The 114,022-nt window shown below is 43.4% G+C and overlaps 2 protein-coding genes across 7 annotated transcripts; one reads left to right on the top strand and one right to left on the bottom strand.

The window, feature by feature from the left end:
• The first annotated feature begins 7,462 nt into the window (after nucleotides 1-7,462).
• Nucleotides 7,463-50,828, top strand: stambpl1 (STAM binding protein-like 1). 5 transcript variants are annotated; one of them, XM_068002528.1, is made up of 11 exons: nucleotides 7,463-7,742; nucleotides 23,388-23,480; nucleotides 27,755-27,972; nucleotides 28,186-28,261; nucleotides 29,215-29,310; nucleotides 33,840-34,206; nucleotides 37,765-37,889; nucleotides 43,089-43,226; nucleotides 46,929-47,041; nucleotides 48,721-48,820; nucleotides 50,480-50,828. In XM_068002528.1, the coding sequence occupies exons 2-11, from the start codon at nucleotides 23,445-23,447 to the stop codon at nucleotides 50,534-50,536; spliced, it is 1,326 nt and encodes a 441-aa protein (XP_067858629.1). In that variant the 5' UTR covers nucleotides 7,463-7,742; nucleotides 23,388-23,444; the 3' UTR covers nucleotides 50,537-50,828. The 5 variants fall into 5 exon arrangements, with proteins under 5 accessions (XP_067858629.1, XP_067858628.1, XP_067858630.1 ...); XM_068002527.1 differs by having other exon boundaries at nucleotides 7,463-7,753; XM_068002529.1 differs by lacking the exon at nucleotides 7,463-7,742 and adding an exon at nucleotides 8,822-8,887.
• A 1,951-nt stretch (nucleotides 50,829-52,779) lies between these two features.
• Nucleotides 52,780-59,609, bottom strand: acta2 (actin alpha 2, smooth muscle). Of its 2 annotated transcripts, none has more exons than XM_068002532.1 (9): nucleotides 59,501-59,609; nucleotides 57,875-58,020; nucleotides 57,321-57,449; nucleotides 57,051-57,161; nucleotides 56,693-56,777; nucleotides 56,442-56,603; nucleotides 55,526-55,717; nucleotides 54,626-54,807; nucleotides 52,780-53,102 (listed from the first exon to the last, which is right to left on the bottom strand). In XM_068002532.1, the coding sequence occupies exons 2-9, from the start codon at nucleotides 58,001-58,003 to the stop codon at nucleotides 52,959-52,961; spliced, it is 1,134 nt and encodes a 377-aa protein (XP_067858633.1). In that variant the 5' UTR covers nucleotides 58,004-58,020; nucleotides 59,501-59,609; the 3' UTR covers nucleotides 52,780-52,958. The 2 variants fall into 2 exon arrangements, with proteins under 2 accessions (XP_067858633.1, XP_067858634.1); XM_068002533.1 differs by lacking the exon at nucleotides 59,501-59,609 and adding an exon at nucleotides 58,278-58,381.
• Nucleotides 59,610-114,022: the final 54,413 nt, after the last annotated feature.

Below are 114,022 nucleotides of genomic sequence, written 5' to 3'. Positions count from 1 at the left end.
TATCAGAGGAGAGGTGCTCTTGAATTTTCTGTCTAAGCGCCTTGGGACGTTTTACTACGTTAAAGACGCTATATAAATGCAAGTTGTTGTTGTTGTTATCTCATACCATTTGCCCCAGCTGGGCCTTTCGCTAGAAAAGAGGCCTTCAGATGTGCTCCCGGCCTTGAAGCCCAAACTTTGTCTGAGCCAGGAGGTCAAAGTAAAAAAGAAACTGGCCTACTTAACTCTCAGGCTGCCCCTAGGAGCCTGCAGAACCTCTACTGTGCATGGGTCGCAGTGAAAGCCCCAACACCAGGTTTCAACAGGGGCTCCTTTGCTGGGGAACACAATAGTCGTTCGAGAGCAAAGTAAGGTGGGAGGCTGAATATGCTCCCTTGCTCCTCATTTCCATTTTAACACTACTCTAGGTGCAGGTCCGCTTTTGTAACTTTGGGAACCCAAGGAAATTCTGGGGGCAGCGTAATGAGGGCAGAAACCTGATGTAATGGGCCATACTCTGCCTCTTTATCCTCTTCACTTCACCTGGGGACCAGATGTGCCCCAGGCAAGGGCAAAGGGTAAAAAATTCACCCTATATAATTCTAAAAAACACTCAACTTACCCATAGAGTTAGCCATTGTATTTTAGGTGTGCATTGCAGAAGTTTCCCCACACAGGCCTGCCCCTCTGTCTGGGGCCTGGAGCTTGAGTGGTGCTTTTCCCAGAGCTTGGATTCTTCAACTGAGGTGAGGGGCAAACTCTGTGTGTGAGAGAACGAATTGTAGTTTTCACCCCTCTCCTGTGGAACTACGATAAATTGCGACAAGCTGTATCACATGGCAACCAACCAGTAAATTTATAAATATTAAACTGAGACATAAGCGGCAGGAAAGAAGGATCAAAAAAAAATGTGGTCAGTGTTTTATACAGAACTCTAGCTCCTGTTGATAAATTCTGTGCTAGAGAGAGATACATAAAGCAAGTTTGTAGTTTTCATCCCTCTTCTGTGGTGCTGTAATACCCAGAATGCACCATTTCAGCCCAGGTCACATGACGACCAGGTGGCTTTTATGCAGTTTGTGATTTTAAATAAAAATTCTGATCTAAAAGTGTTATTTGGGAATAGCTTTTCCTCGTCACATCTGAATGAGATGTTTTTGAGACGGTGTGAAATCAGACACATGGGCGGAGTCAGTGAGGCCCAGAGTGTGGCAAATGACCACCTGTTCAAATGCTGTTCACTGGAGACTCGACGCTGGGAAAAAAACCTCCCTTGTGCATCACTACACCAGTGATGGCTTCAGCAAGAGCTGCAAAGCCACTGTGGGAAGTAAGGGACATAGAAACATAGGAACAGGAGTAGGCCATTCAGCCCCTCGAGCCTTGGGGCTTTTATAATCATTTAAGTAATTGAGAAAAAAAAGGTTTTGGGAAGACAGGAGGGAAGACAAAGTAAATAAAAGCCTAGAAAATACTGTTATCAAGCTATTCAGGGCTCAATAGTTGGTTGTTAAAAGCTTTTGGGAGCTACATGATTACTCATGATTTTGCTATTTTAGGTTAAAATATAACCTCATTTTCTACACAGCAGGGCAGCCTATGAAACGGAAGCAACTTTAACCTTAATGAGCCGTGTACTAAAAGTAAGAGGCAGTTAAGCACCAGGGAAAGCAAAATTAGATGTTTGCTCAGCAAAATTACTGTAGAATTGAGCCTTACAGAATGATTAATGCCAATTTTACAAGCAGGCACAAGAAGTGCTACAATGAGTCAAGGAACAGAGGACATGATTCATGGAACTGATGGTTACCCAGCCCTTCCAGAAGTACTGACGCATCAGGCATGGGAGGAGGTGGCTGAAAGCAGGCAGTCACCACAATACCAGACGCGACTGATTCAGATATATGGCCTAGATATAAAGAGGTCTAGACTCCCAGCAAAATCGCAGCAGGCTGTCAGTGAAAGCCTATAGCTCGTCAGCATACTTCCCACAAAGGAATCACTCAGGAGGTGTAGGTTGGGTGTCACACATCTGAAACATACAAACACCCGTGGGCAGCAGTGTGCCAACTCAAGCTGCCAAGGTTCACACACAATAGAGGAAATAAAAGCCCAGCACTTGACTTGTACATTGTGCTGATTATTTTTTGTCTTTGGTTACAATATAGCAGCAGGTGGTACTTGAAGATATCAGTATGAAAGTGTGGGGCAAGGTTACATAAGAACATAAGAAATAGGAGCAGGAGTAGCCATATGGCCCCTCGAGTCTGCTCCACCATTCAATAAGGTCATGGCTGATCTTCAACCTCAACTCCACTTTCCCGCCCGATCCCCATATCCCTTGATTCCCTTAGAGTCCAAAAATCTATTGATCTCAGCCTTGAATATACTCAATGACTCAGCATCCACAGCCCTTTGGAGTAGAGAATTCCAAAGATTCACCACCCTCTGAGTGAAGAAATTCCTCCTCATCTCAGTCCTAAATGGCCGACCCCTTATCCTGAGACTATGCCCCCTAGTTCTAGACTCTCCAGCCAGAGGAAACAGCCTCTCAACATGTACCTTGTCAAGCCCTCTCAGAATCTTATATGTTTCAAGAGATCACCTCTCATTCTTTTAAACTCCAAAGAGTATAGGCCCATTCTACTCAATCTCTCCTCATAGGACAACCCTCTCTTCCCAGGGATCAATCTAGTGATCCTTTGTTGCCTTCTCTAAGGCAAGTATATCCTTCCTTAGGTAAGGAGACCAAAACTGTACACAGTACTCCAGGTGTGGTCTCATCAAAGTCTAGTCTAGCTAATAGCTCCTCATTGGCATTCTCAACCTCTTGCTGTGTAATGGCTTGGACATCCTGGTCACTGACCTTCAAGCTGAGGCTTCTTTTCAGGCAAAGTTATGGAGCATTCAGCAGGTGACAAGTATTTTGGAAACTCTGGAGAGTCGGGTGAGGGGAGTGGGTGTGGGGGTGTTGTACTGTAAGTCTACCCTCATCTGTCCAGACATGTGAAGGCTGCTTCAAGATACCAATGGTAATAATTCTGAGCTTCTTTGCACATGTGCTCTGCTTCTGTCTATGGTTGGTGCAAGGGTTTCATCAGCCATGACTGCAGACGGCATTGTTGGATCCATCCTTGCACTCATCATTTCCTTTTGAGGACATAATGAAAGCTTTCAGGGAAGCAGGCATTGACCCATGTGATTTTGTATTGACATTTACATACAGGGGTAAATTCACTAATCCCAGGCTCCGAGCATGGAGCCATTGTGGGTCAGTAAATCAGCACTAAAGTGTGGCAGGGCAGTTTTACCTCTGACCTGTGCTTCCTTTGAATGCTGCTCCTTGAAACATTATCTCAGGCCCCGTCTGCCCTCTCAGGTGGATGTAAAATATCCCATGGCCCTATTCGAAGAAGAGCATGGGAGTTCTCCCCGGTGTCCTGGACAATATTTATCCCTCAACCAACATCACTAAAACAGATTATCTGGTCGTTATCAGGTTGCTGTTTTTGGGAGGTTGCTGTGTGCAAATTGGCTGCCATGTTTCCTACATATAAATGCAAGTCTTTTTTACTTTCAAACATGGGATCAGTGAATTTACCCTACCTTGTTAATGAAAATCCCTTTCAGGTCACAGTGGGCACAGAACTGTGCACAGCGCCCAAATGACAATGTGTTTTCAGTCGATGACTCACTGGATTCTGGGAAAGCCAACAGGTCGTTGTTACTACTGGTTAGTGGCAAAAGTGTTGAATTCATTGGCCCTGCTGAATAATGAATTGGTGGCCTCCTTGATCATCTATGGACAGCAAACTGACCAACACTGCAGATGTCCCCAGTGCCGGCTTGGAAGGAAACCGACACATAAAAGTTGACTTTGATAGCCACTGTTTGAATGTTACATGTTGTGCAGAGATCTTCCAGAAGGCACAGCTCTGCAATGTCTCCCTGCTAAACCTCAGTCTCCTCGGCTACATCCTGTCATTTTACCACGTAGCTGTGCCAGGTACAGGAGATTTGCTACCTGCTGTATGGGGAGCAGTGGGACTTAACAAAATGCCTTGCATGACATAATGGGCAGACCTTTTCTGTTCTTACTGATCCTCCTCTGCCAAGTCCAGATCAGGCGGGGCACTGAATGCCCCATAGTACAAAAATCTGGATCGTGGAGAGAAAAGTTTCAGCACCTCAGCCTCTCTAGCAACATCTGTTCCATTTGAGAGGAATGCATCCAACCAGTGATGCATCAGTACTGCAATATGAGCTCTTCACCATTAAATGCCTAATTTTTCAGGTTAATTGGCTTACTGTACAAGTTGAGCATGTTAGTGTCAGCACTACAAATTCTACTTATAACCGGTTTCAAACAGTCCCAATATGGGTGGGAAGCAAGTGCTATACCACACTACTGACAGCGCTGGCCACCTTTGCACAATTGCCGCCTATATTCAGCCGTTGGCGGCTAAGAGGTGTTCAGTAACAGGAAGAGTTGTAGCCAAAGGCATGAAAGGTGTTCGGTGACTGAAGTCAGGAGCTGTTGGAAATAATCCAAAGTGGTTAATCATCTGTGAAAATAGAAGGCAAAGACCAGAATGGTGAGTGCAAGGAGAAATTGAATCACTTCAAGCTCCTAATATAATACTGTTAGTTTAGGTAGATTTAATCCCAGTGTACATAAACTGCACATATGGTGACATCTGTGGGCTGAGTTGAGCACTAAAACATCAGTAGTCCCATTGGATTCTCATCCAACCCACCCACAAATCTCTGTAAAATCAGCACAATTTTGCTAGACTCTCAAACCCTAACTACAAAACATTAAACATTGATAAGCAGCCAGCTAGTACTCAACAAGAATTATTGTCTTTTAAGGAACAAAGTTCTTTATTGTTAAATGAGAATGCATTTGCAATCATTTGAAAAGACAAACAAAACATTTTGGCCCAGAAAATGTGTGGGCCAGGGATCCTGGCCCTTCGACCACATGTCCACTAGATTTGTGGCAGCAGTGAGCTGGAAAGGCCAACGATTTTAGGCCCCCTTATGTATCAATTAAACCGATTAACTTAAAGCTTTACAAAAATTCAGCCATGGCTTCCATTTTAAAATTCCCAGAGGTCTGGCCTCACTACTGTTTAAGTGAAAGAATATAACATATACATTTATATTTTGTAATGGGATCCCCATTTCCATCAAACCTTGTGACCTGTGGGCACCGCAGGAAGTGAATTATATTATTGATGAGACAAACCAAATTATCACTTAGTATTTATTTTGTATTTTGCATATATCAATTTGGGTTGACCATTTATGTATTAGTATATTAGTAATGACCTCCTGGGGGTCACTTATAGTGATGCTTTTTTTCCTGGTGACACTGAGTTAGTCCAGTGTCACTCTACTGGTCCACTCCAAAGCAGTCCATCACACCTTGGTACATCGCCTTAGACTGGTTATCTTTTGCTCTGCTATATCTTTATTTGGCCAGCCAAAGGTCTGACAGGTGCAGAAACCTATCACCAGGCTTAAGAGTCTTCAAACTAAATCACTAAGAAATTCACGTAGTCCATTTAGCCGATATGGAGAATGCATTCTCTCCCGGGGGAAACACACTTAATTTATCTGGAGAACATAGGTGCAGGCTGCTTAGTGCTAAGCGTCTGTCAAATGTGAAGAGGGATATGGCTGGGCGTTTAACCAACAAAAAAATTCACTAACTAGGGTGATCTCATTCATAATACCATTGGATTGCTGGGTTTTCTGGGGTGAATCCCAACCCCAGTGATAAGTTGACTCTCTAGATTCTATTAATGAGCTAGACTGGCTGGTAATCATCAACAGCACCCTGCAACACTGTGGACCTGGCTCAAGTATCAGATTACCAAGTCTGCCACAGAAGATAAATTCAATTTCAATATCCCATTTCTTGGAGTCACCTTGACTCAAAAGTGAGCCAACATATGTCCCTTCCTCTCTCTTTTGCCCCAAGGAGGAAGGGCCCAGACTGATAGCTTGTGGGCCTTGGCAATTCAGCACCCGAATCCCAGGAAACTATTTTGTTTTTGCTTTTATTTCTTACTTGTTGGTTTGTTTTTCAATTTTGTGAGCCTAGGGGTTTGAAAAGACTGTCCTTAGTGCTGTTGCCTCATTGGTGGATACATCCTAAATAAGAACACCAGATCTGTTGTTATCAGAAATTTGAAAATTATGCAAATAAATAGGAAGGCTGATTTAAATTTTATATGTGACCTTTTTATTTCAAAATACTTCAAAGAATGTAAAGGTACACACAGTTCAAAGTAGATATCACAATTCCAAACCTGTACATTTCAAATCAAGAACACCACAGGTCGAACACAAGGCGACCTCATTATTATAATTCAAACACAGTATTTCTTATGATTCATGGTGTACAATACAAGGTGGGGTGGCCTTACACGGTGGCCTTTCCCTATACAGCCTTTGCGTAGGTTGCACCTCGCATCAGTGCATCGCACAGCACGTACTCCTGGACCTTGGAGTGTGCCAGTCGGCAGCATTCGGTCGTGGACAGCTCCTTCAGCCGGAAGACTAGCATATTTTGGGTGGACCAAAGGGCCTCCTTCACCGAGTTGATGGTCTTCCAGCCGCAGGTGATATCTGTCTCTGTGGGCGTCCCGGGGAACAGTCCATACAGCATAGCGTCACAGTGAATCTGGATTTTATATGTGACCTGAGGGAGCTCCTTGTTGTACACAAGTGGCCCTACAATGACAGAAAGCCTGGACGTTTCCTGGTCCAATTGGGCACTTATCACAGTCATGTAATAATACATGAGGTATGAAATGGGCGATAAAAAGTAAAATATCTCAGAATTGAGCGAACAACATCGCAAGGGGATAATGGCTGAAATGCCTGTGACAATGTATGTAGTATTGATAGTACTGAGCAACAATTATTTGAACATTTAAAAGTGTATCTTGTGCTGAAATAATTCTAAAAATCTGACGTTATTATCAAACAAGCTCTTCAGGATTCCTTGGGTTTGCGATGTCATCTGAATTTAAACTCGTGCAATGATTTAAGACAAGATTCTCCCTCAGATCAGAAGCCTCTTTATCTGATGACCTTGTAACCAAGTAACATTAAAGGGCCTGTGAAAACGATAAGATGGTTGCAAAAATCTCCCACGATATATTTCTTTAAACAATAACTTTATAAACATAAAATGAAAAGATAATCCAAAATCCATTAAATTTTTTGGAGCCGCTGGGGGAAAAAAAAGCCCTTCAAAAAAAAGTCAATAGGCTAACATAGTCGTTTGAAATGACTGATAATGTTGACTGACCGAACGACCTGATCTGACCTTCTGCCCCGTTCGGCTCTTGCACCAAGTGAACAAATCGGTGCAGAATTTACTCCCCCCTCCCCTCCCGGGATTCGCACCGCGCGTGCGCCGGCCCGAGTGTCAATCACAGCCTTGTGGTCGGTTTTAAGTTGGCGGGGGTGGGGGTGTGTTAAAGGGGCTGGGAGTTTGTAGCCGGGCTTCCCTGAAATGCCTGCTAGGTTGGCAGTGACCAACTTGCTGCTGCTGGAGTTGAAGAGAGCCGCTGGGATTGGGGAGTGAGATCGAGCCTGCAGCCCCAGCCCAGGGGTGGTGGTGGTGGGTCATTGTCGAGCGGATACAATGTAGCTGCTGATGCGGCAGCGAGTTCCAGCAGCTCCCGAATGATCTGATCGAGGGAAGCGCTGACTAGCCCGGCCCAGCCCGGCGGATGCACCCGGTGCGTGCCTGGTAAGGGACATCTATCTATATTTACATTTGGCCTGAAGTGTGAGCGAGCGGTGCCAGGTAGTGGGGAGAGCGGCGGATCTCGGTTTGGACATTCATGTCATGTCATTCTGTATAGTTTTCTTAATAATAAAATATCGATTAATACTTTTTAATCTTAAAAAAAATTGAAACTCTCCAAAACATTTCCACAACTACTCTTGAAATGTTGAGGAACATGTTGGGTTTGGTTCAAACATTTTAGGATAGTTGATCAAGCCTAACTTGTGTGTCAGGTTAAAAAAAAACATAAATTCTGCTATAATTATTTGGAATTATGTATAAACAATTAGAGCGATTCGCCAACTTTTATTTTCAGACCCGGGTTGCAGGTTAACTTTCACGTTGGAGATCTCCTTTCCCTGAAGTGGGAAAAGAAATCCACCCCAAGCAAACCATCTTTTATTGTTGTGATCGCTGTGGCGTCTAGAGGTTTTCCATTGAATGGCAACGTGATTCAAAGATTGTGTTAGTGCATTCACAGAAATGTGAGCACAGCATTTTAAATGTGTGTGTGTGTGTGTGTGAAGCCCATCTAATTTAAAGGGATTAAAAAATAGTAATTGCGCGACTAAATTGATGATGTATTTGAGGGTTGTCTTATGCTCATAAAGCACCAACTCTAATATTTGGATTAACATTCTGGATGTTCGTTTTATACTTTGTCATTGGACAGGTTAGACAAAAAAACAGAAATCTAAGAAGGGGGCTATTAATGTCACGTGATGAACAGGAACTGTTGTGAATTTTACAATCTCAGATGTCCTAGGTCATATTGTGCTTGCTAAATGTTTAGCAAGCATTCACAATGTGTTAACTCTGATATTTCTGTTTACATTCCTGAAAACCCTTTTTTTGGTCCCTCTCCTGAGGTCATGATGGATTATAATATGGAGAGTTCGGTCTGGATGTGTAACGAATAGTAACTTGTAAAAATAAGCGTGAAGTGTGAGATGACCTTTGTTTCTGAATAGCTGCCCGATAGGAGTGGCAAACATGCGTCATTCTTGCTTTGCCTCTGCCTTGTTTGTAGATGAAATCTATTGTGCTTAGCTGATTGTTGAAGGTTGATTGCCTTGTGCCTTTCAGCACTGTAAGGTAAGTAAAATCAATGTTAGAGGAAACAGCATATGCATTTCATGCTCATTGTGTTAGTTACTTGTGCAATATAAATAGTCAACATTTAATTAAATGAAGTATGTGTGTGTTTATCTATGTTAAACTTTCAGGTTGATGCATGCAAGTAATACTGCAGGTGCATTGTAATTGAGGCAGATCATTGCATCTTTTAAGGAAAAAGCAGAGGAAGATACAGGGTGATGAAGAGAGTGTGGTAGTAGGATTAGCGTTGGATTGCCCTGGCAAAGAACCAGCACAGGCATGATGGGCTGAATGGTCGCTTGCACTGTAAACTTATATGATTCTGTGAAAAATGTCCCAAGGATTGAATTAATCAAATAGATTCAGAATCAACAGTATTAAGTGAATATTATGTAAAGAATATTCCCTATTGAAGGGAATGTGGAATTTATCTTGTGTGTAAGGGGATAACATAATGCAAACATCGTCAGTGCAAGTAAGTATGTTGCTTCAATCCCGTGTAAGATAAGTTCTGTATGGCACAACTAAGTAGTGATTTATGCCACAAGCATACTTTATAATTGATTAAAAAAATATGAATAGTTCTAATGGGAATTACTGTAAGCATAAAAGGTACTTCAAAATTCAATTATTTCATGTGGAGCGGCTTTCAGTTCTCTTTGGAAGGCTTTATATACAGTCCAGTGGGAATTAGGATTTGGACCATTTATTGCAAATACAGACTCTCAAAACACTACATTTGCATAGTTTATCAGTAGCTAGTTTAAAAATATTATATTACTGTAATGCATTTATATACGCGTTAAGTGTGATGGATAACAGTTGAAATATTAGTTGAGATCTATTGGTAAGGTTAATGCAAAAAATGGCAGGGTGCTAACTTTAAGGATGGGAACTTCTGCATGTTTAATTTTTCAAACTACTGTGGAACATATAAGTTGATACTGTACCTCAAGACCATAAGTACATAGACTCTGTGGATAATTATTTTAAACTTGACCAAGTATACTAAGGTCTGCTTCAAGTGCAGCTTGTTATTATTTAAAGTGAGACCTTTCAGAAAATATGATGTGGAGATGCCGGTGATGGACTGGGGTTGACAATTGTAAACAATTTTACAACACCAAGTTATAGTCCAGCAATTTTATTTTAAATTCACAAGCTTTCGGAGGCTTCCTCTTTGCTCAGGTGAACGTTTGTTGGAAATGTTCCAACAAACGTTCACCTGAGGAAGGAGGAAGCCTCCGAAAGCTTGTGAATTTAAAATAAAATTGCTGGACTATAACTTGGTGTTGTAAAATTGTTTACAATTTTCAGAAAATAGTGAAGGGACCAGAATTTTTGAAATATTCTTAAGGCCCAGTTTGCAGTTCAGATCTCTCCCCCCCCCCCCCCCTCCTTTGCACACCTCCTACAAACTAATACTGTCCTTAGGCTTGAGTAAAGAATGGGCAAGTAGGATTCTGAGATGTAGATGAAGTGCCTGAGAATAAATACCCTGCCTGTTCATGTCTGGGAACTGGGTTAAACTACAGCCTAGGCTCATGGGATGCAACACTCGTTTGTCTGCCATTCGTAAGGGCCCTAATGAAATGAGTTTGGGTGATCTGAATGTTCCTAATGGGCAGAAGTCAGAGGTGTTATAAAGGTGGTTCATGCTGGTGTGGGTTTTTCAATGTTCCAGTTATTTCCCCTTTTCTCCTGAAGGTATTGGCTTTTGCAGGGGTAACACTGGCAGCAGTCCAGTACCTCACTGAAGCAGCCATCTCATGTGTGTGAACCCACATTATGAGTGTTAACAGGCAATTAGACTTAGAGATCATTGCTGAGTTAGATCCGGTTCTCATCAGGTATCCACACGTGCACAAATAAGGAGCAGGAACCCTGCCTGATTTTTTTCCTCTGCCTATCCCAGGGGCACTATGCCATTTGTAGTGCCCACATGGCTACCCTGGCTGAGTTCATGAATTGACCTGGACTCTTTGGTCTCTGTGGTTTAGTGTTGTGCACACTTGGTACCTTTGCCTGATTGGATTAACACCTAATACTGAGGCAAGATAGAACGTTTATTCTGCATATATGGCTGTATAACACTTGGCCTGGAAGTGCATTGTGGTGACAATGGATGACAAAATGGATGTGCTATTCTCTTTCTGAACATCCTTCATCTTCCTGAGACTGAAAAAGCCAGAACATGATGGTCCACCACTGCCAAAAATAAAAAGGAAGTGGCTGATGTGTAGCTTCCCCTGTGGTTGGTTGCAATTAGCTCTTGGAATTCTCAGCAGTAAGATCCACCCAGAGCAGGGCAAGCTTTCTAAAGGAAATATGCACCATGCACAAAATTGTAAATTGGAAGGTCTGCCTGTCATGATCAAGAGGCATTTGTTGTACTCTGGGCCCCATCTCCATTCAGCAATCATTCAGGAGCATAGTGTCAAAATTGCATTAAACTTCTGCAGGAACAGCATTTTTATCAGTGCTTTTTTCTCAAATGTGTAGAATTACTTCAGTTTACTCTTAATTTAAAGTCCATTAATTCAGTTTTTTGAGCACTGAATTTCCACTTTGATGTGCTATTTATATTGCCTAATTCAAATGATTGAATTTTTTTCGTGCAAAACAAGTAGATGTGTATTCTGAAGTATTTGACGAAGATGGTGACTAACTTTATTATAATTTTAACTGAATTTCTAGCCCTTTCTAGAAATTACAGAAGATAAGTCTTTTTCTAGTGGAACTTGCACAGGTTTTGCTGTAAATAATCTTAATCCCCAAACAACCAGGGCTGCCAAAATCTTTTCAGATTGTTCAGTACATGTATCCCTTTACAACTCCAACATTTATACAGATCATAGAAAACCTAAATAGCCTTAGGTTGTTCTACTTAATGTAAGTTTTATAAAAAAGAATATCAGCACAGTACTTTGAATTGCATTTCTTATCCTTGTTTTTGTAGGCATGGTTACACTGATACTGTTTTGTCTTGTATAATTCTGCAGATGTACTATAGGTAGGTTACACAATTGACATATTTTAAAGATGTCTAATCCTGGCCTTTCCACAATGCATCTAGCTTAATTCTTCAGCAGTGTTGATTGTCATTGTCAGCTAGGCTTGGTAGCACCATTGCGTGAGTCAGAAGGTCATAGCTCAAACCCCATTCCCGGACTTGAGCACAAAATCTAGACTGACACTTTGGTGCCGAACTGGGGAGTGCTGCGTTGTCAGTGGTGCCCTCTTTCAGATGTGATGTTAAACCAAGCCCTGTTCTACCTGTTCGGGTGGATGTGAAGGATCTTGTGGCACTATTTGAAGAAGAGCAGTGGAGCTCTGTCTGTGTCCTGATCAACATTCCTCCCTCAGCCAACACCACCACAATAGATTGATTGGTTATTAGATCATTTGCTCTTCATGGAATTTGCTGCGCACAAATTAGCTGCCATGTCCACAAAATAACAGTGAGATAGATTTTGACTTTATGCGACAGTGTAAAACGGGTGATGACGAGTCCGCAGCCCGTTTACATCTCTCCCCATTTTTGTGTCCATTGAAGTGAATGGAAATAAAAATAGGAAGAGATGTAAAACGGGCTGCAGACTTCCTTCACCTGTTTTACACTGTAGCACAAAGTCAAAACTACCCCAGTGACTTCTAAAGTAATTTATTGGCTGTGAAGTGCTTTGGGGCATTCTGGGGGCATGACGAGTGCTATATAAATGCCAATTTTTTCTTTAGAACTTTTAAGGTAACTTTCTTCCTGCTCTAAGTGATTTTTAGAACTATTTCCTAGTTATTTTTACCGTACCAGTAACATTTTTTGAGTTGGATTGACCCATACATTAATCTACTTCAAGGAGCTTGTTTAGTTCTCCAGAGGGTGTGTTGATTCATGCTGGTGAACAGTATCACAGGCACCCTCTGGTTGACCAAATGGCCATTCTGTGTGTGAACCTAGACAGTGAGTGCTAACCGTAGGAGCATCTCAGCCAAGCTCAGTCTTGTCTTTGCCCAATTTCTGCATACGAGCACTTTCTAGAAGGGAGTTACTGAATAGTGATTGAGAGCAGGAATCCTGGCTGATAGTCCCCTTCTTAGCCCAGCAGCAGTGACATCCATTGTAGTGACCCTACTACTACCCTGAGATCAGCTAACTCAGCATCAACTGGGATCAAATCTGGGACCTTCCAGTCTCTTGGGTGGGCTGCTTACCACCTTGGACCAAGTGAGCCATTGGGAGATTAATGCTTATTTTTTTGCTTTGCCTTTCAGTGTGTCAGCATTTCCCATGGAACGCAATGAGAGTGTACGCCAGACATCAAAACATTCGATCGCCCGGTCTCCCTTAGTTTTCTATGCACAAAGCTACTCCCTTTGTTTTTTGATATACCGAATGGAAAACTAGAATATGTTGCACACAATACCTGAAATACGTTGTTGGTTTTACTAAAATAGACGTCACTCTACATTCCGTGGAAAACTATCATTTCAATTGCATTTTTCCTCACTTTCATTTGACTAATTTATCGACGACTTAGTTTTACGTAGCAATAAAAATAACTCTTCATTTTCCATAAAATAAATGCAGAATAATACAGTTAAAAGTAGTTACCGTATTGCAGGAACACTGAGGCAAGGATCAACAGTTTTGAGCACTTGTCCTTTGGATAAGTGGACTACTAGTTTTATTTCTCTGACTATCTGCCTTGCTTGGCTGGATTTTTTTTAGTGTAATAGTATAAAAGAAAGAAAGACTTGCATATATATAGCGCCTTTCATGACCACAGGACGTCCCAAAGTGCTTCACAACCAATGAAGTACTTTTGAAGTGTAGTTATTGTTATAATGCAGGGAAATGCGGCAGCCAATTTGCGCACAGCAAAGTCGCACAAACAGCAATGCGATAATGACCAGATAATCTGTTTTAATGATGTTGGTTGATGGATATATATTGGCCAGCACATATGACCAGATTTGTTCAGTGACTGAAGCTGACCTTGTGATTGACAAACTGATGGATGAGTTATGCAGGTCAGTTCATTCAGCGGGATCAAAATTGTGTCCAGCACCCTTTTTATACTGCTTACATTTCATTTTTAATTTTAAGTCAAATATAAACTTTGTCTTAAATAAACTTTACATTTTACCTTCTTGTGGGCATCTGATGAAGAGACTGTTTTGTGGCTGAGTGGTCCTCTTACAAGGATGTTCTTAGAATGACTGCATGTCATGCCTGCAGTTTGCGATTAGCCATCAAAGTAGTGGCTGCAGGTCTCCAAATAGAACGTGGGGAGAAGCTGTTTGGACGGAAAGTTGTAAAACATGAGGCACAAATCCATGGTGCTGGCAGCCTCCTTGGTACCTCGCTCATCTTTTCATGTGACGCCAGGCAGTGGGCAGGTAGGAGGCAGCACAGCAAGGTCCTTCCCTGACCTCACATCCACACAGGCATGCTTTTTGTCAGAGGTTACTGCATGGCAATAGACATTGGGAAATATGACTGATTTTCTCTTTCTGTAGCCCAGAGTTCCCGAGGCAAACTGTAGTGTCGCCATCGCAGTCTCCACTCAACAATGACAAATTGCGCCTTTAATGTTGTAAAATGCCCAAGGCGCTTCACAGGAGCATTATCAAACAAAATTTGACACCTATCTACATGAGATATTAAGACAGGTGACCAAAAGCTTGGCCAAAGAGGTAAGTCTTAAAGGAGGTAGAAAGGCGGAGAGGTTTAGGTAGGGATTTCCAGTGCTTAGGGCCTAGGCAGCTGAAGGTACGGTGGAGCAATTAAAATCGTGGATGTGCAAGAGGACAGAATTGGAGGAACTCAGAGATCTCAGGGTTGTAGGGCTGGAGGAGATAACCGAGATAGGGAGGGGCAAAGCCATGGAGCTAATAACAGCTAACTAATCACAGACCAGGGATTGAATGTGGACTATTCTTGGTCTATGTAAAGTGGTTGTTTTTTGACTGGTGTGAATTTACCCATTAGATTCATAGGAGAGCCAGGAAATGGTTTTGTTCAATTTACTTTGGAAGAATTTTGGTGTCCCCCCACCCTTTTTACTGGTTTATGGGTTTTTTTCACTTCAGGCTTACTGGAGTGTCTTTGTGTGGAAAATTTTATTTTTATGCCGCATAGTAATCCTTTAATTGTGTGTCACATGGGAATTTATTGCACAACCCTTTGTTATTATGACTTTCAGGATGCTCGTGGGGAATGTGACACCGAGGGCAGCTGTTAGAAGTTATTGGTGTTTCAAGCATAAAACTGTTCTGGTTACAATGGTCTCTGATATACATGTTGAAAAAATCCATAATCTTCATTCATTGTGGTGGTGACACTGATGTCAACTCAACATCATTTAAATGCTAAGTGATTCAAAATGTTCAATAAAATTTACTTAAATCTGAGCTCCAAGTGAAATATACCTTTAGAACAATTTCATTAGGGCTATGGAGTTTAGATGCTAATCTTCTAGAATGTTAATCAAACACTTTTTTTCTGAAGAGGGAGTGGAAAAAACGTTATTGAAAGGAGTGGGATGGAGTGGCAGTACACATCACTTGCCCAACTGGTTAAATGTCACAAGTGGGCTGATTGCCAGAAAATAAAGTAGTTATCTTGATAAGTAGATGGGCCTTCTGAAGGGTTTACATAATTTCATAAGCCTTGAGTGGAAGTGGAATTTAAACCTGTCATATGATGAGATTATGACCTTGAAATCACTCCCTACTATCTGTTAATATGTGCTGGAGATTTCTATATGTCTTTAAGTACATTTTATTATTTTTCAGACATGGGCGGAGTATATTTTCTTCCACTTGGCTCATTAGCAAAAAGGTCAGGGTGGCATAAAGCTGACTTCCTCATGTTATACTCACTTGGACTTTTCTTGGTCTTGTGAGTAAACAGGAAAATAGGCTGCTTAGTCCATTGCATTTGGAACCTGTGTATGATAAACATTTTCAAGATTTGTTGAAGTTGTCTTGTCATATGAACTAAAAGACCTCTTGCTATTGGCAATAGCGTTTAAAAAATTTGGTTGGCAAAAGCTTATTTTCATGCTGTAATAGGTGATATATTTTATGATGCCATTTTTTAAAGTCCATTGTGTGTGTATGTGGTAAAATGACACCTGAGAGTATTACAGTGTGACATTCATGGAATGGAGTTGAAGGTAGTGTGATCTTGTTATTGCAGGTTTTACATACAACATACCTGACTGATAGTGGGAGCTTTCAGGTAAATAAGTCACTGAGTGCTGTTGGCCCTGATAATTCTCGTGAGCACTAAAAGCACCAGTAAGCAATAAGCCTAGTTCACAAAAGTTATCAATTTGGTTATATGTTCCTAAATTCTATTTGTTTTACTTGCTTTTTTCAATAGGTTAATCCAAAAGTAGAGAAGTTGCAAAAATATGCTTACATGAGGAAGTATGCTGGTGAGGGCAAAAAGCCTTTTTTTATATTTCAAAATAAACTTTATTCATAAAACTTGTAAAGGTACATACAATGAAATTCAAGTTGTGCTTCAAACAATACAATATAGGTCCTACAATTTGCGACGGTGCATACAGTGCAATTCAGTGGTCCCGGTACAATGAATACAGTTACGCACCATACATTGTACATACAGTTCATGGCACCCTATGGTGCCTCATTGCATTATAGTCGTTACAGGTTACAGATACAGTACATTGCGTTACATTCATTTTTCATTTTACCTTCTGCCCGAGGGGGTTTTTCCCTGATAACAGCCCCTCGGTTTTCAATGGCAGGAGGGCTTTAAATGTTGGCTTTTCCCCATGGAACCTTTGCATAGATTGCAACTCGCCTCAATGCGTCCCGCAGCACGTACTCCTGGACCTTGGAGTGTGCCTGTCAGCAACACTCGGTCATGGACAGCTCCTTCAGCTCGAAGACCAGCAGGTTTCGGGCGGACCAAACCTCCTTCACCGAGTTGATGGTCTTCCAGCCGCAGGTGATATCTGTCTTGGTGTGCGTCCCGGGGAACAGCCCGTAGAGCACAGCGTCCTGTGTTACTGAACTGTTTGGGATGAACCGGGACAGATACCATCTCTCTTCACACCCCCTGCACAAAGGGGCAGCCCATCAGGAGATGGAAGACTGTCTCCTCCCTGCCACAGCCTCGAGAGCAGCTCGTGGTGGCGCTGGGGTTCCGTGCGTGTTGGAAGGACTGCACTGGGTGGGCCTTTCTCACCACCATCCAGGCTACATCCTGGCGCCTGTTGGTCAGTTCCGGTGATGAGACGTTTTGCCAAATGGCATTGACCGTCTGGTCGGGGAAGAAACCGATCGAGTCCACCCTCTTCGTTCCTTGCAGGACTCTGAGAACGTTTCATGTCAACCGCTGTCTGACGGCCTTATGGTCGAAGGGGTTCCTCCTCAGGAACTTCTCCACCTGGGACAGGTGCGGGGGTGGGGAACAGTCCAGCTGGATGGGACGTCCTGCACCTGCTCGGCCAGCGTGGCCAGACCCAGCCTTCTCAGTATGTTGGACAGGTAGAAACCCAGCATGTAGTAACACTTGGTGTTTGCGTACTGGGGCTCTACACATATCCTGAGGCAGCCACACGCAAAGGTGGCCATCAGGATCAGAGTGGCGTTTGAGACGCTCTTCTCCCCCCCCCACCCCTTGTTTGGGTTCTTGTACGTGATGGTCCTGCGGATGCCTTCTATCTTGGACATCCAGACAAAGTGGAAGATAGCTCGGGTGACTGTGATGGCGGAGTTGTGGGGAATGGGCCAGACCCTGGCCATGTAGAACACCACGAGTAGCTCACAGCTTATCATCAGGGTCCTGCTGGTTATGGAGAGGGAGCGTCGCACCCACATACCAAGCTTTTGTTTGGCCTTGGCGATCTGCTCCTCCCAGTTCTTTGTGCAGGCCAGGGGCCTCCCGAACCAGATCCCCAGCACCTTCAGGTAGCTGGACCCGACGGTGAAGGGGACAAAGGATCGGCTCTCCCACCTGCCTGCCAAAGAACATGGCCTCGCTTTTATTTCAGTTCACTTTGGCCCCTGAGGCCAGCTCAAAACAGTCGCAGATGCCCATCAGTGTGTGGACTGACTGCTGGTCAGAGCAGAAGACAGTGACGTCGTCCATGTACAGGGAGGCCTTAACTGAGATCCTCCGCTGCCTGGGATCGTCACCCCCCCCCGATACCTGCGTCCTTCTTGATGGACGCGGCAAACGGCTTGATACAACATATGACCAAGATCGCGGAGAGAGGACAGCCCTGCCTGACTCCCAGCGCAGTACACTGGGTGGGGGGGGAGGGAAGAGAAGAGAGAGGGACTGAAGTCTGAAGGGTATATCGGGAAGCAGGTTACAGTGAGAAATCACCGTACAGTTGATGGGGGGTGGGGGGGGAGAGAAAGGGGAAGTTATGCAGGGAAACAGGTGTGTGAAGAACACAGATGCTGCAGCTAACGGCCAGAAGCTTTGCCGTCATTCTGACCTCATTTATGAAGTATTGAACAGTTCGAGTTTAACTAAAACTGTGACAGTTGTTTATGACGCTTTCTTCACAATTAGTACTTGCAAGAAGATAAACCATTGCAGCTGAACTACATGTACGATACAGAAAACTGATTTGATGTTAGTTAGAGAAATGGTGTTCAATATATTCAACATAGAGGTAATTGCCTGACTGGTAATACAAGGTAGGAATTGAACCATGGGGTTTCAGGTGATATCGGAAACTGCCAGTGACACTCCGATTGCTTGTCAGTTGAAGCCAAGGACAGAATTTTTGCTTGTAATCCTTAGACATGTAATATTGTTCAGACTGTAGTTTTCTAGTATTGATGCAGGCTGTTAGTTTTTATATTGTGGAGTAGTTTTGTGTGGCGAAATACTGAAGAAAAGTTCGCTATCTAATGTCACATGTCCCACACTGTTATCGGTACTGTTTTCACACAAGTAACTTAGGAAAATTGCCTTGGATTCATGTTTTAAAAATAATCCTTTTTTCCAAAATAAGTTATTTGACATACAGAATATTACCCATTCTAATCAAAAAAAGATGTCTTTTAAAAATCATAATTTTCCAGATTTGATATTTAGGACTTCCAAAGCTAGATAACTGTTACTTTGTTAATAACCATTCCCCTCCTCCCCCATATTTTTATATTGTGCCTTGATTTTTAAGTCTCTATTGTCATATTGAGCATTTTAATGTTAATGGGAAGCTAACTGCATTAACTTAATAATTTATTCATGCTATAGACATATTTCAGGTTTGACGGGGTAATGTTCTAAATGCTATTTTACCATTACTAGCAGATGGTACTGCAGCTGTGGTGTGACCTTTTGGAAGCCTAACTGGCAGATGAGTGAAAAGGAGTTTTATCTTCTGCTCATAACAGATTTCCTCTCATCTTTCCAATGCTAGTATCAACTGTCTGATTATATACACCTCGCTGTATGGTAATGACACACTTACAGAGCTTCCTGTAACATACGATTATTACTTCCTTTATATTTCAAAGTTAACACTAACCCTTTGTGCTCAAACCATTTAACACCAGTTGTAAAAGTGTTAGTCAATCTTCCAATTTCGATCAGCTTTATTTTAACTTAATGACAGTGTTATTGGGATCCACTTTCTTGTTTCCCCTTCAGGATTAGAAGGTGAGCACTTTACAATGTTATTTCGTAGTTTTCAGTTTCTCTTCCCCTTTCCTTTTCTGTTTCCATTTTCTTTGTCTGTTTTTCTTTCTCTCTGTCTCTTTCTTGTGCCTATGCCCTCCATCTTGTATGTGCTTTATGTGTTCACTCACTCACACTCTCTCTCACACCCACACACCCACACACACACACACATACACACATTCCTTCAACTTGGATTGGACTCAAATCCGCATCCCAGCTTGCAGCACATTCAGTCTCTACCTAATATAGTGACTTTTAAAATATGTAGTTGCAGGGAAATTTTACTTGAAAGTAGTTTGCAACTATTTTGATTGAAAATGCCCATACTAATTGCAATTTAAAAAAAAATAGTTTAGTTAACTGGACTTAACAATGTAGATGGATTTGCTTATGTAGTCTATTTTTTAACTGTTGAGGTGGAGCCATAGGATGTAGTAGACCTACATTACATTCTGATTTGGGGATTTAACCCAATTAATTACCCTCTGAAGGCTGAATGGCCAAAATTTGTGTTAAACCCTAAAACACAAATGTAATTTTCAAGCTGAATAAAATTATACGGTAGAATGACGTAACTCCTTGCTCTTCCGAAATGAGTAGGATGACTCATCAAATGTAGTGTGCCCCTCCCATTTGCAAAAAAATCCCTACTCTGATCCAGTGCACCGTCTGCTGTTGCATTAAACACACTATGTTTTTTGACTTGCTGTGGTTTCCCAATTAAACGTAAAGTTTTCTGATTTTAGAAAACTATGCATTTATATAGCGACTTATTACATCTTTCACGAATGCCTCAAATGTTTCACATGCAGTGCATTACTTTTGAAGTAGCAGCAATTGTTAGGCAGATAAATGTGGTAGCCATTTTGTGCACATCAAGATTCCAAATACAGTAATGAGGTGACTGAGTAGTTTAATCTCTTTTTGGCGGTGTTGGTTGAGTGAAAAATGTTGACCAGAATATCAGGAGAATTCTTGGTGGCATGGGATCTTTAACAACCATCTGAAAAACTAAAATGGGCAGGTTGGGCCCTAGTTTAACATCTCATCCAAAGAACAGTACCTTCAAATTAGATTATGAGCTCAAATTCCTGGTATGGGGTTGCACCCACAACCTTCTAACCCAGAGGTGAACATGCCACCAACTAAGGCAAGCTGACACATTTATAAATATTTTGTTTTATGTTTGACCTGAAAAGGCATGGATTTGCTTGCACCTAATTTTGTGCGATTTTTAAAAATTTTGTGACACAAATTCAGAATTTTCCTTTCCTGCCCCCGCCCCCCCCCCCCAAGAAAATCGGAAGGCCTGATTAAAGATGCGCTATTTAGGACCAAGTAAGTGAGGTATATGGTGTAGTGGATTTACTATTACTTTTTCTTAGTGCTATGTTAAGGATCATAGACTGCTGAGGAACTATGATAGACATTGGTACTGAGGAGGGGGGCAGCTGGACCTGGAAGTAACCTCACCGAGGGGCGCAGCCAATAGTGTGAGGGATCTGGATGATAGTGGGAGCAAGTGGCAGAGATCTAGCAGATTCAGTGTGGGTGCCTGGGAAGCGGCAGACTTGCTGAGCTCACGTACAAGCTTTTTATTTTGTTTCCAAATGTATAATTATATTGTCACAGCGCTGTGCAGGTTGTTTATACAATACAGCACATTGTTTATACATGGTACATAGTTTGACAAAGGCTGCCAGGTTGTGCGTGGCTTTTGAATGATCCTGGCAGCTCACATTCATGTTCGTTATGCTTACCGGGGGAGAGACAAAGGTGTTTGAGGCCCATTACTGTATTGGCTACATAGTTTTTCCCTCTTCCTGCTCAAAGCCCTCATGGCCTTCCTTTGGCTTTGAGCTAATATTTATAATATATCACGTACAATCCGCCAGTTTCTGTGATATTATTCAGAACACCTGTACCACTAAATCCAATGTTGCATGAAATCCTCTTTTAAACCTGTCTCTGCAGGTTTAATATACTTGGGCTTAGTAAAGCCTTTGACACAGTACAATATATGAGACTACAAGGGAGAAAAGCACAGAATAGGATAGAAGCTGTTGAAGTTGATAAGTAACTGGTTGAATCAGCAGAAGCAAAGGTTAAGGGAGCAGCATCTACATAGAAGGAGATGACTAGTAGATACTGCTCTGATCAGTTCTGCAGACGTTGTTGTTTTATATGTCTGTAATAACAATCTTATGTCTGACACATTTCCTATCAGCTCTTTCCATTATAAATTCCTGTGTCACATTTATAAGAAAACTGCCCATGTAAAGCTTAACATGCTGTAAATATATCCTCCACCCCAGTAGAGATGCTGCAGTGCTACCCAGTGTCAGGAGGGTCTAGTTACAGTGTGTGAAGTTTACGTAGGCAGTTCCCATTATAAATGTGAACATCGGGGTGCGTGTGTGTGATAATGATTTGGAGCAAATGATGGTCACAGAGCTCTCCAATTTTGCCATTAATAATAAATTGGGAGGGGTCATAAATATGGGGAACAAGTGGAACAGTTGCAGAAGGATCAAGTAATGAAAGTTGTGGAAGGGAAAACAACAAGTGGGAAACAGTCTTTAGGGTATGACACAGAAGAGGGATCTGTGAGTATTCGTGGAACACACTCTTAAACCACCAGCATAATATTCAGCAGTGATTTGGTGGGGTGGGGGGGTGTGGTGGGGGGAAGCAAGCATGATCTTGGGACGTAGAGCACATGTCCCAGGAACTGATAATTAGTTTGTACAAAACATTGGCCCAACTTCCACTTTGAGTATTGTGTACAGTTCTGGATACTGAACTGCAAGAGCGGATATTTTGGCCGTGGAGGGAGTACAAATATGGGCACCTAAGCTGGTAACTAGAATAGCCTACCTTGGAAGTGGAGGATGCTATAAATTTCAAATGGATGGTGGACAGTTTTGTGTCAGACAGGACTACTGAAGAGATGAGTGATAAAGTGGGTTATGAAGACTCTGACCTTTGGTACGGGCCCAGTCATTAGAAATGTTCCTTTTTGGTCCTGTAGAGCCTTATTTCCTAAGGACATTGGGGCATATTATAGAGGAGTGGGTGTGTAGGTTGGTTAAGTACATCTAGTCATGCGCCATGGGTTATCTCACAGCCCAGAGCTTGCTTGATTGCTTTAGGGAATCAGAGATTAATTTCCTAGAAATTTTCCTGAAATTGGCATAATTTTTTTCCTTTTTGTTTGCCCTTCCCCCAGTACATCGCATCCCTAGTGATTGGGAAGGGTGCACTATCTAATGGATAAGATGAGCATGGATAAGCCTGATGGTCCTTTCTTGTCTTTTTGTATGTTTGTATCTTACTGCTTAAAAAGATACTTTTTGACAGTTGCCCTGAGGATGATACGGTATATGTGTAAGGTATAAACAAATGTAATTTATGAATCTCTTTGAAGATTTAATTGTAGTTTCTGGTAATTTGCACTGATCAGAGTTCAGCATCTGGAAATTGATTTCTAATATTCCATCTACAATTATTTGACTGAGAACGTGTCTAGACTTCTGATGGTGTTGAGGTTTGTCAGACTTTTATTCTGCATGGAGCACGTGTTCCTTTTATTGTTTGTACATACTCACTTGTGCTGTATAATTTGCTGAATTGAATTGAATTGGCTGCATATGGGAAAATATTTTATCTACCTTGCTAATTAGTATTATATGTGAATTTATAAAGCAACCGAATTGTCATGTTTTTGAACATTGCCATGATTCTGATTGTGCAGCATTATACCAGGACTGTTGTTTGATAAAGAGAATCTAGTAACATGTACATTTTTCCTCCTAGGTGAGGTGAGGAACGGATACATTAGGTGGAAGCTACAAAGCTAATTCACGGGCAACTATGGAGTCTGATCAGCCATTTACGTTCACCGCTCTGGTATTACTTTATTCTTATTAATGATTGTGAGCAAATTAAGACTTGCTATGGTTAGAAATTGTAGCAACTTTTTGAAAACCTAACAACCTCATGTAACCAACATTGATAGGAACTGAGGGGAAAATTTGTTTTCTAATCTAATGTTGTACATACATATAAATTAGATTAATTAGCATGAATTATTGCTGTGCGACATTTTAAACTCTCCCCGTGTGATAGTAATAGAACTTAACTAAATTACAGGGGAATGTCTGCTTTCTAATTGATTTGGATCAAAATGATATAACTCATTAGTAGGTTAAGGGACAGGATGTAATTATTGTGACCACTGAGTTTCATGAATACAAAATACAAAACTCATATTATTAAAGTTTCGGAAAAAAAATTAAGAAAATATTTGTGTAAATTCAGTTTAATTAAAAAAACACTTTTTTTCTAGTCAGAACAAATATGCTTCCAAAGTTTCAAAATTAATTATTGTTTTATTGTACAAAGGAAATCTGTCTTTTAAAGTAATCAAATTTCGTAGCAATTTTGGACAATTCAGTATCTCTAATTTTAGCAGATTAGACCCCTGTAGAGGATTTGTAAAGAAGAAATTCTTTTTATGCTTGTTAATGACAATTTGGAAGAATTTTCTACATTCTGTGACCTTCCACGTGTAGCTTTGGCATGGCTGAGCTTTTGCATCCAGGTCATTGTGTGGGTAGGGGCAGTCAGAGACCTGACTAAGGGAAGATGGACACCATTAGGCATTGGGTTTGGCCAATAGCCAAGAAAGAGTGATGAGCATTTCTTTAGAAGAGAAGGCCATTCAGCCCATCTTCTTTCCTCCATTCATATAGACCCTACATTTTCCCCCATTGCACCTATTTGTTAAATAATTCTGGGGTTTTTGCTTCCATTACACTGTCCATACTTCCTGGTAACAGTCTTAAATTTATCTTTTACTAGTTTCAACCCATGTCTTGCAATTTAATTTAAAGTAATATTCCGGATTTACCTTTTCCATACCATTAATTATCTTGTACATCTTGACAAGATCACTTGTTGGTCACCTCCTTTCCAGGCTGGGAAGCTCAAGTTTCTCCAGTGTTTCCTCTTAACTCGGACCTTTTACATCAGGGATCAGCCTCGTGGCTCTTCTCTGCACTGTTTCCCTTGTTTCTCGGTGACTGGTACTGGTCATGGTACTCCTGGTGATGTCTGATCAGAACACTACCCAGTTTAATCACAACCTCTTCTTACTGGTATCTACTGTCTTAGCCATGTAGTTCAACATTCTGTTGGCTTTGTTGATTGCTGCTCTGCATTGGTTGAAAAATGTAATATGTCGAGTCTACTAAGGCTTTTAGAACTCCCACAACTTCATCCTTAGTTATTTCAACACCATCCATACAGTACGTGTTGTCCACTTTTCCTTGCTATGTGCAGTATTTTACCCTCGTCTGCATTAAATTTCATCTGTCAATTTTCTGCCAACATATATATTTTGTCCAACTCATTCTGCAATTTCTGAGCTCCCTCCTCTGATTCCACTGTCCCTCCTAGTTTGGTATCATCTGTAAATTTGACTAGTTTTCCTTGCGTTTCTGAATCCAAGTCATTGATCTCAATTAGAAACAGTATTGGTCCCAACACTGAGTTCTGAGGAACCCATCAGTACCTCCACCCGCACCCAACATAAACTCCTCTTTGTCTGGTTGGCTATTTTTACAGGTTCATTCCCAACTATAGTAATATACAGCCACGCCGTTAAAGGATTTCACTTGAAAGGAGAAGCCGAGCTAAGTGGTCTGGGCCTTTTGATGTAGAGAATGCATTATTAAATCTGAAAGAAGCCTTCTAAATGAAAGAACATAAGAAATAGGAGCGGAGTAGGCCATCTGGCACCTCGAGCCTGCTCCGCCATTCAACAAGATTATGGCTGATCTTCTACCTCAACGCCATGCACTATCCCCATATTCCTTGATGCCTTTAATATCTAGAAATCTGTTGATATCTGTTTTGAATGTACTCTATGACTGAGCCTCCACAGCCCTCCGTGGTAGAGAATTCCAAAGATTCACCACCCTCTGAGTGAAGAAATTTCTCCTCATCTCAGTCCTAAATGGCCGACCCCTTATTCTGAGACGATAACCCCTGGTTCTAGATTTGTTGTTGCTGCTGCTACGTGCAGGCCCCGTGTTAGTCAGTCCAGATTATACCTGAGCATTTACTGTCCACAGAGACACAGGAAAGGGGCAACATCATGATTCAGACTCGCTTCCAATACTTTTTGCTCCATCTCGTCACGCAAGAGTATGATCTGAATCGTCATGTGTTTAGTATATGGGAAATAGAATTCCAGAAGGCAAACAGTGCTCCCTTTCTGTAAACCTTTTGCTACTAGTTAATACCTACAATTTCCCTATGTCGCATGTCAGCTCAGAAGATGGATAATATCAGCCACGTCAGATACCTTTTATAACAGGCTAAACTGTTAAATAGGTTTATTCATGAACAGAGATATTTACTGAAGGAGGTGGTTAGGATGAGAAGTCCGGAAAAAGTTAACAAAAGGTTAGTCAAATAAACCAGTCAGATCAAACCTTTTGAATTGTTCTTACAGAATCTGAGCTAAAGTGATTTTTAGATAGAAATAGACAATCTTGTTGCTCAGAGAAAGCAGAATAGTATCTCTGATAAATCTGTAAGCACAAGCGTATCTAAATTAATTAATCCCCATCACTACTAAATTCATGAGACCGAATTGCGTCATAATTGGCAGTTCTGTAACATTTATGTTCATGATTCCACTTTGACATAAAGCAGTTTCCTTTTTAGATTGTGCTCACTAGCTCGTCCTGGTGAGTTAACTGGAAATGTTCTCTTAATCTGCAGTTAAAATATTAGTACGTTAAAATGCCTCGCCCCCTTCAAAGAGATACAGTGGCAGTAAACCAGACTTGTTGGTGATCAAAAACATACTGACTTTTAATGAAGGTGTAACCTGCATTTAGACTGTGGTGTTTAAAATTGCTATTTTAAAAATGAAGTGAAAACAAGAGAAACCATTGGCAAAATTCCATTTATATCCATGACTTGCCCAACTACTACGCCAGATGGCCATGTTCTACCCTGGCAAATATAGTGTTAACTCTTGCAATGCCCAAATGACATTTTGGCATTTTCTTTCACTTGCTGAGCACATCATATCTTGTGATTGAGGTCGATAACTGGGTGCTCCTCCGGCCATTGTTTATCAGACTCCGCACGGCTCCAGTGTCTTTGTACAATGCATAGTAAACTCTTGGATATAATGTGGACTGGATAGCATAGGGTCTGCACAAAAGGCAGATTTAATTCTTCACTTAGGGGCTATGACATCTTGGCCTAGCTTTGCCTGTTGGGTGAGATCTGTTAATAGCACGGCTATGTTATTATAGTTGGGAATGAACCTGAGATAATTGCTGGCCAGCCGAGGAATGCCCATACAAGTTTCTTGGTTATCACGTGGGCCCAATGCATGATTATACCCACCTTCTCTTGGTTGGATGTTTGCTTGTTCCCACCCACATGATGGCCTGGAAAGCCAGGCCAAAGCTGCGCTTTTCACCTTTGATGGCCAACCTGAGTTAGAACTTCAGTGTCAAGGGCGAGACGCTTTCTCTGACTAAAGACGGTAAAATTGTCTACACACATCAGGGCGCATTGCCCGTCCCTTGTCGGAATGGAATCCACCAGCCATGTGTTGGGATGTGTTGGGTGCATTTTTCAGCCTTTATGGCACGACCATGGGTGAGGATGGAATTGGCAAGGCTGTAATCGAATCCTCTGTCGAATTGCCTGCTGACACTCCCTTTCGAGGCTCATGTGTGAATAATAACCTGGAGCTACAAGAGGGCAGCCATTGGCCATGGTCTGAACCTCAGCAAGGAGTCAGTGGAGGGAAGGAAAAATGGGTGCACAGAATTAATGAGAAATACCCTTTGAATGATTTAAATGCTTTTAGTGTAAAGATTTATTAAAATGCACTTTTTTATTAAAATATCTATGCACAGACAAAAATGATTTTGAGTCTGACATCTCCAAAAGAATACCTTGTTCCATCTCTGAGACTAAAGAAAACACCCTCGAATAAAATGGTTTGTTTATTTATTTATTATGGATTTCAAAGGCAGAATTGTAAGAAGTGACTATTCTTTGTTTTCTAAGTCACTCATTAAATATGGCTTGTTAAGGCTGTTTCTAGTTTCTTATTTGTAACGAGACGAAACTTAATTGTCTCGCAGAAAAAGCTGTCTGCTGCGCCCAACCACACGGATGTTAGCTTGTCTCCACAAGAGCGAGTGAGGGTCCTCACCAAAATGGGTCGCAACATAGAGATCAGTGAGGACATTACTCCCCGTCGCTACTTCAGATCTGGAGTGGAGATGGTCCAAATGGCATCCGTTTACCTGGAAGAAGGAAATCTTGAAAATGCTTTTGTCCTTTATAACAAGTTTATAACGTAAGAAACACTTTACTAACGTGCTTGGTGTTAATTTTCATGCAAACTGTAATCTATCTGATTCTACACGGGATGAGGACGAAAATCAAAAGAGAAATAACCAAATGGGACAGAGCAAATTTACTTCTGACTCGGCTTTAATGCACAGTAAAAGCAAACGCCTTCTTAAATTGATCGTTACAATGTTGTGCTAACTTATTTGTAATCTTGCAGTTTGTTTGTAGAGAAATTGCCAAAGCATCGGCATTACCAAACTTGTGCAATACCAGAAAAGCAGGATATTCTGAAAGTAAGTATGCATTTTCATTCACAATAAAGTCAGTGCGTTTGCAGTAATGTTAGTGTGTTTGTAAATTGCATCTCTTGTTATCTACAACAGCTTATCTTATGCTAACTGTTATAGGCAGGAGATGACCACTGTAAGGTTAAATACCACAAAAGCCTGTGGTGGTTTTTATAAAATTAAACCTCACCAATATTTATCCCTCAAACAGTATCTAAAACAGATTATCTGGTGATTATCGCATCGCTGTTTGTGGGACCTTGTAGTGCACAAACTGGCTGCCGCGTTTCCTACGTTACAGTAGTGACTACACTTCAAAAGCACTTCATTGGCTGTAAAGCACATTGGGACGTCCTGAGTTGTGAAAGGCATTGTATAAATGCAAGCCTTTCTTGATAAGAGAGGCACTTGTTGATGGACAGTTTGTGTCTTTCCTTCACCCTTGATGAAACGATTCAGTTCCATCTGTCAGAGCCTGTGAGCTTCCTTTATTTGTGTACAATAGATTTGAATAGCTTGTGTGTCTGAGCTTCAAAGCCACTGTGTTACTTGGCTGCTGCATCATGGTTGTAAAATATTTATTTCTGCCCTATTGCTGTCTCCTCACATCAGGGTTTACTTCACCAAGGAGGGCCAAATAGCTAAAGACTTCTTGACAGCCTCTGTCAGTATTACTCAGTAATTTGTCTGTCGGGGAGTGCAGGACCTGGCTGGTTCTGTCTCCTGCAAAGTGTGTCATGATTGACTGAGAACTGATGGAACTTGTCCTTACTGGATAAGCAAGTTCGAAGGCCAGATGAGGTGACCCTGGTTATGTTTGTGGTTGTACGTCTGTTGTCCGGGCTTGCTGACAGAGTAATTTTAAAATAGTGCTGAACTGGAATTGATTGCATTAATTTTCAGCAGTTTCATTAGGCACATGTGTTCCTATTACCAATTAATTTCTGTTTTAATCCAAGAAATTAAAAGAAGTTGCATTTCCAAGAGCAGAGGAATTGAAGATGCAGCTTATTGCCAAATATGGTGCTGAACACAAAGAACATATGACTGCCCAGGTAAACTTAATGATTTTTATTTTCTTTCTTCTGGACAGTTTTTTTTCCTGCTTGGTAATCTTTCCCCTTCTATTACCCCTGTCAAAACTAGCCCTATGAATTCAAGTGACTACCTCTGATTGGGAGGATTGGACTATCTGCTGCACCTTTGCTGGTGCCCTCAGTGCCTTTGCTGGTAGCAGGTGATGGTGTGGGAATTTGGGTAGTTTGCTTTTCTCTCTTTGGCAGCACCTCATATGCATTTGTCTACAAGATTAAAATTCACCTCTTTAGATCCCTCCATGGCCTCGCCACAGCCTAAATCTTCCTTCTTCCCCATCAGAGTCTTGCGTTCCTATGGCCCCAGCCTCTTGCGTATACCCGATCTTCACTATTGGGGGTAAAGCCTTCAGCCACCTTTGTCCTACTTTTTTGAATTATTTCCCTAACTCCTCTACCTCTCTCTTTGCTTTAGTAAAAAAAAACTCCTGAAAACTCCTATCTTTTGACCGAGTCACTATATAAATGGATGTTGTTGTACTGTACTTAATGACCTGGCTTAGATTGTCAGCAGGCCACCTGGGGATTGTTTGGTGTGGAGTTACCATCATAGGCTTGGATTCAGTTGCCTTATGTGTGAGAATTAGTGCATTAACTGTTGCACTGAACCACCATGTCACCCATTTTAGAGAGCACTTTAATTGTTCAATTTCTTTGAGTATTTTTTTGCCTTTGCTTCAGATGTTTGACAAATATGCTAAAGTTATAAGTTAACCACCAGAAAAGCTGAGGTGCTGCAAATTGGGCACACTGAATCTGCACCTGATTCTCCAGTCCATATTTTCATCGAGCGAGACTCCACACTGGGAGCCTTGTCCCATAAAATCTACCCTGTCATTTCTGTTGCTTGTTGGGGTGACCAAATGGCATCATGGTATCAACCATTTTTTTTTAAGTTTGTGCTTATGAACAGTGGTAACCATTTTAAACTTGGGTTTGGTACAAGTGACCAGCAATGCCAAGTAAGTATCTCTAGTTAAAGATGAGCGAGCTCAAAGAAGCCTGAACCACGTCCATATCAATTGTTTGACTGGTCCTGATTGAGATACTCAGCCAGTTTTATTATGTGCCTGACAATTCAGCTCTATACTTGTGTGTAGCAAAACTGCATTGCATCTATGCCTTGGATTATACTGTGATATACTTGGGGTTTAAAGCCACTCTGTGTAACATGACTTGATTACTAGACTGTGGCAATGTCTTTTAACCAGTGAGAGTATGGCATCAATTAGGTGTATTTAACTCTTGGCTCACATTAGACATCAAGAGTTGGAAAGGGCATATTTTATACCACTGTCAACTGTTTTATTGAATTACAGGGGAGTTCTCCCGGTGTCCTGGCCAATATGTATCCCTCAACCAACACCTAAAACAGGCTATCTGGTCATTTATTTCATTGCTGTTTGTGGGACCGTGCTGTGCGCAAATTAGCTACCGCATTTCCTACATTACAACAGTGACTACATTTCAAAAGTACTTCATTGGCTGTAAAGCACTTTGGGACATCCTGAGGCCATTAAAGGCGCTATGTAAATGCAAGTCTTTTTCTTTTTACAAGCTACATTTGTATTCCCTTTCGGGCGCTGTGATCAAAACGATGGTTCAGAGATAGGCCTACAATATCATGGCACTGATCCTTTGTTCCGAGCTCCCTATGATCACAGGTTCCTGCTGGGAGCACAGTTGGGTGAATTTACTCTCATGTGAATTAATGCTAAGATAATACTGTTATCAGAATAGGAATAATGGATTCTCTTCATCGAATAAAATATCCAAATAAATCTAAGAACATAAGAAATAGGAGCAGGAGTAGGCCACATGGCCCCTTGAGCCTGCTTTGCCATTCAATAAGATCATGGCTGATCTTCAACCTCAACTCCCTTAGAATAAAAGAATCTATCGATCTCAGCCTTGAATATACTCAATGACTGAGCATCCACAGCCCTCTGGGGTAGAGAATTCCAAAGATTCACAACCCTCTGAGTGAAGAAATTCCTCCTCATCTCAGTCCTAAATGACTGACCCCTTATCTTGAGACTGTGCCCCCTAGTTCTAGATTCTCCAGCCAGGGGAAACAACCTCTTAGCATCTACCATGTCAAGCCCTCTCAGAATCTTATATGTTTCAAGGAGATCACCTCTCATTCTTCTAAACTCCAGAGAGTATAGGCCCATTCTACTCAATCTCTCATTTATGCAAAAATGTCTCTCAAAACTGTAACTAAGTTAACTTTTCTTCAGATCCATATTAGAAAATTTAGCAGAATTGCATGCTGTTGCTGATTAAAACAGTTTCAATGATTCTCCCCCCTCCACTGTGATTTTTTTTCTCTGAATGTCCAGACTTACCCTGGAGTGTGGGTTCACAAGCACTAGAAACCGTTCTGGGATTTCACCCAAAGGCCATTCTTTGATTGACAAGCTGTTTTTGACATTTCTTTTTTTTTTGCATTCATCAAGATGAGTGCTGAGGAATTGAACTCTTCCCATTTTAGGCACCCAGTATCAGCACCAAGCATGCCCAGATCATATTTAATGCAGGGCAGACACAGAGCATTACATAGAATGTACAACACAGAAACAGACCATTTGGCCCAACTGGTCCATGCCGGTGATTATGCTCCACATGAGCTTCCTCCCACCCTTCTTCATCTAACCCTATCAGCATAACCTTCTATTCCTTTCTCCCTCTTATTTATCGAGCTTCCCCTTAAATGCATCTATGCTATTTGCCTCAAGTACTCCTTGTGGTGGCGAGTTCCACATTCTAACCACTCTCTGGGTAAAGAAGTTTTTCCTGAATTCCCATATTAGTGACTATCTTATATTTATGGCCCCTAGTTTTGGTCTCCCCCAACAAGTGGAAACATCTTCTCTACGTCTACCCCATCAAACCCTTTCATAATCTTAAAGACCTCTATCAGATCAGCCCTCAGCCGTCTCTTTTCATCCTTTTTTGCGCCTTCTCCACTTCCTCTATCCTTTTTACAATACGGAGACCATACCTGTGTACAGTACTCTCCCAAGTGTGGTCTAACCAAGGTTCTATATGTGTTTAACATAACTTCTCTGCTTTTCAATTCTATCCCTCTAGAAATGAACCCCATTGCTGTATTTGCTTTTTTATGGCCTTATTAACCTGTGTCGCTAGTTTTAATGATTTGTATATCTGTGCCTCTAGATCCCTATGCTCCTTTAGACTCTTATTTTCCAAGGAGTATGTGGCCTCCTTCTTCTTCCTACCAAAATGCACCACCTCATACTTATCTATTATGAAATTCATTTGCCAATGACACACCCATTCTGCAAGTTTATTAATTTCTTCTTGTACCTTGAGCTTAGCTTCCTCCCACTGTATGCTTCAACCCAATCTCAGAAGGCTACCCCCAACTATACAGTATGACACGTTTTCATTTCCCGCACCAACCATCCTTGGGCTTGTCTGAGTGTTAATACCAGTTAGTGCTGAATTTTGTGGTATTTGCACATGCCCACCAGAAACTGGATGAAGACATCCTAAACTTATTTCATGTGGGATCCTTACAGCCAACAGACAGAAGAGACTTTCATCCCATCAGTCTGAGCTGGATTTGAAAGGCTGTTTTCTAACCCACTCACCTCCCCATGACAAACAATAAAGGGGCCTGACCTCTGCCTGTACATCTGCAGTTTCCAGCCAGCATAATGATCAGCAGCAAGATTCCTAGATGATTTTTTCCCCCCCTTAAGCTAGCTCAAGGGCACTGAGCCCTGTTGCATCCCAATTTTGCCACAGTGATTCAATTCCTAGCCTGAATTACTGAAATCAGCTAACTCTGACCAGAAGTTGTATCACTGTGGCTTAATGAGTCACTGTATGGTGCCTTAACCTAATAAGCTATCATGTTTAAAGGGTTTAAATACTCGATTGCCTGTCCAACAGACCAGGTGGAAGAGTCTCTTCCAATCTGACGTTGTACGACTTTATTTACCTTTATGTCCGGGGTCAAGTACAATTCAGTACCACCTTGCATTATGATCCCAATATCGTTTGAAAATTTAAACCATACAGTGAAATATTTCTATAATCTTCCCAAAAATAGTGATTGGAAAATGGTGTCCCCATTAACTTTTGTATTAGCTAGTGTTTCTGGCTGTTTTCCTAATATTTATTTGAGGATGCACTGAAAGCTTACAGGGACACTATGTACTCAGATTTTCAGTTCTATTCTGTTTTGAGTTGTGTTTTCTGGAGGTCATTGTTCATTCTGGTATTGTCATGACGATGTTACCTAAAGCACATCTTCGTTGGAGCAACTTTGAGTACACACAGTCACAGTACACCCAGATGTTGTGTGCAGAGGGGAAGATACGTTCAATCAATTCCTTCTTAGCTAAAGCTGAGATTATCAGGAGTACTTTACGTTTGTGATTGTTTAATGATAAAGAGCTATCCATAAATTCTGTGCTCAGTTATGCTGGACTGATTTTTTTTATAAAATGCTTTTACAGTTTTCACAGAGCAACTGCAAAGAAGATAATTCGGAAAGGCTGCAGCAAAATAAGTTGATTGAGGAGGAAAAATTGCGTGTTGCTAGGATTCGCCAGCAGCAGTTGGAAGTGCAACAGTTTCATTTCTTTGAAGAGCAGCTAAAAAGGCAAGATTTTATGAAGGAGAAACAGAAAGAGGTAAAGCTGAGAGCGTCGGAGCAGAGCGATGGTGGGATGTTAACATGCACTGCTGCTGCCCATGGAAACACCGAGCCTTCCATCCCTCCTCGACAGGCAGCAAATGCTTCTGGCCAGGTGCCAAGTGATGCCCAACCAGGATGGTGTCCTCCAGTGGATAGGTCTCTGAAACCACAGAGCGCTACTACTAGTAAGTGTTTAGGAACATAGGAACAGGAGTAGGCTATTCAGCCCCTCGAGCCTGTTCCGCCATTCAATTAGATCATGGCTGATATGTATCTTAACTCCATTTACCCGCCTTGGTTCCGTAGCCCTTAATACTCTTGCCTAACAAAAATCTATCAGACCAGACCTCCCTTTTGTTGTTGGAATTGTTTATGTGCTGTTTTTTCTTTTGAGCTGACATTACCATTTAGTAGGGGAGGAGGCAGTTACTTATGGACCTTTTAAAAAAAAAATTAATTATGATTGACCACAATATGGGATCTAATCACTGCCTGAAAGGGTATTCGAAGCAAATTCAGTAGTAACTTTCAAAAGGGAATTGGATATCTAACCTAAAAGGAAAAATTTGTAGGGCTATGGGGAAAGAGCAGGGGAGTGGGACTAATTGGATAGTTCTTTCAAAAAGCTGGCATGGGCACAATGGGCTGAATGGACTCCTTCTATGCTGTATGATTCTATGAATAATGCAGATTGCGAGAAGGCATTCGTGGGGTGGGGTACAATCCTAGGAAATGTACTTTTTTTTTTCTCCCAACAGTTTTCACCATCTCAGCCGTGGCTCAGTGGTAACATTCTCGCCCCTGAGTCAGAAGGTCATGGGTTCAAGTCCTACTCCAGAGACTTGAGCACTTAATCTAGGCTGGCATTCCGGTGCAGTGTTGAGGGATTGCTGCACTGTTGGAGATGTCGTCTTTCAGATGAGACAATAAACTGAGGCCCTATCTGCCCTCTCAGGTGGCTGTAAAAGATCCCTTGGCAGTATTTTAAAGAAGAGTTCTCCCTGGTGTCCTGGCCAACATTTATCTGTCAACCAATATCATTAAAACAGATTATCTCATTGTGGAGGTTTGCTGTGTGCAAATTGGCTGCTGCGTTTCCTACATTGCAACAGTGACTACACTTCAAAATTACTGCATTGGTTGTAAAGCACTTCTGGACGTCCTGAGGTCATGAAAGGCGCTATATAAATGCAAGTCTTTTGTTCTTCTTTTCTCTTTCCCACTTCACCAAAAGACAATGGGGATAAATTTTGACTTCCGCCGCTTGGGTGGTAATCTGGAGGGGCAGATCGCCCGCCCGTTATAGAAACCACCCGACTTTCATTCCCATTGATTTTGGGGAGGGGGCCATCACAGCCAAACCCGATCACGCCCTCTTCAGCCTTCCCGACGCTTCTAGTGGTGGTTGTTAGATAGCTATCAATTATTGGAATCTCCACTGATTTTTTTTTTCCCCCCTCCACCATGTCGGGTGCTGCGGTCAATGGTAGGGGCCTTATCGCTACCCAGATGAGATCAGCTAAATCAGCACAGACTGGAGATTGAATCTGGGACCTTCCAGACCTCGGTGACTCAGTTGCTCACTTTGAAAACTTGCTGAAAGGTCAGGGTAGACAACTAGTAATTGTAGTTAAGAAAAGTACTACTGAGTGCTCCAATTCAGATTGAAGCAGATAATCCGTGCTCAGCTTTTAAGGTCATTTGTTTTTGATAGAAGCAATAAACATGTCCGACAGTAGATCAGTTCACGGCAACTGAATGGAAGTAGTAGCAAGTAGCCTGTCTATACCCTAATCACTGTGCTGTAACTTTAACCCCCTCATCCCACTTCAATATTTTGCATCTCTCTGATTGTTGAGCCATCTCATCAATCAGCTATTTCACACCATAGATAAAAGGAAATACTATCTAAGTGACCAACTGTAGTTGTACTTCAGACATTGTAGCAAGCTGTTCGTCACTTGAATCTGTCTGTAACTGTTGGAAGTATTTATCGGTTTGATGAGACTGCCAGAAGCCCTGCCTCACTTTGGACATTCCTTGGAGGGAAAATTGGCTCAGTCCACGACAAGTTGCTTTCCTATTGGCTCAGCAGAATTGTGTTGTTGTAAATCATGAGGTCTGTGGCACTGACCATTTTATTTATTTTTTGATTCGTTCATGGGATGTGGGCGGCGCTGGCGAGGCCAGCATTTATTGCCTATCCCTAATTGCCCTTGAGAAGGTGGTGGTGAGCCGCCTTCTTGAACCGCTGCAGTCCGTGTGGTGAAGGTCCTCCCACGGTGCTGTTAGGAAGGGAGTTCCAGGATTTTGACCCAGCGACGATGAAGGAACAGCGATATATTTCCAAGTCAGTATGGTGTGTGACTCAGAGGGGAACGGGCAGGTGGTGTTGTTCCCATGTGTCTGCTGCTCTTGTCCTTCTAGGTGGTAGAGGTCGCGGGTTTGGGAGGTGCTGTTGAAGAAGCCTTGGCGAGTTGCTGCAGTGCATCCTGTGGATGGTACACACTGCAGCCACAGTGCGCCGGTGGTGAAGGGAGTGAATGTTTATGGTGGTGGATGGGGTGCCAATCAAGCAGGCTGCTTTGTCCTGGATGGTGTCGAGCTTCTTGCGTGTTGTTGGAGCTGCACTCATCCAGGCAAGTGGAGAGTATTCCATCGCACTCCTGACTTGTGCCTTGTAGATGGTGGAAAGGCTTTGTGGAGTCAGGAGGTGAGTCACTCACCGCAGAATACCCAGCCTCTGACCTGCTCTTGTAGCCACAGTATTTATGTGGCTGGTCCAGTTAAGTTTCCGACCATTTTATCACGATGGAGTAACTCGTTTGGGGCGTTTGTATAAATATACGTTTTCTAAATTTTAACTTCAGTTATGTGGAAAGACTCGAGAAACTGGGATTATTCTCTTAGAGCGGAGAAGGTTAAGGGGGGGTTTAATAAAGTTGTTCAAAATCATGAAGGGTTTTGAGGGAGTAAATAAGGAGAAACTGTTTCCACTGGTGGTAAGTTCGGTAACCAAAGGAAACAGAAGTAAGATAATTGGCAAAAGAACAGAGGGGAAATGGGGAATTTTTTTAATGCAGCGAATTGTCATGATCTGGAATGCAGTACCTGAAAGGGTGGTAGAAGCAGGTTCAATAGTAACTTTCAAAAGGGAATTGAATAAATAATTGAAAAGGAAAAAATTGCAGGGCTACGGGGAAAGAGCAGGGGCGTGGGATTAATTTTTTCTTTCAAAGAGCTGGTGCAGGCATGATGGCCCTAATGGCCTCATCCTGTGCTGTAAGATTCTATGATGACTATGATTACAAATGCTTGCATTTAAAACTATGGGGCTACATGCTTCATTTCTGATGGACTGAATTAATGGTACAGTTACTGATGAATAAACGTGCACTACATTTTGATTACTCCACACTAGTTGCAGGGTGCAGCTGAGCTCAGTATTAATGAAGTATGGAGGTGATGACATTAGTGTCACCTTGATCATTTTAGAAGCAGCACTTTGGCTGTGCGCTCGGAGGCAGTTTGACAATGTGCTGAACTCTTAATAAAAATAGCTACGCTTGTAGATTTTCCTTACTCTGAATTGCATTTAGTATTGGCGAAACTGCTGTATATGGGCTCAAATAAACTTGAATCCATGACATTTCTGAAAATTAAATGATAAGGTATTTTCTGTACTGTTTGGAATGATCATTTTCTGGCAGATTTACAGCTCATTTCTACTTAATGTTTTGCAGGACAGAGTGTTGATGGACTTCAACATGTCGTCCTTCCCAAGGATCTTTGCAAAAGGTTTTTGATGCAAGCTGACACTAATACAGTGCGAGGAATAGAAACCTGTGGCATTCTTAGTGGGAAGCTGGTAAGTCTCAGGAGAAAATTTTTACATCTCTTCTTTCCACTAGTCACTTCTGAAGTTAGTTTTAACTGTCAAACTATGGATCTACTACTGCCTATATTGTTGAGTCTAGGTTTTATTTTGCTTCACTCTATAATCTGCTCTGGTGTAAGGCTATGTTACGTTGATCTATATCAGCAGCAGCATCCTACTGTTTCTCGGTTATACGTTCCTCATCTTGTCCTGTTTGCCACCTGGGTTCCACTGAAGGCCTATGTTTGACAAATGGTAGATGCAATTCATATTAAAGGAAATGTAGGATGTCTCATGCAAGTGACAGGAAAATCAGTTTTGAATCTTTGCACTGGATTTTGATAAGCCCTATGTGGCCTTTTTATCTTTCACCTTGCATACAAATGAAATAATTGCATATAATTATTGCCAGTATTTATGGAGCAGGGACGGGTGGAGTTTGTGTCCCGTCGCCCCCCCCCCCCCACCCCATGGACCCCATGGGGATGTATGAAGAATAAAATTCATGGTGTTTTGCCCCATTCACAGTTCCAGCCTGGGCTCTGTGGTAGCATTCTCACCTCTGAGTCAGAAGGTCATGCGTTCAATTCTACTCCAGAGACTTGAACGCATCATCTAGGCTGACACTTCAGTGGCGTGCTACACTGTCAGAGGTGCCGTCTTTCGGGTGAGACATTAAACCTCTGCCCTCTCAGATGACATAAAAGATCTCACGACACTATTCGAAGAAGAGCAGGGGAGTTGTCCCAGTGTCCTGGCCAACATTTAACCTTCAACCAACACCAAAAACAGATTATCTGGTTATTTATTCATTGCTGTTTGTGGAATCGTACTGTCTACAAACTCGCTGCTGCATTTCCTACATAACAACAGTGACTACACTTCAAAAGTGCTTCATTGGCTGTAATGCGCTTTGGGACGTCCTGAGGTGGTGAAAGATGCTATATCTTTCTATTTAAATAGCAAAAAGTATTGCCTGGTATAAATAGAATGCAGCAAAGATTCTGAATTCAATTTCCTTATCCAAGTTACAAGGGCAGGTATGCCCATCTAGACAGCAGCTGTTTACACTGCTAAATCTGGTTTCTTTATCCTAACAGCAGACTTACTCTTTGGTGCGTCTGTGATTCTACTTTAGGGATGAGAGCGCTGGATTTAGTGGTGTCAATGACAGGATTTGGTTCACCTTAGTGAGTCAGTCAACCTAAACAAGCGTCGTTATACAAGCAGCCAACATCTGTGTATCACCTGCATAACAATTATATTGTTTCTTCTAAACTTGCTGCCCGACTTTCTCTTGTTTGTACTCTGGGAATTTTTGAACAGACTCATTGTATAAATATGGGCTCCTTTAAACACTGTGTCAGCAATATGTACTCTGACTTCATCATCTTAAAAAAAAAACTCTGGTGATGGGGGGTGCCTAGGGTCTTTCTGGGCACCGTCCTGAACTACTTCCATTTGTCTGCAGACTCTGTCTCCTCAGTGGTGGAAATGATTAAGTACTAAAACTAGTTATTGGAATGCTTGACTTGGTTTGTAAATGTTTGTTCATAAACACGAACTTGTTGCTTTGTTCACACTGCCCATATGCCCACATTCATAGGAACATGAGTAGGCCATTCGTCCCCTTTCGTCCTGTTCCGCCATTCAGTGAGATCATGGTTGACCTGCATCCATTTACCCGTCCTAGCTCCATAACCCTTAATACCCTTGGCTAGCAAAAAACTATCTATTTTAAAATTATTAATTTACTGCTTTTTGTGAGAGAGTGCCACACTTCTACCCTTTGCGTGAAGAAGTGTTTCCTAACTTCACTCCTGAATGGCCTGGCTCTGATTTTAAGGTTATGTTTCCTTGTCCTAGACTCCCCACCAATGAAAAAAAGTTTCTCTCTGTCTACTCCCTGAATTCCTTTCAAAATCCTAAAAACCTCAATCAAATCATCCCTTAACTTTCTATATTTCCAGGGAATACAAACCTAGTTCATTTAATCTCTCCTCATAATTTAACCCTTGGATCCCTAGTGACCTTCTGGTGAATCTGTGCTGCACTCCTTCCAAGGCCAATATATCCTTTCTAAGGTGTGGTGCCCAGAACTGTACACAGTGCGCCAGATGTGATCTAACCAGGGCTTTGTATAGCTGTAGCAAAACTTCCTCCCCTTTATATTCTAGCCCTCTAAATATAAAGGCTAACAATCCTTTAGCCTTTTTGATTATTTTTTGTATCTGATTACTACATTTTAGTGATGTGTACATGGACCCCAAAATCTCTTTGGTCCTCCACTGTTCCTAACTTTTCACCATTTAAGAAATACTTGGATCTATCCTTTTTGGTCCAAAGTGGATGACCTCTCACTTACCTGCATTGAAATCCATCTGCCACAATTTTGTCCACTCACTTAATCCAACAATGTCTCTTCGTAATTTTATGCTCCTGTCTACACTACTTACTGTGCCATCAATCTTTGTGTTATTGGCAAACTTGGATATATATCTCTATTGTGTTATCCAAGTCACTAATAAATATAGTGAATAATTGAGGTCCCAGCACAGATCTTGTCGGACACCACTAGTCACTTCCTTTCAATTTGAGTACATACCCATTATCTCTACTCTCTTCTACCACCAAACTACTCTCCTAACCAGGCCAAGAATTTGTCTTCATTTCCATGACCTTTAAGTTTAGCTAACAGTCTCTTATGTGGAACCAAATCGAATGCCTTCTGGAAGTCCATATAAATTACATCCATAGAGATATCCCTGCCTACTACTTTAGTTAGTTCCTCAAAAAATTCAATTAACTTCATTAGACATGACCTATCTTATACAAATCCATGTTGGCTCCCTCTAATTAGCTGAAATTTCTTTAAGTGCTCAGCCACTTTGTACTTAATTACAGATTCCAATAATCTCACCTCAACAGAAGTTAGACTAACAGGTCTATAATTTCGTGGTTTCTCTCACCTTTCTTAAATAATGGAGTTACATTTGCAATTTTCCAATCCAAAGGACAATTCCTGAATCGAGAGAGCTTTGGAAGATTACGGCTAAAGCATCTGCAATTTTCTCACCTACTTCCTTTAAAACCCTGGGGTGGAAACCATCAGGCCCTGGGAATTTGTCATTCTTTAGGGCCATTAATTTTTCTAGTACTGTTTTCTTGCTTACATCAACTTTAGTGAGTTCCAGTCCTTGATTCATCATTAGTTTTCCTGGAATGTCAGGTATATTATCCTCTTCCTCTACTGTGAAGACTGACACAAAGTAATTATTCAACAAGTCTGTAATTTCCTTACTTTCATTTGCAATATTACCTGCATCTATTTTTAAAGGGCCCACATTACCCTTGACTGCCCTTTTTCTTCTAATATAATTGTAAAAACTTTTTGAGTTAATCTTGATATCCGTTGCAAGTTTCTTTGCGTATTCCCTTTTTGCAGCTTTTACTATGTTCTTTGTATTCCTTTGCTGTTCTTTATATCTCTCCCAGTCCCCTGGATATACACTTTTCGATGAACTTTTGTATGCTCTTTCCTTTAGTTTTATGTTATCTCTCACCTCTTTTGTCGACCATGGCTGTTTTATTTGGTAAGTAGAGCTCTTGCCACTTAGGGTATATACTGGTCCTGTATTAAGCTAAGTTGTTTTTTGGACACTTCCTACTGTTCATCTGTAGTTTTATTCGATAACAGTTTTGACCAGTTTGCTCTTGTTAGTCTGACTCATCCTGTTAAAGCTAACCTCAAAATCTAGACAATTGTAAACAATTTTACAACACCAAGTTATAGTCCAGCAATTTTATTTTAAATTCACAAGCTTTCGGAGGCTTCCTCCTTCCTCAGGTGAACGAAATGAAACGATTTCATTTCGTTCACCTGAGGAAGGAGGAAGCCTCCGAAAGCTTGTGAATTTAAAATAAAATTGCTGGACTATAACTTGGTGTTGTAAAATTGTTTACAATTGTCAACCCCAGTCCATCACCGGCATCTCCACATCAAAATCTAGAATCATAGTAACTGTATTACGTTTCTCCTTTTCAAATCTGACATTGAATTTGATCGTATTGTGATCACTGTTATATAAATGTTCCCTTACTGTTAGATTATTAACTAAGTCTGGCTCATTACTAAATCTGGTATGACCTGCTCCATTGTTGGTTCTAGAACACATTGCTCCAGAAAACTATCTTGAATGCACTCAAGAAATTTACTACCTTTCTGACTTGAGCTACTCTGCTCTTCCCAATCTATTCGAAAGTTAAAGTCTCCCATTAAAACATCTCTGCTTTTGCTACAAGCCTCTCTAATCTCAGATTCAATACATTCTGCTACTACATTGCTGCTATCAGGAGACCTCTAGACAACTCCCATTACAGTTTTAAGTCCTCTCTTATTCCTCAATTCTAACCATAGAGTCCCCGTTGATTGCTTTCCTTTACCTATATCCTCTCTTATTAATGTTGTGATAGTATCTTTAATCAATAAGGCTACCACTCCTCCTCTTCCAGTTTCCCTATCCTGTCTAAAGTTCTTATAACCTGGAATGTTTAACTCCAAATCATGATCAGTTTGCAGCTATGTCTCAGTAATAGTCACCATTTCATACCCTCTAAGCTGTATTTGAGCCGCTAATTCACTGAATTGATTTCTTATACTCTGTGCGTTAGTACCCTAACATGTCCTTCTGCCCTGATGCTGGCTTTCTCACACCGTTTTAACTTAACACGTTTCTTAAATTTGTCACTCCTGCTGTAACTACTTTAGTTATTTTAGTATTCCCTTACCTGGAGTATCCATATCACTGTTTGTGACCTGAACTCTGCTCTGATTCTTTTTTTTATTTTTAAACTATCATTTTTACTATAGTTTCTGACTGAGACTCCTCCCCCTGCCAAAACCATTTCTAAGTTTACAGCCCTTAAGATTTAAACAAGATTTGAATCTAAGATGCTTCCTTGAATTTTGTCCAAACTTTGACTTCTCTTTAGCAGACTTGATGCTTTGACACTTTGGTACCTGTTATGTCCAGTAAGAAATATAGACCTTAACCTCACATCAAAATTTTTAAAAATTGACTATTGTAACTTTAAAAGTGCAACTGTTTCTGATTTGTTGTGCCACCAAACAATCTTTAAAAAAACAATTTTAATATTGATGCTTACAGTTATCTGGTGTTCTGTTTGTAGACACATGACGAGTTTACAATTACACATGTGATAATACCCAAACAATCCGGGGGACCAGATTACTGTGACACTGAGAATGAAGAGGAGCTGTTTACTATTCAGGATCAACATGACCTCATCACGTTGGGCTGGATCCATGTAAGTTTATAAAATGATGCAATAACTTTCATTAAATTGATACAATGTGAGATACTACTGTAAGGATGTTTAACCTGTTCGCCTAAAATAAATGGGCGAGCTACCTCTGCTAAAATAGCACAATAAGTAATTTTAGACAACATGTTAAGTACCTGTACACTAGGCTCACACTAATATAATGTGCTAACTGATTAAGCTTAATTTAAGCAGGGCTCCGTATCGGAACATAAGAACATAAGAAATAGGAGTAGGCCATACGGCCCCTCGAGCCTGCTTCGCCATTCAATAAGATGATGGCTGATCTTCAACCTCAACTCCACTTTCCCGCCTGATTCCCAAAATCCCTTAATTCCCCTAGAGACCAAAAATCTATCCATCTCAGCCTTGAATATGTACAACGACTGAGCATCCATAGCCCTCTGGGGTAGAGAATGCCAAAGATTCACCACCCCTTGAGTGAAGAAATTCCTCCTCATCTCAGTCCTAAATGGCCAACCCCTTATCCTGCGACTATGCCCCCTAGTTCTAAACTCTCTAGCCAGGGGAAACAATCTCTCAGCATCTACCCTGTCAAGCCCCCTCCAGAATCTTATATGTTTCAATGAGATCACCTCTCATTCTTCTAAACTCCAGACAGTATAGGCCCATTCTACTTAACCTCTCTTCATAGGACAACCTTCTCATCCCAGGAATTAATCTAGTGAACCTTTGTTGCACCACCTCCAAAGCAAGTATATCCTTCCTTAGATAAGGAGACCAAAACTGTACACAGTACTGCAGGTGAGGTCTCACTAAAGCCCTGTACAACTGTAGTAAGACTTCCTTACTCTTGTACTCCAACCCCCTTGCAATAAAGGCCAACATGCCATTTGCTTTCCTAATTACTTGCTGTACCTGCTTACTAACTTTTTGTGTTTCTTGTACGAGGACTCCCAAGTCTCTCTGAACACCAACATTTAATAGTTTCTCACCATTTAAATAATATTCTGTTTTTCTATTCTTCCTACCAAAGTGAATAACCTCACATTTCCCCATATTATACTCCATCTGCCACCTTCTTGCCCACTCACTTAATCTGTCTATATCCTTTTGCAGACTCTTTGTGTCCTCCTCACAGCTTACTTTCCCATCTAGCTTTGTATCATCAGCAAACTTGGATACATTACACTTGGTCCCTTCATCTAAGTCATTAATATAGATTGTAAATAGCTGAGGCCCAAGCACTGATCTTTACGATCCACTAGTTACAGACTGTCAACCTGAGAGTGATTTGTTTATCCCTACTCTGTTTTTTGTCCTTTAACCAATCCTCTAATGATGCTAATATATTTCCCCCATCCCCATGAGCCCTTACCTTGTGTAACAACTTTTTATGTGGCACCTTATCGAATGCCTTTTGAAAATCCAAATATACTACATCCATTGGTTCCTCTTTATCTACCCTGCTAGTTACACCCTCAAAAAACTCTAAGAAATTTGTCAAACACGATTTCCCTTTCACACAACCATGTTGATTCTGCCTAATCATATTATGATGTTCTAAATGCCCTGTTACCACTTCCTTAATAATGGATTGCAGCATTTTCCCGAAGACCGATGTCAGGCTAACTGGCCTGTAGTTCCGTGTTTTCTCCCTCCCTTCTTGAATAGCGGGGTAACATTTGCTACCTTCCAGTCCGCTGGGACCGTTGCAGAATCTAGGGAATATTGGAAGATCATAACCAATGTATCCATTATCTCTGGAGCCATCTCTTTTAGAACCCTAGGATATAGGCCATCAGGTCCAGGGGATTTGTCAGCTTTTAGTCCCATTAGTTTATCCAATACTTTTTCTCTAGTGATATTAATTACTTTTAAGTTCCTCACTCTCATTTATCCCTTGGTTCCCCACTATTTTTGGTATGCTTTTTGTGTCTTCTACTGTGAAGACAGATACAAAATATTTATTTAACGCATCTGCCGTTTCCTGATTCCCCACAATAATTTCTCCTGTCTCAGGGACCAACGTTTACTTTTGTAACTCTCTTCCTCTAATCATGGCTCTCTTCTCTTCTACACGCTACCTCATTACTTCTGTTTGTCGTGGGTCAAGTGCTTTTCTTGGTACGCCAACCAAAAATATTGATCGTGTTAGACGAGATGTTCGCAGAACATATCGTCCTGTCCTGTCTTCCTGATCAAGATTAATAATGATGTGGAGATGCTGGTGATGGACTGGGGTGTACAAATGTAAGGAATCTTACAACACCAGGTTATAGTGCAACAGTTTTATTTGAAAATCACAAGCTTTCGGAGGCTTTCTCCTTCGTCAGGTGAGTGTCGAGATTCATTGAAAATTACCGCATATATAGTCATAGAACAATGCCTGGTGATTACAGATAATCTTTCCAACTGCCCGTTATCAAGGCCATCAAATTAATTGAATAGTGTTCAGACAGAGAAACCTTAGATACGACGCCCTCGTAAGAACGGGATATGATGCTCGACTCGTCGATCGACAGTTCCGACGGGCCACAGCGAAAAATCGCATAGACCTCCTCAGAAGACAAACACGGGACGCAACCAACAGAGTACCCTTCGTCGACCAGTACTTCCCCGGAGCGGAGAAACTGCGCCATGTTCTCCGCAGCCTTCAACATGTCATCGATGACGACGAACACCTCGCTAAGGCCATCCCCACGCCTCCACTACTCGCCTTCAAACAGCCACCCAACCTCAAACAGACCATCGTTCACAGCAAATTACCCAGCTTTCAGGAGAACAGCGTCCACGACACCACACAACCCTGCCACGGCAACCTCTGCAAGACATGCCAGATCATCGACACAGATACCACCATCACACGAGAGGACACCACCCACCAGGTACATGGTTCATACTCCTGTGACTCGGCCAATGTTGTCTACCTCATACGTTGCAGGAAAGGATGCCCCGGAGAATGGTACATTGGCGAGACCATGTAGACACTGCAACAACGCATGAATGGACACCGCGCAACAATCGCCAAACAGGAGGGTTCTCTCCCAGTCGGGGAACACTTCAGCAGTCAAGGACATTCAGCCACCGATCTTCAGGTAAGCGTTCTCCAAGGCAGCCTTCGAGACACAAGACAACGCAAAATCGTCGAGCAGAAATTGATAGCCAAGTTCCGCACCCATGAGGACGGCCTCATCCGGGATCTTGGGTTCATGTCGCGCTACACGTAACCCCACCAGGGGAAAAAAAAGTTATCTGTTTTTAATACAGCTGGTCATTCTCTCTCTTTCTCTTCCTTTCGGATGTTTCTTTCTCTCTCCCTCTCTTTCTTTGGTTCTGGCCGTTTGTATATTTAGTTGTCTGGGGTATCTAAGGTTTCTCTGTCTGAACACTGTTCAATTAATTTGATTGCCTTGATAACGGGCAGTTGGAAAGATTATCTGTAATCACCAGGCATTGTTCTATGACTGTATATGCGGTAATTTTCAATGAATCTCGACACTCACCTAACGAAGGAGAAAGCCTCCGAAAGCTTGTGATTTTCAAATAAAACTGTTGGACTATAACCTGGTGTTGTAAGATTCCTTACAAGATTAATAATGTGATTGGTTGGAGGTAGAGAAGAAATGAAGACGAGACCAAAGTCCACAATTATTAATTCTTCTCACAAAAGATTTCTATTTGACTTTTGCATTAAATGAGGAATTAAAAAAAATCTGTTTACAGACCCATCCAACTCAGACTGCGTTTCTATCAAGTGTGGATCTTCATACTCACTGCTCTTATCAGCTGATGTTGCCAGAGTCCATTGCAATTGTTTGTGCTCCCAAACTCAACGAGTAAGTTTTTTTTGTTTCACCTTAGCAATGAAAATTTAAATTGTGTATATTTGAAGCTGATAGATAACTGAACTGTTTTATTGATCTGATTACACCTGCATTAATCAGAATCTAATAGTTCTGATTTCTTATTTTGGGAATAAATTGGTGCTTGAAAAATTTCCATACCAGGCCCGAACTAATAGGCATAAAAGGGTCATTTTACAAGTTTGTGCTGCCAGCAGGAAGCCTTGCCTGCTGGTGGCATGTATTGGAAATTTGGATTGTGCTGCCCTGTGTTAGCTGTGCCTCAGTGGTAGCACTCTTGCCCCTGAGTAAGAGGGTTGTGGGTTCAAGTCCCACTCCAGAGACATGAGCTCAAAATCTAGGCTGGCGCTCCAGTGCAGTACTGAGGGAGTGCTGCACTGTCGAAGGTGTCATTTTTCAGATGAGACCTTAAACCTAGGTCCTGTCTTCCCTCTCAGATGGATGTAAAAGATCCCACGGCACTATTTCAAAGAAGAGCATGGAGTTCTCCTTGGTGTCCTGGCCAACCAAATAACCAACACAAAGCAATCCCCCAACCAACATCACTAAAACAGATGATCTGGTCATTATTACATTGCTGTTTGTGGAACATTGCTGTATGCAAATTGACTTCCTACATTACAACAGTGACTACTCTTCATTGGCTGTAAAGTGCTTTGGGACTACGTGAGGTTGTGAAAGATGCGATATAAATGCAAGTTCACTCAATCATTTTCTGTTATAGTTGAAAAATCATGGGCTGCTCCAAATTTCCGCTGTGCGTTGTTGGCAGCCGAGGCTCCCAGTCAGCAATGAGGACTTGTGAAATGACCCCTAAACTGTGTCCTTTGTTTTCCTGCAGCTACTTGATTTCAGTGGCTGTCAATCTGCTGGCAAAGTGTACAGCTGGCCAACCAATAGCATGTTTCCTCAGGGGTCAGTTGGATCCTGATTGGACACGGAGCAGTTGAAGGTTGTGACCCCCATTGAAATGAATGGAACAGCTTAGAGATACAGGCAGCTGCTTCCTGTCAGTGACATCCTCTGGAGTGGTCTAGAAGTGTTGGGGCAGGAAGTTTAAAAAAAAATCATAAATATATTTATAACTTTTATATAAATATTGGACACACACTGCACACCCTGGACTTTCCTTCCTCTTTAAAGGAGCATTAATCAGAATATTTTTTCTCTCTCTCACAATAATAATGAATTTAAGTGTGGCTCTGTCTAATAACATTGAATGTAAATGAATGAGGAGATTCCAAGTTTTTATTTTATTCCTTCTGGTTTATTAACCAACAGTGTGTATCATTCCTTGACTGAAGGATGGGCAGGTGACTGTTCCTAAGCAGAGCTACAGCTATTAAGCTGGCCACTGATTTGTCTGTGAGCGTCTCAAGGTGACTCTCCTTCCAATCCTGGTTCCTTGGGTAGAAGCAGTGAATAGGATTGCAGGCATAACCTTGGGCGTGGCCATTTAGTAGCACAGAAGACCTGCTTTTAGAATAATGTTTTTTAATTGCACATTTGGAATTTGTATAAATTTATTTTACATATAACTGAGGTTTTATATATTCGTATTAATAACTTGAATTATGCTGCACCTACAGATGTTTCATTTGGCCTTGAATGATATCTTTGGTTTTTATTGATCAGTTTTTGATATTTTCTAGGACTGGAGCCTTCCGGCTGACGCCTGCAGGGATTCTGGAAGTGTCCTCCTGTCGAAAGAAAGGGTTTCACCCACATTCTAAGGAGCCAGCACTATACCAAGTATGTATCCAGTATTATTATCAGATCCAGTTACCATTTCTTGCTTTGAACAGCTTGTGTTACCTTTTTGAGGTTTTTTTTTAGGAATTAAGGTCAGAATGATGCAATCTGAAGTTTTATTTGATGTGAGAAATGCCTTAAGATAATATAAACCTAAATTTTACAGGCCAATTACCTATTCAATTTGGGACAATGTGAAGTAATGCACATTGTGCAGTGTAACTTGAGGTGTACTTAGACAAGAGATATGAGGCCACGATTAGATGCCGTCTTGTACTGATTAGGGTTCACGCTTGCTGCAGTGTAATAGCATTCCAATGTCAAGCCATATTTTTTAAAAAGTTCCCAATGAACATCAATTTTGAATATACCCCTTTTCTACCAATTTTCTCCCTTCATCTTCTGAAGCCACTGACTCCTGATTCAGGTAGAGTTCCACTGGTGCTCCTCATTCTCCGCTAATTCAACCGACTGGCTATAATTCATGAGGAAATATAAAATGACAGAACCTGATTTGTTCATTTCTCATGCCATCCAATAAACAGCAATGAGGCAAAAAGAATAAAGTTTAAAGAAAGCAAACCAGTCAGCTGGGTAGGTCATGAAAAGTAGGAACAAATATTGTAATTGTTTTAAAATTGCTGTAGATTTAAAAAGTAATATTATAAAGCTTATTTTGTAAGCAGTGTAATTGATAGTACAAAGTTTAAAAAAAAGTTCATAAAATCTGTGAAAATGAACGCCAGGCATTAATAATGCTCCATTTGACTGTTAAATTAAATTCCAAGAAATATGCAAGTTCATGAGATGCAGTAGTTCAGCATGCAGTTGGCAAAAGTGTCAGTTCAGCTGCTTCGTTATTTAATCTGAATACAATTGGATTTGATTTTAAGCATAAATAAATTGTTTGAAAATGCACTAGACCATCTCCCAGAGCATTACTCACGGCAGGCCAGAGGATATGCTGTTTTATAATAATAGGGTTGTTACCAATGAATTGTGATGGGGAAAGTATTATAGGAAGTGTGTGCTATATGCAAGACTTCCAATTTTTTTAAGTATCAGTGTACAGTAGTCTTTCAATTCACTTGATCTTTCTTTTCTGACTCTCATTTCTTGGTTTCACTTGCCATCATCAATGAATTCAATTAATCTACAATGACAACTTGCATTTATATGACTGCTTTAGCGTAGGAAAATGTCCCAGACAAAAATTGACACTGAGCCAAAGGAGGACATATTAGGAGGGGTGACTAAAAACGTGGTCAAAGTGGTAGATTTTTCGGAGCATCTTAAAGGAGGAGGAGATGGGGAGAGGTTTAGCGAGGGAATTCCAGAGCTCGGGGCCTAGACGGCTGATGGCACTACTGCCAATGGTGGGGCGAAGGGACTGGAGAATGTGCAAGAGGCCAGAATTGGAGGCTGGAACAGAAAAAGTACAGAAAGAATGAAATGTAGCAGATAGAAACCCATGAAGCACCCACAGAATGAATAACAACATTAATTATGCATTAAAGAGAAGACTGAAAAGTTGAAGAAATACACAGTATTCAGTAGGAACATTGCTCAGGAGGCTTGCTTGTTTAATATTGGCTTGTTTAATACAGTACTGTGTGAACAGAATAGTACATGTCAAACTCATGACTGATTCTCTTTCAGACTTGCAAACACATTGTTATAAAAGATATGAATATAATCATCTTGGACATGAGGTGACAACGTGAGACCACTACAATCATGGAATCTGTATAAATTATTTCTATTGTAAGAACAAACAATATGTTGCTTTCAAGTTTTTATGACCAGTTTCAGCCAACTGGATTATTTAACGCTCTTTTTGTACATTCAGGGTAAATAAAGTGTACCGGTGGTTAATATTTCTTTTGAAATGCACCAAGTATTTCACATGTATAATGTGAAATTACAAAGGCTAATTATCCTAAAGAAAAGTGTTTATAAAATTGAACCTGAACTTCAATCAGAAGCCAATAAATGATCATTTCTTTGGTATGTGCTTTTCTCTTTATTTTTTGAATTCAGAAGAACAACCCAGCAAAGTTAATAACCTTAGAAATTGTGTTTTACATCATCCTTGCAAATTAAGATATTCTTATTCATATTATGCGATCATTGTAATTACGATTTAACTATCAGTTTGATCCATGTTGCCTTGGGCACCTGTTCAAAACTTTTTATCAAGTTTGTTTTTACGGAAGCAAATGTGTAAGAAAACCTTCTAAGCCAGTGTCGCCCAACAGAAATTGCTGACTAGCCACAGATTTGGCTGTAGCAACACCATTTTAGCCACATGCACTAATTTTAGTAGAAAATGCCTTATATGCATTCACACAGTACAGGTACATGTACTTCGCATGTGTATATTTACTTAACAAATATCTATCACCATTAAGTAACCAAGGAAGTAAAGCACTCAACAATCAAAACGCACTCACTCTGCATTTCGTCTTACCATTTTTTTTACCAACAAATGCACAAAAGAGTTAAACTACACATGCATACGCCTTGTAAATATGAGTATTGAGATCTCATGCCCAACAAACGGTGTCTATTACTCATTTTTAAAAATTTACTAATCAGAAATGCAATTAACCAAATCTGGATTCCCAATTAGCCACATGTGGCTAAGGTATTGGACCACACTGTTCTAAGTTATCCCTTTAACAAGTTTTTCTTACTCTCCCACCTGAACTTACACATCAGACCATTTTCTTGTAATTAGCTATCCATTAACTGAGAGAATAGGATATCAACATCACCAGTGACTTGAGTTTTTTTTAAACATAGTAATTCTTGTTAGATGTACCCAATGTTACAGCTACTTGTTAACACAGATTCTGGTGTAAAGAATTAGATGGGTCTCAGTGGAAGCAGCTACATCAATTATACTGTAAATTTTGCATCAAATTCGCGGTATCGATTACTTTAATCGGCACATATTTGCTAACAAATTCACCGTTTAAAACCATGAAAGGGCACCTCATTAATGGTTTGTTTACTTGGAACAGATTTATTCAGGCCTAAAGTTAATTTTCTCTACAAGTTTAAGGAAAAATTGCTAAGTTTGAAGGAACAGTTTACGCTGACGGTTGCTCTATGGGGATGATTCTCAATTAGCAACGCAGTGGATTATTACTGAAATCAACACTCAGTACTTTAAATAAAACACTTTATGTACAATAATGTTTTATGCTGAGCGGTTAGATATATCAAACACAAAGTAAAACAAACAGGAATGTTTTACTAGAGGTTACTCACTCCACTATTATTCCTATATAATGAGAATAGTCCAAAAGAGTCATAGGGAACAAATCTGTAGCCTTATCACACTGTACAAACCCCTTGTTAGTGTTAATTACTTTGGTTTTCATGATGTAGTACTGACGGTCACAGACAATACCCATACCAATGGGATTTATTTCAACGTGATGAGAATTGAATAACGAAAAGTTTAGCTTTCCACCTGGGCCTTCCCATTGAATTTTTATAAAATTGGATTATCAATTTCTTTTAACAGCTCAGAACACAACTGAGCTCAGAAACACAGTAGACTGCTTGAATCAAACATCCCTTCCAACAATTTATTAAACCATCAATTTTTTGGCATTAAATCCAAGATAACTGTATTTCCCAGAAGAAAGTTAAAGCAGAACAAATGTTAGTGAAAAGAGATGTAGACGTTTTAGGAAAATGTGGACAACAGTATGAAGATCACAAATGCAGCAATGGGAGGTCATTTAATCTGAAGCCAAAAGTTTCAAACCAATTTTAAAATGAAAGGCGATGTCACAGAACCATTGATATCTTGAAATAAATAAACCAAGATACATTTTAAATTTTACCTGCCATGTTTGTTTCTAGTTATGTTGAACTAGTTAGCCATTACACTGTTAAATAAATAGGCGTCAAATATTTCAGGAAACACAAGACAATTGTGAAAATACTGGCAGCACATTCTGACTTTATTTTAAAAACTCCCATTCGTTCAGTTAAAGCTACAGGTAATGCCTAGTGACAGAGCAATGGAATGAAAACAGTAGAAAGTATGTTTCTCTAATTGCACATTCACAGTTTTTTTTTGTTGCAAAAAGAGAGCAAGGGAGAGAGAAGAGACGATAGTTTAAAAGCATTTGCGGTGTACAATAGATGGACCAGCCTCATCGTATTCGGGCTTGCTAATCCACATCTGCTGGAAGGTGGAGAGAGAGGCCAGGATGGACCCACCGATCCAGACCGAGTACTTACGCTCAGGAGGAGCAATGATCTGTTTTAAAAAAAGGTACACAACAGAATGATATGAGTGATTTATACATAACCACTTTTCATACACAGGGTAACAGATTTATGGACAAAGTTTGCTTGGTCTTTGAATCTCTCTGAGAGAGTAGGTTGATGTTGGAACTCTTATTTTGCAATTTTTAATATTTCCCCCCCCGCCCCCCCCCCCATACCACAAACCTTTCCCAACTGTGGAGATGGGCTGGACCCCCACTCCAAAAGCTCTGTCAATGCAGCTGTTCAGCTGGCTGTTTGGAGGTGCATGACAGTGGCCTCATGTGTCCATTGCTGTCTTTCCCTTCCTTTCCATGAGGAAGTGCCTCACCTTTTGGAGCGTCACCATGTGGAGAGCTTAAAGAATTGCGGTGCAAACTCATATCCCGGCACTGTCCGTTGCCAGTTTTGCTCTGTGGTGACGCTCTTGCCTTTAAGTCAAAAGGCTGTGTGTTCAAGCCCTACTTCAGGACTTGAGCACTTAGTTTAGGCTGACTGTACAGTACTGAGGGAGTACTACATCGCGATATTTTGGATGAGATGCTAAGCTGAGGCCCTGTCTGCCTGCTCAGGTGGATGTAAAGAAATCTCCATGACACTATTCAAAGAAGAGCAAAATGTTCTTAATGTCTTGACCAATAACCCACCCCCCAAATAAACCCACCACAATAGATTAACCGATATTTATCATGCATGCTGTTTGTGGGCCATTGTTATGCCCAAATTGGCTGCTGTGTTTGCCTATGAAACAGGGGTACACTTCAAAAGTAATTCATTGGCTGTGAAGTGCTTTGGGACAGCCTGAAGATGTGAAAAGTGCTGTAGAAATGCAAGATCTTCCTTTCTCTCATGGCAAAATTGGGTTGCCACTGTAATATTGTAAGGAATATTGATTTTACAGTGCCCCTAAGCACTAAATTATAAATGCACGTTGGCTCCTTGCAAGGCAGAGTGGAAGGCTCCAACATTCTGTGTCATTTTAAAAGTAGATAACTTCATAGTCAACAACCTTTTAAGTTTTAAATATACACTTCATAAGAAGATTCACCACTGGAGTAACTTTACTTCCATGTATAGTGTATTCCTATGTTCTCTCTGCATTAAATCCCCCAATCCGTGTGTGTGTTTTATTAGTGGGTCCTCTTGTATAAAAGAAACACAGCTGCAATTGAAATGATGCACTGAACCAGAAGCAATGTAAGGCGAATATCAGCTGATATTCTTGGTAACTCTCATTTGACTACAAGATCCTCTAACATCATTGTGAAAGTGATATCTGCCCTGTTCTGCTTTAAACACACAAAAAAAACTTTTCATCCCATTGTCCCATATTCAGTTAAGGACCAGTGACCAAATGTCACAGAGCTACTACTGACCAGGTTCCACTGGCAGTTCCAGGTAGCATCTTGCTGGGAGAAAGACCATTCTGAATAGTGTATTCAGGAGAGATCAGTGATGATCAGACACTAAATACCATTGTGCTATTTCTTTTCCCTAAATGTTTATTCAACTCACCTTAATTTTCATGGTGCTGGGGGCCAATGCAGTGATTTCCTTTTGCATACGGTCAGCAATACCAGGGTACATGGTGGTGCCACCAGATAGTACGTTGTTGGCATATAAATCCTTCCTGATGTCGATATCACACTTCATGATGCTGTTGTATGTGGTCTCGTGGATGCCTGCAGACTCCATTCCTGCCGAATAGATTTTAAAGTTTAGGGTGTAAAATTAAAGTAAGCTTCGAATTCAAAATCCCCTCTGTAAAAAGTATCTCTGAGCACAGATTATAGAGATGTAAGCATGTAAACTTACTGTTTGTTGAGGTTTGGTGTGATCTGAGATTAACAACGGAGTATGCAGAGACTGGTTACGTAAAGGTGCCTTGTTTATAGTTGCTACACCAATAGTTGGTTATGTTACTTCTGTGTGCCTGGTAGATATTGTATATGTATTGCGATGTGCGCAGATACGGAACGTAGGATCAGGAGTAGGCCATTCAGCCCCCCCCCCTCCCACCCCCGCCGAGCCTATTCCACCATTCAATTAGATCATGGCTGATCTGTATCTTAACTCCATTTACCCACGGAGATTTTTATTTCAATATACAATGAGCTGATTCAGGAGACAAGGGCGAGTCGTTCACCTGTTCGGTAATGGGAATTGTCAGTGTCTGAGTTACCGATGTCTCATTTATCCTAGTGTCTATATAGAATTAGTAATTAAAAGTAAATTATGGCCCCAAATGCAGTTTGCATCTCATCTTTCTACTCATTACCAGGATGATAGTAATGATCTGATCCCACCTACCTACCCCAAAGTTGCAACAGTGCTAAACGATATATAGCTTTTTGGAGGGAAACTTTAAAGCACTGGAATTATCACATAATGGTTTTAATCATAAAATCAACTCACCAATGAAAGATGGCTGGAAGAGAGTCTCTGGGCAACGGAAACGCTCGTTGCCTATGGTGATGACCTGGCCATCAGGCAGTTCATAGCTCTTCTCTAAGGAAGAAGAGGAGGCGGCCGTGGCCATCTCATTCTCAAAGTCAAGAGCCACATAGCACAGCTTCTCCTTGATATCACGGACAATCTCACGTTCAGCTGCAAATCAAAGGGAAATAGTACATCAGGGCTGTCTTTGGCTGCACTTCATTTAATCTGGTGGTTATACTAATTATAAAATTGCACCTTAGACATCCACCTCCCTACTAAATCTGAGAAAAAAAACCATTACTGAGATATTACTTTGAAAAAAAAGTCTTAAAGGAACAAAGATTTAACTGTACAATTCTGCAAAGCAATACCTACTGCAATACCTACTGAAATTGGAGGAAATGCATTTGGAGCTTTCTAATTTACTAAATTCTCACTTGCTGCATGCAGATAATATCGGTAATAATCTTTCCTTAGTCTACAGAGTGCTGCTTTGCTCACCCTCACCATAAAAAGGGTGAACATTGGTCACTTTTATTGGACACTTTATGACCCTGTGTTGGAATAGTCAGGAACATCCTCCCTGAAGACTTGGCTTTGGAGCCATCAGATAGACAACTGGGGGAAGTTTGTTCTGGAGCCGCTGTAATATCGGGTGTGTCTCAAATTATTGTAAGGCGAGATTTGAAGAGATCTTCATTCTTTAAGTGTAAAAACAATCATTGAAATGAAGGGTGAATATATCTCTGCCTTTGAATACCTGTTAAAATATCCTGCCCTGCAGTCACAGGGTACCGCTATAACCTTTAATGTAAAGTAAGTTGTCTTCATACCAAGAGACATGCGGGGTCACTTTTTTAAAAAAAAGCGTTGCTGAAAAGAGCCTGCTTACCTGTGGTGACAAACGAATAGCCGCGTTCAGTGAGGATTTTCATGAGGTAGTCGGTGAGATCACGGCCAGCCAGATCCAGACGCATGATGGCATGGGGCAGGGCGTAACCCTCGTAGATTGGCACGTTGTGGGTGACACCATCTCCGGAGTCCAGCACAATACCTGCACACAGGCACAACCATCTGATCAGAAACAGCCAGAGGTGGCCCCTGTCTCTTGATGATAACACAAGGCGCACTGCTCTCACTTACCAGTTGTACGGCCGGACGCGTAAAGGGACAGCACGGCCTGGATAGCAACATACATGGCTGGCACGTTGAAAGTCTCAAACATAATCTGGAAATGATCACATTTAGGAAAGTAGTTATATTGAGCAGTTGTAGGTAAACGCCCGCTAGTCCGTTTCATTTGTATTGGTACAGTCCGACAACGATGCCCAAAGCTTTCATTGGTGAAATTAATTAGACCCAGATTTCTAACATAAGTCTAACGTTTATTTGAAGGAGATTTTAAGTCTAGTGAGTGAGCTAGCCAAATCATCAAAGTGTAATAGGGTTAGTCAGAGCGGGCAGATTAGTAATAAGCAGCAACAAACAGGTAGTACTGTACCTGGGTCATCTTTTCGCGGTTGGCCTTGGGGTTTAGGGGAGCCTCGGTGAGTAGAGTTGGATGTTCCTCGGGAGCTACACGTAGCTCATTATAGAAAGTATGGTGCCAGATCTGCAGAAGCAAAGACCAGTCTTTTAAAATACAGCTGTCCTGCTCATTCCAATATGTTCAATATTTACATCGATTATCTTATCTGAACACGACACTGTTAGAGCCGTTTCTAGCTGGGTTGATTTAAGTGGTTCTAGAAGAATGTAAATGGTCCCTTGCCTTTTCCATATCGTCCCAATTTGTGATGATGCCGTGCTCGATAGGGTATTTCAGGGTCAGGATACCTCTCTTACTCTGAGCCTCGTCACCGACGTAGCTGTCTTTCTGGCCCATACCGACCATAACGCCCTGTAGGGTTAAACGGAACAGGTACACAGTGAACAACATACTGACATAATGTTTGAGAATTTACAATTCAGGCGAGCACATTAAACACACCCATCATTTAGCAGTGTAGTTGCTGCAAATTTTCGGTGTGGTTTATATTCGCTATCTACCTCCTCTAATTTAATGACTCTCAGCTCTTTCCGATCGTGTACGGGATGATTTATTCATCCAATATCAAACTTCCAATATTAACTAGATTAAACATATTGGAAATATATAAAACTATTTATAATACCAATCTTAATGCAATCAGATTTCTGGTGCACGCCAGGTGTCAGTTCAGTAATATTAATAACATCACTAATTTAGTTCTTAGGTTTCATGCTGCTGTTGCAGACTGACAGCTGAGCCCTTTGCTAAGAGCCTGGAAGTTGCCTGATGCTGACCTGGTGACGGGGGCGGCCCACGATGGAGGGGAAGACCGCGCGAGGAGCGTCATCCCCGGCGAAGCCAGCCTTACACAGTCCGGAGCCGTTATCGCAAACCAGCGCTGTGCTCTCCTCCTCGTCGCACATCTTCAATCTGTTTGAGTCTAATGGGATGAAGGAGAGAATCAGATACAACTCTAGGTCAGAAAATACAACCAGTCTGCCTCTGTGTATGTGTGTGTATATATATATATATATGTATGTCAGTATTTCCAGCATTTTCTGTTTTTATTTCAGATTTCCAGCATCCGCAGTATTTTGCTTTTGTATAAAACTGTATTTGGATTCATTGCAATTATCCTTATCTAATTTAACGGTGTCCAGAATATTTGTGCAATCCTTGTGAATTCAGAATATTCACCAAAAAGACTACTTCAACGAAGTGCTTTTCTCACTGCAGGTCCAGTCTCTCATACAGATCCTTCAGTGTTTATAGAGAGGCTCTTTAAACTTCTCAAAGTAGCCAATAGATCCTCGCACTCGTACAGGAAGTCCAAATACATTGAATAGCTTTCTTTGAATGCATCTTTTCCTAATTAGGAAATCGCCCGCGACACTATAAAATTTTCTCAAGTATGTTGTTTGGTTCACGGCTCCAAGTCCCTCGTGTCCATCCTCTGCATTAATCTCGGGCTTGCAATGCCAAAAACGACCAGAGAGGCGTTGGAAAGGGATTGAGAAAGAACCATATTTAGTAATAAACCCAGAAATCCACAACACTGAACGACCGCAGCCCAATATTACAACAAGTACACGTAAGGCTGATAAGTGCCAAAATCTGGTCTTTGGTGAACTAGTGATCCTTTGCCAGATGTTGTCACCCTCATCTATTCTCCCGATTGGCCAGAAAAAAGCAGATATAGGAAACACCACTAAAACAGCGAATTGACTCCTGTAATAAACACATGGGCTTCTGAAGTCCAAAAGAGAACATTTGTTTGACGTTATATGCACACTGTTGGACATTCCATACTCACGAAGTTGCCCATTTTACAAGAACAGTCCTAAGCAGAGCCAAACTCCTGCACACATTCTGTGATAAACTCTGGAAATATACCCCACCCGAATGAACCCCAAATGTCCAAACTATATCACGTAGTCAAGTGCTGGGGAGCGTTTAATGATCATAAACTATCTCTCAGGTATTACTTCGAGAGGGAAGCAGTAAATGTAACACCTCCATGCCACTTTCAAATATAGTTTACATAGAAAACCTTATTTAGGACAACTGTTTTCAATATTTGTATTTATCAACAACTACAGAAGCAAATCCACTTTATCAGCCCCAAGACTTACAATAGATATATATAAATCCCATATATTGCTACAAAAGCCAGATTTCGCTTTAAATCTTTCTGATAATTTTTATCACCAATCAGAATCAGCGTACGATAACAATCATTAATTTACACTAAAACTATTACAACTTTGCTTTAAAAGATTTTAATTTGCAAACATATGACTCTTTGCCATGCAGTCTGCTACTTGCAATTGTACCACTAACAAAATCTGAGATCAATTCTAAACATTGAGTAATGTACATAGGCAGGCAAAGCCGCTGGTTAACCCTTGCCTGGGACTCACCCTGTCTGTGCTTTGCCGGGGTCCTTTACTCTGGGATGGTGCACTCTTCCTCACCGGTTTGTTAAGTTTTATAGCCCCTAGGTCTCGTCACCCTCTGCCTCCACCCACAGCAGCCCCAAAAAAGGACCAGATCCCGAGCCCGGCTACACGGATTCCTATTCCACAGCCATATACGGTTCTTACACAAAAGCACTTCCCTGGGTGGCCGAGATCTCTCGGTGCCTTTTACTACATTCCAACTGCGCAGTTCATCAACTGAAGGAGAATATCAGCGTGTAATATAAACAGATCCAGAAACTCGGGAGCAGCTGCAAATATACACTGACAGGAGGCTGACAGAAAGCCATTGGCAATGCCTAATAATCCGCTATAACCAACAAGGCAAAAAGAAATCTCAACGCAGACGGGTTAAACTCGTATTCTAAGATGGGCTCAGAAATGGGACTTAATATTTTTTGTTCATCACTTTGATTCCTGCCGCACACCCAGCGGCTGCATAAAGTTTCACTTGAATAGAGGATTCGGTGCAACACAATCCACGGGGAGATCAAGAATATCCATAGATGGTAAAAAAAAAGGATGGTCACATCCCTCTCAATGAAAGAACTCGCTTTCGGGAATTTAAAGTGGTATCACTATAGAGGGAAGAGGACACATTTCAGAACTTTTAAACGTTCGTCAGCTTCTGTTTTCTTGGGAAGGGATTGTTTGGCAACTTTTTGCTATTTTGTTGATATTTTGACTTTAAAGCACACTTAACAACAATGACCTTGATATCTCTGTACATTCCTAGTGCATTTATATCTCACCTATCGGTAGAACTTCATCATTAAACAGTAAATGCAACGGTATAAGGTGATACACAAATGCCAAGCAATGACCATCTCCAACAGGGGAGAGCTTAACCACCTCCCATTGACATTCAATGGCATTACCATCGCCAAATCCCCCACCATCAACATCCTGGGTGGGGGGGGAGATCACCATTGACCAGAAACTTAACTGGACCAGCCACATGAATGCCATGGCTACTAGAGCAGGTCAGAAGCTTGGTATTCTGCGATAAGTAGCTCACCTCCCCAAAGCCTCTCCACCACCTACAAAGCACAAGTCAAGAGTGTGATGGAATACTTTCCACTTGCCTGGATGGGTGCAGCTGCAACTACACTTGAGAAGCACAACACCATCCAGGGCAAACCAGTGCACTTGATCGGCACTCCATCCACTGGCTTAAACATCCACTCCCTCCACTACCAGCGTACCGTGATTGCACTGCAGTACTATCTACAGGATGCACTGCAGCAAGTCGCCAAGGCTACGTTGGCAGCATCTCCCAAACCCGTGACCTCTACTACCTAGAAGGACAAGGGAAGCAGGTGCATGGGAACAACACCACCTTCACATTCCCCTCCAAGTCACACACCATCCCGACTTGGAAATATATCCCCGTTCCTTCATCGTCGCTGGGTCAAAATCCTGAAACTACCTTCCTAACAGCACTGTGGGAGAACCTTCACCACACGGACTGCAGCGGTTCAAGAAGGTGGCTCACCACCACCTTCTCAAGGGCAACTAGGGATGGGCAATAAAATGCCAGCCTTGCCTGTGATGCCCATATCCTGAAAATGAATGCATGAATGAATTTATTACGACTTCATAACAATTTTTGCTTGGCTTTTAACATACAGGGAGTTAATTTTTGTAAATACTTCAATACTTCAATGCTGTTTAGCCTCCCCCCTCCACCACACAGAGGCACTGAAAGGATGTAAAATACTTAATTATTTCAGTTTTAATCTTTGAAGTACAGGCATGCAGTTATATTGCCACTTTCGTGTCGACAGGAATATCTCAGGTGTCAGGCCCAATCGGTTCCTGAGTTTACTAAAAACAAGTTGTCTGTGACTCCTTCCATGTGACCACCTCAGACCGTGCTGAGTTTGCAACACATTTCCTCGTGTGGAGCTGCATTTTAAGTGCCCAGATAGTCCAAGCAGATGTGCAGTTTTTGCTGACCTCAATGTGAGCTGCAGTGATGCTGTGTCCCCAGTATAACCCTACCCTGCCCGCAGCGCATTGCACTCCATAGATAGCAGTTTGAGAAGTGTCACTACAGTATAACTGCACCCTAGTACTGGAGCAAAAATTAGACAATAAAAACATACGTGATGATCATGATGTATAAGTGACAGAAAAAGACGTTTTATTCAAGAAAGAACTAGACAGATTCTTGTCAACAAATGGGATTCAGGGTTATTGGAAATGCACCAAGGGAATACTGAGGATAGGTGGGCTAGATGGACAGAAGGTCTTCCTCTGCATGAAATTGTTACTGTGTTACTCTGTAGATGCCTTCATCGATTTCCCAATGAAAAAGCAACAGTGGAATTTCATATATAGGGGACTGAAATTGTTTTGTATTATAGCATTTCCTATAGTAAGGGGTGTTACAGCTGGCGCCCACATTAGCATCCTGACCCCAGACACAACGTCTTGCCATTCATGGATTGTAAGGACTTCTTTTTTAATACATTCAATCTCGGGATGTGGGCATCACTGGCAAGGCTGGCATTTATTACCCATCCCTATTTACCCTTGTGAAGGTGGTGGTGGACCTTCTTCTTGAACCGCTGCAGTCCGTGTGGTGAAGGTTCTCCCACAATGCTGTTAGGTAGGGGGTTCCAGGTTTTTGACCCAGCAACAATGAAGGAACGGCGATATATTTCCAAGTCAGGATGGTGCGTGACTTGGAGGGGAATTTGGAGATGCTGGTGTTCCCATGCACCTGCTGCTGTTATCCTTCGAGGTAGTGGAGGTTACCGGTTTGGGAGGTGCTGTGGAAGGTGCCACTCCATCAACATCCAAATGGTCAGTGACCAGCAACACATAATCTTGCAGGTTAGTGGTTGTTTTCGAGGCACAAGTCAGGATTCTTTTATTGTAGAGGTAATCCTCTGCTCCTGCTTTAGTTGAAGGAGAAGGCAGATTTGAGGATGCCTCTTGGGAGATGAAAGATTCTCTTTGCAGCCCTGTCTAATGACACCCTTCCAAGAAGCATGAGTAGAAAATTAATGGAAACACAATGAGGCCCAGGCATCTGTACAGTAGATAAACTATTGGCACCTTGAAGCAACACCTCTAATTCCTGGATAGATGAGGGACTGTCTTACGGAACATCCCATTAGCGGCTCCAAGTTCATTGTTATCTACTGTATGCTTCATAGCTTTGCCACCCAAAGACACAGGGGATGGAGGCGAACCCCTATCCACAGACAAGGTCAGGTAAGGACATTGACACACCCAGAGGATGAGTATTGTGCCAGGCTGTCATTGAAGATATAGTCAGCTAACTGCCGAAGCCATCCACATATATACTAAGCAGTGATCCAATGCATCATCACCAAAATTACCTCAACTACTATGGATGCCCATCCTTTGATCTGCTGCTACCTTATTCTGCAACATCAGTCGTAAACTCCCTGGACAAAGTTGTAATAAAGTTCAACTAATTTGTTTCCTTTTAAATTTGTTTCCGTGTTTGTATGTTTAGTATATTTTTTACCCTGATGCTTTTAAAACCTATCACAGTTCACCTTCTAGATGCTTTCCCAATGAAAGGAATATGTGAAGTAGCTAGCTGCTGGATATCAATGGGAATCTCTTGGAATTAAGGTGCCTGTACATGCTTGTGCTTGATCACAAAATGGCATCTAGTTTCACTCTCTTCCACTCCCATTGTACTCCCATTCCCAATGATTTCCAGCATGGCCTCTTCAAAGGGCTCTAGGGCTTGTATAGAATCATAGAATCATAGAAGTTTACAACATGGAAACAGGCCCTTCAGCCCAACATGTCCATGTCGCCCAGTTTATACCACTAAGCTAGTCCCAATTGCCTGCACTTGGCCCATATCCCTCTATACCCATCTTACCCATGTAACTGTCCAAATGCTTTATAAAAGACAAAATTGTACCCGCCTCTACTACTGCCTCTGGCAGCTCGTTCCAGACACTCACCACCCTTTGAGTGAAAAAATTGCCCCTCTGGACCCTTTTGTATCTCTCCCCTCTCACCTTAAATCTATGCCCCCTCGTTAGAGACTCCCCTACCTTTGGGAAAAGATTTTGACTATCTACCTTATCTATGCCCCTCATTATTTTATAGACTGCTATAAGATCACCCCTAAACCTCCTACTCTCCAGGGAAAAAAGTCTCAGTCTGTCTAACCTCTCCCTGTAAGTCAAACCATCAAGTCCCGGTAGCATCCTAGTAAATCTTTTCTGCACTCTTTCTCGTTAAATAATATCCTTTCTATAATAGGGTGACCAGAACTGTACACAGTATTCCAAGTGTGGCCTTACTAATGTCTTGTACAACTTCAACAAGACATCCCAACTCCTGTATTCAATGTTCTGACCAATGAAACCAAGCATGCTGAATGCCTTCTTCACCACCCTATCCACCTGTGACTCCACTTTCAAGGAGCTATGAACCTGTACTCCTAGATCTCTTTGTTCTATAACTCTCCCCAACGCCCTACCATTAACGGAGTAGGTCCTGGCCCAATTCGATCTACCAAAATGCATCACCTCACATTTATCTAAATTAAACTCCATCTGCCATTCATCGGCCCACTGGCCCAATTTATCAAGATCCCGTTGCAATCCTAGATAACCTTCTTCACTGTCCACAATGCCACCAATCTTGGTGTCATCTGCAAACTTACTAACCATGCCTCCTAAATTCTCATCCAAATCATTAATATAAATAACAAATAACAGCGGACCCAGCACCGATCCCTGAGGCACACCGCTGGCCACAGGTCTCCAGTTTGAAAAACAACCCTCCACAACCACTCTCTGTCTTCTGTCGTCAAGCCAATTTTGTATCCAATTGGCTACCTCACCTTGGATCCCGTGAGATTTAACCTTATGTAACAACCTACCATGTGGTACCTTGTCAAAGGCTTTGCTAAAGTCCATGTAGACCACGTCTACTGCACAGCCTTCATCTATCTTCTTGGTTACCCCTTCAAAAAACTCAATCAAATTCGTGAGACATGATTTTCCTCTCACAAAACCATGCTGACTGTTCCTAATCAGTCCCTGCCTCTCCAAATGCCTGTAGATCCTGTCTCTCAGAATACCCTCTAACAACTTACCCACTACAGATGTCAGGCTCACCGGTCTGTAGTTCCCAGGCTTTTCCCTGCTGCCCTTCTTAAACAAAGGCACAACATTTGCTACCCTCCAATCTTCAGGCACCTCACCTGTAGCTGTCGATGATTCAAATATCTCTGCTAGGGGACCCGCAATTTCCTCCCTAACCTCCCATAACATCCTGGGATACATTTCATCAGGTCCCGGAGATTTATCTACCTTGATGCGCGTTAAGACTTCCAGCACCTCCCTCTCTGTAATATGTACACTCCTCAAGACATCACTATTTATTTCCCCAAGTTCCCTTACATCCATGCCTTTCTCAACCGTAAATACCGATGTGAAATATTCATTGAGGATCTCACCCATCTCTTGTGGTTCCGCACATAGATGACCTTGTTGATCCTTAAGAGGCCCTACTCTCTCCCTAGTTACTCTTTTGCCCTTTATGTATTTGTAGAAGCTCTTTGGATTCTCCTTTGCCTTATCTGCCAAAGCAATCTCATGTCCCCTTTTTGCCCTCCTGATTTCTCTCTTAACTCTACTCCAGCAATCTCTATACTCTTCAAGGGATCCACTTGATCCCAGCTGCCTATGCATGTCATATGCCTCCTTCTTCTTTTTGACTGGGGCCACAATCTCCCGAGTCATCCAAGGTTCCCTACTTCTCCCAGCCTTGCCCTTCACTTTATAAGGAATGTGCTTACCCTGAACCCTGGTTAACACACTTTTGAAAGCCTCCCACTTACCAGACGTCCCTTTGCCTGCCAACAGACTCTCCCAATCAACTTCTGAAAGTTCCTGTCTAATACCATCAAAATTGGCCTTTCCCCAATTTAGAATTTTAACTTTTGGACCAGACCTATCATTCTCCATAGCTATGGTGGTGGTAAAAAGCTCATTGAGTATCGTTTCCACTGCTACACCTTGCATGACCTGTTACCCAAAAGAATATTAGATAATGTATAGAAATGTAACTAAATAGTCAAATTATTACTTTTTGTGAATTCCAAAGCTGTCTCTATTGAGTTATCCTGGAGCCAGGGTTAAACCAAGACATAGGACGAATACTTCAAATAAATTGGTCTGCTCGACCCACTTTATTCTTATTATGTTGATTGTACACAATAATCTGAGATGACAATTGGCAGAAACTATGTCAACAGTCAAGATTAGATTGGGTAGGTTGATGAAGGAAAAGGGGTTGAAGGGATATGGAACACAGTGGTTAAATGTGACCAGAACTATTTGCTCGTGTGGAGGGTAAACGTAGACATGGTTTATGTATTGTACATAGCCAAACAAGTGTGATTCTATAGTATAAAGGATTGTTTATGCTGCCGGATTCTCTATGGAACAGAATCTTGGCAGTACAAACAGAAGTATAAGCTAGGTGGTTTACAGTGGTGCTTGCTTGAATCCTTTTCCAAGTTGTCTTTTTGTACAAGTTACAAATTTGGGTTTTACCATTCCGTATATTTTCTGCCATATTGATATGTTGCCATCTCCTCCAAGTGCTCTTATCCCATGTTCATATACCTGTACCAAATTAGTGCAAAATATGGAGATAGATAATAGTAGAACCAAACTGTAATATTGTTATAAGCCCCTCGGGCAACAATCAGGAAGGCTAAAAACAACAGTGTTGTACCAAAAGGGGATGAGTTATTCATGTTAATATGCTGATGTTTCATATACGTGTTCAATTCATATGGCCTCAGATTAAAATTTATCTCATGTTAGCTTGGAAAGTATGCACCCCTTTTTGAGATGGGCTTTCACTGGTATCTGGTTTAGTGCAACAGTAAGAAGGGGCATACATCAGCCAGTGTGACAGACCATGTTCAGAACAAAATCTAAAATAGCAAGACTTGAAGGCTGACATCAGTGGATTCCAGTGTAGTAACAAAGTTTTATTCTTCCTTGGAAGGTGCAAAATTCACACCAGTTAATTCTATAATGCTCTTTACTTTCATCAGTCATTTTTTTCAGGTGCTACACTTAAATTATTTTACCATTTAAGTAATTTCTTCTGTTGTCAAAGATGGGCACGGTTAATGCTGTCATAGGCAGAACCCTCATCATGATCCAGTGATTGCAATTGTTTCCTTTATGCTAGTAAAGCAAGAAATAATTTAAACAGACTGTGCCTTTGAGAAATAAAGTTAAACAGCAAATGTTTAAGACTTAGGATCATAGATGTTTGCAGCACAAAGGGAGGCCATTCAGCTCACTGATTCTTTGTCAAAGCAATCCAAAACTAAGCCCACTGTCCTGCTCTCTCCTCATAACCCTGTATCTTCTTGTGCTTTAAATGTATGTCGAATCTTCCATTAAAGGATGCAACGGTCTGTTTTTCTTATTCATTCTCGGGAAGTGGATTTCGTGGGAAAGGCTGGCATTATTGGCCATCCCTAGTTGCCCTGAGAAAGTAATGGTGGGCCTTCTTCTTGAACTGCTGGAGTCTGTGTGGTGAAGGTGTTCCCACAACGCTGCCTCAACTACTCCCTGTGACAAAGCATTCCATGTTTTAACAGCTCTCTGCATAAAGAAATTTCTCCTAACCACTCTTCTCACTCTGATAATAAAGTGATTTTAGTCTGAGGGTATCATCATGCATGTGGCCACTAAGGGCCTTGTCCACTCCTTGTTTACCAAATCCACCAGTATTTTATCGTTCTTCTAAATTTAGCAGATAGAACCTAGTGTTATAATTATACAATATTCCTTAGTTTGCATCTTTTGGGACAGAATAACCTTCTAATGTAGAATAAGAGATTTAAGAATCTGTAATACTCAGAGGAAAGTCTACTGGAATTGTTAGATTCTGATAGAATTCTCTGTTCAAAACGTAAATGTGAAACCGCTACCTACCTTTTAAGGAGATTTGAGAATTGTAGACCTGAGAACCCATGTCATTCACACTCTTCTTACCAATTCCCGGGATGGGGAGGGATCTCTTCGACTGTTGTATAATTAGTAGTTAACCTCTATCTACAAGCAAAACTACAGTAACTTAGACACATTTTTGGCCAGTTGGTTGGAAAAGGCTTCAGTTGTGCTTTTCCTACCTACCAATGGCAATTTGCTAAGTATCTCTTTCCAGATGGCACGGCCAAGCTCAGACACTTGTGGAGAATCATAGGCACAAGCCTATGTCCTTTCAGAATAGTATTACTGCCCTCCACAAAGCCGGGCCTTAAGTTTTTACTCACAAAAATTATTGGTACTAAAACGCTGAAATAGTCAAACATCAGTCAAGTTTCATTCATCAACGTTGACTGATGCTTTTTAAGACTCGATTGTGTTTAAACTCCATTTCTGCAGCCAAGATTGTCTACTGCTGTATTTTTTTTGGCTAACTGCCAGCTTCAGGAAGCAAAGGATGCCTGGCGAGATAACTTGTTGACAGCCCAGGTAGAATGAAACACTGCAATGGGTTTCCTTCTTGGGGATGCTAATTTAGTTTAAACAAAATGTTCCTGAGAAAGAGGCAAAGAATCTTGCTTGACTAACAGTTGTGAAAGTAGACGAGTCAAGTTCACGTTCACCTTTCAGCGCAGTTAACAGGGAAATCTTGCAGACATGGCAGGCTTCGTCTAAAGGGGAAAGAAAACATTTTTTATTTAGGCTTCTGGATTTTGTTCCTTTTAGACTACTTGATAGTCAAGTGATAAAATCAGTTAAGAGTGGTGGGTGAAACCTTACCCATTAAGAACAGGAGAAAAAAGAGAAAATCGCTGTAAGTGAGGGTACAGCAGAAAGGACATCTAGGGAAGGAGTCCCAGTTACAATGGTTAGAGGCCTGAAGTCCGATTGGAGACTACAGATTGCTGTATAAGATGACTGATGTTTGTTAGGAAAGTTTTGCTGCATTACATGTGCGGAATTCAGTTTTTTTTGATTGACATTGAGGATACACCATATATGGAGGAAAAGATAACTGTTTTATTGTGGGAGGATAGCTGTCAAAGGATGAAATGCAGAGAAAGGGGTAGGGAATTTCAGGCCCCCTAACTCTTGATGTGCTGAGTAAACATAACATGATCTGTTCCACGTACCCAAAAAATCATCAGATAAAGGAGTGAGGATACTAAATTGGAAACTGGAACTTGCAGCTTTATTTTAATCAACATTTGCTTTATTCATCCCATTAGCTCGTCAGGGCCTAATGTACTCTCCATGTTGGGTGGAGGACAGGGTTTAAAAGGATGAATCAGCAAGTATGAGAAACACAACAGGTTTTAGAAGAGAAAGTAACAGAAAATGTTAAATCTCTTGTGGGTATTTTTTTGTTTGCTAATTTAAGAAAAAGTAGACATGAGTATAAATTAAGGCTCCGCCCCCACATCAATCTTTTGCTTAAATTAACAAATGGAGGCCGTGAGTGGTAGTTGTGGGTCCAGGGATTGTGGGGGGGAGGTCAGGGCCGGGAGTGGAGATAATCAGGGGTTAGGGCCGGGAGTGGGGGAGATCAGGGGCTGGGAGCGGGCGAGATTTGGGGTCAGGGCTGGGAGCGGGCGAGATTGGCGTTCAGGCTAGGAGGTCGGGGGTGTCAGGGCTGGGAGCGGAGGAGATCAGGGTTCTGGGCGGGGAGATCAGGGCTTGGGGTCGGGAGTGGGCAAGATCGGGGGTCAGGGCTGGAAGATCGGGGGTCAGGGCTGGAAGAACGGGGGTCAGGGCTGGAAGAACGGGGGTCAGGGCTGGAAGATCAGGGGTCAGCTGGGAGATCAGGGGTCAGAGCTGGGAGTAGGGGAGACTGGGGGTCTGGGCTGGGAGATCAGGGGTCTGGGCTGGGATAGGGCGAGACCAGGGGCTCAATTTTCAAATGGCGGTGGGATGACAGCGGAGGGGCGGGGTCAATGGGCGTGTGGCAAACCTGGATAATAAAATCTTACCTTTCCCCACGCGAATTGATGCTCATTAATCTTATTTCCGGGTTTCGTGCCCAGCAGCCAGCCTGATTGACAGGGGCTGCCGACAGGAGCTGCATTACCGGGCGGGGGGGGGGGGGGGGGCGGCGGGGAGAAAGAGAGAGAGAGTCATCATCCGGTGCTGGAACAGAGAGGGGGGGACAAAGATCGGAGTGGGGGACAAAGGTCGTGGGGGGGACATCGGACATTGTCAGAAGATGGGGGAGACATCATGAAACAATGGGGGGTGAGACATCGGAGAAGAGACATCGGAGAGGGAGACATAGGGGTGAGACATCGGGGGGTGAGACATCGGAGGAGGGGGGTGCAGGTGAGATCGTTTGAAAGGTAGTTTTATTTATTTTTTAACTTTGTGAAATGTTATTTTATTTCATTTATTTACTTTATTTTTGCCTGATCCGGCCCTTCACGCCTGGTTTCATCAGTCGTGAATCGGAAGCCGTGGGAAAGCCACCCAGGTAAGTTGAAAATCATTTTAACTACCTAATATGTAACAAATAAAATACCTATTTGCTTCTTTAAATATCGTCCCGCCGGCTTTAATTGCCGGCCGGGCTTCCGGATTCCAGAACCCCGCATGCACACAGATGCGAGATGTGGAAGTCGGCGGGTTGGAGCCGGGTTCCTTACCCGCTCAGGATTTTCCTGATTTTCCCAGTCCCCCCGCCCCCAAACTTCGATATGAAAATCGAACCCCAGGGGTCTGGGCCGCGGGATAGGGCTGGGAGCGGTAGCAATATTTGGGGGAGGGTGATCGGTTCCTTTAATGTGGGATCGGGAACAGCACTCCTGTTCCTCCCCACATTCAGGTAAGTTACTTACCTTGTTTGTTGCAGGCAATCCCTAGGCCTGGTTTCCCTGAGTGCAGCCGACAACGGCACTGGCTGCCTCAGGACAAATCAATCTTCGAGAGGGGGATCTCAAGCAGGCATTAGGCCCAAGGGTTTTATGTTCCTCCATTTGTTAATTTTATATGCAAAGGGCTTAACACCTGCTTCAGATGTGGGTAAAGGATGCCTCTTGTTTGTCCTTACCCAATATGGCGGGCAACAATCTTCTGGCCAGAAATGTGTGCACGCTTCCTGCTCACCATACTGGGGCTTTAGTAGTCTGAGTAGCGCTCGAAAAATGGGCACTGTGCGGACCAATTTCTAGGCCTTGATATTTAATTCTAGCACTTTACGCAGAGATCGATTTTCCCCCTATAAGTTTAAAATAAAATGAACTTATTCTCAAAGGCAGTGTGAGTACTGTTTAAGATACCTGAACAAAAAATGTACGAATTTCCCCGCCCTGCTTGAAAAAGACATCTCGGCACCAAGGTATTCAAAAGGCTTAAAATATCCTCAAGCCTCAGGCCTACGTTCATTCAGTAACCTTTTGGTTAAATCCACTAAAACCATTACACATTTGTTGCATATAACCTTGTTAAATTACATTTCCAAAGAGCAATGCAATGAAGCAATGTAAAAGTAGATTCATATTGAACAAGACAAAGAAAAACTGGGGTTTGCATTTTGTTTGGAATAGAACGGAAAACAGCTACTTCCTTAGAAGATAAACCTGTCCATTCACCACCTTACAAGACAGTACATACAAAACGGAGCACTGAGCGTCTAATACCGAGCCCTATAACCAAAACGGCGTACTTTTGTTACAGCAAGTCTGTGATCAGTTAGAATTAATCTCATGAGAGCAAAGCAACGCAATTCCTGAAATCCTGACTCTCATCTGTGGCTGAATAAATTGATTAAATTCATAAGGATTATTTTCAGGAATTCGACAACTGTTAATAAGAAATCCAAAAGTTTATTTAGCGCAGGCGATAGAATAACACCTTTGGTAGAGGTCGGCCATTAAATGGTTTGAAATCCTAGTAGGATTTCTCTGTATGAACAGTCTGCGCAAAGTGGAGCTAGCTATAATTCCTGGAAAAGCTGGATGGAAGCCCTGCTGTATTGAGCTATACCAACCGACAAATTACCTTTCAGCGTTAGCCTTATATGGATGGTTAACCCAGGTGAGAGTAAGGCAGTTCTCTTCCTGGTTAAGTGACATGGGTTTCAGCAGCATGGTTATTGGAAAAAAAAAATTAACTGTATCTGCTACACTCCAACAGTCTGCTTAATCTTGAAGCTGCAGCTGATTCTGTCGGAGATCCCTTAGCCCATGTCTGTTCATTCTCCCTTCCCATTACTAACAGCATCATAGTGCACTCCCTTTCTGGCAAGTGATGACCATCTACATAACACTTTATAATGATTGCTATCCCATCTTGGGTAAAACAAACTGCTGTTTTATGCTCCGCAGAAACTAGCTCAAACATATCAGGCAACCTATAGACTAGGAATAATCTATCTGTACTTGTTAAAACATTTCCCTGTAAGGGATAATACAGAGCTGTGCAACAGGAGAGCATCTAATCTGTGCAATGTGAATAAGTTTGCAACTGAGGGACTCAAGTGACCTTCTGCCCGTTGTGAAATTCGTCTAAAAATATATATTTATTTCAATGATGGTATTAAAGTAACCCCAAAGCTGCTTGAAGCCGAGCATCTTCTAACCAGGGAACAGTACCAGAAAAGATACCCACATCAAAAAAAACGATTGGGTTAATACTTATAAGTACTGAACTGAACAGAATATTTATATTACATGCAACCTACCCACAAATTTAAAAGCTGACAAGTCTCATCGTCGGTTCATTGGCATTGCTCTAATTAAACAGTTCCCTACTCCTAAAAATCACCCTGTTGAGTCAGAATTTCTGTCCCTTAGGCTTCTCTTTATGGTTCAAACTGACAAATGAATCGGTTACTTTCAAATGTATTACGAGAACATAGATGCAACAATTCTAAGAACAAAACAGCACAGCTCAAATCACTTCCTAAGTGAGTGAGTGATTGTCTTGCTCTAAAGAGTAGAGTTCTCAGGTTAAAATCATCTCCTTGCACATAGGCATCATATAAGGAATGCATCAGTGCTGATGACTTAATCTGTAAACAAAATCCAAGGAATTAAAATCATTTCTGACATTCTCTTCCTTATTTAGCCATCATAGTGCAAAGAATGCACAGGCTCAGGAATTCAAGAGTTGCACAATTCGAGTTATACGCAAGGGCAGCTATCTTGAAAAAAAACCCCTCTGTATACAGCATAAAAAACATTTTTGGATGTTGCACTCTTATAATATTAAAAGGTCTGAGCAAGCAGCCTTACCTAAATTGGAAGAGCAGGAGGCCCACTTAACACATTAATGGTACCAAGGTACTAATCGCAAGGGTTAAATGTGCTAGTGGAGGGCGAGTAATTTACAACTGCAATTGTAGCCACTACTTAGGATCGTAGCAGAATCTTCGTAAATAAAAAAATCAAAAGTGTGGTTATATTTTCCATAAATAGTCATGTGAGAGCTTTGGCAACAACAGCCCAGTTAAGAAAAAAACTCCAGAGAACTTTTACCCATGAAACAGTCCAATATCTAGATCCAAAACAAACATATGCACTTCATTTTCACAGTGAAAAGAAAAATCATAGTGGACGTTTTACTTGATAGCAGCAATCACCTGTTTTTCATACTTAGTAGATTTATCGTGAAGGCAGGACATGACTCGTTGCTAAATAACATAGATTTCTGGGACTTTTAAATGGTTTTCCTCTTATGTTGCCGAATGGCTCAACACAAATTCCCATTTCCAGGACTTTAAAGGTGAAAGGTCATCGACCTGAAACTCTGTTTCTCTCCCTACAGATACTGCCTGACCTGCTGAGTGTTCCCCAGCATTTTCTGCTTTTATTTTAAAAAGAATTACCATCTGATCTCCCATGGCACTGCTAATGGATAGGCTGGGTTCTGGAGCACAGTTACTGGCCCAGAAATTTAGGCGCGCCCATTTGCGGGGCGGGGCGGGGGGGGGCGGCCAGGGATTGGTCCGAGGTGCCCCTAATATTGGGCCTCGCACCTCATTGTGATGGATCCGGCATGGTATAACAGCCATATGGCCAAGACTAGAGAAAAATCGGGCTGTTACGATGCCAGCAGGTAAGTGGGTCCGGGGGTCGGAGATGGGGTGGCGAGACAACGAGGCGGCTGGGGGACGGGCTGGCATTCGGGGGGCCTGGAATCACAGGCAGTCGGAGAGGGGAGAAGGTCGGGGGGATGAGGAGGGTCAGAGGTCGGGAGAGGGGAGGAGGCCTGGGGTTTGGGGGGAGGTTCGGGGGCCGGGAGGGGGGGCTGCCAGGGAAGAGGAGGATCGAAGGTCAGGAGAGGGGAGCCGGGGTGGGGGGGGGGCAGGGGGGGAAGGGGGCGGAGGATCGGAGGTCTGGAGAGATGAGTGGGGGAGGGGGGGAGGAGGATCGGAGGTCGGGAGGAGACCGGGGAGGGGGTGGAAGGAGGGTCTGAGGTTGGGAGAGGGGAGGAGGCCGGGGTATGAGGTGGGGGGAGGAGGATCGAAGGTCGGGAGAGGAGAAGAGGCTGGGGGGGCGGGAACGAGGATCGGAGGTTGGGAGGAGGGGGGGGGGTTGGAAGGAGGATCGGAGGTTGGGAGAGGAGAGGAGGCCAGGGAGATGAGGGGGGGGAGGAGGAGGAGGAAGGTCGGGAGAGGGGAGGAGGCTGGGGAGCGGGAAGAAGGATCGGAGATCGGGGGGGGGGGGGGTGGGGGGAGGAGGATTGGAGGTCAGAAGAGGGGAGGAGGCCAGGGGGTGGGGGGAAGATTGGGGGCCGGGTGAGGAGAGGAGGAGAGGAGGCCGGGGGGTGTGGGTGAGGCAGGAGGATCGAAGGTTGGGAGAGGGCAGGAGGCCGGGGGTGGGGAGGGTGGGAGGAGGATCGAAGGTTGGGAGAAGGCAGGAGGCTAGGGGTGGGGGGCGGGGTGGTGGGAGGAGGATTGAAGGTCAGGAGAGGGGAGGAGACTGGGGGATTGGAGGGGAGGATTGGGGACCGGGAGAGGAGGTCGGGGGTTGGGAGGTGGGGGGAGGGAGGAACGGGGAGGATCGGGGTTAGGGAGCAGCGATAATCAGGAGGGTGGTTAAATGTGGGGTCGGGAAGAGCAGTCCTGCTCCTCCCAGCTCCACATTCGGGTAAGTTACTTAACTTGTTTGTTACAGGCGATCCCTAGGCCTGTTTTTCCTGAGTGCAACCCATAATGGCCTTAGGCCAAACCAATCTTGGAGAGGGGACCTCAAGCAGGCGTTGGGCTCCTTATTTGCATAAGCAAAGGGCGTTACGCCTTCTTCAGGCGTGGGGAAAGGACGCCTCTTATTTGTCCTTACCCAATATGGCGGGTGGTGCATGGTTCCTGCCCGCCATTTTGGGGCTTTAGGTGTTTGAACAGCACCCGAGAAACGGGCACTGTGCAATGCAATTTCTAGGCCATGATATTTAGCTACTAAGCTGGTCTGTCCCTTTAAGGTCACTTCTAAGGTACTTCTTGGGGAAGTAGTCGAAATAGGGACATCCCGAGGCCAATTAGAAGCTAATTAATGTTGATATTGAATGTTTCTCTTGATGGCAGTTGCTTGGCTACTTTGCTTGAGGAGAGGCCAAATTATCTCAAGGCCAGAAAACCCAACAAAAAACGATTGACTTTCTTTCTCTTTTCATACATCTTTCCTTCAGAAGTTTCAGTGATGTTTTGTTGGTGCTTTATGTAAAACGTAAAGTCCGAAGTTTGAGATATGCATCTCAAATTTTTTTATGTATAGTAGCAGATCCTCCATGGCATTACTCAATAAGTTGGAAGACATGGTGTTTTATAGCAACAGGGATGTTATGCCTTGTAATGCACACGATATTATCAAGGCTATTCATTTACAGGCACTGAATAAGTCAAATGATTGAACTTGGTGCGGAGGGCACGTGATGACCAGGAACGGGTTGGGGGTGTGGCAGGTAAGGTGAGCTGGGAATGTGCCAGGGCACCCTAATGGTCCGGAATGGGTGGCAGTGACTTGAGGTGGAATAGGTTGTAGCAGGTCAAGGTAGGTCAGAAATGCAATCCCCCAGAGGTCTTTGACAGAGGTTTGGCCCCACGGGGGCAAAACTTAATATAAACATTTCTGACATGTGTTGATCAAATATTTTTTGCTTTTTTTTTGCTTTACTTGCTATTTATGTTAAATATTGTGTTTTTTAAAAACCCTGTGAGTAGTTGCCACGGTGAGGAAAATATGGCGGACAAAAATGTTTCAGAAAATATTTTGAGCGATTTGAGTGGTTCACCTTCCTAAGAAAATTGCACATCACTGAATTAGAATGAACAGACTTGAATCAGAGTTAAGAAATGTACAAAGCAGCAATCAAATGGAAGGAATTTTAATTCAGCTGGGACAGATTTGAATATGAGCTAATCTTATGCAAATACATCTCAGAGATTTGCATAATGTGGGCATGACGTCAGATTGTGTTACTAGAATGTGACACAGGAAGTGTGGCGGACTGGAAATGAGTGCTAGATGCACTAGCCCTGAAAATCTGGCACACTCCTGGGAATTGACTAGTAATACATAAAAATCTTTGATTTGGTGGCTCTGTTACATCTTCAGTCCATTGAAATCAATGGGTAATGCTACATGGAGTTACATAGAGAAATCAATGGTTAATGCTGCCACAGTAATGGCAAGTCTGTTATTCTTACTTGCTTTAAAGATGGCACTACAACCTCTCAAATACGGTATTACAAAAAAGCTTGTCATTCTTAATTGCTTCAGAGGTGGCGCTATAACCTGTCTCAGCCTGTTACAACAAACACAGCTAAAAGACCTAATATTTCCTTTGATTAACTGTGAGAAAGGCCACAGGAGATTTATTAGTAATGTATTAAAAAATGGTATGCCTGCAATCACACACTGCGGACATCGCATTTTGATGCATGTGCAAAACATTCTTAAAATGCAGGGTACTTCTGATCTGGAGCCTGACACTCAAAGCACCAAAAATTTGCAAAGTTCCCTGCCCTAGCAACTCTGAATGACCTAAGGTTCTATTTACTTAACAATGAGATTTTGTGTCCTTAAAGGGACACTTATAAACAGAATACATTGTACTACACTTCTGTCCTTATAAATCTACTTACATTTGACTCACCCTAAGCAGCACCATAGAAGTTTTGTATCTAGCGCAAATCGTCACACTTCAGACATCAAACTCCAACCGAACAACATATAAAAAAGAGAAAGTCAGTCGCTTTCTGCTGGTTTTTCTGATATTGGGGAGGAACCAGCCCCTAGAATTTCAGCAGGGGTTCTTTAGCAGGAGATCGGCAGAACCCCTAGAGAAACAGCATTAGATGCTAAAAATAACCATTTATGCCTTTTCTCCAGGGTTGCTGCCAATCTTTCACTGAAGTCAGGGGGGGAAGATTGGTTGAATCCTTCAGAAATTCTCCCCCAGGGATTTACAAAAAGCTGCCAATTGACTGAGAAACAATTCCTCTTTAGTTGACCCTAGGATGTGCCTATTTACAGCAATTAAACTTTGTGGCCTTAAAGGGAAGTGCTAGATTACACACTGTTGCACCTTAGCAATAGAATAATACATTGTATGTTTACATAGTATAATGCTGCTGTCCTTGTAAAACACTAAGTTCTGACATAAAATAAACATCATCACCAGAAATTCACGACTTTGTACAAAAATATGGACATTTTTCGGCTGTTCACCTGCACTCACTAGAACCTGTGTTGAAATGCTCAACCCTGGCAAAAGAACCAGGGGGGAGAGGAGGAGAATTTTTTTTACGCAGCGAGTTGTGAAGATCTGGAATGCACTGCCTGAAAGGGAGGTGGAAGCAGATTCAATAATAACTTTCAAAAAGGAATTGGATAAATACTTGAAGAGGAGAAGATTACAGGGCTATGGCGAAAGAGCAGGGGAGTGGGATTAATTGGATAACTCTTTCAAAGAGCCGGCACAGGTACGATGGGCCTAATAGCCTCCTTCTGTGCGGTATTCTATGATTCTATGAGTACATTAGACTCCTACAATCGAAGAAAGGGTGACTTTCCTGCTATCCATTTGGGTTGAATCTGAATTCAGATCCCGAAAAGCAAGGAAAATGCACTTAGCTACTGCACCATCTAGCCCACAAGACTATTGTATTTATTTTAAATATATAGATTATACTCAATAATTTCAGTAGCTGGAATTCATTTGTCTAGAAACAGTTCACTGGTGACTGAGCAGACATTTAAAAAAGAGGCAGGTTCATGCAATACCAAATATCAAAGTTAGGTGAACTAAATTTGAGCTAATTTATAAAATGAAGTTTCTAAATTAACACAATATCCACTTACTAACTAAAATCAACAGTATACCTGTTTAAGGGAATATCAATCAGGTATTTTTAGATTCGCAAGGTCACCATTTAGCATTGGAAGTTTGCAAATGGGAGCTGTGTTTATAATTTGTAAGTTACTTGCTCATTGGTACTTAATACACTGTGTACATTGTGTTTATGCAGTGTACATTCTTTGGATACTGTACCATCACATTTTATATCTCAGGCATTTCTACCAATAACTGCATTCTGCCCGGGTTTTTTATTCTGGACGTTACCTTCACATCTTTGAGACAAGTCACTTTGGAGCACACGGACTTCAACAGCTGGCCGTAGGGAGTCGGGATTTACAACCACTTCACAAGGAGCAGCATTTCATTTTGTTGCTGTTAACCACAGAATCATAGAAAAGTTACAGCATGGTAGGAGGCCATTCAGCCCACTGAGTCCATGCCGGCTCTATGCGAGTGCAATCCAGCTAGTCCCACTCCCCCGCCCTATCCCCGTAGCCCTGTAAATTTTTTCCTTTCAAGTATTTATCCAGTTCCCCTTTGAAGGCCATGATTGAATCTGCCTCCACCACCCCCTCGGGCAGTGCATTCCAGATCCTAACCACTCGCTGTGTAAAAAAGTTTTTCCTCATATCACCTTTAGTTCTTTTGCCAATCACCTTAATTCTATGTCCTCTGCTGTAATCACCATTGCTCCTGTTCCATTACCTGTGCATATTGACTGCTGCCCCAGACCTGAATTCCTCACCCCTCCCTGTCCTGTTCCCTTCGCTTTCCCTATCTCTTGACTCTTTCCCTCCTTCCTTTGCCTCTCATAAGCTCCTCGATGAAATTCTCTGTGACGAGCTTGCTCCTGACTCTGCTTATCACTTCTAGTTACCCAACTGCCCTATTCCCCTTTCTCGATGCCCTTCCCAGCCACCATGCTCCTCTGTCACAAATTTCTGCAACCTCCTCCTCATTCCTTTCTCCTCTTCCTGGACCCCCTTCCAAGTCCCCCCAGAGAACATCTCCTTGACCCTCTTTACCCTATGCATCACCCTGAAAAATATCTCCTTTTTCATGAAAGAGATTCTCTCCATCTATGGTCTCATTCTGAAGGAGTACATCAAAATCCTGGGCCAAACTGAAAGCTGTACCACCAGTGGTGACTTCTTCCTTCTCACCAAGGCTGTTCTATCAAACCTCATGTTTCACCGTGACCTCTCACCAAATTGCTGTGGTGGCACCATGACACTCATCTTCAGACATTTTCCCTTTATTCCTTTGACTTTTTCTTAACATTCAAACATTTCACGTCCAAGACTCATAGATGCCCTCCTCCCCCCAACAACCTCTATCCTCCCTCCCCCTCCCCCCAATCACACCTCCCTGCTGCTTATTTTCCTGCTTCCAAGGTCTCAAGAAAACGTTCTCTTTGGCCTTGTCTTTGCTCCCCCAACCTTTCCGTTATCCTTGCCTTCCTCCTACTCGTGGTGTGCTGCTTTTATCTCCACCTTGTGAAGTTGTTTAAGACGTTCCTGTGTACACGAGGGTTGTTATAGAATTGGAAGTTGTCGCTTATCTTGATTAATTGCCGCACACTCATTCAAATGATCTTTTCCAGCTTTCTGAAGTGGTGAATTGGAGACATTTACCTTACAAGTGAAGGAGACTGGGGTTGCTCAATGTCCTGGGTTGGAACTGCAACAGGTTTGGTATTTGGGCACCTTCGTTGTCCTGATGTGCTCTTTAGAGTCAGGATTTGGTGAAATGGACCCATTTGTAGTTACTTTTCTTAATTTGTTATCTCACTTCCTGGGTAACAGCTACAGGGAGCACCTTGTGACAGCAATTTAATCCTTTGCACCTGCTGACACACCAACTACTCTAAAGACAACTTTTGTGCTAATGGGATTTGTTTTGTCCTGGCTTATTCATAAAAAAAGGGTTAGTTTTGAACTTGTCTGAAGTAGTGGAAGTAATTTTGTCTTTTCTGCTGAACATTTTAGCATCAGGTTCTTAGACTCAGTATTTAATTCTTTAGAACCTTCAAAAATCAGTACATACAAACAGCTGTTTCACAAGCTTGTGATGGTAACCCAGCAATGACTGTGCTTGCTGCTCTTGGTGAAAGTCCAACTGTTCCACACAGGTCATCTGCCAGATTAAAAGTACTAGGTTAAATAAAAGCACCAGTGCTCACATCAGTGTACAAATTGCAACTTAGATGGCAGGTAAAGCTATCAAAATGAATGCAGTTCCAATCCAGAGCATTAAGCAACCGTCTCCTTCACTTTGAGGGCAAGACCTACAATCCCCTTCATTAATCCAGTCCACGGTGACATTGTTCCAACAGATGACACATTTTGAGCTATGTTGTTTACTTTACACACATTGCACAGTGGGAGAACCGTCACCATACGGACTGCAGCGGTTCAAGAAGGCGGCTCACCACCACCTTCTCAAGGGCAATTAGGGATGGGCAATAAATGCTGGCCTTGCCAGCGACGCCCACATCCCATGAACGAATAAAAAAAAACACATATTGAGCTATGTAGGTTACTTTATCCACTCTATTCCTCCTGCACCACTCTTGATCGTCACCCAATGTCACTCCACAATGGTCTGACTAAAATTGGAAGCCCAGTGCATAGGAACAGAACCCATCTATATCCCAAGACTTGTGGTACCAAACCTTAGCGCTCAAGCTCATTGTGCCTGTCGTAACACTGGAAAAAAATGGACTTAAAACTCCACAAAAATAAAAAAAACCCAAATCATTTGCTGTTGTATGGTAACAACACTCAAATACTATCACAAAGGAATGATTCTGCCTCCTGGATCTTTGATCAATGGCATCAGACTTCTGGCAAGCTGCAAAGATCCTAGGTTACGAGCTCTAGTTGGTTAAATGCCAATTTAAGACGGTTTCACTGTTCCCCACCTTTATGTTCGATAATTGTTTTGTGATATCTTATTCTGTTCACACTACTGAGGGTGGTGTGATGGGAGTTTGTCAGATAATTATCAGCATCACAGACTTGCTTCTCACCTGTCTTGAACCGTAGGTGTTTATTTGGTATTACTGTAGAAACTCATGCCAAATGATGTCTCGTAAACAGCAGAAAGTATTGTTGTCAGGAACCTGAGAGCGAGGAACTTGATTGTGTCACTAATAAGACTGGAAAAGCTGGGGTTGTTCTCCATAGAACAGAGAAGGTTAAGAGGAGATTTGACAGAGGTGTTCAAAACCAGAACGGGTTTTGATAGAGTAAATAAGGAGAAATTGTTTCCAGTGGCAGAAGGGTCAGATTTAAGGTAATTGGCAAAAGAACCAGAGGTGACATGAGGAAAAATGTTTTTACGCAGCGAGGTGTAATGATCTGGAATGTGCTGCCTGAAAGGGTGGTGGAAGCAGATTCAAGTGCAACTTTCAAAAGGGAATTGGATGAATACTTGAAGAGGAAAAATTTGCAGGGCTATGGGGAAAGAGAAGGGGTATGAGACTAATTGGATAGCTCTTCCAAAGAACTGGCACAGGCATGATGGGCCGAATGGCCTCCTTCTGTGCTATATCATTCTATGATTTTATGATTCTATATGGGGACAAAATGAGACTGATGAAGGTATGGCACCCCATATTTGAGGAGCATCTCACGGTGCATTCACACACCTTCTTCAGCGTCGCAGTAAAGTGGTTTCTTCTGCACTAGTGATGTTGAAGTCTGTCCGTAAACAGAGACTGAGGTCAGCACTTTTAGAGTGGATGATACTGAAGACCTCCAAGTGAAACCCCTGCAGTGTAAATGCGATCTTCTACAGTTAGGGTTCAGATGTGCAGAATAGAGTGAGAGCACAGCTGGAAATTTGACAGTAAGACAGGAACAAAATGAAAATTTAAGGAAAAACCTTTCAAGAATTGGTTGTCCTCTCATAATACAAAAAAACTTTTTAAATTTTCAATAAATTTAATCTGACTGACCTGCGTGCATGTGCTGTGACATCACACATATGTCTGGTGTAATAACATAAACTGTCCTCACAGCCATTTCAATTCAAAGGGTAGAATCAGGTTTTGGAGGAGCCAATATAAATTGGCTGTCCAAATGCAAAGGGAACTTTGGAGTGAATTGCTCTGTTTGCTCCTACATTTAAATCTACCGAATGGTTTACAAAAAGGAGGAGGACACTGCGTAGGAGATGGTAGAGAAGAAATTAAGCAAAGTGGTTTTGGGAATGATCTAAAGATCAGAGGCATAGTGACTGAAAGATTGGCCTCTAATGCTGCAATAGAGAAAGTAGAGGTGAGCAGTAATCTGGAGATGGAGGAGAGGAGGGTGTGGGTTGGGACATATGACTGACAAAGACCACATAGGTAAGGTGGAGTGCAATGTCTGGGGGTGGGAATTAAGGGTTTTGTAGCAGAGGGAGAGAAGGGCACAAGTGGGCAATGTTCCAGAGGTGAAAAAATGTTGGGGGTTAAATTGGTTAGTCCCCAAAATCGGGCACAGGCATCGCATAGTGCGATTAACCCATGCCCGGTCGATCCATCGCAGATAGGACGAGGTATTTGTGCTACCACAGAATTTACCTCATGCTTGCGAAAAATTCAGGTCTTGTGACTATGATTCCACTACATTCGCATTTTCCACCAGCAGGGCTGTCTCTCTGACAGCCTGCCAAAATCTCTTAAAGGTAACCAGTACCTGTTATTTGCTAAAAATAACAGTCTGCTGTCTGCACAGAGTCTGAATGGAGATCAGACATCGCACACGCAACACACAGATGAAGGTCCCGTCCCTATGCTTAAAAACTGATCAGTCATGTTAAAACAACGAATAAAGGTTGTGCACTACTAAATCCCACATCCTCCAATCTGCATGCCAGACCTCTCCATACTGCTGGTCCGAGTTGGTACCAGGCCTGCGAGAGAGCGTGCACCAAGGTTCTCTGCTGATGCACTAGAGGCTTTGGTGCAAGAGGTGGACAGAAGGAGGGGCATCCTATATCCGCAGGGGGCTGGGGGTAGGGGCAAGAGGTCCTCGAGACATATGCTCAAAAGGCAATGGGAGGCAGTAGGGGACACCCCTAGGCCAGGCGCATAGCATCAGGAACATGGATGCAGTGCAGGAAGAAGTTCACACAGAAGGTGAGTGAGCTCAACTGTCAAGTGGTGTTTCCTACCAACTACACCACTAGCCACATCCACTGCTCCACGCACTGCACTGCACCCCATCACCCAACTACCAACAATCTCTTTCAATCAGAACTCAACTCTTCCAATCAGATGCTTCCTCTCACCCTTACACATTACCACTGTTGCAAGCTGCACACCCACAACTCACAGGCCACACACACTGGCAGCTATTCAATCATGACAGGCTCATCACCCAGACACAAGTCCTGCTTTTTTGCAGGAAATGGTGGCACATAACAGGAGGCAGCAAGTAGCAGTGGCATTTAGCCCCTCAAACCTGTTCCACCATTCAATGAAATCATGGTTGATCTGTGACCTAACTCCATATACCCGCCTTAGCCCCATATCCCTTGGTTCACAGAAATCTATCAATCTCAGTCTTAAGATTCACAATTGAGCTAGCATCAACTGATAGAGTTCCAAACTTCTTCCACTCTATGCATGTAGAAGCGTTTCCTAACTTCACTCCTGCACATCTAAATGTTAGGCTATGTCCCCTCCAAAAACAGTTACAAATGCATCAGCAGCTAAAAGCAATAATCCAACAACTAACCTATAAATCCTGCATGATCCCTGCGCTGGTGGAGGTCCTCCAGGCACACTGAGACATGTTCAGATGGTCATGGTTAAGACAGTGTGTTGAGTGGTGTGTTAAGACCCAAAATAGTGTCTATCACTTTAAATCAGCGTTGCACACTGATCGAACGTATTTTCTCCTTACTTTACATGTTGCCAGCGTTCGTTATTTGCGCATATATATATATATATTATTAACCAAAATGGCGTCCGGCCACGTCACGCTAGAAGTCCAATTTCTAGTCCGTAATCTTGGACAGACAGTCAGCTCAGGGTCAAGCAAAATGCTGAGGTTATGCAGCATCTGGTTTAGCTGCAGCTGCCAGCTGGGATGGTTGAGGGAGATGGGGCCAAAGGTACATTGGTGCTGGTGGGAACTAAAAGGGATGACTTTGGTTCTACTGATGAATTGGGAATTCTGATGCCAGCAATATCCTTTTCTGCTGAATTTTTGTATAAATTGAGAGTCTTAAAGGTATTAATAGGAAATTACTATGGGTGAGTTACTGAAGGAAGGCAAATATTAGCATAGATAACTATTAACACAGGAATTGCAAGGAATAATATAATTTTACTTATTATTAATTCAGCTCTGACACCATTTAACCTTTAACGCTGTACTTAAAAAATGTTGTAGTCAATATTTATCCCTCAACCAACATCACTAAAACAGATTATCTGGTCATTATCACATTGCTGTTTGTGGGACCTTGCTGTGCGAAAATTGGCTGCCACATTACCTACATTATAACAATGACTACACTTCAAAGGTACTTCATTGGTTGTAAAGCGCTTTGGGACATCCTAAGGACATGAAAGGCATTATATAACTGCAAGTCTTTCTTTATGTGTTGGCGATTATGCTATTTCTGGCTGAGGCATTGGAGTTTCTCTCCAGCACAGATTGAGGAACTGAAAGTCACAAAACTGGAGGGCTACAGTGCCACCACATAGTGCGAGGATGTAATTACTGTGTGACGGGTTTACATAGGCAGTATACATTATAAAGGTGGACATAAGAATCTATAAAAGAAAAAGTATTTCTATGATTTATTTACTTGCTTAATTAGTTCCTGATTTCTACAATAGCCACGTGCCTGTAAAAATGATTCACTTTAGCACAAAATATATAAAAAGCCTCCAGTGCTCAATAAAGTTAAATAAACACAACCAGGGCAAGAGAATGGAGACATAAATTTAAAGGCACACATCTGTAAGTATATCCTGAACACAGCCCACTCCTTCTCAATGTGATGAATTCAGTTATGTCATTCAACTTTAAAAATCAACCACAAAAATTCCTCAATCATTTAAAAAAATCCATTTATTACAGCTAAAGACAGATTTATGGAGCTTATAATTATAATTGTGAGACATTTATATAGCCATAAACATTCAGCAAGCTGTTAGACTGATATGTTTGGAGAATGACAGATCAGTACTTGCTAGCAATAAATCACTGTTTCACCGCATATTTTGTATTGCTTGTAAAAGCTCAAATTCACCTAGTCAGTTAATGCAAAAAAAATGCTGGTGGCAAAATGGAGGCTATTGAGGTTGCTGCAAGGCAATCTCTCTCCATCAGGGGTTTCCTGCCTCAACCCCAAAGACAACCACCAGGCTTCACCATGGAGCAGTGAGAACACTAAGCTGAGGTTGGGTTTGGCCTCTCTCATACTGATTGCGATTATTGTTAATGAAAAGCATTGGATCAATGATCAGTACAGATACAAAATAAGATATGTATAGTTCCATATAGGGTGGTGGAAAGATGTTCAAGGCCGAGAAAATTCCTGCTACGGGCGTTGCCTGCCGCTCTGACATCATAGGCCATGTTTGGATCGAATGGAGGTTCTCCCCCACCGCCACATCCTGGTCCCTGCCTATTTCCAGCCTCATTCACTGAAATCCCAGCCGACTTATGTCAGGTGTTAGCTGTGGCTCAGTTGGTAGCACTCTCGCCTCTGACTCAGATGGTTGTGGGTTTAAGTCCCACTCCAGAGACTTGAGCACAAAATCTAGGTTAACACTTCAATGCAGCACTGAGGGAGTGCTGCAGTGTTGGAGGTGCCATCTTCCGGATGAGATGTTCAACCAAGTCTGCCCTCTCAGTTGGATGTAAAAGATGCCATGGCACTAGATTGATTCCTGGGATGAGGGGGTTGTCCCATGAGGAGAGATTGAGTAGAATGGGCCTATACTCTCTGGAGTTTAGAAGAATAAGAGGTGATCTCATTGAAACATATAAGATTCTGAGACGGCTTGACAGGGTAGATGCTGAGAGGCTGCTTCCCCTGGCTGGAGAGTCTAGAACTAGGGGGCACAGTTTTAGGATAAGGGGTCAGCCATTTAGGACTGAAATGAGGGGGAATTTCTTCACTCAGAGGGTTGTGAATCTTTGGAATTCTTTACCCCAGAGGGCTGTGGATGCTCAGTCGTTGAGAATATTCGAGGCTGAAATCGATAGATTTTTGGAATCTAAGGGAATCAAGGGATATAGGGATTGGGCGGGAAAATGGAGTTGAGGTAAAAAATCAGCCATGATCTAAATGAATGGCGGAGCAGGCTCGAGGGGCTGTGTGGCCTACTCCTACTCCTATTTCTTATGTTCTTAGGTTCTTATTTTGTGCACAAATTGGCTGCCGTGTTTCCTATTTTGCAACAATACTTCATTGGCTGCAGAGCGCTTTGGGCTGTCTTGAGGCCGTAAAAGGCACTATATAAATGCAGGGACCATATAGTTATCTTTTATGCATAGTTGTAATACTTATATATAATGTTATCTATTGTATATTGTCTGCTTCTGATCTTCAATTATTCTATTTCTACATTGTATATTTGTACAAAGCACACAATGTCCTCATAGACTGACTTTTTTAACTGTGTCCATGTCATCCTTGGACTGTGAGCAATGTGATCCATTAGAATCAAAGACCAACAATAAGGGCATATTTCCTACACTTTTCTTTCTATTTAAGTATTTGTTTTATGTGACTGAATACTCAAGAGACCAAAAGAACCAGGAAAAATGATCTCTGCCATATTTAGATTTGTTCTTGAGGTGTGACCCAAATAACCTGTAAAAGTTATTTAAACAGCAGCTCATAGGAGATTGTCTGCAGCATGTCTTAAGCTTGATTTATAAAGGCAAATTTTGAAAGATGCTGCACTGCCAATGTGCAGCTAGTGGTAACTGAATAATCGCAGTATTCTGGATAAGGGTGAACTGGGTGCAGTAATTGGGGTGAGGCCCAGTTATGCCAACATTCCGCCCCGTTCCATGATACGCTGGGATTTCCCTGGGGGCGGGGGGTAGGGGGGAGCCGATTCTTGAACCATCCCCCTTGCGGCTTGATGTCAGGAATGGAAGTGGGAGTGGCTGGATGGCATTGCTCACCAAAATTCCTGCCAGTCCTACCTCAGGTGCCCTCAATGTACTCTATGCCTGTGGCAGTGGAGCCCGCAGGATTGTTTAAGGCTGGCTTCCTTACAGCAGCCAGTCGCAACGTTCTTCCCCAAGCAGCATAATCCTGTCGCTCCCATCCCACCTTGTGGATACCTAAGCTTTGCTGGTACCGTTTGGTTGCCCACCCAATACATGCTAACTGCCAGGAATTCCGATGGTGTCAGGCCCCTCAGTCTCTGGCACATTCAGACTCCCATTCCACAGTTGTTACAGTGCCACAGCTGGATTGCGAATTCTCAGGCCCACGATGTTATGACCAATCCCATCTCTAACCACTAGATGGCTTTATACAAACTTTAACTGGTCCATAAACTGCACAGATTTCTTTCTCTATCTACCTATGCTATCTGAGAGGCACATAGTAACTTATTTCTCGACTTAATTTCTCCTTTTTAATTGTTTTTTTAATGACCATGTCATAGGAAATCTGCATTATTTCCTGTTATTAAATCCAATGCAACAATTCCTACTCTCACCACCTCTCACACACCTCAGACCTCGATCCAGAATCCAGCCTCACCCTAAGCCTTGACCCTGATCTGCAACCTCTGTCCATACCCAGCTCCCCATATCCCCACCTCATCCTTGGACTGTGAGCAATGTGATCCATTAGAATTAAAGACCAACAATAAGGGCACATTCAGGTAAAGTGCCTATTTCCTACATTTTCCTTTATATTTAAGTATTTCTTTAGATGACTGAATACTCAAGAAACCAAAAGAACCAGGAAAAGTTATCTGTGCCATATTTTGATTTGTTCTTGGGGTATGACCGATGCTGGCGTGGGCGCATTAATTACCCATTCCTTGTTGCCCTGAGAAGGTGATAGTGGGCCTTCTCTTTGAACCATTGCACTCCTTCTGACAATGCTTTGGGGAGGGAATTCCAGGATATTGACCCAGCAACAATGAAGGAATGACGATATATGTTCAAGTCAGGATAATGTGAGGCTTGGAGCTGATGGTGTTCCCACAACACTGCTGCTTTTCTCCATCTTGGGGGTAGAGGCCACAGGGGAGGGAGGTGTTATCGAAGTAGTGCAGTGCATCCTGTAGATGGTATACTGCAGCCTCAGTGCGCCAGTGATGGAGGAGATCAATTGAGCCCAGTTCCAGGGGCACGGATCAAGTGGACTGCTCTGTCCTGGATGGTGTCTAGCTTCTCAAGTGTTGGGGCTGCACACATCCAGACAAGTGGTGAATATTCGATCAAACTCCTGACAAGCCTTGTAGATGGCGAAGAGGCTTTGAGGGGTGAGGAGATGAGCCACTCATTGCAGAGTACCCAGTCTTGGTTTTGCTGTTGTAGCCATGTTGTTGATATGGCTGGTACAGTTCAGTTTTTGGTCAATGGTGATCTCCAAAATGTTGATGCTGGAGGAGTTGGTGAAGCTGGGGCCATTGATGGTCAAGGGGAGATGGATAAGGGGAGATTATTGAAGTGGAAGGAAAGTATAGGATTGATGCACTTTTGAACATATATGTTTCTTTATTGTTAGTATTGGTGCCTTTAAAATAAATTATAAAGATACATTTTTTATGTCATGATTGGGTTGCTCAGTATTGCCATTTAATTTGGTGGCCTCATAGTGACAATCAGTTAATAAAGCACAAAATTTCCAGCACAGATTGGCGATTTTAGCATTCTGCAAGAAAGCTACACATTCTCTTTCCTTTAATAGGCATTGTTAATAGGATATTAAATAGCAGCTACCAAGAATCCATTCCTCATATTAAAAAAACAATTACTGGGTAAATATTTATAATTTACTTCCCCTATAAGGTAACACATCTCCAAAACCCCCTGTTTGAAAACTGAACGAGAAGCCTTAGCAATTACTGTAAATGATTGCAAAATCCCTTAAAAATCAGGTGCCACTGTTTGAGTAGGCCTGCAGCTTTCACCAAACCTTAAAGCAGGCTCTTAATGTAATAGATTCTGATGACACCACTTCCCCATCTACAGGGGAAGAGAGTAAACAACTGACCTGAAGCAATCTCATTTCTCCTAAAGGAGGGCTTCAGCAAACTTTGTTTTCCTTTATCTGGAAGGCAAGAGGTTCTGTTCGAAAATCCAGTGTTAACAACAGCTAGACTGATCTCTCTTGCACTATTTCAAGATTTTACTGGTTTGTAAAAACTGTACTGGTTCCCCCTGCAATGTTTCTGAAGTTTGCTGGCCTGTCCTGGTCTGTAAAAACGGTACTGGTTCCCCCTGCAATGTTTCTGGAGGTTACTGGTTTGTACTGGTCTGTAAAAACTGTACTGGTTCTCCCTGCAATGTTTCTGAAGTTTACTGGCCTGTACTGGTCTGTAAAAACGGTACTGGTTCCCCCTGCAATGTTTCTGGAGGTTACTGGTTTGTACTGGTTTGTAAAAACTGTACTGGTTTCCACCTGCACTATTTCAGTGGTTTAAAGTGCACAGTTCAGAGCACCTACTGAAATCAGCAGCTTCCTTTCTACTGCTCAAAAGCCCACAATAATACTCACTTAACCCTTCATTAACACAGCAACAGAAATTTATGGACTCAAATAGCACCTTTAAATAGTCTATGTTGGGAATGATTTTAAATTATAACACAAGTTTTCAAATTCGTTAGTCCTAAAAATGAAAGTCTTCCTCTAAGGCATGGAATGTAAGATTCAAGATGATCATGTGACTGCAAAGAAACCCAAGGTACTTTTCTGTACAAGAACAAATGTTATGAAGGGAAGCAGTGGCTGCTTGGCAAGTTTTACAGCCCTGTTCAGATCTGCTCAAAATTGGATTCTGTAAAAATTTATATTGCCCTTAATTTCACTAAAATGGAAGATAACAAAAATTCCCACACTCCAACCTCCCAATATACATTAGAACCTCTATCTACTTTCATTTCTTTGTATTTACCATATAATAAACAAGTATAATTAAATTTGGAAGCCATTTCACTTGCATAGGTTTTTCAATATTATATAAAATGTCTGATTTGTTCTAACATTGCTCACAACGAGCCAGAGGTTATACATGGGAGGGGAGTGTTGTGATGTTGAAGTTGGGGAGAAATAATTTGGAACTATGTTTATAAGACCTCTCCTAGAGACACTGAAGTGAATGATTACAATAGGCTCCTGGAAAATTAATCATTTGCAGGTAGATAGATATATAAATTTGTTACATCACATGCACCAGGGGTGAAGGGACAGTGTGTTAATCCATTACACCAGGGGTGAAGGGACAGTGTGTTAATCCATTACACCAGGGGTGAAGGGACAGTGTGTTAATCCATTACACCAGGGGTGAAAGGACAGTGTGTTAATCCATTACACCAGGGGTGAAAGGACAGTGTGTTAATCCATTACACCAGGGGTGAAGGGACAGTGTGTTAATCCATTACACCAGGGGTGAAGGGACAGTGTGTTAATCCATTACACCAGGGGTGAAGGGACAGTGTGTTAATCCATTACACCAGGGGTGAAAGGACAGTGTGTTAATCCATTACACCAGGGGTGAAAGGACAGTGTGTTAATCCATTACACCAGGGGTGAAGGGACAGTGTGTTAATCCATTACACCAGGGGTGGAAGGACAGTGTGTTAATCCATTACACCAGGGGTGAAACAGCAGTTTGTTAATCCACTACATCAGGTGTGAAAGGACAGTGTGTTAATCCATTACACCAGGTGTGAAAGGACAGTGTGTTAATCCACTACACCAGGTGTGAAAGGACAGTGTGTTAATCCACTACATCAGGTGTGAAAGGACAGTGTGTTAATCCACTACAGCAGGGGTGAACGGACAGTGTGTTAATCCACTACAGCAGGGGTGAACGGACTGTGTATGAACTTCGTGCTGCCTGCTAATTAGCATGATAGCTCCGTGCAGCCAGCGCTACTAGCGAGAATCAGGAAGCCTGTAATGGGGAGTGGCCAGCGCATGTCATCGGCAGCCTGCCCCTGTTAAAGGTGCAGGTGCACATTTTAAATGGCACATGCACAGTCCACTGGGAGGAGGGAAAGATGGCAAGAAGGATCGCAGGACCGGTGCGAGGGTGGGCCCCACTCCAACGATGCACTGGAGGGCCCCACCCTTCTCCGATGATGCATTGGAGGTCCTGGTGGAGAGGGTGAATGAAAGGAGGGCCAACATGTACCCGCAGGGTGGCAGGAGATCCTCCAGACTCCAGCTCTGTAGGCCTTGGATGGCTGTGACCCAGAAAATGAATGCCAGGAGCATTGCACCACGTATGTGGGTGCAGTGCCGAAAGAAGTTCAACGATTTGACACGAGTGGTCAAGGTGAGTGAATGCAAGTGTCAAGTGCCACATCCTACCAACTACACCACTGCTGCACGCATCACACCCCCCGTCACAGACCCACCGACAAACACTGCCCATCCATACGCAATGCTGCACTTGGCATGCTGCATCTCACCCACACATAGTACCACACTTGCAGGCCACACAACCACCACTCACAGGTCACACACATTGGCAGCTATACAACCATGCAACAGGCACTGACACCTTGCAGGATACTCACTGACACACTGCCCTCTGCCTTGCAGGAGAAGGTGGCGCATAACAGCCGGCAGCAGGAGAGACCTGGGGGAGGACGGGGACGCCTACATGTCCTCACCCCCCTGGTGGAGACTGTGCTTCAGATCATTGGGTGGGCCGTCACTGCACCCGTGACCACATGCCGCGCCGGAGGCCCTGATGAAGGGGGGGGGGGGTCTCTGCATATCTAATGCTTCTTCTTGTTTACCACATCTCCCTCCTCCCATAATCTTTTCTGACTCATGCTGCAGATGCTATCGGCTCACGTGTCTTACTTGCTCCTCTTCCTGTTTCACAACTCAAGCTATTTCCCTTTGTCATTGCAGTTACCTAAGAACAAGTGGCAGCACCCTCCGGGGAGGAGGAGGAGGACACTGAAGCCACACTGTCACTCGATCTGACACTCGCATCCACCAGCTCAGAGACTGACACTGCGCGTCGTTTAGAGGTTAGGTTAAGGAGGGATCTGCACATGGTGAGACACCAGGCACAAGTACGCAGGAGCTGGGGTGGGGGGAACGGATACGGCAGATGCCAGCTCACTGGAGGGTTCTGCTGCTGAGGCATCAGATGATGACTTCGATGGGCCAGGCTACAGAAGACGGCTGATGGGCGTACACAACCAAATGCTTGGTGCAGTGGAAAGCCTGCCAGAAAGCCTGCGGACAATGACAAGGGGCATGGAGGAGTCCAGCTCCAACTTGGCACAGGGCTTTGCGCAGAGCTTGGAGCCCATCCTTTCCAACATGGAACGGGTGGTCACCTCCATCAGCGCACCTGTGGAAGCCACCATGATGCAGCGCCTGATGACTGATGTCACGGCTTCCATTGCAGCACAGACTGATGTCATCACAGGTTTGCAAGCTACGGTTGAAGCTGAAACTGTTGAAATGGCAGCTCAGACTGCTGCTATCATGTCTCTGGGGACCAATGTGGAATGGGGCTCCCAGGGCGCCACAGCACTCCAGCAATCCATCCTCCAGCTGATCATCAGGATTGCTGAGGCGCTGCCCCGAGAGAGTGGCAGTGATGCCATGGCAGTCGGACCTGCTGTCCTCTCTCAGGACCCCTGCCACTCTGACACTGCCCTTGTTGTTGCCTATCAGTCAGACAGGCCAGACTGCTGCAGCCCATGCTGAGATGGTGCAGTCTGAAGCCGGGCCCTCCTGGCCTAGAGCTGCTCGAGGTCGTCCTCCAAGGCCATCTGCACGCTTCTCCATTGAAGACCAGCAGCCTCCCACCACCCATGCTGCAGCCATTTGGGAAGCACCTCGTAGGAGCACTAGGATAGGTAAAGGCACACAAACAAAAGGCACTAAGGGAATGCACAAGGATGAATAGTTCTGTTCTGTTTCCATAATTTTATTTGTTTATTGATAAATGTGACTTTGATTTTGCATTTGATGGTGGTTTTTATTTGCGTGATGAGCTGAGGGGAAAACCAATGTGTAATCAGATGGAGGGCGATTTGATGGTCATGTGGGAGCGGACAGGTGGGGAGTGTAGGACTGTTGGTGAGTTCGGGGATGAAGTTCGCATTATTGATAGCGGCACGGATCAGGAGAGCTCGCAGAGCCTTTGCCAGCAAGGCGTGTGTTTCCTGTTGCGCCCTCGTGTCTTCCTCCACTTCCTCCTTCAGCTACTCCCCCTCCTCCTCCTCAGCCTCTTCCTCCTCAACCTCTTCCTCCTTCTCCTCCACCTCTGGCTCAGGGCCTTCTCCGATCATTGGTGGCAAGGATCGGTCCCTCATGATGGCGAGGTTGTGCAGCATGCAGCATAACACCACGGATCTTCCCACCTACCTAGTGGAGTATTGGAGGGCTCCTCCAGAATGGTCCAGGCAGTGGAAGCAATGTTTCAAGAGGCCTAAGGTGTGCTCCAGTGATCATCAGGATTGAGGAGGTGTCGCCCCGAGAGTGTGGCAGTGACGCCATTCATCCTTGTGCATTGCCTTAGTGCCTGTTGTCCGTGTGCCTATACCTATCCTAATGCTTCTATGAGGTGCATCCCCGGTGGCTGGAGCATGGGCGGTGGAAGGCTGCTGGCCCTTCAATTGAGGAGCATGCATGGCCTTGTAAGATGACCTCGAGCAGGTCTGGCCCGGCTTCAGACTGCACCATCTCATCATGGGCTGCAGCAGACTGCACCATCTCATCATGGCTGCAAGATAGGCAACAACAAGGACACTGGCAGAGTGGCAGGGGTCCTGAGAGGGAACAGCAGGTCCGACTTCCATGGTGTCACTGCCACTCTCTCGGGGCGGCGCCTCAGCAATCCTGATGATCAGCTGGAGAACACTATAGGCCTCTTGAAACAACGCTGCCTGGACTGTTCTGGAGGAGCCCTCCAATACTCTGCTGAGTAGGTGAGAAGATTCGTGGTAGTATCCTGCATGCTGCACAACATAGCCATCATGACATTGCGTGTGGCAGCTTGGCTCTCATTGTAGGCCTGTTCTACACGGGTGAGTGGGTTCTTGACCGGACAATGTGTTAATCCATTACACCATGGGTGAAAGGATAGTGTGTTAATCCATTACTCCAGCAGTGACAGTACAGTGTGTTATTCCATTACACCAGGAGTGAAGGGAAAGTGTGTTAATCCATTACTCCAGCAGTGAAAGGACAGTGTGTTAATCCACTATACTTGGTGTGAAAGGACAGCGTGTTAATCCATTACACCAGGGGTGAAAGGACCTTGTGTTAATCCATTAATACAGGGGTGAAAGGACAGAGTGTTAATCCATTAATACAAGGGTGAAAGGACAGTGTGTTAATCCATTAATACAAGGGTGAAAGGACAGAGTGTTAATCCATTAATACAAGGGTGAAAGGACAGTGTGTTAATCCATTAATACAAGGGTGAAAGGACAGTGTGTTAATCCATTACACCAGGGGTGAAAGGACAGTGTGTTAATCCATTAATACAAGGGTGAAAGGACAGTGTGTTAATCCATTACACCAGGGGTGAAAGGACAGTGTGTTAATCCATTACACCAGGGGTGAAGGGACAGTGTGTTAATCCATTACACCAGGGGTGAAGGGACAGTGTGTTAATCCATTACACCAGGGGTGAAAGGACAGTGTGTTAATCCATTACACCAGGGGTGAAGGGACAGTGTGTTAATCCATTACACCAGGGGTGAAAGGACAGTGTGTTAATCCATTAGACCAGGGGTGAAGGGACAGTGTGTTAATCCATTACACCAGGGATGAAGGGACAGTGTGTTAATCCATTACACCAGGGGTGAAGGGACAGTGTGTTAATCCACTACACCAGGGGTGAAAGGACAGTGTGTTAATCCATTACACCAGGGGTGAAAGGACAGTGTATTAATCCACTACACCAGGGGTGAAGGGACAGTGTGTTAATCCATTACACCAGGGGTGAAGGGACAGTGTGTTAATCCACTACACCAGGGGTGAAAGGACAGTGTGTTAATCCATTACACCAGGGGTGAAGGGACAGTGTGTTAATCCACTACACCAGGGGTGAAAGGACAGTGTGTTAATCCATTACACCAGGGGTGAAAGGACAGTGTGTTAATCCATTACACCAGGGGTGAAGGGACAGTGTGTTAATCCATTACACCAGGGGTGAAAGGACAGTGTGTTAATCCATTACACCAGGGGTGAAGGGACAGTGTGTTAATCCACTACACCAGGGGTGAAAGGACAGTGTGTTAATCCATTACACCAGGGGTGAAAGGACAGTGTGTTAATCCATTACACCAGGGGTGAAGGGACAGTGTGTTAATCCATTACACCAGGGGTGAAGGGACAGTGTGTTAATCCACTACACCAGGGGTGAAAGGACAGTGTGTTAATCCATTACACCAGGGATGAAGGGACAGTGTGTTAATCCATTACACCAGGGGTGAAGGGACAGTGTGTTAATCCACTACACCAGGGGTGAAAGGACAGTGTGTTAATCCATTACACCAGGGGTGAAAGGACAGTGTGTTAATCCATTACACCAGGGGTGAAGGGACAGTGTGTTAATCCATTACACCAGGGGTGAAAGGACAGTGTGTTAATCCATTACACCAGGGGTGAAAGGACAGTGTGTTAATCCATTACACCAGGGGTGAAGGGACAGTGTGTTAATCCATTACACCAGGGGTGAAGGGACAGTGTGTTAATCCATTACACCAGGGGTGAAGGGACAGTGTGTTAATCCATTACACCAGGGGTGAAAGGACAGTGTGTTAATCCATTACACCAGGTGTGAAAGGACAGTGTATTAATCCATTACACCAGGGGTGAAAGGACAGTGTGTTAATCCATTACACCAGGGGTGAAAGGACAGTGTGTTAATCCATTACACCAGGGGTGAAAGGACAGTGTGTTAATCCATTACACCAGGGGTGAAGGGACAGTGTGTTAATCCATTACACCAGGGGTGAAGGGACAGTGTGTTAATCCATTACACCAGGGGTGAAGGGACAGTGTGTTAATCCACTACACCAGGGGTGAAAGGACAGTGTGTTAATCCACTACACCAGGGGTGAAAGGACAGTGTATTAATCCACTACACCAGGGGTGAAACAGCAGTTTGTTAATCCACTACATCAGGTGTGAAACAGCAGTTTGTTAATCCACTACATCAGGTGTGAAAGGACAGTGTGTTAATCCACTACATCAGGGGTGAACGGACAGTTTGTTAATCCATTACAGCAGGGGTGAAAGGACAGTGTATGAACTTCGTGCTGCCTGCTAATTAGCATGATAGCTCCGTGCAGCCAGCGCTACTAGCGAGAATCAGGAAGCCTGTATTGGGGAGTGGCCAGCGCATGTCATCGGCAGCCTGCCCCTGTTAAAGGTGCAGGTGCACATTTTAAATGGCACATGCACAGTCCACTGGGAGGAGGGAAAGATGGCAAGAAGGATCGCAGGACCGGTGCGAGGGTGGGCCCCACTCCGACGATGCACTGGAGGGCCCCACCCTTCTCCGATGATGCATTGGAGGTCTTGGTGGAGAGGGTGAATGAAAGGAGGGCCAACATGTACCCGCAGGGTGGCAGGAGATCCTCCAGACTCCAGCTCTGTAGGCCTTGGATGGCTGTGACCCAGAAAATGAATGCCAGGAGCATTGCACCACGTATGTGGGTGCAGTGCCGAAAGAAGTTCAACGATTTGACACGAGTGGTCAAGGTGAGTGAATGCAAGTGTCAAGTGGCACATCCTACCAACTACACCACTGCTGCACACATCACACCCCCCGTCACAGACCCACCGACAAACACTGCCCATCCATACGCAATGCTGCACTTGGCATGCTGCATCTCACCCACACATAGTACCACACTTGCAGGCCACACAACCACCACTCACAGGTCACACACACTGGCAGCTATACAACCATGCAACAGGCACTGACACCTTGCAGGATACTCACTGACACACTGCCCTCTGCCTTGCAGGAGAAGGTGGCGCATAACAGCCGGCAGCAGGAGAGACCTGGGGGAGGACGGGGGCGCCTACATGTCCTCACCCCCCTGGTGGAGACTGTGCTTCAGATCATTGGGTGGGCCGTCACTGCACCCGTGACCACATGCCGCGCCGGAGGCCCTGATGAAGGTGGGGGGGGGGTCTCTGCATATCTAATGCTTCTTCTTGTTTACCACATCTCCCTCCTCCCATAATCTTTTCTGACTCATGCTGCAGATGCTATCGGCTCATGTGTCTTACTTGCTCCTCTTCCTGTTTCACAACTCAAGCTATTTCCCTTTGTCATTGCAGTTACCTAAGAACAAGTGGCAGCACCCTCCGGGGAGGAGGAGGAGGAGGACACTGAAGCCACACTGTCACTCGATCTGACACTCGCATCCACCAGCTCAGAGACTGACACTGCGCGTCGTTTAGAGGTTAGGTTAAGGAGGGATCTGCACATGGTGAGACACCAGGCACAAGAACGCAGGAGCTGGGGTGGGGGGAACGGATACGGCAGATGCCAGCTCACTGGAGGGTTCTGCTGCTGAGGCATCAGATGATGACTTCGATGGGCCAGGCTACAGAAGACGGCTGATGGGCGTACACAACCAAATGCTTGGTGCAGTGGAAAGCCTGCGGACAATGACAAGGGGCATGGAGGAGTCCAGCTCCAACTTGGCACAGGGCTTTGCGCAGAGCTTGGAGCCCATCCTTTCCAACATGGAACAGGTGGTCACCTCCATCAGCGCACTTGTGGAAGCCACCATGATGCAGCGTCTGATGACTGATGTCACGGCTTCCATTGCAGCACAGACTGATGTCATCACAGGTTTGCAAGCTACGGTTGAAGCTGAAACTGTTGAAATGGCAGCTCAGACTGCTGCTATCATGTCTCTGGGGACCAATGTGGAATGGGGCTCCCAGGGCGCCACAGCACTCCAGCAATCCATCCTCCAGCTGATCATCAGGATTGCTGAGGCGCTGCCCCGAGAGAGTGGCAGTGATGCCATGGCAGTCGGACCTGCTGTCCTCTCTCAGGACCCCTGCCACTCTGACACTGCCCTTGTTGTTGCCTATCAGCCAGACAGGCCAGACTGCTGCAGCCCATGCTGAGATGGTGCAGTCTGAAGCCGGGCCCTCCTGGCCTAGAGCTGCTCGAGGTCGTCCTCCAAGGCCATCTGCACGCTTCTCCATTGAAGACCAGCAGCCTCCCACCACCCATGCTGCAGCCATTGGGGAAGCACCTCATAGGAGCACTAGGATAGGTAAAGGCACACAAACAAAAGGCACTAAGGGAATGCACAAGGATGAATAGTTCTGTTCTGTTTCCATAATTTTATTTGTTTATTGATAAATGTGACTTTGATTTTGCATTTGATGGTGGTTTTTATTTGCGTGATGAGCTGAGGGGAAAACCAATGTGTAATCAGATGGAGGGCGATTTGATGGTCATGTGGGAGCGGACAGGTGGGGAGTGTAGGACTGTTGGTGAGTTCGGGGATGAAGTTCGCATTATTGATAGCGGCACGGATCAGGAGAGCTCGCAGAGCCTTTGCCAGCAAGGCGTGTGTTTCCTGTTGCGCCCTCGTGTCTTCCTCCACTTCCTCCTTCAGCTACTCCCCCTCCTCCTCCTCAGCCTCTTCCTCCTCAACCTCTTCCTCCTTCTCCTCCACCTCTGGCTCAGGGCCTTCTCCGATCATTGGTGGCAAGGATCGGTCCCTCATGATGGCGAGGTTGTGCAGCATGCAGCATAACACCACGGATCTTCCCACCTACCTAGTGGAGTATTGGAGGGCTCCTCCAGAATGGTCCAGGCAGTGGAAGCAATGTTTCAAGAGGCCTAAGGTGTGCTCCAGTGATCATCAGGATTGAGGAGGTGTCGCCCCGAGAGTGTGGCAGTGACGCCATTCATCCTTGTGCATTGCCTTAGTGCCTGTTGTCCGTGTGCCTATACCTATCCTAATGCTTCTATGAGGTGCATCCCCGGTGGCTGGAGCATGGGCGGTGGAAGGCTGCTGGCCCTTCAATTGAGGAGCATGCATGGCCTTGTAAGATGACCTCGAGCAGGTCTGGCCCGGCTTCAGACTGCACCATCTCATCATGGGCTGCAGCAGACTGCACCATCTCATCATGGCTGCAAGATAGGCAACAACAAGGACACTGGCAGAGTGGCAGGGGTCCTGAGAGGGAACAGCAGGTCCGACTTCCATGGTGTCACTGCCACTCTCTCGGGGCGGCGCCTCAGCAATCCTGATGATCAGCTGGAGAACACTATAGGCCTCTTGAAACAACGCTGCCTGGACTGTTCTGGAGGAGCCCTCCAATACTCTGCTGAGTAGGTGAGAAGATTCGTGGTAGTATCCTGCATGCTGCACAACATAGCCATCATGACATTGCGTGTGGCAGCTTGGCTCTCATTGTAGGCCTGTTCTACACGGGTGAGTGGGTTCTTGACCGGACAATGTGTTAATCCATTACACCATGGGTGAAAGGATAGTGTGTTAATCCATTACTCCAGCAGTGACAGTACAGTGTGTTATTCCATTACACCAGGAGTGAAGGGAAAGTGTGTTAATCCATTACTCCAGCAGTGAAAGGACAGTGTGTTAATCCACTATACTTGGTGTGAAAGGACAGCGTGTTAATCCATTACACCAGGGGTGAAAGGACCTTGTGTTAATCCATTAATACAGGGGTGAAAGGACAGAGTGTTAATCCATTAATACAAGGGTGAAAGGACAGTGTGTTAATCCATTAATACAAGGGTGAAAGGACAGTGTGTTAATCCATTACACCAGGGGTGAAAGGACAGTGTGTTAATCCATTACACCAGGGGTGAAAGGACAGTGTGTTAATCCACTACACCAGAGGTGAAAGGACAGTGTGTTAATCCATTAATACAAGGGTGAAAGGACAGTGTGTGAATCCATTACACCAGGGGTGAAAGGACATTGTGTTAATCCATTACACCAGGGGTGAAAGGACAGTGTGTTAATCCATTACACCAGGGGTGAAGGGACAGTGTGTTAATCCATTACACCAGGGGTGAAAGGACCTTGTGTTAATCCATTAATACAGGGGTGAAAGGACAGAGTGTTAATCCATTACACCAGGGGTGAAAGGACAGTGTGTTAATCCATTACACCAGGGGTGAAAGGACAGTGTGTTAATCCATTACACCAGGGGTGAAGGGACAGTGTGTTAATCCATTACACCAGGGGTGAAAGGACAGTGTGTTAATCCATTACACCAGGGGTGAAAGGACAGTGTGTTAATCCACTACACCAGGGTTGAAAGAATCGCCTGTTATTCCCCTTAGGGTGCCGATGGAGGCCTTTAGGTCCTTCAACATTTCAGGAAATGCCTCACTGGAACCAGCAAGCTCCCTGTGACATGCTTTGCTGGGAACATTAGAATGAAGCTGTTTCTGAAAGTTGCAGCAGGATCAGCACTCGGGCTCCAAATGTGCCGTACCCACCTGCCTCCCTGTCTCTGCTCATTTGTGCAATGCTGATAGAAGAAACAAATGCTCAAATGGAGCAAAGCACTGGCGCTCCAGTGCTGTATATTCGTGTGACCAGACACGAGTTTGCAACTGAAGTCCATATATAATGAACACCCAATGTCAGGTGTGCTGCAGAAGGGAGAAACAAATGGACATATCAAGAGTGGGCGAGAGTTGGCAGGAAGTCTATAACCAACCCTGGAAGGTGCAAAAGCTAACGACAAAAAGCTTGTACTGTGGGTGGTTCAACTGTCAGCCCAAGTGCACCCAATGATATCCTACAATACTACTTGCTTTGTAAAACTTTAGACTTGATTATTAGTGCAATAGAAAAGCTGAGAAGTTACTTTGGCACACTGACAACTTTACACTCAAGGTGGGAATCACCTTGGTGTTAAAAAATATCCTGTCTTCTCCCCCATTCAACAGGGTGCTGGTCATTAGCCTATCATACAAGCCCTCCCATCTGACAGCAGCTGTGTTGAGAGAGTGTGGGGGTGTAAATCTAAATTTAGAAAATAAATTATCATTTAGAAAGGAAAGTGGTTAATAGTTCCTTTAGTTCTTAGTCATACTCAGAAAAAAGCACCAGGGAAAGATCACTAAAACATCCTTTGGTTTATTCAAAGAGTGACGAAGACTAGTTCTATGCTTCTGTACGTTCCAGTACACCTTATAGGAATGGAGTAATTTCCATATTAAAAAGCCTAAAAGAGAGTTCAACACTGATATGCACTGGGGTTAATTGGGGCAAATTTTAACCCCCAAGAATGGGTGGTTTGGGGGCGGCTGGGAGGTTAAAATAACAGCTTTTTGGAGCGGGAATGGATCCTGGGTCCAACTCACCCACTTCTGGGTTTAACTCAGGCAGATTTGTATACGTGTCGAGAGCAGACGCCAGGAAGTCTGTCACCACTTAAAGCCGGCGGGCCGATACTTAACAGGGCAATGTACCTCATTGAGATACTTGAGATACTTAATATTATGTGTATTGTACAAGTGAAATGAATTTAACTTTATCTGTTCGAGTTTCCCATCGCTTCCCATTCATGTCACGTGAAAGCAGGCGGGAAGGGCCGGATCCATGAAGTGAGTGCCTTTATTGCACTGCTTGTGGGCCTAGAGGAGCAGGGGCGCTTCATCCAGGCCCAACAAGCTCACCTGGTCAACAGGATCTCCGCGATCAGCCAACCCCCCCCCCCCATCTCCCGCCGATGCTGGACGCCACCCCCCGATCTCCGTTGCTGGCTGAACTCCCAGATGTTGTCGCTGGTTGAGCCCCCTTCCCCGATCCTTGCTGACCGCCCGATTCCCAATCCTTGCTGACCGCCCGATCCCCGATCCTTGCTGAACCCCCCGATCCCCGATCCTTGCTGACCGCCCGATCCCCAATCCTTGCTGACCGCCTGATCCCCAATCCTTGCTGACCGCCCGATCCCCAATCCTTGCTGACCGCCTGATCCCCAATCCTTGCGGACCGCCCGATCCCCAATCCTTGCTGACCGCCCGATCTCCAATCCTTGCTGAACCCCCCGATCCCCGATCCTTGCTGACCCCCCGATCCCCGATCCTTGCTGACCCCCCGATTCCCGATCCTTGCTGACTGCCCGATCCCCGATCCTTGCTGACCCCTTGATCCCCGATCCTTGCTGAACCCCCTGATCCCCGATCCTTGCTGAACCCCCCGATCCCCAATTCTTGCTGAGCCGCCCATCCCCGATCCTTGCTGACCCCCTGATCCCCGATCCTTGCTGACCCCCTGATCCCCAATCCTTGCTGACCCCCCGATCCCCGATCCTTGCTGACCCCCCGATTCCCAATCCTTGCTGACCCCCTGATCCCCAATCCTTGCTGACCCCCCGATCCCCGATCCTTGCTGACCCCCCGATTCCCAATCCTTGCTGACTGCCCGATCCCCGATCCTTGCTGACCCCTCGATCCCCGATCCTTGCTGAACACACCCCCATGTCATTCACGTTCCCCCATTACATGATCCCTCTCTCACTCCTATCGCCCACTCCCACTTTGATGTGCAGCTCCTTTCACTGCCGACAGGCAGCCAGCCTGCCAATCAGACTGGCTGCCGGGTGCGAAACCTGGAAGTACCATTGATTGGCCTCATTAAGGACGCGGTCACAGATTGTGCAAGGCAGCACTGCCCAGTAATGCTACATTCTACAAGTTGCCACAGTCCAGAGCATGACACTGTCAGTATGGCCCTAGTTGCAGTTGTAGTCGTACCTCCAGGTTCTAGGCTGTCCCAGTCTTGATGTTGGTGCTAGTCTGACTCCCCATTTCTGCCATTGCCTTCTTTTAACTGCTAAAGGCGTAAAAAGAGGATATTCAAGTTAGTGAGAGATCAAAAAAAAGAAAGAACAAACTTGTGCCTTTCACAATCTCAGGACGGCCCAAAGCACTTTTAAATACTTTAAAAGTCTAGTCACTGTTGTAATGTATGGAAACACGGCAGCCAATTTGCACAAAGCAAGGTCCCACAAACAGCAATGATATAATGACCAGTTCATCTGTTTTAGTGATGTTGGTTGAGGGATAAATATTAGCCAGGACACCGGGGAGAACTCCCCTACTCTTCCTCAAATAGTGTGTTGGGAGCTATTACGTCCACCTGAGAAAGCAGATGGAGCCTTGGTTTAACATCTCGTTTGAAAGACGGACCTCCGACAATGTAGCACTCCCTCAGTTCTGCACTGAAGTGTCAGTCTAGATTATGTGCTCCAGTCTCTGGAGTGGAGTTGAACAATAAGGGTCAGTCTTCCTGTCTTTAAACATGAAGAAGTACATTCAGAGCCCAGAAGTAATGACGTGCTTTTTTTTTGTTTGGTTGCTGTGAAATTTGAACTAATCAGGCACTTTGGACACTTTTGTCAGAGGCAAGACTTTATGGGTCCATTTCCAACTGATGTGATCATCTGTTGCAGTTTTTTGGGGTAAGTGAAGGAAAACTGGGAACTTACATGATGCTCATTTCGCCAGCTGTCTGCTAGACTTGCACATTTTCTGGCCAGCCATTTAGGCCAGCGTAAAATGCTCTCACACCAAATGTTATGGTCATTTAATGAGGAAGAGCTGTTGCTCAATTATATTGGCATTGTATTTAAATTAATTTTTTAGCTAGTTCTTCTTTGTACTTGTAATGAATCATTTAAACGTTCAAACCGTGAGATTTTTGATTCCTCCTGAGGGCGGGTAGAACTATAGAACCATAGAAAAGATACAGCACAGAAGGGGGCCATTCGGCCCATCGTGTCTGCGCCGGCTCGAAGAACAACCAGGTGCTCATTATAATCCCACCTTCCAGCACCCGATCTGTAGCCCTGCAGCTTACAGCACTTTAGGTGCAGGTCCAGGTACTTTTTAAAAGAGTTGAGGGTCCCTGCATCTACCACCAATTCGAGCAGCGAATTCCATACACCCACCACCCTCTGGGTAATAAAGTTTTTCCTCATGTCCCCTCTAATCCTTCCGCCAATCAGCTTAAATCTATGTCCTCTAGTTCTTGAACTCTCCGCTAGGGGAAACAGGTACTTCCTGTCTACTCTATCTAAGCCCTTCATAATTTTGTACACCTCAATCAAGTCTCCCCTCAGCCTCCTCTGCTCCAAGGAAAACAACCCCAGCCTATCCAATCTCTCCTCGTAGCTGCAATTTTCAAGCCCTGGCAACATTCTTGTAAATCTTCTCTACACTCTCTCCAGAGCAATTACGTCCTTCCTGTAATGTGATGACCAGAACTGCGCACAATATTCCAGCTGTGGCCTTACCAGCGTTTTATACAGTTCCATCATTACATCCCTGCTTTTGTATTCTATACCTCGACTAATAACAGAGAGCATTCCGTATGCCTTCTTCACAACCTTATCTACCTGTGCTGCCACCTTCAGGGACCTGTGCACATGCACTCCAAGGTCTCTCACTTCCTCTACCTCTCTCAATATATTCCCGTTTACTGCGTATTCCCTTTTACTGTTTGCCCTCCCTAAGTGCATTATCTCACACTTCTCCGGGTTGAACTTCATTTGCTACTTTTCTGCCTACTCCACCAACCCATTGATATCTTCTTGGAGTCTACAGCTATCCTCTTCACTATCAACTACACGGCCAATTTTTGTGTCATCTGTAAATTTGCCAATCATGCCCCTACATTCAAGTCCAAATCATTAATATATACCACAAACAGCAAGGGACCCAACACTGAGCCCTGTGGCACACCACTGGAAATGGATTTCCATTTGCAAAGACATCCATCGACTTTTACCCTTTGTTTCCTGTTACTGAGCCAATTTTGGATCCAATTCGCCACATTTCCCTGTATCCCATGGGCTTTTACCTTTCTGACCAGTCTGCCATGTGGGACCTTGTCAAATGCCTTACTAAAATCCATGTAGACACCATCCACTGCACTACCCTCATCAATCCTCCTTGTCACTGCCTCAGATAATTCAATCAGATTTGTAAGGCATGACCTTCCCTGAACAAATCCATGCTGACTATCCCTGATTAAACCATGCCTTTCCAAGTGACAGTTTATCCTATCTCTCAGTATTGATTCTAATAGTTTGCCCACCACCGAGGTAACACTGGCCAGCCTATAATTGTTTGGCCTTTCCCTCGTACCCTTTTTAAACAATGGTACCATGTTTGCAATCTTCCAGTCCTCCGGTACCTCCGCTGTATCTAGTGAGGATTGGAAAATGATCCTCAGAGCATCCACTATTTCCTCCCTGGCTTCCTTCAATAGCCTGGGAAACAATCCATCTGGCCCTGATGACTTATCAACTTTCAAGGATTCCAGACCCTCTAGTACTTCCTCTCTCATTATGTTTACCTTATCCAATATTTCACACCTCTCCTCTTTAACTACTATGTCCGGATCATCCCTTTCCTTTGTGAATACGGAGACAAAATATTCATTTAAAACCCTACCCACATCCTCTGCTTCTACACACAAGTTGCCCTTATCATCCCTGATATGTCCCACCTTTTCCTTAGCTATCCTTTTGTTCTTAATGTACTGATAAAACATCTTTGAGATTTCTTTAATCTTACTTGCTAATATTTTTTCATGCCCTCTATTTGCTTTCCTTATTTCCTTTTTTACGTCATCCCTGTATTTTCTGTACTCCTCTAGGCTTTCTGCAGTATTTAGTTTTCTGTGACAGTCATAAGCTTTCTTTTTCTGCTTTATCTTGCCCCGTATATTTCTAGACAACCAGGGGGCTCTAAATTTGGCAGTGCCACCCTTTTTCTTTGAGGGGACGTGTCTGCATTGTACCCGTAGAATTTCACTTTTTAGTGCCTCCCACTGGCTTGCCACTGATTTCTCCTCAAGTAGTTGTGTCCAGTCCACTTCTGCCAAATCACCTCTTATTTCTGTAAAATTTGCCTTCCCCCAATTTAAAACGTTTACTCCTGATTTAACTCTGTCCTTTTCCATAATAATGCTAAAACTAACTGAATTGTGGTCACTATCCCCAATATGGTCACCCACTGTCACTTCACCCACTTGCCCATCTTCATTTCCCAGGACTAAATCTAGAATTGCTTCGCCTCTTGTTGGGCTTGTCACATACTGGCTAAAAACGTTCTCTGGACACCGATCAAGAATTTTGCACCCTCTGTGCCCCTCACACTGTTTGAATCCCAGTTGATGTTAGGGTGGTTGAAGTCCCCTACTATTATTGCCCTCTTATTGTTGCACTCAGAAATTTGCCTACATATTTATTCTTCTAACTCTCTTTCGCTATTCGGTGGTCTATAGTACACTTCTTGTACTGTGACTGCCCCTTTTTTATTTCTTAGCTCAACCCATATGGCCTCGATTGATGATCCATTTAGCATATCATCCCTTCTCACAACTGTAATTGATTCTTTAACCAATAATGCTACCCCCCTCCTTTTTTATCACCCACTCTATCCTGCCTGAAAACTCTATATCCAGGAATATTGAGCTGCCAATTATCCCCCTCTTTAAGCCAGGTTTCCGTTATAGCAATGATATCATGCTGCCATGTATCTATCTGTGCCCTTAGCTCATCTGCTTTGTTTGTAATACTCCTTACATTGAAGTATATACCCTTTAACCCCGTCAAATTCCAGTGCTGAACACTATTTTACCTTTGCTTCTTTTGCCTTTCTGAGTCGCTAACTATGTCACTAACTGCTTTTCTACTTCCCGTTTCCTGGTCTGAATTTGTCCTATCTGTATCTGCCCTTTGGTTCCCATCCCCTTGTCATACTAGTTTAAACTCTCCCCAACAGAACTAGCAAATGGGTGAGGTGGGGGGCCTGAAATATCGAGCTGAGCAGCAAGTTGGAGCTTTTAGACTGTGCTCATATGTGTAAAGTACCTCTGAGCCCAGTACTGCTTAAAGTGCTGTTGAGCACAGTGCAGCAGACTGTTTACAAAGTAATGCGGAACAGATACTCTTCCAAAGGGTTTAGCTGTTGCATTGATGCATTAACTCCTGGTGAGTGTTAAGCTAATTCCTTCCTGGTGCTTTAAATTTTCCCAAGCAGAAAATGGCCATTTCTTTCTCTTAAAGTTTGTTATCAAGGCCTCAACAGACAAATAACAACAGTTTTTTTTCCACAAATGTATTTGTTGTCAGTCTCACTCCTCTCATTTTGGGCAATAATCAGAAAGTTGCAAACAAAAGGGAGGAAACTGGAACTTTCTGATTAACTTCTGGTCTCCTGCCAGCTCTAATATCCTTCTTTGTTGCCATTGTGGTTAAGCAACAGTGGAAAGCAGTTCTTTAAATAGACAGGCCAGGGCTTCACACTCAGTGGACCTGAGTCATGAAATCAATTTGCTGGCAGCCTGACTTTGCGAGGGTTTAGCGAGGTCACACAATTAGCATGCCTGGGCCTCACATTAACACTTAAATGAAGCACGTCAATTCCCGTGCTGAATTTCATGATTTGGAGCAAGGCTTGGCTCACAGTGTTAGCCTCACCCATTAACATGGGGCACATCAACTTAACAGCAGCCCAGGCTTCAGAAACTAACCTAACCATAAAAAAATGGCCCTCCAAAATTTTTCTCAGTTATATATTAACACAAAGAAAGGTCAGAAATAAGAAAAAATGTCTAATATAAACACTTGTACTGAAAAGGTACTCTAAATAGTGCTAAAAAAAAACACAGGAAGTCTGTGGAACTCTAAGAACTCTTTTTCCCAGGGAATTTCTTCTGCTCCCAAATGTATGGACAATGGAAAAAGAGCAAATCCTGCAAAATTGTGCTGGGCGTTCATTTAAATATTGTAGAACAAAATCTGAGGGCTTAATGAGATTGCCCTGCACCTGTGGCACACCAGTTCTCCTTGGACATGGCATGGCAGCTTGGACCCCAATAAATACTACTTGTCTGTGAATCAGGCAACATCAAGACTTTGTATATCAGAATAGCATTCTCTTGGTCTGAAAATCTACCCCAATCGAAATGAAAATTAGGTGATTTCTACAATGAGTGGCTGATCCGCAATGCCAGTTTTACGCCCAGGTAGCATGTTGAAAATCTACCCCAATAAATCAGCACAATTTTGATAAGCATTGTGTCATGAGTTCAAATCCCGCCACGGCAGCTGGGGAATTTAAATTCAATTAATTAAATTCAACTAATTAAATAAAATCTGGAATTAAAATACTAGTATCAGTAATGTTGGCCATGAAACTACCGGATTGTCGTAAAAACCCATCTGGTTCACTAATGTCCTTCTGGGGGGGAGGAGCTAAATACGATTAAAATCATTAAGGAATTGGTACTCAGTAAATTAATGGGACTCAAGGCGGATAAATCCCCTGGACCTGATGGCTTACATCCTAGGGTCTTGAGGGAAGTGGCAGTAGGGATTGTGGATGCTCTAGTAATAATTTTCCAAAATTCTCTGGACTTGGCAAAGGTCCCGGCAGATTGGAAAACTGCTAATGTAACACCCTCATTTAAAAAGGGTAGTAGGCAGAAGGCTGGAAACTATAGTCCAATTAGCCTAACATCTGTGGTGGGTAAAAATTTGGAGTCTATTATTAAGGAGACAATTATTAAGGAGACAGTAGCAGAACATTTGGATAAACATAATTTAATAGGACAAAGTCAGCATGGCTTTATGAAGGGGAAGTCATGTCTGACAAATTTGCTTGAGTTCTTTGAGGACATAACGTACAGGATGGATAAAGGGGAACCAGTGGACGTAGTGTATTTAGACTTCCAGAAGGCATTCGACAAGGTGCCACATAAAAGATTATTGCTCAAGATAAAGAATCACTAGATTGGGGGTAATATTCTGGCATGGGTGGAGGATTGGTTATCTAACAGGAAGCAGAGAGTTGGGATAAATGGTTCATTCTCGGACTGGCAACCAGTAGCCAGTGGTGTTCCGCAGGGGTCGGTGCTGGGTCCCCAACTCTTTACAATCTATATTAACGATTTGGAGGAGGGGACCAAGTGTAACGTATCAAAGTTTGCAGATGATACAAAGATGGGAGGGAAAGTGGAGAGTGAGGAGGACATAAAAAACCTACAAGGGGATATAGACAGGCTGGGTGAGTGGGCGGAGATTTGGCAGATGCAATACAATATTGGAAAATGTGAGGTTATGCACTTTGGCAGGAAAAATCAGAGAGCAAGTTATTATCTTAATGGCGAGAAACTGGAAAGTACTGCAGTACAAAGGGATCTGGGGGTCCTAGTGCAAGAAAATCAAAAGGTTAGTATGCAGGTGCAGCAGGTGATCAAGAAGGCCAATGGAATGTTGGCTTTTATTGCTAGGGGGATAGAATATAAAAACAGGGAGGTATTGCTGCAGTTATATAAGGTATTGGTGAGACCGCACCTGGAATACTGCATACAGTTTTGGTCTCCATACTTAAGAAAAGACATACTTGCTCTCGAGGCAGTACATCTTGGTCTGAAAATCTACCCCAATCGAAATGAAAATTAGGTGATTTCTACAATGAGTGGCTGATCCGCAATGCCAGTTTTACGCCCAGGTAGCATGTTGAAAATCTACCCCAATAAATCAGCACAATTTTGATAAGCATTGTGTCATGAGTTAATCCCGGGGATGAGGGGGTGGACATATGAGGAGAGGTTGAGTAGATTGGGACTCTACTCATTGGAGTTCAGAAGAATGAGAGGCGATCTTATTGAAACATATAAGATTGTGAAGGGGCTTGATCGGGTGGATGCGGTAAGGATGTTCCCAAGGATGGGTGAAACTAGAACTAGGGGGCATAATCTTAGAATAAGGGGCTGCTCTTTCAAAACTGAGATGAGGAGAAACTTCTTCACTCAGAGGGTAGTAGGTCTGTGGAATTTGCTGCCCCAGGAAGCTGTGGAAGCTACATCATTAAATAAATTTAAAACAGAAATAGACAGTTTCCTAGAAGTAAAGGCAATTAGGGGTTACGGGGAGCGGGCAGGAAATTGGACATGAATTTAGATTTGAGGTTAGGATCAGATCAGCCATGATCTTAATGAATGGCGGAGCAGGCTCGAGGGGCCGATTGGCCTACTCCTGCTCCTATTTCTTATGTTCTTATGTTCTTATGTTCAGGAAACCTGCCGTCCTTACCCGGTCTGGTCTATATGTGACTCCAGACCCACAGCAATGTGGTTGATTCTTAATTGCCCTCTGAAATGGCCTAGCAAGCCACTCAGTTGTAAAATCTCGCTTAAAAAAGTCACAATAAGAATAAAATCAGATGGACCACCCGGCATCAGACCACTAGGCACTGGACATAACAAAGGCAAACCAAGCCCAGTCGACCCTGCAAAGTCCTCCTCACAAACATCTGGGGACTTGTGCCAAAATTGGGAGAGCTGTCCCACAGACTAGTCAAGCAACAGCCTGACATAGCCATACTCACAGAATCATATCTTTCAGCCAACGTCCCAGACTCTTCCATCACCATCCCTGGGTATGTCCTGTCCCACCGGCAGGACAGACCCACCAGAGGTGGCGGTACAGTGATATACAGTCAGGAGGGAGTGCCCCTGGGAGTCCTCAACATTGACTCTGGACCCCATGAAATCTCATGGCATCAGGTCAAACATGGGCAAGGAAACCGCCTGCTGATTACCACCTACCGTCCTCCCTCAGCTGATGAATCAGTCCTCCTCCATGTTGAGCACCACTTGGAGGAAGCACTGAGGGTAGCAAGGGCACAAAATGTACTCTGGGTGGGGAACTTCAATGTCCATCACCAAGAGTGGCTCGGTAGCACCACGACTGACTGAGCTGGCCGAATCCTGAAGGACATAGCTGCCAGACTGGGCCTGCGGCAGGTGGTGAGCGAACCAACACGAGGGAAAACTTACTTGACCTCGTCCTCATCAATCTACCTGTCACAAATGCATCTGTCCATGACAGTATTGGTAGGAGTGACCACCGCACAGTCCTCGTGGAGACGAAGTCCCGTCTTTGCATTGAGGATACCATCTAACGTGTTGTGTGGCACTACCACCGTGGTAAATGGGATAGATTCAGAACAGATCTAGCAGCTCAAAACTGGGCATCCATGAGGCGCTGTGGGCCATCAGCAGCAGCAGAATTGTATTCCAGCACAATCCGTAAACTCATGGCTTGGCATTTTCTTCACTCTACCATTACCAACAAGCCAGGAGATCAGCCCTGGTTCAATGAGGAGTGTAGAAGAGCATGCCAGGAGCAGCACCAGGCATATCTCAAAATGAGGTGCCAACCTGGTGAAGCTACAACTCAGGACGACATGCATGCTAAGCGGAAGCAACATGCTATAGACAGATCTAAGCGATTCCACAACCAATGGATCAGCTGAAAGCTCTGCAGTCCTGCCACATCCAGTCGTGAATGGTGGTGGACAATTAAACAACTAACGGGAGGAAGAGGCTCTGCAAACATCCCCATCCTCAATTATGGCAGAGTCCAGCACGTGAGTGCAAAAGACAAGGCTGAAGTGTTTGCAACCATCTTCAGCCAGAAGTGCCGAGTGGATGATCCGTCTCAGCCTCCTCCCGATATCCCCACCATCATAGAAACCAGTCTTCAGCCAATTCGATTCACTCCATGTGATATCAAGAAACGGCTGAGTGCACTGGATACAGCAAAGGCTATGGGCCCCGACAACATCCCGGCTGTAGTGCTGAAGACTTGTGCTCCAGAACTAGCTGCGCCTCTAGCCAAGCTGTTCCAGTACAGCTACAATACTGGCATCTACCCGACAATGTGGAAACTTGCCCAGGTATGTCCTGTCCACAAAAAGCAGGACAAATCCAATCCAACCAATTACCGCCCCTTCAGTCTACTCTCAATCATCAGCAAAGTGAAGGAAGGTGTCGTCGACAGTGCTATCAAGCGGCACTTACTCACCAATAACCTGCTCACCGATGCTCAGTTTGGGTTCCGCCAGGACCACTCGGCTCCAGACCTCATTACAGCCTTGGTCCAAACATGGACAAAAGAGCTGAATTCCAGAGGTGAGGTGAGAGTGACTGCCCTTGACATCAAGGCAGTATTTGACCGAATGTGGCACCAAGGAGCCCTAATAAAATTGAAGTCAATGGGAATCAGGGGGAAAACTCTCCAGTGGCTGGAGTCATACCTGGCACAAAGGAAGATGGTAGTGGTTGTTGGAGGCCAATCATCTCAGCCCCAGGACATTGCTGCAGGAGTTCCTCAGGGCAGTGTCCTAGGCCCAACCATTTTCAGCTGCTTCATCAATGACCTTCCCTCCATCATAAGGTCAGAAATGGGAATGTTCGCTGATGATTGCACAGTGTTCAGTTCCATTTGCAACCCCTCAAATAATGAAGCAATCCGAGCCCGCATGCAGCAAGACCTGGACAATATCCAGGCTTGGGCTGATAAGTGGCAAGTAACATTCATGCCAGACATGTGCCAGGCAATGACCATCTCCAAGAAGAGAGAGTCTAACCACCTCCCCTTGACATTCAATGGCATTATCATCGCCGAATCCCCCACCATCAACATCCTGGGGGTCACCATTGACCAGAAACTTAACTGGACCAGCCATATAAATACTGTGGCTACAAGAGCAGGTCAGAGGCTGGGTATTCTGCGGCGAGTGACTCACCTCCTGACTCCCCAAAGCCTTCCCACCATCTACAAGGCACAAGTCAGGAGTGTGATGAAATACTCTCCACTTGCCTGGATGAGTGCAGCTCCAACAACACTCAAGAAGCTCGACACCATCCAGGACAAAGCAGCCCGCTTGATTGGCACCCCATCCACCACCCTAAACATTCACTCCCTTCACCACCGGTGCACAGTGGCTGCAGTGTGTACCATCCACATGATGCACTGCAGCAACTCACCAAGGTTTCTTCGACAGCACCTCCCAAACCCGCGACCTCTACCACCTAGAAGGACAAGAGCAGCAGGCATATGGGAACAACACCAATTGCACGTTCCCCTCCAAGTCACACACCATCCCGACTTGGAAATATATCACCGTTCCTTCATTGTCACTGGGTCAAAATCCTGGAACTCCCTACCTAACAGCACCATGGGAGAACCTTCACCACACGGACTGCAGCGGTTCAAGAAGGCGGCTCACCACCACCTTCTCAAGGGCAATTAGGGATGGGCAATAAATGCCGGCCTTGCCAGCGACGCCCACATCCCATGAACGAATAAAAAAAAAACAAATCCCACACTTGAGCACAAAATCTAGGCTGACACTCCCCTGCGGTGCTACACTGTCAGAGGTGTCTTCATTCAGATAAGACATTAAACCGAGGCTATGTCTGCCTGTTCTGGTGGTTTAGTTGAACATTAAGGACCCTTGGCACTATTTGAAGGAAAGCAGGGAGTTCTCCCAGCGTCCTGGCCAATATTCCTTTCTTGGCAAATAGTCGAACTGATCATTCACCGCATTACGATTTGTGGGATCTTGCTGTGCACAATATAACTGCAGTTTTTTTCCTACATAACAACAGTCACTGTGCTTCAAAATAGTTCGTTGTGAAGTACTTTGAAATGTTTCTGAGAGACGTAATAAAGCATTATATAAATGCGAGTCTTTATTGAACCTGCAGCAGCAGTATACATTACAAATTGTAAATAATACAAGGTGAAAGGTGTAGTTTGGGGAGTTATTTTCAGCTGGTGTTGGGGAATCTTACCTGCAGACTGTGTGCTTGTGATTTGCCAGCCTCAGAAAATTGCCTGTTAATTTCTGGTTCAAGTAATGTCAGTAAGCTACCTTTCTGTGAGCTAGAGCATCACCAGGACATCTTTATTACATTACAGTTTCATTGCTCGTTACAAACCTGCACAGACCAGGCATTACTGTTGCTGATAGTAGCAGAGCTGCACTTTATGCATTGGTATGACATTGCTCTGTTCGCTATTTTATTAGAGGCGTCAAGCACGGGTCCATTAAAGCAGCAGAGAGTGCAATGTCCCGCCAGAGCATTAAGTGTTGTCC

The sequence above is a fragment of the Heptranchias perlo genome, chromosome 21, assembly GCF_035084215.1.
Source record: "Heptranchias perlo isolate sHepPer1 chromosome 21, sHepPer1.hap1, whole genome shotgun sequence".
NCBI lineage: Eukaryota > Metazoa > Chordata > Chondrichthyes > Hexanchiformes > Hexanchidae > Heptranchias > Heptranchias perlo.
This window is presented reverse-complemented; position numbering and strand designations above follow the sequence as displayed.

Bases quoted from the DNA above. Each gene is read 5' to 3' on its own strand.
- stambpl1 (XM_068002528.1), top strand. From the start codon at position 23,445: ATGGAGTCTGATCAGCCATTTACGTTCACCGCTCTG. The intron at 27,973-28,185 runs GTAAGAAACACT...GTAATCTTGCAG, and splicing joins CTTTATAACAAGTTTATAAC to TTTGTTTGTAGAGAAATTGC. The intron at 29,311-33,839 runs GTAAACTTAATG...ATGCTTTTACAG, and splicing joins AAGAACATATGACTGCCCAG to TTTTCACAGAGCAACTGCAA.
- acta2 (XM_068002532.1), bottom strand. From the start codon at position 58,003: ATGTGCGACGAGGAGGAGAGCACAGCGCTGGTTTGCGATAACGGCTCC. The intron at 57,450-57,874 runs GTCAGCATCAGG...TTAACCCTACAG, and splicing joins TGGGCCGCCCCCGTCACCAG to GGCGTTATGGTCGGTATGGG. The intron at 54,808-55,525 runs GTGAGTTGATTT...TCTATTCGGCAG, and splicing joins CTTCCAGCCATCTTTCATTG to GAATGGAGTCTGCAGGCATC.